Below are 144,179 nucleotides of genomic sequence, written 5' to 3'. Positions count from 1 at the left end.
TAATACCACAAATAGCAAGCAAGTTCTAAAATCCACCAAATTTGAACTGTTGCCATGCATACACTTAACAGATATCTGGCCCTTCAAACCCCACTAGACACAGAAGCTTTCCATACACGTGGTCCAAGATTGGTTAAAAGCTTGTTTCTCTTCTCAGATAAATAAAACCCCCAGATTTCAATCAAAATCCCGATTTTTTTTTCTTCAGAAAAAGGCGGTGGGATATCCTACGAAAACTCCTAAATTCTAGAAAACGCTCCATTTCTCACCCCTCAGAAAAAAAAAAAAAAAACAATACTCTTACCCCCTTCTTCTATCTAATCCTTTTGTATTGAAATTTACTCATCGCCACGGGACAAACACACGGTCTCCCCCACAGTGAGACTTGCACTTCCAAAGCCGAATCCCACCTCAGAAGAAAAAAAAAAAAAAAGCTACCGCATCAAAGTAACAGCTCTTTGACGCAGGCGCACACCCTCCCGAACGCTCTAAAAATACCCCTCAGCCTCCCTAAATTCCTACCCTTCGGCTGGAAAGCCAGGAGAGGATGGTATTAATATGATTTTGTTTTAAAATGTAGTAACAGTATCCGAAAAATTAAGGGGAAAAAAAAACCAGTCAAGATTTGAGCTACAAGAAAACCCGAGGAAGCTGGCGACAGTGATAGCATTTGTGAATATTTATTCAACCTCACTCAACTTCGCAGTCAGTTTCACTCTTCAGATCGCCATGTCTCTCTTTTACGTACACACACTTCACCGCACCGGTCCCATTCTCCACCACAGTTTCGTCGCAGAGACACACACGAGCACACACGATCCCTTCCCCACGTGTGTGACAGACTGCCCTCGCCTCGCCCCTGTGAAGCGAACACACACTCATCCACTCTCCCTCCTTTTTCACACACACAGACCCGCACATTCCACCCTTGCTCTTCTCCAAACCACACTCAGACAACACCTAGCACACTCCCCCCGCCCCCAACACACACTCGACTGCACTGTCCCTCTGCCCTCCCCAGGTTTATCACTCAGTTACACTACGCTCACCCTTCCCCTCAACAATTTACTGGTCTGTTCCCCTTGTCACACACACAGTTAAACTGTCACTCACAACCCCGCTCCCTCTCTGCACGGTCCCTCCCCTTCCCCCGTCGCGGTTTCACTGCCCGACTCTACTCCCCAGCCTCTCCGCGTCGCCCCCCTCAGGCTGCACTGCGTTCTTCTCAGCTTTGCTGCACTCGCAGAGTGACACACACACACACACACACACACACACAACCGCTTTGTAACACACACGCAGTCACGCGCGCCCCTCCCGCTCCCGCTCCGGTTCCCCGCAACCCCCCCCAGGGCGGCCGGCGGCGGCGCCGATGACCTCACGGCGCGCGCGCGGCGCGGCCCGGCGAGGCCGCAGATTGGCTGGCCGCGCCTCCGCGGCACTTCAAAGCCGGAGAGGGAGCTACAATTGTGGTGGAATGGGCGGAACTGATCATTGTATTGCACACCTCTAAAAAAAACACTGCCTCTGATTTATCAATATAAAAAAGATCCTCTGAGAGGAGGAGGGCACTTTTGTGTGATGGCAACTTCACTTCTAGGGGTGAGTCTCAGGATTTTCTCTTGCTGGTTTAATTAGTTTTCTTTTATTGCCGATCGGAGGGGGTTAAAGTCGCCCCGGCCAGGCCACGGGCTATCAGTCTCTATTGAGAGCTTTTTTCCTCCCCCCCTTTAAATACAAGTGAGTTTAGAGAAAAGAAAGAGGGGGAGAGGGGGGGCAGAGTCACTTTTTTCAGCGCAGGAAAAGGTTCGGAGGGCATTTAGACAAGCCACCTCGCAGCGCCCGGCCGCTCCCCGCCCCGGAGACGTGCGTCCAGCCTGTTTCACATGAGACGATTTCGGGGGTAAAGAAAGCAAGTTTTTCCTCCTGGGCAAACTGCAAATTTTCCCTCTTCCCCTTAAAAAATTCCTCAGCCCGCCTTGTCTTGCAGGTACGTTGAACCCGTCTCTCTCTCTCTCTCTTTCATTTTCTCTTTTTTAGTATTGTAGACCTTTTTTTCCCCCTTTTTAAAAGAAAATCAGGAAGAGCGATCGAACCCTATAATTTGACGTCTTTTGGCCTGGGAGAAACAACCCAGGACGGGTTTCTGGGAACCGCAACAGGATTTTCAAAGCTCTTCTGTGGATTTCAGGAGTAGCTCTTAAAAGCAATCCAATGGTTTTCCGCCAGGCTTCTCCGCAAACGAATCTTCCTTCTCCCCAATCTGGACTTTTTGCTTGCTTGTTTGTTTCGAAGTGCCTGGGGCCTTGTGTGCATAAGAGTGTTGTTTTAGGTGAGAATACTTGTCAAACTCTTCTTTAGCATGGCGCTTTACTCCCGAATCAGACGCCGGCAGCCAAACTTGTCCCCTCCCGTAGAGTAGGAAGCAGCCGGGCGCCGGGGCTGTTGGGGGAGCCAGGTGAGTTGGTGGCGCCGCGCCGCAGCGAGAAATGGGGTGCACTGGGGGCGTTTTGGAGGCTACCGGAGGACTGATGCACATTTCCTTCCTCCCTCCCCCACCGGACCTTTGCCCACCTCCCCTCCCCCACCCCTTCTCGTCTCCTTCTCTCAGGAAGAACCGAGGTTGGGATCGACTCCTTTGGCCATGCTCGCTGCTACCTGTAATAAGATCGGCAGCCCCAGCCCGTCTCCCTCCTCCCTCTCGGACAGCTCCTCTTCCTTCGGCAAAGGCTTCCACCCCTGGAAACGGTCCTCGTCCTCGTCCTCCGGCAGCTGCAACGTAGTGGGCTCCAGTCTCTCAAGCTTCGGCGTGTCGGGGCCCTCCAGAAACGGCGGCTCGTCCTCGGCCGCCGCGGCGGCCGCGGCGGCGGCGGCGGCGGCCGCGGCTCTGGTGTCCGACTCTTTCAGCTGTGGCGGCTCACCCGGCTCTAGCGCCTTCTCGCTAACCTCCAGCAGCGCGGCCGCTGCCGCCGCCGCCGCGGCCGCCGCCGCCTCGAGCTCTCCCTTTGCAAACGACTACTCGGTGTTCCAGGCCCCTGGCGTGTCGGGGGGCAGCGGCGGCGGGGGTGGCGGCGGCGGCTCCTCGGGGCACTCGCAGGACGGCTCCCACCAGCCCGTGTTCATCTCCAAGGTGCACACCTCTGTGGACGGGCTGCAGGGCATCTACCCGCGCGTGGGCATGGCGCACCCTTACGAGTCGTGGTTCAAGCCCTCGCATCCCGGCCTGGGCGCCGCCGGCGAAGTGGGGTCGGCCGGCGCCTCCAGCTGGTGGGACGTGGGCGCGGGCTGGATCGACGTGCAGAACCCGAACGGCGCGGCGGCGCTGCCCGGCTCCCTGCACCCCGCCGCCGGGGGGCTCCAAACCTCGCTGCACTCGCCGCTCGGAGGCTACAACTCGGATTACTCAGGCCTGAGCCACTCAGCCTTCAGCAGCGGCGCCTCTTCGCACCTGCTCAGCCCCGCGGGGCAACACCTCATGGACGGCTTCAAGCCGGTGCTGCCCGGCTCCTACCCGGACTCGGCCCCGTCGCCGCTGGCCGGCGCGGGGGGCTCCATGCTGAGCGCGGGGCCGTCGGCGCCTCTGGGGGGCTCCCCGCGCTCTTCAGCCCGCCGCTACTCCGGCCGCGCCACCTGCGACTGCCCCAACTGCCAGGAGGCGGAGCGGCTGGGCCCGGCCGGGGCGAGCCTGCGGCGCAAGGGCCTGCACAGCTGCCACATCCCGGGCTGCGGCAAGGTGTACGGCAAGACGTCCCACCTCAAAGCGCACCTGCGCTGGCACACGGGCGAGCGGCCCTTCGTGTGCAACTGGCTCTTCTGCGGCAAGCGCTTCACGCGCTCCGATGAGCTCCAGCGGCACCTTCGGACCCACACCGGCGAGAAGCGCTTCGCCTGCCCGGTGTGCAACAAGCGCTTCATGCGCAGCGACCACCTGAGCAAGCACGTGAAGACGCACAGCGGCGGCGGCGGCGGCTCGGCGGGCTCGGGGAGCGGCGGCAAGAAGGGCAGCGACACCGACAGCGACCACAGCGCCGCGGGCAGCCCGCCCTGCCACTCCCCGGAGCTGCTGCCGCCCCCCGAGCCCGGGCACCGCAACGGCCTGGAGTGACGTGCCCCGCGCCCCTGCCCCGCTCCCCTTCCTCCTCCCACCTTGGTCCGTTTGGGCTTCGTGGGTCCTGGCTTTGGCTCCAGTCTCTCTCCACCCTGCTCACTATCTCTTTCCGTCTCGGTCCTTCTCTCTTCTAACTCTCTCTGTGACAACTTTGTAAAGGGAGTGTGGACATGGGAGTAACACGCGTTGCTCTCCTGGGCCCTAGCTGTCTCTACCGGATAACACCGCTGGGGCCCAGAACAGCCCCAGCCGGCGCCTCGCCAGGCCTTTGATTCTGGTCCTCTCCCTGTTCCCCCTTCACCATCCCCAGCTGGGACGGGCACATCTTTTAGAGGGAAGTGGCCGCTGGAGGTAAGGCTGGACCGATCCAGTGCCTGGGACCCCGGGCCTCCGCACGCGCGGTTCACAACTAGGCTGAGCAAGGTTGAGCGCCACCCAGGGCCTCCGGGGCAGGCCAGCCGCCGACTGGCTAGGTACCAGTACCAGAACGGCGTTTTCGGGCGTCTGAGTTGCGGAGCGCCCTGCCCTGCAGCCGGGCGCCGCGGCCTGCCCTTCGCAGAGCCGTCGGGTGCCCATCTGGGGGCACGGAGACCCGGAGTTTGCCTAGTTCAGCTCTCCAACGCCAGCCCTGACTCTTTCTCTTTGTTTCCTGGGGTGGAACCGATGCAAGTTTCAGCTAAGGGCAGTCTTGGTGAATCGATGCAACAGCCTTCTTTAATCTTTATAACTTTTTTAAACGAAAAATCTAAAGAAAACACAACAGCATTCTTCTATTTGGTTTCCCTTGTGATTATGTTTTCCTCTATCAGTAAACAAGTCTTTCTCTCAAAATTGTGCTAATATTGATCCCAAAGTTATTTTGATCGCATTAACTTAACTTATGGGGTTGGGGGTGGGGGTGAGGGTAGGTGTCTTTTTCTTATGCAAAAATGCCCCTTTCCGGTGAGACCAGATTAACTATCTCTGTGTTTGTCCTTTTCTACCTCGTTTTCACCACTCCCGAGCATAATCTCCTTTTTTATTTTTATTTTATTTTTTTGCTAGTCCAGCAGTCAATTTATATAGTACCCATTTCTGTAAATTCTTGCAATTCGTTGAAGATTCTTAGGGTTTAACTTTTTTGTGTGTGATTTAAACTTATAAGCAAATTAAAAAGCTATTGTTTATTTCGGCCGAGGCTGTAGTTTAAATGCCAAAAGGGAAAAACAGAAAAAAATTGTAAGATATATCTGAACCTAATGGTTTGTACAACTGGAGAATCGTTCTAGATTAGGTATCAATTAACTATAACTCCACCAGTGTATGGGTGCGAGGTGCAGTTGTCCAGGAGACGATTTTGTATAGTATTTTTCTTGTACATTACTTCCAGTAAATATTTGAAAATATATTGAAGTAAACTTGATTTTTTTTTTTTTTTTTGGTCACAAGAAAATATTAAGAGTTATTCTTGCAGTTCTGATGAGCTGCAGATTTTTGGAACTCACTTCTGGAGGTGCAGAGCCACAAACGCACTTTCGGGGCCTTGTTTTGCTCGAATATGAATTTAGATAGATAACAAACTGTAACTAAGACAATATTTGATAAATGTGGGATGACACTTAATTTAATGAAGCATGTACTTACTTGCATTTGCTGGCAGTTCAGGCATAGTTAAAGTGAGAGTTCTCTTATATTTCATAATAAATGGGTCTGCCAAAAACCCATGTGTTAAATAAAATGTCCAAGTGAATCTCAACTAACTTTGGCCTTTGTGTATTTCCTGAAGGTAATATTGTTAACTGTTAATAATAAACACTCCTGACACTACATTTGAATGTTTGCAGATTCTGCAAACTAATTGCTCATTGTAATGTTGAAATAATTTGGATATTTCACATTGAAATGAAAAGCCTTTCTCTGGGACATTTTAGACTTGCATTTTAAATGCATGAAATGTAAGTGATTTATTTGTAATATTTTAAATGGTATTAATAAACTCAGATAAAGACTAGGTCAGTTAATTTGTATTTTTTTTTCCTTTTAAACTATGGACATTTGCATTTTATCTTCAGTTAAATGTCTAATTTAAACAAAATATAACCCTGTTTTGAGGTAATATTTAAATAATTGTTTTTAAGCTATTACTTAGATGGAATGAAATATTTGGGGAAGCTGTGGTTTCTCTATTTACCAAGATAAAGACTGTAGTGTCTAAGAAATGTAATTATTTACCAGTAGATTTTAGCTCCAAGCATCAGGATTTACTGAGCTCTTAAAATTTGTACAAAGTCACCAAACAATTGAAAGAAATTTCTTCATTCTGCTTTCTTCTCATTCTCCAGAAGGAGTCAGGTTGTTGGCCATTGGTTGCATTTGGTATTTAAAAGGCCAAGCCTTACACTAGAAGTTCAGTACATCTAAAATAAAAACATGGGTTTGGGAATAATTTTTGTTGTTAGGGGGTGGAGGAGGTCAAGCTAACAGAAGCTTGTTTTTGGCATTCCATGTCTTAGCTAAAGATTATGTAGAGGTAAATATCAGTAGTAGATTCCTGTTGAAATGAGTTATCTGTTCTTTTAAAGTCTCTAAACAGCCACCAAAGAAAAGGAAGGTTAAACCTTAATCTATCTACTAGGCTATTGTTCATAGGTGTCAATGATGCCAATAAAAAAATACTGTCTTGTTATGTCTAAGTGCATTTAAGCAATGGGTGTTCCTTGAGCCATACTTTGAAACATAAAATACTTTAAATGTTGATTGCTGTTATATCAAAGTATTTCACTATTAGATTAATATTATTTTGAAACAAACTGAATAAAAAGTTAGTGTGTTCAGATTCTTTTAAGTTTAGCTTCTTTCTTTCCGTTTGCATTTTCCCACCCTAAATTCAGTCTTGGTGTGCATCTTGAACTGACAGTTTTTCAGTGAAATTTATATAAAGTCATTATTAGCCATAGAAACAAGTGAAAATACAGAGTGTTATAAATACTGTAAATTCGTAAGAAAAAGACAGGGATAAAGTATTTTAGAATAATGTAGTTTGTGCCCAAGTAACAGCATGCCTTAATCCTGTTGTCTGTGCTGACGTTTGAGAACTCCAACCCCTATGACTTAGGCAAGCAAGTAAGCTCTAATTCTTTGGTATACTACAGCTCTACATAATGGTTTTAAAAAGTAAAATAGTCTCTTTCTGTTACTTTCTTCCCAGGACTAACATGCAGAACACATTTTTAAGTGTTGTTTCTTTTTTATTGAAAGTTGCAGTGCTGAGGGATTCAGAGAAAACGGTTCTGAAGGAGTTAAATGTAGAGGCAGGTAAGAGAAAAGCTGCTTGGTACCTTCATTATATCAGTTGCATTTTACCCAGGATCACATTTGATTTACAAAGTGGTTGATAATAAGGATAGATATTGTCTGGAAGAAGATTCTGGGGTGGGTAAACGGGGACAGATTTTTCTGTAGTATGGATGTCCAACTTTTCACTTTCTTCCTTTGGTTTCTCCCCATTTTAGCTTTGGTTTATTTTGTTTTGTTGGCTATAGCCAACAAATTCATTTCTGCAGGGTGGGCAGGGTTTCCTTCCGGGGGTGCACATCTTTTTGGAGGATAGAAGATGAAGTACATTTTATCTATGCTAATGCACCCCATAACAGTGCCTGTAGTCTCACTCAAATAAAGCCAAAGGCTTGGTCTCACTTTAAACCAAGGGACAAGCTTCCAGTCTTGCAGATTAAGGTAGAGTTAAACTAGTTGTTGACCCACAGGTCAGGCCAGCATGTATCAGTCTACCCTCAGGAGACTGGAATAGGGCTGCAGCTGAGTTCAGCTTTTCTGTTAACCTGCCTCATTTCATCCCCAAACTTGAGTGTTTCTTCCTTACCCTGCTTTCTCCTGTTCTGGTTCAACTTCTTTTTGGATGATGTCTTTTGCTTAGGAACATGACTATGATTTGTTGAGATGGACTATCAGCAAAAAATTTGTTTAAGCTTAAACGATTTAAGCAAATGCGATGAGTTACTCTTCTTTATCAACTGATACTAGAAAAAGTTCCTGGATGGGTTTGTCCTCCTTCCACTCTCATCTTACCCCAGTCTTGGTATAACTTCTCAATGGGGCTCCCATTGGGGACAGAATGCTGAAATTAAAAATTAAAGACAAGCATATCTTGAGACTGGACTCCTGAGCGGACAAATCGATAATCCTGCCATCTACATTTTCATCTCCCCACGGATCTTTTGTTGAGATTATGGAATGTTACAGAGGGCCTGTGGAGGAATTTTTTTTAAATAAATATTTTATTTTAGAGGATTAGCTCAAAGGTCAGTTGATCTTTTAGGCTGGTGAATTAAGGTAGAAACTTTGGGGGGAGGGGGAGTGTAGATTTGATTATTCTCTGGTTGCCTAAACTGGTAGAGAAATTCTACATTTTGCTCAATTTTTCAAATAGCCTCAAAGAGGGGTTAATTTGACGTAGATATTTTGAATAAACTGGGGTTTTTAATTTACTGCTGACTTTTACTGCTTCTGTCAACAGGCATTATAATTTCTTCCTACACCCTTAAGAAAAACTCAGGTATGATCAAGCTCCTCTCTCTTTTAAAAATATGGTTTCTGTGTTGTCCCCCACCCCCTTTTCTTTAAAAAGGAGCCAAGCAGATTAATTCTATCACTGTCTTGAAAAAAAATTGTGTTAAGTAAAGGATCAACGGGAATGAAGTGTACTCATTTTTAAGTTAGGACTGTCGTTCTGGGTGGTATCTTTTGAAGACTTTGCTCGATATACAATTGTTGCTGTTGTTTAAAACTTAAGATTCAGAATTTGCTTTCTCCCTATTTATTCCCTGCTTCCGGATTAAAAGAAAGCCGATAATTCCTTGCTCCAGCCGCTAAGATTGAAGGGGATGCGCGTCAGTGGCCATCTCTTTAGGTTCGCCGCATTCCCTCTACGCTGAAGTGTTGATTTGCTTAGCGGGGGGAGGGGGCTTGGGGGTGGTATCTATTTTCTTTGGTCCCTGGGCGCGTGTTAATTTAATTTAATTTCCTGCGGAGTCTCCTGGCGATGAGCAAGCAGCCTTATACATTTTGCTTCGATTCCTAACGACAGTCGGGGCTTCTAGAGCCCCAGAGACAGCGAGGGGAGCTGGAGGATGACTGAGGACCGGGAATGAAGCGCCCGCTCAAAACTGCTGCTTTTCACTGTTGTTGTTTCCTGTCCATTTGGGGAATTTCTTCTAAGCTCACTCCCTAACTTGACTTCTCAGACAAGCCATTTCTTGCCGCGCGGGAGGGAAGGTGGAGACGCCCGCTGCCTCTCTTGCGGGGCTCGAGGCTGAGTTTGGGCTGCCCAAAGTTGCCCTTCTGCTTCCGTGAATTCAAGGCGATGTGTTGAGCCCAAGAGAGTTTTCCAGCCTCTAAACGCTACTTCCTCTTTCCTTTCCCTTCTCGACTTTCCAGCTGCTCTCAAAAAAGCCTCTCCGAGACTCCCCGGGAACGTTTGAGGGGACGAGCCGCGTTGTCCACCCAAGAGCCGCAGCGAAGGGTAGGGCGGCAGTCGGGTCTCTCCCGGACCACCGTTCCCGCCCGCATTCCCCCTGTGCTGCCAGCCGAGCCGCCGCGCGCGGCGCCCGCGCACACAAAGGCGCCGCGGCCGCCGCCTCCGGCTGCACGGACAGCGAGCGCCACCCTGTGCCCCGTGCGCGTTCTGCAGCCGCGGCCGCCGCCGGCCCAGCCGGCCCGCGCTTCCCAGCGCCGCTCTGGCCCCGCGCGAACCCACCGCGGGAGTCGCCGGGGAACCCGCGCTCACCTCCCGGCTCAAAAGACAAGCCGGCTGGCCTGGGACAGGTGCATTCCCTCCTTTTGCTCGCCAAATCACCAGCATCCGCCCACTGCCCTTGGCCATCCAGCGCCGGGACCCTCGGGCCTCTGTCCCACCCTATCCCGGGATGGCAGGCCAAGTGCTGAGTCCTGCCGGCGCTCCCCGGGCCTGCCGCGGCGAGGCGGGCCGAGTCCTTCTGAGCCTGTCGGAGTTCTCTCTGTGTAGCATCGACTGTGCTCTCTTCCTGCCTACAGTACTCTGGTCACTCTCACTGGTCTCTTACCCGTTTCTGGCCCTGTTCCACAAACTGCAGCGGTCTTCCGTCGGCAGTAAGTTTTATTCTTGTCATTTTATTAAGGGTTTGCCGGACTCAAACGAAGGAACTTGTGCACCTTTTCTCACACTGTTGGCATAAGGGAAGCAAAATCAGGACCGACTGACTGTGATTTCTGATTTCAGGAATCAAAAGAACAGCTTAGCCATTTAAATGACGACCTAGAGGAGAATCTTCTCAACAGGTATATATAGATACATAATCCCTGTACCTGTTGAGCTGACTCAACTCGTCTTTGCCGCGTTATACCTAAAACCCAACAACCTCTTTTGGGCTTCTTCCTCTCCCTTCTTGCCCCTCCGTGCTTCAGGCAGCTGGATATTTGAGGAGTGCCAGCAATATTCTCCGGGCCCCGTATTTTGGTGACATCTGAAGGGAGGGACGGATCAGTCCTTCAGAAAAAGTACCATACTTCCTTTAAAGATCATCTTTACTTTGAGACTGTACCTGCTGCTCCCTGGGGCGGACTGAGGAACAGAGGCCCCTCTCGGTAGGTTTGGATCTGAGTTCCACTTCGTACTCTCTAGATACGCCAGGGATTAAATCTGGAGCTTAGTTTTGGTTATGCCCGCACCGTCTACAGGCGTTTCAAGTGCCCTGTGAGGTGCTGCAGTCTGAGCGTCTTCAGCATTCAGGAGTTCGCGGAGCTGCACGCCTGCGTGTGCTCGGGCTCCCACCATGTCCAGCTTGCGGCTGAATCCACGGGCACCACTGACCCGCAATCCCAGTAGCGGGGAAGGGAGGGCAATGGCTTAACTGGTCTGCAGTTTGGGCCTCTCTCGAAAAGCCCCTGAAGCCTCGGGGTAGAAGCAGTCTGGCCTCCTGGAATTCCAGGGTGTGTTTGACACATCCACCTCCGGAGGCCTTCCCTCAGACCAGCCGGCGTGGGCGCCCCCACCTCCACCCCTCTCGCCGGGGTCCGGAAAGCCGGAAAGTGCTGGAATGTCGCGTTCTCTCACCCTATTGTGCCTAGGTGTTGCAAACCACTGGAGGACAGAGCTTCTGGCTTTGATCTCCTGTCTCGGTCATTCTTTACCACCGAGGGGTGAGTTTAAATTAAATTTCTTTCTCTGCTGATAAGTTCTAATGGGCCTCAGAAGGTGAATAATTATGCAGTAACATTTCATGGGTTGTTGGAGTGGGAATCCCCACTGCGCTGTCACCAGGGACAGCGGTTCCCCTGTACCTTAATGCTGAATGAAGCTTCACAAGTAAACTACAAGTGTCTTTCAAAATCGCCGTCTGGATAATCTCATCTTTTCCCTGCTCTCACCTTTCTTGCGCCTGCAAAACAGTTTGGCATCACTTTTCAAATTTAAGTTTTATTTGTGGCTTAAAAATATTTTAAAAATCTCTACTAAAGGATTTTATGTTTGAGTGTAAAAATTTTTGCTTTGATGATTAAATATGCATTCCTCTCAGGACAAAATAAACATTCATGAAAGCTGAGGCCACATTTTTCCTGGGAAAAGGCAGATAAGCCGTCTGGGATTTGCATGCTATCTCTTGTAACTTATTTTACTGAATTTGTGCGTTTTTTGCTTGTTTCCTGAGAAAAAGGCTCAAGACCGGGAACTGCTGCAATCAGTGGTCTGAACATACCTGGTTTGCATTCAGAAATGCACTTTCTGTGCCAGAGGAGGAGGATAAAAAGCATACTACATTGTTGCTTCATTCAAAAAAGCCATTTACCTATTTGAAAATGTGTGCTTCCTTAAGATTTTGATTTATATTTGATTTCTCCCCAAGATAGGTAAGAAATAGCATCAACAGTTTGAATATTTAAATGGATCAGGACATTCTGACAGATACTTTAAAATAAGACTCAGCTTAAAGAAATCCAAATTTATAATTTAAAAGCACAATGGAACCCTTTATAGTTTTTTTTTTTCTTTAAAGAAAATCCTTTATACCCTGTTCACATCAGTGTTCCACTGCTTAGCATTTTCCTTGTTTACTTTTCTTCCCTTTAAATTTATTGTGCTCCCACAAGTTTTAAGGTTTCTTAACACATGGAAACTAGAGCCTGCTTATCAAGTTTTCACTCCTTTCTTGGCAACTAATTTGAAAGTGCCCAAACAATGAATTGATTTACATTATGTTCATTTCACTCTATACTCCTTGTGAATGTTAGAAAAAAGCTCAATAATTTACCTAGGGTTATCTTTATATCTTTGAAGGGGACTGATCCTTCTAGTTTTAAGATTTTTAGCCACTCCATTTTAAGCACTGAAACAGAAGAAAGAAAGAAAGTAGAGGTTATGCCCTCCACCTCCCCCAGAGTTCAGGTGATTGTCTACTTCAACTGCAAATAAAGATTGTACTGCCCAATTTTGCACCCAATTTAATATCCCTAATTATTCAGGTACCCTATCATCAGGTTTCCCATCATTTCAGGAAGTTTTGTGCTCATTCTTCTGTACCAATCAATATTTCGTTTCTCTTTTACATACCTGTCCCTTATTTGGGGCTTTTTTTTTTTTTCATAAGTACTTTCCCCTTTCAATTAAACAAACAATGACCTTTGTAAGGAAGGGGGAACCAGTAGGTGGAGGTGAGTTTAAGAATTATTCACATTGATTTAGTGAATCAATATTATCAAGTTATATATGTATGTGTATATATATATATATATACACATATATACACTCTTAACAGAATTTGACTACAAGTATATGAAGTCTCAGTTTAATGAAAAACAATCATTTTTCTAACATTAAATTCTATTTCTCTCAAATCTTTAAGAAAGTAAGATTCTTTTTTTTTTTTTTTTTTAGAAAGTAAGATTCTTGTAGATGACAATTCAGTATCCTTTGTACTGTTAGGCAAATTGAGTTTTTCTCTTTTTCCCAATAAATAACTATTTGGTTTAAAACTGTAGTGTTTATGTTGGAGTATGATATACATACATCATATTTCCTATACCCTCAGTAGTGACATATTTTAGTTTATTATCGCAATTGACTGTTGTAATAGTAATGAATATAAGGCAGTAAAACAGCCTTGAAAATATTTTGGCAGTAAAACATTATATATTCTTTAGTTGCATATACTTTGTAGAAAGTATATGATATAATTTATTTAGTATATGGTGCAGTTATTAACTGTGAACATACTTTGCTTACTGACATGTTCACTTGAGTGTTTTAATATGTATACCCAAGAAAATCAGAATCTGTGAAGTGTTCCATTCTTAAAATTCTGCCTGTTTTGCAGAGAAAATGTTTCAAAAGTGGGATATAATAGTGATTCCTATTGTAAAGAAATGGTATTCATGTCTGTGAAGAGGTTTAGAATGACTTTTAGTATTTTTAAAATCCAAAAGCAGTGGTATTTTTTTACTTCATTTTTTTTAAAAGTAAACTTTTCATTTTGGAATAATTTTAGACTCAGAAAAGTTGTAAGAACAGTATAGTGAGCTCTAGTAGTTTTCTCTATTAATAACATCTTACATTATGATGGTGTATCTGTCACATCCAGGAAATCAATATTGGCATATAATTTCTTAAAATAAAGAATTAAAGTCAACAAATGTTGCACTGCATATCTGTCAGTGGTAGACTGCAGCTTAGGAAAATGCTGACTTCTTTTTGTTCAACTTCTTATAGTCAACTTGTCTATGCAGAGTTGTTTACTACATTAGTAAACAAGTTATGTAGAAAGCTACTCTACAGGGGTGTGTTTTTAAAATACTGTTTCTTAGAATAAAAAGGTTTTTTAAAATTCTTTCATAGTTAAAATCTATGAAAATATCTAGCTCAATTTTCATTTTTATTTCATGTATGAAAGCATCAGATTAAATTTTCACAGTTGATGGCTTTACTTAAAATTATAAAGCAATTATTGTTAGCAATGTTCTATTTGTAGCCTAGAACTATTTTTTGTTCTGTAATTTAAAATGACTTATTTACTCATTATTTGTAATAATATAATGATTCTATTTATTTCCTGTTTTCCAAGTTAAATTTTAGGATTACTTTTACTAAGGAACTGAGTTTGTCAGCATATAGAAAGCTTTAAAACTTAATGATTTTTCTTTCTTCTTCTTTTTTTTAAACACAGATAAATGTGTTTCCATGGAGCAATACATTTGCTTAGATCTTTCTCTCATTTAAGTGAGATTATAAGCAGTTTCATAAAAAGGAACTATTCTTTATTTAAAATGTATTTTTACTTTATATAGAGTTGCTAGATAAAATACAGGAAATCCAGTTACACTGGTGTTTTAGATAAACAACAAATAATTTTATTAGCATAAGTATGTCCCATGTAATATTTGGGACATAATTATACTAAGCATGATTTGTTGTTTTTTAAAATTCAGATTTAACTGGGTGTCCTGATTATTTATTTTTCCTTCTTTAAAATGAAATTCATGTATTTATAAGGACAAATCTAAAAATAAAAGGCAATATAAATACAAAATAACTTGTGCTTGTTCATGAAAATGCTAAAGATAGCATTCTGTACTATTTAAAAAGGAAGTACACGACATAATAAAGTTAAAGTTTACTTGTTACATGTAGGATGAAAATATAAAATTGGTTTTCCTCTTTTCTGTTTTTCATTTTTCAGCTTGTTTGTCTTCAAACTGGACTTTCCTTACACATTTAGAATAATGCGAGTATTACTTTGCCTTCCTAAGAATCTACATTTACCTAGCTTTCAAGAAAGTAATGTTATGATGATGTGTGCACTTTTCTTTCTAATATTAATGCTATAAAAAGGAGATATCTAAAAAATCACCCTAATTTCTAGTCATTAGATTCATGCAGTTAAGACCCTATAGTAAAGTTTTGCTCTTGCAAATTCTACTTTCCAGGTACTTTACACCTACTTAATTGCTCTTACCTAAACTGCATAAATGTGGATTCCTGTATTTCCAGAAGTCATGTATAAGTTGTAGCAGCAGTACTGCATATGAAATTCATTTGCCAGGTATTCTATAAATTATAACTAAGTAACTAGAAGTTAAAATTCTCTATACTAGGAGAGTTTGTTTTTCCTTCTGTGGAAGTATTGCTGTAGGACATAAAGGTAATATCCACTTATTTATTCATGACATTTTCTCCAGAAGCAATCCATTATCCTAACATAGTAGTTTTCCTCCTTGTGATTTATTTATACTATTGATTTTTCTAACAATTTCCTATCTCTTGGCAATTATTATTTGTGATTATTCCTAAAAATAATGAGTAAAATTCTATGTAGCTTAGATACAATACAGGCTAATAAGTGGTGAGGGGGACAATGAACCTGGCATCTGAGGTTTATCCATGTTGCTTTCACACAGCTCAAAGAGTAAGTAAAGACAACATTAAGAGCCCATGTATACCAATGAGATAAATCATTAAGAACAATACAGGCAGTCTTTTATTCATAAACAGGGAATTTATCAAAAGCCCAGACTTTAAAGGTAGCTGCTTTTATCAGACAGTTAAAGTATTACTCTAAGGGTCGGGAAGAAATGGCTAAGTGGGAAGTGTAGGAAAATTTATTTAGGAGACTGCCTTGATGGTAGCACTCCCTGAAATTAAATTGTAGGCAAGTTTTCACAAAGTGCCCTACTTTCCCCTCCACTTTACTTTGTTTTATAAAGCTAATTAGATATTCATTTGGGTTAATTTTTTAAAATGTAATTACCTCTGTGACTTTTAAGGGAGGCATTCATATACAAATGCAAATTTTTCAAAACATATTACCTCCATCCTAATCCAAAGACTTTCCATTTCAACAAAAGTTTGAAACTTCAGTTTTTGGAGACTATTAGAGCCTCACTTGAAGATATCCTAGAAAATACAAGAAATTATGAAGAAGCAGAGAACACAAATACTTTAGACCCACTTCTGAGATACATGATGTCTTATAATTTTTTGTGTGTGATTTTTATATAATTTACTTTTTCCTTATTAATATCAAAATTAATTTTCCTCACTATTAAAAGTTATCTGCAAATACAATTTTCAGTGGTTATGGTCCCCATATATCAAAATTTTACTACTTCCCTAATACTGAGCATCTAGTTGTTCCCAAATGATTGAACATCCTTATGTATGACTTTTTGTTCTAATTTCTGATGATTTCCTTAGGATACTAAAAGAGAAGAAAATTTTTGGGATAAGAACATTTTAAAGGTTCTAGATAAGGATGACCAGATTACTGTCCCTGAAGTATATAGCAGTTCATACTTCTGGAAACAGCAGTTGAAACAACTGGCCTTAAGTGCACTGAATTCTTTGTTCATTTAATAAAAAAAGAAATGATTCTCATTATTGCTTTAAGTCATATATTTCAGATTCCTAAACTTTTCTTCCCCGTGTGTGTTTGCTATTTTTATTCTCTCTTTTGTAAATTGTCCTTCCATGGCTATGCCCTTTTCTGAATGATCGTCCTCTTGGTTGCAAAATCAAGCAGATGATCTGGGCCAGTGAAGAATGCTGTGGAGAAACAGTGTTGGCTCTGGAAGCAGAAACTCCTTTTCAGTTTTTGCACCATACAGTTCCTTAAGGTGAAACCTGCAGATCGGTTTCCTTTTGTTGGTAGCAGATTAATTGCAGTAAGTGGGCAAAGTGGAACATAAATACATGCTATCATTTTACAAAAGAATTTTGGGAAACAACCAGTTGTATTTCCCCACTAAGTGTGGACATTGTTTTGCACTGTCACACAGTACCAAGTATAGATTCACTTGAACATGTTAGCTCTAACTGTTTGAAAAGTTAAAAAAAAAAAAAAAAAGAGTCTATAGAATAGTCCCAAAAAATGACTTGTGATTTTAATAGTTTACTTTTTAAACTGAATTAGCCAGGGTCTCTGGCTGCATGAAGCCACAGATTTGATCTTTAAAGAGACTTACTTCATTCTATGGTGGCTCAGACGGTAAAGAGTCTGCCTGCAACGCAGGAGACCTGGGTTCAATCCCTAGGTTGGGAAGATCCCCTGGAGAAAAGAACAGCTATCCACTCCAGTATTCTTGCCTGGAGAATTCCATGGACAGAGGAGCCTGACAGGCTATATAGTCCATGGGGTTGCGAAGAGTCAGACATGACTGAGGGACCTTCACTCACTCACTCAACTAATTCATGGCCACCATAGATAATGAGTTTGATTTGAATCAGCTGTTTTAGCAGGACAGAAAGATCTATTTTTAAATTTTGATATTTTATGACCATTGGAGAAATAATGTCCAAGAGTAAAGTGAGGTCTACATAATCACTAATGAATTCTAAGTTTTTAAAAAAGTTTTTTACATAATTATTCCTTAACAAGATTGACGTAATAACTACATGACATATTCATTAGCCCTTGAGAGGAATGCTTAAATACAACCATTAAAGAGTCAAGCCTTTGAGTTATTGGGAGAAGAGAAGAAAGAAGAGGGTGAGTAGATTGGACATATATCATATATAGCCTCAGCTTGTAGTAGAGATAACAGTATCTCATAGTGATAATTAAATGACATATTTGCTGTTTTTCAAAAATTTTTGAAAATAACAAATACCGAATGCCTACTTTGTGTTCAGCCCTTTGGGTTAAAAATAAGCCTTAAGCATTATTATGAATTACTGACATAATTTGATAACTTATATTATTGTAAATAGGAGTAAAATATTTCTTGTGTCCTTTCTTTAAGAAAAAAATAATCATTTGAAAAGAAATCACCCCATCATTCTGACCATATGACTAAAATCAACTATTTAAAAATTTAACAGTATGAAGGCATTTTAGCATTATAATTTTAAAATGCTCAAAGTATGTTATAACAACTTAAACTTTAGTCTGTGTGTGTATCTGTACTTACCCAGAATTATGCCCAACCTATTTTTATCTCAAATTGTTATAAGAGGTCAAGTTAATATTCGTTCATCCTCCAAATAAAGTTAATTGATTATTAACTAAATGTAAATATTCTATTGTGTATAATAAACTGATAGTCACTGATGTTGCTAAAGAGACTTTTGTAAAAGTAATTGCTCTTTTTTTAACTATATATAAGAAATGCTGAATACATAAAAAAAAAAAAATGGATCCAAGAGCTTATACCTTTATAAAACTAAACTTAAACAGAGAAAATAAGGTAACACTTATTGGATTTAATTAATTGTTCTATCCATGTTCAAGTTTACAACTTTTGCTTATGAATCCTATATTTAAAGTGTCTGGTTTTGGAGACAGTTTTTGTTCTGTTTTGTCTTTTTTTTTTTAAATTCCGCTCTAGAACAATGGTTCTCAATTTTGCTGTTGTTAACAAACCCCTTTGAGAATTTGAGTCAGGTTATGGATCTTAAGAATATACTCATCTCAATACCTCTCTGATACCTATAAACTGACTTAAGATTTAGAGGTAGGTGTATACTGTTGAGTTCTTAGTTTGTATGTTCTATTAAAATGCACATGTTTTTAGAGGAATTTTACTTGAGTAAGTCAAAGAAAGTGTCTTTTATCTTTGATTCTGTTATCGAACCTTGATAAAAATGAATGTGGAGAAAGGCTGACTCTTTTCCAACAGACGGGAATGTCTCTGAAGATTCCAATAAAGAAGAACCACCAGGGTGTTGTCCTTCACCTTTCAGAAGTGTATGATTAAAATTTTGTGATGTTTGTACTTTTCTTGCTTGTTCTGTATATGCTGGGTCTGTGATATACTAGTGGTCACTCCAGATGTTTTAATTTTGTCTAGGCTAATGTCTTAGGCCTTCTGTTAATATGGAAATAGATGGAATTTTACAGTACATCATTAAATATCCCACTTTAAAATAATTTTATTACTGAAGCAGTATTTATTTTCTAATATTTGGAAAGTCATTCATATGAATAGGAGCCTCAATATAGTTGAGCAAACCCAAACCACTTCTGATGGACTCCACCTTAGCCAACACTTTATCCAATGCTTATGTTACTATCTTTTTTTTTTTTTTTTGTCAGTTACAACATTTGTAAATCTGTCTTAGTTTTTGCATGATACAGTTATCAACATCTTTTTTATCTTAACCAAAGAGAAGAATGATGCATCAGCAAGTGGGCTGTAAATGGAACAAAAGAGTTATGATAAATACCCTGAAAATAAAGATAGAAGGGGTGATTCAACAGTGAGAGAGACAGTCTACGTATACCATGGGTCTAATCTTCCTCTACACTTGTGAGCACTGGTGTCTGAAGGTAAAGAGACTGAACAGTTGTGGGGGAAATGTGCTATTGCCATAGCAGCTATATTTCCAAGCCTTCCGAATCATAATTAGGTTGTGCATGAGAATTTTTTTCAGAGTGTGGGTAGGCAGAAAAAAAAAATCTAGATTCATATCAGAATGTTAACCAAGGAGGAACCATGGACCTTTATCTTTTTGCTGTGTAAGGAGGAGTCACACAGCAAGCTATTTTCTATGTAAATGATTCAAAAGTACGACTTCCAATTCCATCTTAGAAGGGTGATGTATTAGTTGAGTGTGGGTTATAGAGTCAGATTTTCTGAATTGAATCCTCATTCTGTTACTTCCTTGGTGTTACTTCCTTGACTTTGAGAAGATTCCTTAATTAATCTGTGCCTCATTTGGTAAAGTTTGAATAAAAGAATGAATCTTACTGTCAGTAGGTTAATGCCTGTAAGACTCAATCATAGTGCCTGATGGATGAGTGCTAAATGAATGTGAACTTAATTTTATAAGTTCTATATAAAAAGTATGTCTGGTATATAAAAACAGAAACTTATAAATTAGCTGATTTTATATTATTGATCTTATCATTGTGGATACTAATGACAGGAGCGTTTCATTTTATAATGGAAGGCATTTTCTTTGTTACTTTGGAGGTTCTTTTCCCTTTCCCTGTCATTGGGAGCCCTGTTGACCTTGCTCTTGTTTGATGACCCTTCTTGCTCCTGATTTCCTTTGGTGTCCTGTATGTGCCATGCTGTGAGAGCCAGGCTTTTCCTTTTTGGCTTGTGTGTTGGTTTTAACCCATCTCTTCCCAGGGGATTTAGTTCTAGGAAAGTGGGGGCTAAAGGAACTTATGAAACTAATATAGGCAAAGTAATTCTGCTTTAACTAGGGCCATGAAACTACAAATTTAAATTTGTATTTTTTTTTTTTTAGATTTTCTGAGGATTTCATGGTGGAATATTTTTTTTCCTTTCAGTCCTAAGCTGATTCCTTGAGTCTATTATATTCTTTATTGCTTGAGTATTTTCAAATAGTTTTTTTTCCTCTTTTTCTAGTTAATTCTTTCTCTTGCTCTCTCTCCTTTTCTTTTTTGCTTTACAATTGTCCAGAATGTTCTGGTAATTTAACAACTTCAACTATCTTCCTAGAATCTTTTCTTGACTTTCAGCTGGGGAGAAAATATTTTAGCCGTGTATTACGTTACTGGATTGTAGTAAAGCTGATGGTCAAACAGAATACCTCCGTTCAATAGAAAATTTTACTTGGCTTATAAAGAATAGCATTCCATCATTTACTACATCTACAGAAACACAGATCAGTTTACGAGACCATTCTTTCCTTCAGTTTAATAATGCAGTAGTGATTGCATTCATTTATAGTTTTTCACACTAAATTGTCCATAACTTTTGCTTTTCTAAAATCTCAAGTATCTTTAAGGAGCTCCTCAAGTAGTTTTAAAAGTAAAACATTTTAATAGGATTGAACTGTACCTTGATAATTAAGTATAAATCATTAAGGAAACATGCCTAACAATTTCAATTACATTGGTAGTGCTTTTCAGTGTATTTCCATAGACATTATATTCACACATACTATGCTTTTTCTTAAGATGGGAAAATTATCCTGGATTACTTACATACACCCAATGCAATCATAGGGTCCTTATATAAGAGTACTAGAAAGAAAAAAAAAAAAAAGAGTACTAGAAGAAGGGAAAAGGCAGAGATGGAGGTATAATGAAGGGATCAGAGATCTGAGGGATGCATGCTGAGGTACATGGGTAAAGAACAAGGAATGAATTTGTCTCTAGAGCCTATGGAGACTGATTTTAGACTTCTATTCTCTAGAATTGCCAGATAACAAATGTATATATTTTTTAATCCACTACATTTGTGGTAATTTGTTACAGCAGCAATAGAAAAGTAATACAGACTTTGTTAGTGCGCTTTGCTAACAGGAGGCAAGCTATATTGCTTGAGGTTACTATGTAGACATTTGACTATCCATGCATTTAAAAAAAATAATTATGTCTTTTAAATGAGCTTTTAAATTTCTATTATTTCCAATTTTCCCAGTTTCCTCCCTTGACTAGTTCCTATGAGTGAATTTTCCAGTCAACTTATGATTCCGCTTCAGTAATCCTCTGGGAATAAGAGCTCAAATTAAAACAATGAATACACAGGTGGACACTAACAGAAAATATTTTCATACAATAAGTCATATGCAAAGCACTCTATATATACTATAAAACCGACACATTGAGTAGGCTAAAAGCCAGGTTATTAGCTATGACCTAAGATCACTGAACATAAAAAAATACCACCATTTGTTTTAAGGAGTGGTAAGATAAAAAGTGAGTTGGTTGGGTTATATTTTAAAGCCATTTTTAAAATAATACAGCAATTTAAAATTTTTAAATTGTGATGTTTACTAAAAGCAGCTGATCTCTACTTACTTTCTGCCTTCATCAGCTGATAACCCCACAGATCCTTGTATACTATCCAGGACCCCAGTTCTCAGCCTGGTTACTTGTTCCAGTGAAGGCAGTAACTTCAAGAGAATTCTGCCTGTGGAGTACTCTTTAAAATTTTTTGAAATAAAAATGCAAATAAAATATTAGACGGGGCTGTTAATTAGAAAGTGTTTCACTCATGTCTATTATCAAGGGCGAAACAGATCACCAGCCCAGGTTGGATGCATGAGACAAGTGCTCTGGGCTGGTGCACTGGGAAGACCCAGAGGGGTCTGGTGGGGAGGGACGTGGGAGGGAGGATTGGGATGGGGAATACATGTAACTCCATGGCTAATTCATGTCAGTGTATGGCAAAAACCACTACAATATTGTAAAGAAATTAACCTCCAACTAATAAAAATAAATGGAAAAAAAAATAAAATCACAATTGTACTTGAAAAAAAATAATAAAGTCACAAAAGTCGAAAAAAAAAAAAAGAAAGTGTTTCGCTGACGTCTGTAGGTATGACTGTGGAACTGCTATGGCTAAGCCCAAGGAGAATATAGGCTTGGCAGGTATTTCTAATCTAGGAGGCATTACAGAATTGAAGCCTGGACTGCTCCTGCTATGAGGAATTAAGCATCTCCAATACCATACTGCTCTCTCCCTCCTTCCCAGGAAAGAGAAGCCGTCAAGAGCTCAACATCCACACGTAGCAAAGGGGCCACAGGCTTTCGTGCCGGTGCTTTCAAACAACAACCTGGTTCTCAATCCCCCAATCCTATTTGTATTTTGCGTTTTCTAAAGTGTGGCATAAAACACAAATGGTTTTAGTTTTTTTCACAAGATTTCAGATTACTGGCAGAGTACACTGTAGGGAGGCTGGTTGTAAGCATCAGTGTAAAGAGAAATACAGTGAAGAACAGACATAAAATCCCTGGATGAAATTACATATTTAAGTAAATGTAAAACATGACTCAGTTTATTTACATGTTATTTAATGTTATTTACATGGAATTTTAAAATCATACGTATATTACATATAAAGTTTAAACAGATTACTTGATTGAATAATAATAAAGGCATTTAAAATTTTTCACCACGGTAAAAGTAGCTCTTATTTTAGGTAAATAAGTGTTCATATATAGAGTAAGCTTGTGACTTACTCTGCCAAACCTAAAGCTTGAAATAGTGGAATCTTCAGAATGGATCATGTAAACCATTTCATTTACTGAAGTGGAAGATAACTATCTAATTCTGCCAGAAATTTTACATTATAATTCTCCCTATCCTCTTGACAAAAGGTTATAATGGAATTTTGGGTAATAGTGGATATTCACTGAAAGAAGCATTGAGAGAGTGTGAGAGAACATCCGATGGTCTGGAGAAAAGGACCAGCTCAAATTGCTCTAATATTTGCTAGAAAATTCAGGATGTTCCAAATTAAAATCATTCTTCCTGCAATGTCACAGGTCCAACTACATCATACTGTCTATTTGCAAAAATCTTTCAATTTAGTTAGTTGGATAATTTATCCCTTTAGGAATATATTCCCAATTTTATAGCAGAAACTGATAAGAAAATACTCACTTTGCAGCAAATTGCTTTATAAGCAAATGTGCTTTTTATAAATTGAAGGATAAATGCATTATCTCACTTAAATGAATTTTTGTTTCCTTTTAAGAATCTGAAGGGAAGATGGTGTGTGAACAAAACATGTCTACTTGAATAGCATGATTCTATTGATATATGCAATAAACAAGATCAAAGCATACCAAATAATTATTAAGCAGTCTTTCTTTGCATTACACAAAGATCAAAATATGTGTTAACTCCAACAGCATCATTGCACTGACTGTGCGTTTACTAACTTAAAATATATGTCTCGATTTCTCAGGAGCTCTTGATGAGTTCCTTGTTCCTTTATCGTTCCATTGTGCAGAACCACTATCAAATCTGCGTTCTGTATCGTGGAGAGTCTGTGAGTCACCACTACGCAGGTCCTCCCCTTACTGACTTTATCAAGGGCATGCTGAACCACCTGGAAGAGAGAAGGACCTGTGACTGCTAGTTTTGGTTAAATGCCAGTAAATTTGCCCAAGTCAAATTGATTAAGGAAATCTAATAGCATTCATTGTGTATTTGCTTATCTTCAAGGAAACTACCCTTCTTTGTGAAATATCTTAATAGAAATCTAAAATAAGTAATTATAGACACTCATTAAGTAAGATTTTTTAATTAGAGTAGCTTTTGTGACAATAAAAATTAGATGGTTATTTGTGTTTAGTGGTTTCAAAGTCAAACCCAGGAAGTAGTATTTCCATACTCAGTTGTCTATTTACTTCATTTCCTCTCATGGTCCCTTTTGTCTGTTTTTCTTTTTAGAATTTAGTTGTAAAACTGTCCTAGCTAAAACAGTATCTAGCTACAAAGAGGTAATAATGCTTTATATGAGAAGTAAGGGGATTTCCTGGAGGTCCAGTGGTAGGATCTGTGCTCTCACTGCAGGGAACACAGGTTCAATTCCTGGTTGGGGAACTAAGATCCCACATGCCTCGCAGTGCAGCCAAAAACAAAACAACAAGAACAAAAAACAAAACAACAAGAACAAATAAGAAATGGAAGTAGAAGGTAAAATCCGATTATTTGTTGAATATATAAAATATTCTAATGATGATTATCTCATTTAAATCCTTTCAGTATCTCTGTAAGGAGTATTTTCATTTTCCTGATAAGTAAACCAAGATTTGAAAAATTCAGGTCACTTGACCTAGGTCACACTGCTAGTAACTGATGAATCCAGAATTACAGCCCAAATATGTCTGATTCCAAGAGTCCCATTTTTTTCTTTCATAACGCACTGCCTCCTTGGAAATCAAGAATGATAATCATCTAAAAATAGTAGTTGTGTAGTGATTAATTTCATGGGATCTTAGATCAGATACACTCTATTAGAATTTAAAGTGAAAGTGAAAGTTGCTCAGTCGTGTCCGACTCTTTGCGACCCATGCTACTGTCCATGGGATTCTCCAGGCCAGAATACTGGAGTGGGTAGCCTTTTCCTTCTCCAGGAATCGAACCCAGGTCTCCTGCATTGCAGATGGATTCTTTACCAACTGAGCCATGAGGGATTTAAGGAAGTTACTTAACTTTTTCTAAGCCTTACTGTGCTGATCTGTAAATTGAATATAGTAAAAAATAATTATTCAAACTGTTGTGAGGATTGAGATAGTAGTGTATAATAAGCACTTGATAAATATTGAAGATTATTACTCATTTAACCAGTTTTCATTTAACAAATAAGAGCATACTATATATGCAAGAACTACTAAGGGACAAGAATATAGTAAAATTAAACATGAGAAGAAGCTTAAACTGTACACCTATTGTTACATGTCTGTTTGCCCCCTTGTTTCCTTTTCAAACTGAGCAAATATTCTAAAGAAGGTAGAGAAACTAGCAGGCTCCAGCATTGCTGTGTAGATCACTCTCTTACATATGTAGTTTACCTTATTATTTTGTTTGGTATCATTAGAATAATAATAAAACAGGAAAGTAATCTTCCTTGGACTTTTTCCTTGAGTGGGGAAGCATTTCAAGAATTGGGACCCTTTTGATGATGAGACAAATTCTAACGAGAAAACCTTTCTAACACACAAGATGCCTTGTACCCCAACTCTCTCCCCACTCCCCACCAGCCTCTGACCTTTACATAAAGGTCAAAACCTTAATTACAACTGGTGACCCTATGACTACAATTCTTTCCAGGCCTTTTTTCCCCCCACCAACTGACCTTAATTTCTTCCAAAATACTCCACTCTCATATTTCATATTAATCCTGAGATGAAAGAAGAGAAAGTTACCTTTTCACTCTCATTGTCAAGAGCTGAAGTGGCCTCATCCAACAATAAAATTTTTGGTTTACGGAGAAGAGCCCTTGCAATAGCTAGTCTTTGTTTCTGGCCGCCAGAAAGCTGTGTTCCTTTCAGTCCGACGTGTGTGTTGTATTTCTATTACAGGAACATGCAATTAAGAAAGCAAGTCTTGGTTATTTAAATTAACATGGCAACTGTGGGCGAAAGCCATCTAAATATTTCAGATTTTGCTACTCTCTAAAATTTGTGTCCCAACAAGTGCTGAAATCTATTCTTGGGCTTTGTTGCAAATAAATGCTAAACCAGCAGTAAACACTACCATTTCATTTACGTATCTAATCTGATCACAAACAGTAGACCTTTGCCATTTTGCTTCTACAAAGGAATTGTTCAAATTAAAGCATTAAAAAAAAATCATTAGGGAAAAAGTTCCCAGTAAACACAAATTTTTCCCCATTAAGTTAAAGTATCTTCTGTTTTCAGGTCAAAATGATTTAAAGTATTATTTTAAAAGAAATCATTGGGTTCCCTAGCTGTGGCTCTTACTAAATCTTTGTGGGCACATTTCTCCAGGTGTCATGATGCCATTCTCAGTGGTACAGGTATCATCCTAGCAATAAGGCTAGCATCTTAAGACAGTCCATCCAACTTTTCAGGCCATGATATTGATATTTAGCACTTCACAAATTTCTACACTCTCCTACTTACTAATGACCCCCTTTTCAGTATTACACTCCATGGAAGGGTAAAGGAAATTTCTCATATATCTAAATCATAATGGATCAGCAAGCAGGCTCCCACGCGCTTTCTACATTATGCTGTTGACTCTGCTTTTCTCCAGGGTTTCACACTGCTCTCTATTAGCCCTTGCCAGTTGTCTGAGAAATACATGCCACTGGTACCCAAACAAGGATATGTGGGTGGATCAGCTCCACTGGGAGAGTAAGTCCAACTGTACAACCCTCTCAGTGTGGATCCCGTAGCATCATCATAAAGAAACGCAGCACGTGGTGATGTACTGTTTAGCTTAGGACCCTGGAGAGGGCTGATTCAACTGCCTTTCCCTCCACACCTTGCTGCCTTCAGGAGGTGTTTCTCCAGCAAGAGGGGGTTTTGAGAGAGCTTGTGAGTAACTTTAATAACAGATATGTCTCCTGAATCTCAAAGTTCATTTTTCAACTTAAAATGTTTAGTTGCTTGCTTTATGTCAAACAATGGGTATCTGAATTACTGAAGCCCAGTAAAAGAGTCCTTTGTGACGTCTACAAAGGAAACAGACTTTAGCTATCTCCTCTGTGATTTTGGGAGATTCTGTGGTGGCTCAGATGGTAAAGCGTCTCCCCGCAATGCGGGAGACCCAAGTTCAATCCCTGGGTTGGGAAGATCCCCTGGAGAAGGAAATAGCAACTCACTCCAGTACTCTTGCCTGGAAAATTCCACGGATGGAGAAACCTGGTGGGCTAGAGTCCATGGGGGTCACAAAGAGTCGGACGTGACTTCACTTTCATTCTTTTTTCTTTATGATTTTACCTGAGACTGCTAGCCCACTGGGCCTTTTCCTCCTAAAACATATTTTATTAAAACTGTAATCACAGGGATATAGATAATCAGGTAAAACTCAGTGGTTCATATCCACATCCTGCAAATTTCCCATCTAAATTAGAGGATTCAGTCTTAAGTCAAAAACTGGATTTGGTGGCGATGATAATGGACTTGTAGCTCTTTCTGCCAGTCTAGTTTAAATTGTATGTGGATTCTTCTATTAGAGCTGAAGAAGATACAATACTAGCTTAGAAATCACTTTGCATTTCTTGGCTTTCTCTGGCTTTCAGGAAGATATAAGTCTCAAGAATGAACTGGATGAAAATACAATTCAGATGTTTTTGCCCATCATTAAGCCCTGGTGGCTCAGATGGTAAAGAATCTGCCCACAATGCAGGAGACACAGGTTCAATTGCTGGGTCGGGAAGATCCCCTGGAGGAGGAAATGGCAACCCACTCCAGTATTCTTGCCTGGAGAATTCCATGGACAGAGGAGCCTGGCAGTCTACAGTCCATGGGATCATAAAGAGTCAACCCACTCCAGTATTCTTGCCTGGAGAATCCCATGGACAGAGGAACCTGGCAATCTACAGTCCATGGGATCATAAAGAGTCGGACACACTAAGAGACTAACACTTTCAAGCAGAACAGATTATAAATATGAATATACATGTTGTCTCAATAGTAATCTAAAAACATTTTGAGACACTTAAACTGAAAGTTTTTGTCTTTTTGTTTGTTTCTAATGAAGAACTACAGAATTTCATTCTTGCCTGTTTCAACTGAAAATCTAAATCAATTTTCTGACAAACACTGGGATGGCGAGTGCCCTGAAATCACCTGTTTTATGAGATACTCAAGAAGCAGTAGCTGTTCAATGTAAACCTGGGTCTAAATACCAATTGGATCCTGGCAGGAACATCAGATAGAATCTAATCCTAAACCAACTGCATTCTGGAGATTCCCTGCAGACCCTTTAAAGGACTTTCAGGGTGGTTCCAGTGGGAGCCAGGAAGTGGTTTGACTGAGAGTTGACTGTGTGAAATTGTGGGCACTAGGGGATTTCTACACCTGATGTATTTCTCAGGGATCCTCAAGACCAAGCCAGTGTTATCTCAACTCCTCTCCCAGGCTGATATCTCCAAATGCCTGGAGGTTCTATTCATGGCATACACCATAGATTTGTTATCCTTAGCACACTCTAAGTTGACCGCTATTCACACTCTAGCCTTGATCTGCCAGACAGGTCCATAATCCTTTACCTGAAACCCACAGAGCTTTATTTGTTTAACAATTCTATTTTTTTTTTTTTTTTTACTTTCGAATAAAATATACTATAAATGGTACACATCATACATTGTTTATATTTAATATGCAATATATATCATTTTGGGCTTCCCAGGCTTCAGGGGTAAAGAATTCGCCTGCCAATGCAGGAGACACAGGAGACTCAGGTTTGATGCCTGGGTTGGGAAGATCCCCTGGAGAAGGAGATGGCAACCTGCTCCGTATTCTTGCCTGCCAGGCTACAGTCCATGGGTCGGTCACAGAGTCAGACACAACTGAGCAACTGAGCACACACACATTTACTATTTAAGACTCTCAGAAAGGGCTGGGTAGCAATCAATAATCAAATATGTGAATGGTTCTGTAGAAATATTTGACAATTCATTCTAAATAGGATTAATAAAGACTACATAAAACCTCACGTCATTTTGACTACCCAACAAATTTACTTCAAACATACGGCCTTTGTGTGTGGAGGGGAGTGTGTGACGTTTAAGAACTTTTGGAAATTGGAACTGGGGGAAAGAAAAATATGGACCTGAATTTCTCTCATCCAGGTTGTAATGTACCAGGACTTGCCCCTTGCATGTAGTCGGGCCATTGCCACAGAGGCCACAGCGACTCTTGAATGAGCAAACAAGAGGCTGAGCTTCAAATGATTTTTTTTTCCTTTAAAAATTCGATCATGTCACTTCTTTGTGTAAAAAGGTCTAGCGGTTTCCTCTTTCCAATAATAACAGAGTCCAAAACTCTGGTAATTCAGAGCCTTCACAGTTAGTCCATGCTCATATTTGTGTGGCTTCTTCTTAATTCCCCACTTTACAGTTTATGCTCAGAACTTTAAACTTATTTTCCCTCAAACATATAAAACCCTTTCACATGTATGTGCTTCTGCATGAGCTTATTCTGTCTCCTAAAAATGGTGTTGCTCCCTCTCTGCCTAGTGAACTACTCATTCTTCAAAACCCAGTTCAAAGCAATATCCTCTGTGTGGTTTTCTGTGAAACTTCGTCATTCCTGCTTTTGTACTCTCGTCATATGCTCTTTGTGTTTTCATGCCAGAAAGCTGCCCGGTGTTTTATGTACTTTCTTGCTCCCTTTCTATAGACAACCTGAAGCTCAGTCCTGACAATTCCACTTTTATGATATTTTTTACATCCCTTTCCTTGTTTTATTCTACTTTATTAATTCAGACCTTCATAACTTAACCCTGGAAATAGCTGCGAGTTGATTTCCCAAAACCCCTGTCCTTTCTTCACTCCAAATGGTTATTTACATTACTGCTAGACTTGTAATTTCCCTGTCCTATTCCAAAAGGATATTTTGGCACCAGATTTCTTTATGGTTCTATATATTTTGCAGGTAAGAGTGATATGAAGGTAAACTACAGTTTTATTTAAAAACAGAAACAAGCTATTCTTTCTTTTGGAAATAACATTATGACTCTCAAAGTTGATTGTAAAAAGAATGCTGAATCTCTGCAGTATATAGTTTTGGGTAAATCTGAGAAATAGTACAATGAAAAGAATGAAAGATAAAAAACAATTTAAGGGTAAAAGTCAAATGGTACAAATATAAAATGGATAGCATTTTACCATACATAAATTAAAGAAAAATCCTATTAGGATTATGTAGATAATAATCTGTCCTTGAATCAATAGTTCAGTAATGTCTTGATTAAAAAGGGGAAAGCTATAGGGTCACAATATTTTGTTACTCCTATTATAGTTAGTAATGCAGAACCTTACTGAAGTTAGGGAAACTGTATTAATGGCCCATTTCTAGTTAGAGGAACCAATTAATGTGGACAGGAGATGGTGAGGGATGATCTAGTAGTATAAAAGAGAGTATGGTGACCATTATCCTTCTCCCAAAACAGGGCATTAGATTAGTTGTTTGATATAATGCTTACTAAACATTGGCATTTCCTTTTAAAGTGAGCTAGAAAACCACAGTATACAAATTTGTTTCTAATCAAAAGTAAGTGTAAGTAAAAGTAAGTAGGTATATACATATGCCTTTTTTGTTTTTTTTGCTGCACTGTGCAACATGTGGGGTCTTAGTTCTCTCACCAGGGATCAAACCTGTGCACCTTTTAGGAAGTGTGGAGTCTTAACCACTGGCTCACCAGAAAGTCCCTATATTTTTATTTTATGTATGTGTGTATGTAGGTATAAGTAGATATTGTAAGAACTTATAACTTGCAACTAACATTAGTGTCTCTGTGCACTATTTCTGGATTTGTATCAATGCTTGTTATGCTAAAGCCCTCTTTTCAGTTAACCAAGATTTTCAACTTTTCTGAGATTTTGTATCAACTGTCACAGCAAATATAGAGAGCTGACAAAAATGGCAGGCAAGGACCTAAAATTCTAGTGGGAAAAGGAGACCATAAACAAATTAATAAGCACCAGGGTAATTTTAGACTGTGGTAAGCACTAGGTGATGGACTATGAGGGCTGATGGGTCCTCTTTAAAATAAGATGGCCAGGGAAGGCTTCTACAAAAGTGACATTTGAAAGAACTTGAAATTTAAGGAGCTGGCTCTTCGAAGAGTCATAGGAAGGCAGAACCCAGCTGAAGAAATATGAGTGTAAATGTCCTGCAGTAGGGAATAACTTGGCAAATTCTTGAGACAGAAAGAAGTCAGTATGACTGGAGAGAGTGAGCACATAAAGAGGAGATCAGGGCCAGATCACAGAAGGCCTTGCCAGTCTAATCAGAAGTTTTGATTTCATTCTTAGTTCAAAGGGATGACGTTAGGAGGTTTTAGGCAAGGAGGGGTATGATTTACTTTATGTTTTTAAAAGATCGAATTGATGTGAGGAAGAATTATAAAGGGGCAAGACTGGAAGCAGGAAGACAGATCAAGAAGGTACTAAAGTGGTCCTCTTTGATGTCTCAGACGGTAAAGAATCCATCTGCAATATGGAATATTTAGGTTCAAGCCCTGGGTTGGGAAGATCCGCTGGAGAAGGGAATGGCTACCCACTCTAGTGTTCTTGCCTAGAGAATTCCCCGGACAGAGGAGTCCATGGCATCACAAACAGTCAGACATGACTGAGCGACTAACACTTTCACTCACTTTCAAGGTGGTCCAGAGGGGGTGATGGTGGTGTAGCCACGAGTAGAGTATAAATGAATAGAAGGTATAAAATCAAAATATGAAAACTAATTCATATCCAGTGAATATGAATACAGTTGGTCTTGGAAAAAGTCCCACAATCTCAAATTTTGCTTTTTATATCTAACTTTACATTAGATGTCAGCAATAAATAAATTGTGTAATCCAAGGAGCACATAAAAATAACCACTTAAACCCAATAAAATACTAGGGCATACTTGACAGCTTTTAATTCAAGATTTCAGACATTGTCTTACCTCAGGGAGACCCTCAATAAAAGAGTGAATGTTTGCTGCCTTTGCTACTTCTCTTATCTCATTCATTGACACAACACGGCTGTTATCACCATAGGCAATGTTGTCAGCAATGCTACAGTTGAAGAGCACAGGTTCTTGAGACACGATTGCTATCTGGGAACGGAGCCACTGTACGTTCAGTTCCTTTGCATCCACACCATCAAATAGCTGCCAAAAGCAGAATGGAGAATGGTATGTGAAGATCCAACGACTGTATCATGTTACACTTCACTGTATTCAAACATATACAAATCATAACAAGAAGGTTAGGAATTCAAGCTGTTTCATATCATAAATGTTACTCAAGAAGGGCTCATAAATCGTATGTTGTATAAAAGCAGACAGCATGTATTAATAACTAACTGAAGTACCAACTCTTAAACTTACTTGACATTTCTGGGAATGGCCATATATTCTAGAGACCTGCCCAAAGTTTAGAATGAAGTCTAGTGTTCTGTACTAAAGTCAGATGAAAAACGACCAACGTCCACTGTAAAGGACCCTGCTTTATTAAAGCTTAGTGATGTAACAAAATTCAACTGACATCTGATGAGCATAAGAATACCTACTATATGGTGAGGCCTCTTCAGGCACTGGGGAAAGAGTAATAAATAAGACAAAGGTCTTACCCTCCTGTAGCTTATATTGTAGTGGAGAGAGACAGGTAATAAGCACACTAACAAACACAACGTCAGAAAAAGAAAGTGTCATGAAACAAGATGATGGGATAGAAAGTGACTAAGAATGTGCTGAGGATTTGGGAAGGGGACAGGTGAATGCATTATATTCTATCTAAGAAGTCCCCTCTAAGGAAGTAGCATTTTTAGACAGATATGAATGATGAGAAGATGTTGGTAAAGAAGTTATAGCAAGAACATTTTGATCAGGGGAATAGCAAGAACAATGTGTGTTCAAAGAACACTGTGTATTTAAAGAACATAAAGAAGTCAGTGAGACTGATACACAGTGTATAATGAGGTAGGAGTTATAGGAGAGGAGTTTGGAGGGAGAGGCAGGGGTTAGATCACAAAGGACCTTGATTTGATGGTATGGAGTCTGGTTTATTCTAACTGCGATAGAAAACCATTGGAGAGTTTAAAAGAAGGCATGTGCTATGCTATATACAAACAGCTGAGTGTTAACTAATTTTGGTACTCATTGTTAACTCATTGGTTTTTTTGAAGGCAGCCATTTTGGACTGTTACGTTTTCCAAATAATCTTTGAGACTGTGATGAGCAAAAGACTGTAAATTGCAGCAGAATGATGACTAACATGACAATCTTTGACTTTTATGGGTTTCTTGTGTTTTGTGGCGGTAGGGGAAGGCAGAACAGGAAGTTGTCTTTGTGTGTGTGTAATGTGGTGGCGTTTGAAGGGACAGAATAGTTGAAAATCTGAATATAAGTTAGAGTAAGGAAAGTGCCAGGTAAGAAAATCCGTGCTTGGAGTTCAAAGGAGGGAGAGGTTGCATTTCTTTTTTGAGGTCAGGATGCAGAACTTAATGGAGCTGATTGAAAAGAGCACTAATCATGCATATGGTTTTGAGAATTGTGGTGTGGAGATGGCCAGAGTGAATACCAGGAAACGTGAACTTAAGCCCAAGGGAATGTTTCACAACAGCCCCACTAACATCCAGATAAGTTGTATTTGAATTCAGTCTTACCACTTGTCCTTTCACTGGGTCATAAAATCTCTGCAGAAGTTGGACAGAAGTGCTTTTCCCACAGCCACTGCTTCCAACAAATGCTACTGTCTTCCCTTTCTCAATACTGAGGGATAAACTGCGAAGGATTAGGACATCTGGGCGACTTGGATAAAAGAAAGAGACTTCTCGGAACTCTAAATTCCCTTCACATATGTCCTGTGAAAGAAAGTTGGCAGTGTTTAGAAGGATGACTTAGAAAGCGTGTAACGAATTATGGCACGCTGACTGAGTGCTTTCTGAAAACTGTATGTTTCCACAACCATTTTAATTTTAAACATCATGTTCCTCTCTGTCGAGTTGCTGACTGCACATTGCTGTTGTTCAGTCACTAAGTCGTGTCCAGGTCTTTGCGACTCCATGGACTGCAGCATGCCAGGCCTCCCTGTCCTTCACTATATCCTTGAGTTTGCTCAAACTTATGTCCATTGAGTCGGTGATGCCATCCAACCATTTCATCCTCTGTTGCCCCCTTCTTCTCTCGCCCTCAAACTTTTTCAGCATCCGGATATTTTCCAGTGAGTTGACCCTTCACATCAGGTGGCCAAGGTTTCAGCTTCAGCATCAGTACTGTCTGTCATTTTGGTTGAGATTTTTATATCTGTAGTTTTTGTGGTCTTAACTCTCAGACTTCCTAAAAACACTAGTTTCCTTTGGCTTCAGTACCCAGTCACAGTCTGATCTGCAGAAGAGCTGTTTGACCACCTGCTCTAAATAAGTACATCTTTTAAAAAAATTAGTGTGTGCTTTATAGGTATTATTGCTTAACTCAGAATAGCTGGAGCCCTCATAAACTATATGTATAAATGTTGTTTTTATAAATTGGACCATGATTTACAGTTTATATATATATTTTAAATTCAGATTTATCTGTGTTAATTGATCTTTTGGCAGTGACATTTGGCTATAAATTTATTTTTCTCTTTATGCTTTAATCTCTTTAGTGGTTGATAATTTGTAAACCAGTATTTATATATATCATAAGTATGATGTTTATAAAAGACTTTCCAGAACAATCACTAAACGACGATTAACTTTCTCTTTATATAATTGGTTAATAAGATTTTAGGTTCTTTTGAATTCCATGTTTGCCCTCAATCAAATGCATTTTAACTGGTGAAGTTTAATAATCATGCTCAGCATATTCTGAGCCCAGTATATAGGTAGGAGGCAGGGGTAGGTGGAGGGGAGGAGTATCAAAAAATATTTGACAATGAAATTATTCTGTTGTTAAAGGAAAGAAATGTTAACTTGTGGTTAAGTATTTTAGAATTAGAAAAAAAAATCCTGAAACGATATGTGCCAAAATATTAAGTTTAACAGCGTCATATTTTTAGCTTTTTCAGTGCTTTCTGCTTTGCCCATTACAGCACAGGAATATTATTTGCAAAAAAAAAATTTTTTTTAAAAACCTTAGAGAATGCAATTATTTCTGTATGCTCTGATGCCTTTTGGAAAGGTATAGAGAGATATTCTAGACTTCCAGACTTTAATACATTTAAAATTTTACTATTTTAAACATTTTGTAATGGAAAAATTTCAAACATCTTTAAAAGAATAACATGTAATGGACTGCTTGCACATATGCCTATCTCCCAACCTCAGTAATAATCGTTGTCTGTCAATTTTGTTTTATCAGACTTTACTTTTTTAAAGCATAGAGAATGGGAATCCCTGGTGGTCAGTAGTAAAGAATCCACCTGCCAACGCAGAAGACAGACTTGGTCCCTGATCTGGGAAGATCCCACATGCCACAGAACCCCTGAGCCCGTGTGCCGCAGCCACCGAGCCCGCGCCCTGGAGCCGGACCTGCGGCTGCTGAGGCCCGCCCAGCCCGGAGCCTGTGCCTCCAGCGAGAGGAGCCTGCGGACCACAACGCGAGAGGGGCCCCTGCCCGCCGCGACTGGAGGAAAGGCAGCGCCGCCACAGAGACCCAGCACAGCCAAAAGTACGCGAAGGGAAATTAAAATAAAACATAAAGCATAGGGAGTGATAGAAGTATGTGTATATTAAACAAAGATTACATAGCTTAATTTTATAATCTTTATAAGAAACATTTCCACATTCTATCCCTTTGATACAGTTCTATGGGGATGTTTATCAGGGAGATGCTCAATCCCTCTATTGTAACATTTAGAAAGAAATGACTATTAATATTACTAAATACCTAAATCCTAAGATTTAAAAATTTTCCTACATTACGTTTCAAAAGACAAGTATGAAATTTTATTGTGACACTCATGTATCTTAAAGCATTCTATTTTGAGAATGTCATGATCTTTTTATTTCTAACAACTAGATTTCTTTTAATAATTATGAAATTCTAGTGATAATGTACTATTTTAAGCTATCATACATATAAATCTGCTGTTAAAATGCTAGAGGGAAATACATTTAAATGAAAATTTTCTTTCAAGTGTATACCTAATAGTTATTCTTTTAAATTTAAAATGTCTAGAAAAACTGAATATATATTTAATGTATATATCTTTTAGAGTTTGTGACTAAATGTGTGCATATGTTTTAATATTAATAATTTAATATAGTTCCCATTTCCTCTCTCTGTTTACACTTATATTTTCCATGAAAAATGATGTCTGAAGTAGCAGGATACTATTTACTTTGCATGTGTTATCAGAGAAAAAAATGAATAAATCTTAATGCAAGGCTTTATCCAATATTAAAACTTTTGCAGTCTAAATAAAATCAAATGTATAAATCAATCCTGTGTTCAAGAACATTCTCATGGCATCAGGCAAATAAACCAGAAGCACATATTTTTTAATATGAAATCTGTACATTTTAGTAGGAGAGGTGAAAATTTGATTGAGACAACATCCCTTCTCCTTTTGTAACCATAACAGTTATTTATACAAGCTTTTAATTCTTTACAGCACTCATTTGCAGTTATCAAATAATGCCTTCATTTAAGTCTAATTAGAGAGCATGCATATGAATAATTAATAATAAGTGGACAGTTAAAATCATAGTTGTGCTTACTGTTTTTTTCCCTTCTTGACTATAGCTGGCTATAGTTGGTTTCTTTTCCAAAAGAGCAAACAGATGTGCAGCCCCAGATTTGGCTCTCGAATATTCAGGTGCCAAAACAAGTGTTTCTCCAATGGCCATAGCTCCATATGCAATTGCAGTAAAAACTCTATCAAAAGATAAAGCATTTGAATCTCACTTAGGTATATTTTCAAATAAGAGCTCTAAAAGGGAAGGAAAAATCAGGCACTGGAGTATAATCTTTTGACCCAGATAGAGCCATTAATGCTCAAGGCTCAACAATGATATAGCTCTTTTGTAATTTTCTACCACATATTGATTATCCCTTTCCTATACAACAAAATAACTTTGGAGCTCAGATAGTCTTAAAAATTTCTCTTCCAATTAGAAAGACAGATCAAAGGCTCTAACTAGTGAATATAAAACATCTTAGCTTCCTTGATATAAGGATCGTTTGCTTGGAGATTTGACAGAGAATTCAACTAACAATGGGAAGAATGGACTCTCCAGTAGTGAGGTCTGAATTTACACAGTAGATATGAATGGTTTTTTTTTCCCCTTTTTTTGCATATAATGTAGTTAGAACAGATAACTGATGCCAGATGATTGGTTATCTGCCTGAAGTGCTATAAGATTTAAAGAGAGCAAAGCTTGGAGATTGTGCTTTGTTCAGATCCTAAAAACAATATATGAGCAAAATACAGCTAGCCAGACTGGAAGAAGTGCTATGATCTTTGGTCTGCTACAGATTATGATCTCAGTTTTAAAACATATTAATTCTAAAATGGTAAGTATGCAGATAATAGCACACAGGATAATAGTCACAGAAATGTGGCATATCATGTGGCCATGGTTAAATATTTTTCCTCTCATTTTTCATCTTAGTCATTAAAACACATTATTGGAATGAAAAATTCTGCATCTCAGAGGCAGAGCTAAAGGTGTAATTCAGCTAACAGTTATGTAAGTTTCACTGGCAATATTTAAACATTAGGGAGTAAAAGAACACATAGAACCCGGTTGCTTGTTTGCCGTCAGGATCATTGCAAGGTAAACACAAACACACTGGTCTCATGAATTTCTCCAGAGATGGGACCTATCAAGGGGTGAATTTTGATGCAATCTCTTCAGCAACATAGACTTCAGATTTTGAACCTTGTTTTCTTTATAAAGGTCAAACACCATACAAAATATATAAACAACTGGTTTACTGGGATGTGTGATGGTAAAATTTTGTAGTCACTAACTCTGTGATGTCAAGGCATTTTTAGCACTAATATTTACCGAAATTTAGAGCTCAAAATGCCATTCAAAATACTTAATACTCAGCTATAAATATCAGAAGTGAGTACTGAATTTAGGTAACACATGAGAGTAGACTTCTCAGAACAACTAAGAACATACCTTAATATCTGAAATGTGCCAGAATATCTTACTGTCCTAAAATTTGCATAATTAAAAGTCAATTTAATTATTTGGCATAAGTGTACTAAGGCTAATGTCTTTGTTAGGTCTCCTGTAAAATGAAATTTGCTGAGAAGGGGAGAAGGGAAAACAAAGATGCAAAATAGATCAAGAAGAAAAGTTTTAGTAAGAAGGAGAGCGCCAGCTGAAAGCTCTGCTGCTGTCTTTATTGTGTTTATGTTGAGGGGAGACTAAATGGGACAGGGATTGATGTTGATAAGGATTAGATTGAGGAAACTAACTTTGTGCTGATGGGACTGTCTAGGGGTTTCAGTTCAGTTCAGTTCAATCGCTCAGTCATGTCTGACTCTTTGCAACCTCACGGACTGCAGCATGCCAGGCCTCCCTGTCCATCACCAACTCCAGGAGTTTACTCAAACTCATGTCCATTGAGTTGGTGATGCCATCCAACCATCTCATCCTCTGTGGTCCCCTTCTCCTCCTGCCTTCAATCTTTCCCAGTATCAGGGTCTTTTCCAATGAGTCAGTTCTTTGCATCAGGTGGCCAAAATATTGAAGTTTCAGCTTCAGCATCAGTCCTTCTAATGACTATTCAGGGCTGATTTCCTTTAGGATGGACTGGATGGATTTCCCTGCAGTCCAAGGGACTCTCAAGAGTCTTCTCCAACACCACAGTTCAAAAGCATAAATTCTTCGGTGCTCAGCTTTCTTTATGGTACAACTCTGACATCCATACATGACCACTGGAAAAACCATAGCTTTGACTAGACGGACCTTTGTTGGCAAAGTAATGTCTCTGCTCTTTAATATGCTGTCTTGGTTGATCATAACTTTTCTTTCAAGGAGCAAGCGTCGTTTAATTTCATGACTGCAGTCACCATCTGCAGTGATTTTGGAGCCCAAAAAATAAAGTCTAGGGGTTTAGTCAGGGACATTATTCTCTCTTATACTTTTCTCCCAGTGGGTGCTGTATAAAGAGCTACGGAATCTGTCCTAACCTCATCTGTATAAAGAGCTATGGAATCTGTCCTAACCTCATCTGTATAAAGAGCTACAGAATCTGTCCTAACCTCATCTGGCCCAATTAGATAGAATGAACTAAAGTGCACTCACGTCCACTTAAGTATTTATTGCACAATAACCAGTGCTATAACTCCATGAGAGTGTTAAATCTCTTCAAATTGGTCCCAGCTCCTGAAGGCCTCTGAACCAAGAGCTTACTCCAGGAAATGTTCAGGCCAACTTCCCATGCCAATATTGGTCATGGGAGTTTGCCCATTTAGGATATATAAAGAGGAGTAATTTGCTATGATGACAAATGTTTTAAAGTCACCAATAGCACATTTATCAAAGTATTAATCTATGATAAATACTTATATAGCCTCTTCATGCCTAAATAAGATTACAAGAAACATTGCATAGTTCAGACATGATTTGCATGTAGAAAAAATTCTTGAGCCACAAATATGTAATATAAGAATTAAAAAACCTAAAATTTAACTTCCATAACTTTCTTAAATTTAAGTTGTCCATGGAAGAAGAAATCTTATCTACAGCTTATCCTTACATGGATTTACCCTGAATTTATACTGCTTTACTGATTTTATAGCAAAAATCTCTGGGTTGGCTAGAGTTGAGGAAAGAGAATATTGAGCACGAAAAGATCGGGAGAGGGTTTTCACGTGCTGAGCTTCTTTCCTAGTTATATGGATTCTTCATGGGTGCATGGGGTCATTGTCACTGCAGCCTCGCTACAATGATCCTTTCAAGCCTTTCCAAGCAATGGAGAAATCTCCTCGCCCATCATTGCTGCTGAAATAGAATTCAAATTTTTAAAAGATCTTTTGGCTAGGAACAACAATAAAAAAGCATAGAAATGAGCAATCCTGATTTTAACACAATTGCTCCAAATAGAAATATCTAGCATAGTAACTAGTCCATGTCTGTATGTCTCCCTTTAACCCTGCTCCCATATCTAGTGTGTATACCTTTGGTGACTTACTTCAAGAGGAAGTATACTAGGGGGTTCTGAGACTGACTCTGAAGCCAGACCACTGGGACGACATCCAAACCCCATCCTTTATGTACTAGCTCTGTGACCCTCTGCACATTCTTTGTGCTTCTGCTTCTGCATGACAATCGAAGATAACAAGACTATCTGCATCTTACAGGATTGTTGTGAGAATTGAATATGTTAATAATGTAAAGTGTTTAGTATAGTGCTCAGTGAAGGTTTAAGTTGTTATTCTTCTCACAGAACTGAAAGTTAATGGGACACTTCCTGTTGGAAAATAAGCCCTCACACTTCTATGGATATAGATTAGCGCAGCAGGTCAAACCACAACTTCTGAAGTCCCTACCCAGTAAGTTTCTGTTTTTGAATTGGAAGATAAAGTATCTTTCCTCACACAGGTGGCCATTACAATTATTCCTATACTCATACTCTTTCTCCCTGCATCCAGGTAACAATACAAAGATCCTTTTCTTTTTACCCTACATCCCTTTCTCAGCAGAGGGAGAAAGAAAATATACAACTTATATTTATTTGTTTCTTTAGGTTTTATAGAATATTTTCTTATATATGATAACATTTGATCACTTAGGAGTAAGGTAGGAAAATTTATCCCTTTTCAATAAATCAGGAGACTCTTAACTCAGAGAAATAAGCAATTTGCCCAGAACCACATAGCTATGAAAACTTTAGGCCTGGAACTTGAACTTCCTTGTTTACTATATTTTCCCTTCTACTGTGCTCCTTTCAGGGGAAAGCTGGCCTGAACTGTGTCCTGTATGTTGGGGTTTGTTATCACTTATTTCCCATTTTAGAATCTTCAGACAACCTTAGATATCAAATCTCCCTTGATTTGTCTCCTTTAGATCCCTTCAATGCTTGATCCCTCTATCTGGTCTCCTTATCTTGTCCTCCTCTCTTCTGGATAATCTCTGGGGAGAAGTTGGGAGGCAGTAAACACTGAAAGAAGACTTTCCTGTTTTCCTTGTTTTGGCTAATCAAGGTTGTTTTCCTAACTATCAACATAATGTTAACGCAGTTCCCTGGCTGCCTGGCTCACCAGAGCAAAGATAATAGTGAGGATCTAGCTTGCTTTCTGTGCTTCTGCTCCATTGCTAAGTCATGTCTGACTCTTTATGACCCCATGGACTGTTGCCTACCAGGCTTCTCTGTCCATGAGATTTTCCAGGCAAGAAAACTGGAGTGGGTTGCCATTTCTCCTCCAATGAATCTTCCCAACCCAGGGATCAAACCTGTGTCTCCTGCCTTGGTAGGCAAATTCTTTTACCACTGAGCTACTTGGGATTGAATATTCAAAGTCCAATATGATTTCCTGTCACAAACTGTATTTGGATTTTTGGAGGACTAGGCAACACATATGCTGCTTGGCTCTGCTTGTCAGGCAGTTTTCAAAGTTGTGGCTTTTATTATTACTATACTGAAGGCATCATGCCTTGATTCTTTCTTACCCATCTGCTCTGCTTACTTCCTGCTAATATGCATAGCATAGAAGGAAGAAACAGAGAGAGAGGCAAGTTCTGAAGTCAGAGTATGAAGAGTTACAAAAACCACTGCTGGGCACTAAGGTTTCTGGACTATGTTGCACAAGGCAAGTCAGCTAGAAACTAACCTAAAGACACTAAAATTCAGACAGAACAAACTTATGTTGTATTTCTCAAAGTCTGTACATTTATATTAGAGTAAACCCAAAGTGTTACAAGGACTAACAGAGGCAGAAGTGGAGAGTTTTACTACACATATGTGTAATGAAAACCTAAGCAAGAAATTTTTCTAAATGCTTATGCATTGGCTGCAAGACAACAGAGTGAAAATGTTATCACCTTTTAAAAAATGCTCATTTCAGAGAAACTTCTACGATAATAGAGAACAGCTTCTACCATAAGAAATCTATATGACTTTTTTTTTTAAGAAGAAAAAGCTAAGGTTGATAGTAGCTTTGCTGATTAAGTAATATTATGAGCACATCAGAGAATTCTGCTGATAAGACTCCCTTTGTGTATCTCCTTTTATAAGTGAAGTGAAAGTTGCTCAGTCATGTTTGACTCTTTGTGACCCCATGGATTGTAGCCAGCCAGGCACTGTTCATGGAATTCTCCAGGCCAGAATACTGGAGTGGGTAGCCATTCCCTTCTTCAGGGAATCTTCGCAACCCAGAGATCAAACCTGTGTCTCCTGCATTGCAGGCAGATTCTTTGCCACCTGAGCCACCAGGGAAGCCTTCTACAAGGCACATTGTCATTTCTGAAAGAGAGACAGCTTACCCATCCTGGTAGCTATAAATCATGAAAATACATTCACATTTTATAGAGTGAACAAAACATTTTTATTTTATATAATAAACTAAAATACGAATTTCCCAATTTTTAGATAATTCTAGGAAAGTTTCTGAAATGATCAAAAGAAAACTCTAAGGTTTTAAGGAGCTATGGAAAGCAGCTTGGGATTCAGTCCCTATACTCATATTACTTAAAGAGTGATCTTCAGATTCTGTGCCTCAGAATAATCTGGATGTTTGGTAAAATATAGGTTCCTGACCCTACACCAGGTCTACATATCTCTGGATTAGATCTGTGGGGTGAGCTCCAAATATCTTCATTTTTAACCAGTTTCTCGATTAATGAATCAGGAAATCACTGATTTAGAAAACAGCACAAAGCTCTCTTTACCTGAAGAGGGTTCTAGTAGGAAGTGGTTAACTTTGTAAAATCTTCCATTCACTTAGCTGATGAGATAGAAAGCTGTCCTACTCTGGAAGGTGCAACATCCTTTAAGCTAGGTATAATTTAGTGTTGATAAAGGGACACTCATGACATGATCATGGTAGTCGGAGATCACTTTGGATTTCCAAGAAAGCTGAAGATTTTGCTATTGAAGACAAATATCATCTGCTCACATTTTGCACAGTCCCATTCCCATATTTTTCACAGCCCGTCTCTAGTGTCCACACTATAAAAGTATCAGTATCCTTAGTCTATTTGTAGTCTGGTTGAATGAAACAAATCAAAAATGATACTAGTGCTCCTAGTTCAGGTAGCTCCTTGTTTCTTCCTTCCCTCAGGGCACTGGGGAATACCAATGTGACTCTGTTCATTAATCAATGCTCTCGTGTTAATAGCTTTACATATATTCTGACAGCTAAAAAGTTTGTCTCCAGAAATTATGAGTTTAATAAAAAAAAATTCAGGAAATGGGGTAGGCCAGCAGGAGGAGGAATTTTTGTATGGGGGCCTTTTGATTCTCCTACTTTTTAGGGCCATAAAATAACATTAAGCAAGTTACTTATTCCATTTATGGTAATCATTAGCCCAACTCTAGATATTCATATGTTCAGAAAACTACATAAGAATTTAAAAATAATTTTATAGAAATATTCTATGCAAATTTGTCACAGAGTTAGTAATAATAATAACTAATGATTAATAATAATAAGTGTCTACTAAGCAAAACCCCTAGCATCTTGAATCATGAACTTGAATCTGTGCTCTGCCACTTACTGATAAAGTGACTTTGGCCAAGTTAGGTAACCTCCTTGAGTCTTAATTTTCTCCACCTGTAAAATGGGAATCATAACATTTCACAGGGCAGTTGAGAAGATTAAGCAAATAGTGTATTACAAATCCTTAATACTGAATAAGGACTCAATCAAGTTTGTTGTTACTGTGATTATCATATGAAACAAAATGGTTGGCAGTCTTGAGAGGCCCCATTCAAGAAATATCCTGCCTGATGTCATTTGCAGGCATGATAGTGATGGTGTGATTTTGAGGTTGCATCATTCTTCAACTAAGAAGATTCTTTGCTTAGTTTTAATATAAACAAATCTCAGGGCAGCGCTAAATGTTTAGCAATGACATTTATGATACAGATTAGTAACATTCTGACATTTTAAGGAGACTTAAGAAGCTCAGAATTAATACTCAAAATTAATTTTTCTAATTTCAGAAGTTGAATTTAGGTATTTGTATGAAGTAAAGAAATTCATAACTATGTGAACAGAGTTTCAAACAGAAGCACCAACAAATGCTTTGGGAAGAGGCAGCCTCATTGGAATGCCAAGATCAATTCTCAGTGTGACTTTTCTGAGGAGAAATACTCATTTACATGTGTTTCTTCTGGAGTGTTTGCTTAGCAAGGAACTTACCTCACTGATTTACAATCATACTTGTTAAAGCCATCTCTACCTGGAGAGATAATGGATAACAAGAAGACATTCTACCTTACATTCCCACATCTAGTAAACTGAAGTAGTAAGTGATTCATATGAGAGTTTAATTCAGAGTACCTGTGTTGGAGAAGGAAATGGCAACCACTCCAGTATTCTTGCCTGGAGAACCCCATGGACAGAGAAGCCTGGCGGGCTACAGTGCATGGGGTCGCAGAGAATCAGACACGACTGAAGCCACAGCACACACACACACACCTGTGTTATATCAGTATTTTACTGACTTGACTGTACTTACTAAATAACAATTTCTTTTAATTTCCCAGTATGTCTTTTGCACATATATTATTTAAACGATAATGCACTCTAAACTAGACATCCTTCTGGTTACTTTAAGTACATAACCCATTTACAGAGTTTATATATTTGCTTGACTTACATGAACATGCCCTCTGGGGTCATTCGTCCTGCTTGAATTAAGTAAATTCCAAATCGAAATCCCACTGCATAGGCAAAATATACGAAGGCATGGCTGAATGCATAACAGATTCCAGTGATCTGTGCTTTCTTCAGGGTATTTCTGAAATGCACAAAATTTACCAGATAATGGGGCATGAGGTATAGCAAGGTCTTTAAATAAATGTAGAGAAATGAATATAGAAAATAAGATATGTTATTATTTAGAATTTTAGAGAATTTTTTCTAAGAATTAAAAAAAGAATTTACCTTTTTAACTACTAGTAATTATTACAGAGAAAACAACAGAAATAATGATTTTCCCTATGGCTATATGGCTCTGTAGTTCGATGTAACAAAACTGACTCTATGCATTTTCAAATTAATGGGCAAGGTCTGTTAAAGAAGACCTAATGAAAGAGTTAGAGATTTGGCTTAAAAATATTTTCTATCCTAATCTTGCACTAAGAGAATAAATGGTGGAAATTAAAGGGCAGTACTAACCAAAGAAGCACGAGTGTGAAAGAATACAAAGCTATCTTTCTGATAAAGTTAGGAGGACTAGTTTATAATTAAAAGGAGTGATCACCTTTGATGTGTATATATTTGTTTTAAAATGTGAACTATTTTTAGAGATTCAATATAAAGGCCTAAGCAATATTATTTTCTTTCTTAAATATGTTATTTCCTTAACCTTGTTTCATGGAAATAATAAAATGCTCACTCAGTTATAGTTCATGGCAATGTGAGAGGACCTAAAACATATGTTCTAAATGTGCTTACTCTCAACTCCTCTTTCTACTCTCCTCTTGGTGGACTTATGTGAGAAATTCTGATATGCCATTATTAGGAATGATTCCAGAGCAAATGAATTGGCAGGCAAACCACTGTAGTCACCCAGGAGTACTGTCTTTATAGGAACAAACTATAGTTAATACAATCAGTATGAATCTACATTCACCTGTGCTGAGTCTGAAGCGTCTCCTCATACATTTGCTCAAAGACTTTTTCTCTTGTTAATGACATTATAGTACGTATATTCTCCACAGCTTCAGTTGCTATCTTATAAAACAAGATAATAAAAGAGAAATAAAATTAGTAGTGGTTAAACTTCTGATTGTGAATAACGGTCACGTTGAAGACATGTTAAGTACATCAAGTCAGTAAGTTTTTCTGATAAGTTTTCTTAGGTTCTTTTTTCCTTTCCGCAAAATAAGATTGTTGTTCAGTTGCTAAGTTGTGTCTGACTCTTTTTGCAATCCCATGGACAAAATAAGAAAGTAATGTGTCAGAATAATACACTCAGGGAAAATTCATTTTGAAAAGATTTTGTCCACTGATCTAAATTTAGCCTTCTTTAAGTCTTCATTGAATTTCTATTTAGACTAGTTCCATGAGGAGACAGATCAAATATTAGTGAACATTATATCCATATGCAACTATGCAAAGGAGCTGTCTTATGAATTATGAGCTAATTCAAGCGGTGGACTGTAGCCTACCAGGCTCCTCTGTCCATGGGATTCTCCAGGCAAGAATACTGGAGTGGGTTGCCATTTCCTTCTCCAGGGGATCTTCCCGACCCAGGGATCGAACCTGGGTCTCCTGCATTGCAGGCAGACGCTTTAACCTCTGAGCCACCAGGGAAGCCCGAAAAAGACAACAGAGAGAATCAAATAAATAATTATTTCATTCTAGCACAGAAATACAAATAGCAACCCAAGGACTTAGGAACACTGCCATAAAGTAACATGGAGTGTGTCTTTTCAATTCTGTATAAGATATTTTATGGCTATTTTTCATTTTGATTTCTGTAACCTTAAAAAGATATTTATTTATTCAATTATTTGCTGCACCGCACAGCACATAGGATCTTAGTTCTCCAACCAGGGATCGAAGCTGTGCTCCCTGCAATGAAGCATGGATTTTTAACCAATGGATTGCCAGAAATATCCCTTAAAAATGATATTTAGTTTAAATATATTAATGCTTCTTCATAGTTACATAGTTTTCAAAAAGAAGAGGTATCAAAAATGGAGGAGACTTTTGGCTTAGAATAATTTGGACATGAGAACACATGTTGATCTGAAAGAAATTTCCTGCTTTAACAGTCAGCTTCCAGACTGGCAGAGTGGACTGTGGAACAGATGAAGACCTAGGTAGACACTCAAGGTTATTTGAAGGGGAACTTGGGTTATGGGAGAGAATTGGATATCTAGACCATGGTCAGGACACCTGGATTCTGCTCTAAATTCTCATAATTTCAAAAGAAACTCAAAGAAACCTCCATTTGTAATATTTTGTAGTACATAAGGAAAATGGATAAGAATGCTGAAATCTTGAGGAAAATAAAGAGAAATGAACACAAAATCTTGGGTTCACTTTTCACAAGGGAGAAAGGACTAATAAGAGAGCCTTAGAAAATAACATTTAAAAAAAAAAAAAAACTAATATGATCATTTTAAATCTGAAAAATAAAACATTTGATGATTTGTCCAAATCTACACATGCAACCAAAGAAGGATCAATATGTTTTACTGGTCCATATTCTAAGTTTTGGTGCTTGGTAAAGTAACAGATTAAAAAGCCAGTGGGAAAAGGACACGTTGCCTATTTGATTGGAATTAGTAATTGTATAGTCTGAGGTTACTCTAATAATGCAATAAGGAAAAATCAAAGACTTTTGATTTATAACTAAAGCTCATGACATAAAAATTAAGATGAATAAAATACAATTAATTAGGGCCAGATTAACTTGGAAGTATGATAATTTGCAAACACATGGAGGGCTGAACAAAATTTCAGGCTAAACAGTTCAGTCTTTTTGTTCAAGCTGGAGAATCCCAGGGAAGTGGGAGCCTGGTGGGCTGCCGTCTATGGGGTTGCACAGAGTCGGACACGACTGAAGCAATTTAGCAGCAGTAGCAGACATTCTAAAGGTCCTTATCTAGTGCAGGAAAGGTGGAAAGGCCCAAGGGTCATGAAAACCAGATTTATTTGAGTCTTGTTCTTCACTGAATCCCTATTCATGAATATTCATACTATATCTAATATGATACAGTCACTGTGATTCAGACCATAAGAATATTAAAATCATTTTCATACTCAGGCATGTTCACCAACTTTGATATAAATCTTTAATACTATATCTTGGGCTAGGTGGCCAAGAGAAGACTTCACATTTACATGATGCAGCTTCCTAAAGTCATGAGAAACAGGTTTTGGACCTCTACTGAGATGCAAACCAAGAAGGATAGAAGGTCCCCAAAAGCAAACAAACAAAAAAGTTGACTATCATCTAAGAGGTAGGCAACAGCCTGGGAAAGTAATATACCACCTGCAATTGGAGAAAAGGGTGGATAGAAGATGGATAGACACTCAACAAGGATGTTACGTAAGAGATTCCTACTTTGGGTGAGTGGCTGGATCAAATGACATCTCTTTCAATTCTTAGATATTATTAACATTTCCAATATTTCCCTAAATCTCTACTACAGTGATGATTGTTATGAATATGACTGATCCTGGGAAAGTTGCATGTGGGTTTATTTGCTAAGTCATGTCCCACCCTTGTAACCTCATGGACTGTAGCCCATCAGGCTCCTCTGTCCATGAGATTTTCCAGGCAAGAATAGTGGAGTGGGTTGCCATTTCCTTCTCCAGGGGATTGTCCCATCTCAAGTTGAACCCTGGTCTCCTGCATTGCAGGCAGATTCTTTACTGACTGAGGTACCAGGGAAGAAAGTTATATATGTCAAAGCATTTTCTAAGTAAATACATTGTTCATTTTGATCAGTATAAAGTTTTGTTTTAGGCACTCCCATTAGCAGTACCTTGCCTTGCATTTAGTAAATATTATATTTCCTCTTTATTTTGAAAAATGAACTGCCTGTAGTTATTCAAGAAATTTAATTATTCAATAATTAGAGAATGGGCAATCACAATGTTAACAAATTCCCCCACAATTTGCTAACAGTAGTAATGACTGACATTATTGAGTGCTTATTGCTTTCCAGATACTATTGCATATACCTAATAAGACTGTTTTCTGTAGTACTCATAAAGATCTATAAATGGATAGTATTTTATTTCTACTTTACAAGGAAGAAATTGAAGTCCAGAAATGTTGATATAACTTGCTCATATCACACATTTGTTAGTGATAGAATCTGGATTCTAATTCAACCAATTTGACTGCATAGCCCATGCTCTAAATTAGGTACCCCCCTATTGCTATGACATATCTATACCCATCCTAAAGTGATTTGTATGGATTTCAATACATATACACCACTTTACAGATTCTTAAGAAATGAAGTTAATGTTAAAATGGAATCTCTTATTGATTTTCTCTTAAAATGTTATGACTGTAACAATGGTATTTATTTTACCTTTCCAGCACGCATAAGTTCTTGCTTATCCTTGTTGGCAAATCCAGTCATTGCTGCTGTTTCAATCATTCCTGTGAAAGCAAGTACTGGAGCAATACTCAGAATCAACAGTGTCATCTCCCATCCGTATATGAAGGAAATGATAACTGAAAGTCCCATGTTAATTGCATTTTGTGTTAAGACTCCAACCCTTGAACCTGTTGCCTATAATCAGACATAAATTGGAGAAAAGTCAGTTAATTTTAAGTTTATAAGAATTGCTATGATAGCTTCTTGCAAAATAGGTTTTTTGGGGGGGATTTATACATAGATTTTTATTCTGAATATATTTCATAATATCTTACAGAAAAACCAAATGAACTTTTGGGTCAACCCAACAATTAGAGATTTCTATTTTTTTTTTTAGTCCCTCAGTTGTGTCTGGCTGTGATGCCATAGACTGTAGCCTGCCAGACTCCTCTATCTATGGAATTCTACAGGTAAGAATATTGGAGTAGGTAGCCATTACAGATTCTTAACCATCTAAAACACCAGAGAAGTCCATTTAGAGATTAAATAATGCTTAAGAGTTTAAAAATGTCCTATACTATGCGGTCACTATGTTTTATTTGTATACCTTATGTCCAATATTATTGTCCTTTGAATTGTTCCTATTATTCTTTGGATATATTATTGCTTTCTGATACAAAAATATTTTCTAGGCCCTACACCTTAAATTTGTCATTTCTTCAAGGAGTCTGAGTTCCTGTTAGTGGAGGATGTTATTTAGAAGTCAAAAAAAAGAAGTCAATATATAGTGCCAGTTGTGTTCATTATCAGTGGAATGTTAGTGGATATAACCGGGGAGTGTGTGTGTGTGTGTGTGTGTGTGTGTGTGTGTGTAGATGGATGCACATATTGAAATCTATATTTATTTCTCTCTTTACATTTCTTGAAATCCATGGGTTTATATCAATGCATCCAGTTCCAATTAAAAAAAAACCACAAGGTTATTATTTCTGGCTTTCTCCCTTCTAATATTCGTTATCCACTTCTTCAATAGTAAGAAACCTAACTCCCATTTTCTTTAATAGAGTTTCATGATCAGTCTCTCTGCTATCATGCAGATCATGACCCCTGTCTCTGCCCAGGAAGCGTACCCTCTCCTCTGCACACTCTGGTTTTGCTTTCCTGCATGAGGCTGGTGCCTCATATGAATGCCCAACTCACCATATGTGGTCTCCAAAACACAGTCCTGCCCCTTCCTCTTACACCGAAAAAGGGCTGATACTCTTAGCTACGGTAATGTAGTAGTGCTGAATTGAATGAGGATATTCACTGAAGTATAGCCTTTGTATATAATATCTTCCCTTTTCTGCACTTTATAACAATTTCACCCAGCAAAATTCTACAGAGGCAACATCAAGATAGAAAAGGAGTTGGAAACATTATGGTATAAAATAACGTAAAAGAAATTTGGGGAAAAAATTCAAAATAGGTAGAAGTATCTTTATCACTGTTTGATGAGAACTACATGTCTTGAAATTTTAAGCTCCTTTATGCTAGGATGAAAAAAGGAAACCCTTATTTACCTAGAAACATAGCTACAATCAACTAGGATATCAATTCACTTTTTAGAACATATGTTTTGCTCTGATCATGAAAACATGGTCATTGGAAAAGGTCTAAATAATGTTTAAAATGACATCCTTCCAGACATAAATACATACACATTCAGATTAGGATTATTGTATGTATTCAGCATTGTATCCTGCTTTTTTATCCCTTTATATTACACTGCAAGCTTTTTCATAGGTCATTAAATAGTCTTCAAAAAATTTTTAGTAGATTGCTTCCAATTTCTCACTACTAAAAACAAAGACATAATGAGCATCTTTGTGCAAAATCTTTGTGCTCATCTTTTATTTCCTGATATTAAATTCCTAGCCTGGAATTATATGTTAAAGGGTATATACCCTTTCATTCTTCATAGATATTGTCAAATTGCTTCTCTAAAAAATGATATTACTATTCACTGATGTATCCCCCACCCCCAAATTAGTATCATCATTAAAATAACATTAATGAAAAATCTTCTTTCCCCACAGGGCTCTGTGAAGTAAAAAGTTGCCCAGCTGTGTCCAACTCTTTGTGACCCCATGGACTACACAGTCCATGGAATTCTCCAGGCCAGAATACTGGAGTGAGTAGCCATTCCTTTCTCCAGGGGATCTTCCTGACCCAGGAATCGAACTGGGGTCTCCTATACTGCAGGCAAATTCTTTACCAACTGAGCTATCAGACAGAGCTCTGACTTACTCCTAAAAATTTTTTTGTGATTTTAGTTTCAAGACTGAATTTCATAATGATTCACTATTTTCCCATTTTTCACTGAACTATGAAAGAAAACTCCCCCAAAGTAAAAACAAATAACAATAGCAAAAACCAAACAAGCCACTAAATACTGCAAATTCAGACAGACAGACAGACAGGTAACGTATTTTAAATATGCCTTAAGGTGTTTATTACAGACTGACTCTAATCAATGAGGTTGAAATAAGAACATCATTTGGTATTTAATACTTACTCACACTCTGTCTCTTGAGGGTTCTGGATGATGCAGAGATATATGATGTGTATATTATGATTGAATTGTCCTACACCTCCAACCCAAATTCATATGTTGAGATCCTGACTCCCAGCTCCTCAGAATGTGACTGCATTTGGAGATAAGGTCCTTAAAGAGGTGATTAAGTTAAAAATGAGGTTTTTGAGGGTGAACCCTACTCCAGTATGATTGGTTTCCTTACTTTTTTTAAAAAAGGAAATTTCAATGTGGACATGTTTGTACAGAGGAAAGACCATGTGAGAACACAAGAAGAAGAAAATGATATATAAGTCAAGGTGAGAGGATGCAGAATGAAACCAGCCCGCCAACATTTGGATCTTGGGCTTTTAACCTCTAGAGCCATGAGGAAATAAATTCCTGTTGTTTAAACCACTCAGACTGTGGTACTTGGTTACAGCAACCTAGCAAACTAATATACTGTCAACTTACTTCTTTCCTCCCACCCACACCATGAGTTTCAGAGTTATATAGATCATATAGTTAGATGAAGAGGATGTGGAACTTAAGCACTTGTAATGTTGAAGGTCCCACCCCACATCAAATTAACTATGGAATGCCCCTATAGCCACATAAACTCTATATATTTTTCTATAAAATAGAAGTATTTTAAAAAATTACAATCAGGTTTTGTTAAGAATAAGATATTCTTTTAGCATAAAATTTATCTAGATATTACTAAGAAATTACTTGCCATCAATTACTTGATAGCTATGTTTTGTAGGCCTTTATACGTTCATTAATTTCCACTTTGTAGTTTCTTAGTTTGAAGTCAATGACTTTTCCTTTTTCAGACCACAGTTCTTAGCACTATATCTATATCAACAGAAGTATGAAATATATCCAGTGGACAGTTATTCTTTTCTGTTTGGATATTTCCTATTAGGTGGCCATAATATAGTTCCTTTCTTCACTGCCTTCCTCTGTTTTTATCCTAGTTTCTTTAAAAATTACAATTCTTGACGGTAGATCAAAAGGAAGTAAAGAGGTAGAAAACCAGAAGAGGGAAGACAGAAAGTATGCTGAGGATTGTAGCTTTTGTGTATAAAATTACGCAGTGTGCTGGAAAGAGAGAGAGAAGTACAGTAGATGAACTGTAGATGCCACAGTAGATGAACATTTGAGAGTCACTGAAAATTAGGCTATACACTATGCATACCAACCTCATGTCTAAAAACATTCAAGTGTAAACGTGTCAAATTTTTGATGGAACAATCTTGTGTTTGAACGTTTTGTTTAGGACATAAGAACTTTCTATAAACTGACTTGTACTTGCATATCCTTGCTTTTTTTTTTTTTAACTTATTTTTAATTGTGGTTAAAAAAGCACATAAAACTTACAACCTTAACCATTTTTAAGTAGTGTTAAATATATACACATTGTTGTATATAATCTTTTTAATATTTAAAATATTTCCATAAAGTTCTAAATATTAAAATTGTTTCTTGAATTATAATTATCATGAGTATATATATATCTAATTATCATTAGTATATTATATATATAATGAGTGATCATTATAATTATTATCAGTGTACCAAAAATCAAAATATAGTGTATATAACATACATTTTGTCAATACTAAATTAAATGATAAAAATTCATTGTGGCTACATTTCTTTTTTTTTTTTTTGTGGCTACGTTTCTTTTTTCTTTTTTTTTTTATTAGTTGGAGGCTAAATACTTCACAACATTTCAGCGGGTTTTGTCATCCATTGATATGAATCAGCCATAGAGTTAGCACTTGTCTCATGCATCCCACCTGGGCTGGTGATCTGTTTCACCATAGATAATATACATGCTGTTCTTTCCGAACATCCCGCCCTCACCTTCTCCCACAGAGTTCGAAAGTCTGTTCTGTACATCTGTGTCTCTTTTTCTGTTTTGCATATAGGGTTATCGTTACCATCTTTCTAAATTCCATATATATGTGTTAGTATGCTGTAATGTTCTTTATCTTTCTGGCTTACTTCACTCTGTATAATAGGCTCCAGTTTCATCCATCTCATTAGAACTGATTCAAATGAATTCTTTTTAATGGCTGATTCAACAAGCTTGAGTTACCACTTTTGTACTAATCTGCTTCTTGAAAATAAGATCATATACCTTTCTACGTGGCACTTTAGTTTAAGCTACCAGAAACTTATTGAAATATTCAGTCAATGCAGCCATGGACAGGCCACAGTCCCTGCCTTTCGGTGATGGTAGCAGGATAAGAAGGATCTGAATATATCTTTCTTATTCCAGGAAGAATTCTTTTTAAAAATTCAGTCTTGAAAAATTCTACAAGAACTAAAGGAAAATAAAAAATTGCCTTTAAAGCCTACAGTAATAGTGTAGTTCTGGAAAGAATTTAGAACTGGAAATCAGAAGAAATTTAATTAAAGTTCTTTAGATTCTTTATCAATGTGCAGAAAAATAGAATTTTTCCTTGAAAATTAAGAGCAGAAAGTCATAATTAAATAGTTCTGCAGATAACAATTATGGAGTATCTACTATGTCCAAGGGACTTCCCTGGTGACTCAGAGGGTAAAGCGTCTGCCTTCAATGCAGGAGACCTGGGTTCGATCCCTGGATGGGGAAGATCCCCTGGAGAAGGAAATGACAACCCACTCGTCTTCTTGCCTGGAAAACCCCATGGATGGAAAAGCCTGGTGGGCTATAGTCCATGGGGTCACAACGAGTCAGACACGACCGAGAGACTTCACTATGTCCAAGGTACTGTGCTAAATGTGGGGAATACAATTTTGATATGAAAATTCCAGAAAATTGGTACCATAAGAAAATAAATGGAAGTAAATTCAGTATGTAATTGTAGAAATAAAATTCCATATGGCAGGATTTCTGCTTCTGGCTAACATGAACAGAAGAAATGAATTTGTCCTTTCAGCTGAAACAAATAAAAAATAGACAAAATACATGAAACAATAAATTTCAAGATACTAGACCTAAGGCAACCAAGGGAAATGGGAAACAAACAAGGTGAGCCCTATGATTGCCCCAGCTTACACCTTGAAAGGGCTTCAAGGCTGTAGAATAGACAGGGTGAACTCTAAGCCCTCTAAGGCAAAGCCCACCAGACTGACTAAGTGGAATAGACAAAGCTGAGAGTCTGGAGAGTCCAAGGAAGCTAGTGTTTGCAATACAGAACACTAAAGGAATACAGAAAGAAATCTAAATATCCAGAAAGGCTCCCCCTTGAGTATTCAATTGAACGATGCATGTGTGAAGGCTAGAAATAGTGATTCGTCATACCAGCCTGACTAGAAAACCTCATTATTCACCTGGCATTGGGTATCACATGCTCAATGTCTTGCCTCAGTAGTTGACTCCAGTCTTGCTTAATAAATCTTAAAATCAAGACCCACCCCCTCCCAAACATCAAACTGTTTCTGGGTAATTTAACTGCATCCCAGAATAAGAATATTTATAGAAACACAAAAATATTCAGCACCTCAAAATTTATATTCACAACATGTGGCATCTAGTCAGAAATTATCAGGTATGCCAAAAAGCAGCAAAAAAAGACCCTTAATGAGCATAAAAATCAATAAATTGAAACTGACTCAGAACTGACGGAAATGTTAGATGTAGCAGATAGTGGCCTTAAAAGTTATTATAGTTGTATAGCATACGCTCAAAAAGTTAAGAGATAAGGAGGGTAAATGAAAAAGACCCACGTCAAACTTCTACGAATGAAACATGTCAGAGTCCATAAACAAAGTTTTATTGAAACACAGCCACGTCTCTCTGCCTATTGTCTGCCGCTCTCTGGGCACTGCAGTGATGGAAGTTGAGGCATTGCTAGAGAAGCCTCACGTGCCCCGCTGCTCACTTTGTAGAGCTGCTCAGTGTGAGGACACTGTAATCTGGGAGCACGTTGAGTGCCACATGTGTTGCTGTACTGTGGTATTTTATTCAAGTTTTTAAGATTACCATTGATGTCCATCATCTAAAGACAAGAAGGGAAGAGAACTTCCCTTTGGGACTTTGGGAACGTCTACTTTTAAGGCACAATAGGCTGTGGATCACTTTGTGTTCTAATTAGATGCCACAGTGTTGTGCTTATTATGCTATGATACTGTATAGTTCTAAAAATAAACAGAACATGTCAACATTAGCAGACAGCACTCATCATAAAATTCCTAATTCACAGGAAAGTAACATTTATAAAAATTAGAAAATTAAAATGGAATAACACATCTTAACAATTTATTCATAAAACTAAAAAGTGAAAATGAGGCTGAATCTAAATAAGTTTCTGAGTAGCTCATTTATTAACTAAGTCAAGAAAATCACAGATAGTTAATTAAATCATGTTTGATTGAAGCAGTGGAAGAAATGTGTTCAGAAAGGATAAATTTATATCAGATGACTAGTGTTTTGATGAGAACTATTGCCCAAAAAGTTGAGAACAGTAGAAATCTTAATGATCAATTGAAAATCATTTTGAAGGTCATTTTGAGTAGTTTCCCTGGCTCTTGATGGGTTGAACTAAATACTGATACTGCTTAATTGTTGGTTTTTTTGAGGAGTCAGTGTCAAAGTGAAGTGACTGAAGTGACTGAAAAATTAGCTGCTGTGGATAATCTGTATGCAACAACTACAGTTGAGAATATTTTTAAAGAAGTTGAGACAAAAACCTAGATGAGTACAACCTGAAGTGTAACCTGCTAAGATGTACTACAACTGATTGTGGCAAAAATATTTGTAGAGGGAAAATAAATTTATAAATAAATTTATAAAGTTTGTGAAAATGAAGGTGTTTAAGGCCTGTTGTTATTCATTGTATTCATTAATATTTTGTGGAAAATAAATGAATTTATTACACATTATTGGACCGGTATGCTCAATGAAGTCCATTTGTCCCTATAGCTTTCTCTTATTTTTTTGGTCAAAAGTGGAAGTTGAATTTCTTGATTTGTCTTCCCAGCAATTTGTGGGTTTAGCAGTGGTAAAGTTTTACTATGGAGTACTGGGTTCAGGGCTGAGATTGAAATTTTTCTTTATAAAAAGAACCACCTTGTCCACTGTGGTTTTGGATATTAGGTTTTGCTGTAGACTTGATAATGTCTCAATGAATTCAACCTAAAATTGTAAGGCAAACAGCAGTTATACACCAACATTATACTGTGGTAAAGTGATTTCAGTGACTACTCACATTGTTTGAGTTGTAAGTAATGTTAAGCTGTTTTATATGCTTTCCATGTCAAAGAATTAAATCAAGAAGTGAGGTCACCATTGCCTACCTAGGCAATGATAGCCAAGCTCTACCTAATCAATTCATTGGGCTCTTGGAATTAATAAATGAAATTTTTATTTCTTGGGGGGCAATGTAACTATAGTTCTGATGAGGAGAATTCTTGGAACTAACATTATGTCTGTCACTGGTATATCAAGTGTACATTGTGGCATCAATAACACTCTTATGGACAAAAGTGAGGCAATACTTCTGGTTGATGAAGAGGAGTTGCTAAAATATACAGAAATAGTACCTTGTAATTCTGTGAAATTCAGAATTTAAAATGGCTCTATACCTTTAATAAAACTACATTTTACACAGAAAATAGTCTGTTGACAGCTGGCAGTAAGCCATTACCTTGGGCTGAAATAATACCAGTTAAATTGGTTGTATTCAATCAACTGCTTCAGGAATCACTTTGTCCTATAACCTTAGTTCACTAACATGTTTTTCTCATGACTCTCAGAGTATCAGAACATCTAAAAATGACCAGGAGCTTAGACTTTTGGTCATCAGTAAGGGTTTCATAATAATATTTATTGTTATTAAGAGGCTAGTTCATGAACATTCACCCTAATACATTTGATAAAAGTAACATGTGACTGAAATTGCATGATGAAGAAACTGAGATGGAAATATTTCTTCCTTAAGTTGATATGATAGGACATATTGCCCTGAATTATTGTTTTTTGATTCCTCTCTAGTGTGGTGTGTCTTTGTGAGTAAAAAAATAGTGGTCAAATGGGATTTGGAAACAATTCCTCCTTTAATAGAAAGAGAATTCATTCAAGTTAGGTATGATTCTACCTATATATGGCAATGCAAGGGTTTATGTGAATTATATGCCAGTAGACACAGTCTCATTCTTGATATCCTTCTTTGGTTGCTTTGCTTTTCAAGTTCTGCAACTTTAGATGGGTCATCGGTATTCCAGCCATCTAGTCTTTAGCTACTTCTTATTCAATGAAAATGATTTGACTTGCCCAGAAGTTATCATGAGAACAACAGTTACTAACTGCAACAGGAATTTTCAAATGATCAAATGGTATTAGTCAAATGCTTATATGGAACCACACTGACAAATATTCTCATTAATTTCTCTTGATGAGAGACAACATTATCATTTGACACAGCTAAGAGATTTTAGGAAAGCAATGTTGGTCTTTAGTACTAATTTGTTCTTTTCATTCAAGTAAATACTTACTTAAAGAAATGTCTTACTTATCAAGTATAGCTGGTAGTAAGAATACCTATTTCACTGAATTCTTAAAAGATCTGAATGATGATAGGTAGTAAGAGAAAAACATTCACACAGCAAAGCAAAAAAAAAAGAAAGAAAGAAAGAAAAACAAGGTTTGTAGAATGGAGATCCAAATGGAATTATAGGGACTGATATTTCTGCCAAATTTAGTGAAACCTTGAATTTCTGAATACAGATGTTGTCATTCATCTAATTCTTTTGTGCTATGGAGGATTACTATCCTCATTATTTAATGACTAAGTGAAATTCTATCCATCATTTTTTTCCCATTTATATCAGTAAAACCCAACTTCTCAGTCTTACTTTAAAATTTAAATGCTATCCAATGAAATTTAGAGCCTTGTTTTAAAAACTATAAATAAGAGTTTCAGGAAGCAATGAAGATGATTCCCCCTTTCCTCTTTAGGTCTTTCTACATCATAAAATTAGTTTTCTAAACCAATACAGAAGCATGTGAATGTTTATAATTGTCACCAACTTGCTCTATTCTCTAGTATTAGAAATCTATCTCCTTGCATGTATATATTGAACAAAGAGGTTTTGCAAAAGTTACAAAAATTAGAATAGTGGCCATGTCTTGTGGAAATAGCTTCTAAAGGAAAATGCAATTTTGAAGAGTTGTTTTAGTTGACAATTTGTTGCTCTGATAGCAATGCTGTAATCAACATTTCAGTATTTCTAAACAATAACAACAACTAAAACCTGTTAAGATTTTTCTGTCATTCAGAGGTGCATCATTGACTTTCCTTTTCTCCACATGCATAAGGAAAAAGGAAAGTTTATAACTCTGGTAGAATTCTTATTTTAACAAAGAGATCAAAAACTTTATCTCACTTAAATTCAAAGTGGAAAAATTTTGTTTTGCATTTCTTTTCTCAATCGTAGTTGAAATCCCACTTGTAATAGAAGATTAATTTTATTAAAATAACTGGATGAAAACTAATAAATTACTCTTTATCTCTTCCATACTATCCTACTCCCCATACTTATTTAAGCATCACTTTGACATACATTATGCTGGTCATTCTGTTGTTACTTTTGAATATTGTGCATAAGGGTGAATTTTATTTACGCCTATTGTGACCAGTCATGATTACACATAACTCTTTAACTTGATCTGTATAACAATAGCACAGAATCATTTCCAGATACGCATGAATTTAACTTGTTACATATTATGTTAAATGAGATTTTATTTTCTGGGGGAAAGTAAAAATTAAACTTTTTTCTTTTAAAACTTCCAAGTTATTTGTGTGTTTTAATTTTGTTACTTTATCTTGAATTACTATCTAATTTTGAGCTTTTTGTCTAGCTCATTCTTGGTATTTTCTGTAGTCCTCTGGTTATCCTATTATATGTCCTAAACGCCCTTTATTTTTAGTTAAAAATGTCCAGAACTGAAAGGCTTCCTTATATCTTTCATTGAGAGCTCTCTGTTAGCCCTGAGACTTACCTGGTCTCCTTAATGACGTGGGTCATCTCAGCATAGCTCACATATATGCAAAGACACATATGTGTACAAGCATTCATGTTTAACACAAACATACACCATTTAAAAATAAAAGCAATATACATACTCCTTGGATTTGTGCTATATCTATGGCTAATATTGTTGTCAAGGCTCCTGTGCTGTTTTCTTTATCATCAAACCAGGAAATATCCTAGAGAAAAAAGAGTTAAAATGGTTATCAAAAAATGCTTTGATTTGTGATTGTGCTACATTAACTTGTGCTGTATGCCTATTTGCCCAGCCATGTCCGACTCTGCAGCCCCATGGACTGCAGCCCGCCAGCCTCCTCTATCCAAGGGGATTCTCCAGGGAAGAATACTGGAGTGAGTTGTCATGCCCTTCTCCAGGGGATCTTCCCAACCCAGGGATCGAACCCAGGTCTCCCGCATTCCAGGTGGATTCTTTACTGCCTGAGCCACCAGGGAAGCACTATATTAACTTTGAAGGCATTTATTTGCCTGCCTCTTTACTCACAGGCACTTAAAATTTATGGAGCAAATAAGTTTTGTTTCTTACTTCATAAAAATCTATATGTAGATACTAACCAAAGAACTTAAGCCCAACAGCTTGGACTCATTACCATGCTACAACACTATATAATAATCAGTGTTTAAAATGATCATTTTGAACTGCCAATTTAATTGATAATTTTACTCCACAAGTAATTTTTGTGGAGAGCAGATTTTACTAAAAACGTAAGGTAATGCACAACACACTTTAGAAACATTTCCAAACTTTCTGTCTAAACTTAGAAATGGTAAAAAAATAAAATAAAAAATTAAAAATCTGTTTCCTTCTCTTCAGGACCTAGATACGCAAGATTTTCCCTGACACTTCACATTCCCACCTAGATCTTATAAGTACTGGGCATTTTGAGAAGCTAAAAAGGCAGAAAGCCTGCTGCAAAACCCCTGCAGGCAAAAAAAGCATGCAATTTGATAGGTCAAGAATACACACAATAAAAGCATAATGTTATAACCGATTTCATTTTCAACATCAAATACAGATAGCACTTAGCACTTCTCAACTTGAGGAATGCTGACTTTCTTTCCTTAGCTATTGAATGTTTCCTCCCATGCACTCAAATTACTTAAACCTCTTATGGCTTAAAACTATGTGGAGACTGGCTCTAAAAATGATTGATTTTTAGCGAGTGAAGAGCAAAAGAATTGTTGAATTACTACAACCCAGCCAGGGCCCTGATGCCCAGGTAACACATTTCTGCCAACTAAGGAAACAAAAAGAAGACACATAGAAGGTGGTGCATTAATCACGCTGCTGTGTAAGAAGAAAGCCCCTGTGGACGAATATGGGAGGGGTCGGGGGATTGCAGTCCTAGCATGACATCACTCCTCTGTAAACCTCTGGACTGGGAAGGTATCCCAAACAATTTATGGTTCTAGGTGCTCAAAGGGCATGTTATAGAGATCACAATCTGCACTATACTGTAGTGGTGTTGAGAACAGAACCCAAGTCAAGAGCCTGTCTTATTGTGAACACACATGAGCGGTAATTTTAACCACAGCGCTCCTGATCTAGAAGACATTACTTGGTTTTTATTGTATACTAGCGGGCTTGATCCCTGGGTTGGGAAGATCCCCTGAAGAAGGAAATGGCGACTCAACTCCAGTATTCTCGCCTGGGAAATCCCATGGACAGAGGAGTCTGGTGGGCTACAGACCATGACGTTGCAAAGAGTTTTGGACAGGACTGAGTGACTGAGCATGCACTCATAGAATATATATACATATATATATTTATACATATATATAGTTTACACTGTGTAATTATTTCTATATTTCAACATGACATGGAATACCCAAAGAAGTTTTAGATACAATATAAAGTAAAAGTATAAAAAATAATTTATTATTTAATATTACATTCCTGATTCTGTTGTTGTTGTTCAGTCACCCAGTCATATTGGACTCTTTGTGACCCCATGGACAGCAGCATACCAGGTCTCCCTGTCCCCCACCATCTCCTGGAATTTGTCCAAGTTCATCTTCATTGTATTGGTGATGCCGTCCAGCAATCTCATTCTCTGATGCCCTCTTCTCCTTTTGCCTCGATCTTTCCCAGCATCAGGGAATTTTCCAATGAGTCGTCTGTTTGAATCAGATGATGAAAATACTGGAGCTTCAAGTTCAGCATCAGTCCTTCCAGTGAATATTCAGAGTTGATTTTTAAGATTGACTGGTTTGATCTCCTTGCTGTCCAAGGGACTTTCAGGAATCTTCTCCAGCACCACAGTTCTAAGGCATCAATTCTTTGGTGTTCTGCCTTCTTTATGGTCCAACTTTCATAACCGTACATGACCACTGGGAATACTATAGCCTTGACTATAGTACCTTTGTTGGTAGAATAATGTCTCTGCTTTTCAACAGCCTGTCTAGGTTTGTTATTGCTTTCCTGCCAAGAAGCAATCGTCTTCTGATTTCATGGCTGCAGTCACTGTCCGCAGTGATTTTGGAGCCAAATAAGAGGAAATCTGTCACTACTTCCACCTTTTCCCCTTCTATTTGCCATGCAGTAATGGGGCTGAATCTTATTGGTTTTTTAAAAAAACATTTAGTTTTAAGCTGGCTCTTTCACTTTCCTCCTTCAGCTTCAATCAGAGGCTATTTATTTCCTCTTTGCTCTCTGCCATTGGAGTGGTATCATTTGCATATTTGAGGTTGTTGATGTTTCTCCCACCTATCTTAATTCCAGCTTGTAACTCATCCAGCCTGACATTTCTCATGATGTGCTCAGCATATAGGTTAAGCGAACAGGGTGACAGCAGACAGCTCTGTTGTACTCCTTTCCCCATCTTGAACCAGTCAGTTGTTCCATACAGGGTTCTAACTGCTGCTTGTTGACCCAAATACAGTTTCTCAGGAGACAGGTAAGACAGTCTGGTATTCCCATCTCTTTAAGAGTTTTCCATATTTTTCATAATGCACACAGTCAGAGGCTTTAGCATAGTCGATATAACAGAGATAAAAGTCTTTCTGAAATTCCCTTGCTTTCTCTATAATCCAGCGAATGTTGGCAATTTGATCTCTAGTTCCTCTTCCTTTTCTAAACCCAGTTTGGACATCTGGAAGTCTTTGTTTTGCATAATGCGGAAGCCTAGCATGCAAGATTTTAAGCATGACCTTACTAGCATGGGAGATGAGTTCAACTGTCTGATGGTTAGCACATTCTTTGGTACTACCCTTCTTGGGAATTGGGATGAGATTGACCTTTTCCAGTCCTGTGGCCACTGATGGGACTTCCAGATTTGTTAACATAATGAATGCAAAACCTTAATGGCATCCTCCTTTAGGGATTTAAATAGTTCTGCTGGATTTTCATCACATTCACTAGCTTTATTAACAGCAATGCTTTTTAAGGCCCACTCGACTTCACACCCCAGAATGTCTGACTCTGGGTGACTAACCACACCATCGTAGTAATCTGGTTCATTAAGATCTTTTTAAATACAGTTCATCCATGTATTCTTTCCATTTCTTCCACCGGTGGAAGGGGCATAAACTCGAATTACTGTGATGGTGAATGGCTTGCCTTGGAAACGAACCAAGATCATTCTGTCCTTTTTAAGGTTGCACCCAAGTGCTGTATTTCAGACTCTTGTTGCTTATAAGGGTTACTCTGTTTCTTCTATGGTATTGTTGCCCACAGTAGTAGATATAATGGTCATCTGAATTAAATTTGCCCATTCTTGTCCACTTTAGTTTGCTGATTCTTAGGATGTCAACGTTCTTACCATCTCCTGCTTGACCATATCCAGTTTTCCTATACAATACTATTCTTTGCTGCATCAGATTTTACTTGCATCACCAGACACATCAACAACTGAACATCGTATCCGCTTTGGCCCAGCTGTTTCATTCACTCTGAGCTATTGGTAATTCTCCCCCACTCTTCCCCAGTAGCATATTGGACATCTTCAGATCTGGGGGACTCATCTTTAGGTGCCATATCTCTTTAAAAGGCCTTTTATACAGTTCATGAGGTTCTCATGGTAAGTATACTGCAGTGGTTTGCCAACTACTCTTGCTTGGGAAATCCCATGGACAGAGGAGTCTGGTGGGCTACAGTCCATGGGGTCATGAAGAGTTTTGGACATGACTGACTGACTGAGCATGCACAAATGCACTTATATGTATATATATATATATGTATGTGTATATGTGTGTGCGTATAGTTTACACTGTGCAATTATTTCTATATTTCAGCACGACGTGGAATACCCAAAGAAGTTTTAGATACAATATGAAGTATAAAAAAGAATTTATTATTTAATACTACACTCTTGATTCTATAGTATAGTAATTGCTCTAATACATAAGGCAAAGGATACATGTATGACTAGTCTTAGTCCTTATCTGATGTTCAATCAGCAAGATATCCAAACTTGCTTTTCAACAAGTCAGCAATTATTCACTCTAAGGTTTGCTTTTCAGCATAGGTACTATGTGCTAAAACACTTAGCAGAGTTTCTGGAACACAGATGGTATTGAGTAAAAATTAGCTTGCTTCTTATCTTCCTAATGGCAAAATGATTATAAGTTAGGCTAAGATCCCCTGGAGAAGGGAATGGCTATCCACTCCAGTATTCTGGTCTGGAGAATTCAATGGCCTGTACACTCCACGGGGTCACAGAGTTGGACACGACTGAGCAACTTTTAGTTTCATTAAGTTTTCCGATACTAGAAAACCCATTTTCCTGCCAATAATTCTACTAGAAGTAAAAAACTACAGTAGTGGCATTGTAAGTGCTTGGTATGTTTTTGCTCATTTAATCATCACAAGTATAAGACAGATACCATGATTATTAATATTTTATAAATGAGAAGAAGGAGGTAGTGAGAGATTAAGTAACTTGCTCAAGGTCAAACAGCTGGAAAGAACTCAGGCCAGGATTTAAACCTAGGCAACCAAATGCCAGAATTTTTAATCAAAACCTTTTTCTGCCTCCCATCTAACTGAAGAATTACAGTTGAGTTTCATGATACGTTTTTCCTGGTTCAGGATTTGTTACCTCAAATCTTTTTGGAAATTCCTTAGTGATCTCCACTAATGCCATCATCTAATGATTTAGAGCCCCCTCCCGCCTCCCCCCTCCACCCTCCGTGCCAAAGCCCTACCCAATTCAGTTTAGAGAGAAATAGGCAAAAATAAACTTCACATCTTTTAAAAAGCCAAATAGATCTATAGGCTAATATTTATCATTGTGTGCTCACTTGGTCATGTCTAACTCTTTGTGACCCCCATGGACTGCAACCCATCAGACTTCTCTGTCCGTGGGATTTTCCAGAAAAGAATACTGGAGTGGGTAGACTTTCCCTTGTCCAGGGGAGCTTCCCAACCCACAGACCGGACCCATATCTCCAACATTGCAGGCAGATTCTCTACCAGCTGAGCCATAAGAGAAGCCCTTTTTCTGTTTTGCATATAGGGTTACCGTTACCATCTTTCTAAATTCCATATATATGCGTTAGTATACTGTATTGGTCTTTATCTTTCTGGCTTACTTCACGCTGTAGAATGGGTGCCACTACAATATTGTAAGGTAATTAGCCTCCAACTAATAAAAATAGATGGAAAAATAAATAAATAAATAAAAAGAGAAGCCCTTAAACATAATAAGCAATGAGTTATTTATAATCACTGAAGTCAGCAACAATTTGAACATTCTTTTCAACTGGAAGGATCTCAAGTGATGAAATAAAATAGAGATTTTATACCTACAAAAAGACCACACCTGATTCCATAAATACCTCAACTTCAACTGAGGTTTCAAAATGGTTATAAAAAGCACTGCAAGTTTCAGCATGCTTTCTAAGACAAAAAACAAAAAATCTTATCTCAGGGGAAAAAAACAAGTAATAGGAGTTAGGGAAAAACTGTACATTAGGAACTTCCCTTACTAACAGACAAAAGTGAAATTTCTAAGACATTTATGAAGAAAAGGCCAATTACATTACTCTTTTTTTCCAATTTTAAAAAAGCAAATAAGCAAAAAGAGTGCTGAAGAATGAAGAGGGAAAACAAATGGTGAGCTGAAAGGGGTTCAGTTGAATTTATGGGAGAATTGGATAATATCTGCTGAATAGTACAGTTTCTATTTGTGTCTTTGTATGTTCTGAAGAAGGAGAGCTTATAGTTTACAGGTAGGTGTATTCTCATGGGCAGACACTACTTTTTGTGGGGGGGAGGGGTAGACACTACTTAATCCAAGAATGTTACTCTCCTTGTGGTCACATAGCTAATGCTAGGCAGAGGATTAACGTCCAATATCAGTCATCAGGATGTTGGATTAACAATATCCACTGGTTAAACTGGCTTGTGGCCTTTAGGATACTCCACCAAAAGCATCCTGTAAACCTCTAGAAAGAAGTTCAAAGTAGTACTTGGAAAAGTTAAAATTTATATTCTTCTATTTAAGATATTCAGAAATTCAGAGAACATTTTCAAAACTTCCTGGAAATTGAAAACAAATGTCATTTAATGTGGAAAAACATAAATACACAAAGAAAAACAAAAATGAGCAGAAACTTTCAACAAATGTGAAATATAGTATTAGCCAATTGAAATCACACCTAATTTCATCAAAGATCTAAGGTAAAAACATAAACTGTTTATAGAAAACAAAAGTACAAGCTTAATGAGAATTAGACAAGATGTGCAGTCTTTAAATCGTTTTATGATCCATCAAGTAGATTTTTGTTTTTCTGGATTGAATGCTTCCAATTGTCAACAGGACATTTTGAGAGAGGATGTTAAGTACCAACTGCTTCCAAGCATCAGGTTGCTATGGGAAACTTACTCTTTTTTTTTTTTTTTTTAATCTGTAATCCTCTAACAGCACACAAAGGTGGAGGAGTTTTGTTACTCAGCAGTCCTTTGAGCACTACTGCTAAAAGTCACAAGATGTAAAAACTGGTTTTGATGACTCAACTGGAAGGATAGTAACTCTACTTTTGAAAAGAAATGACCCTGGCAGGAAGCTATTTGCTCCTGCATGGTGAGCTCTGGTGACAGAAAGTGTGGCAAAGGACTTCAAATGATTACTGGCTTTCAGGGTTACCCAATACACCTCAGCCTCCTGAAAGAATTTTAGAGGTGCCAATCTGAGACATTCCTGCCATTTGCCCTCACAACTCACTTTTCAAGATTATTATTTGATTCACATATTTTTAGTTATTTCATAGGTATGAATGATTGTGTGTGGCAAGCTAGACAGATATTATCTGAATTCAGGACTCTTCTGATGAGGGCAGAAAGAATGACTGCTTTAAGAAGTCAGCAGTGAATGAGCACTATAGAAATTAACTCCTCCTTTTTAAACATGTTCTTCGAGATACTGTAGTTCTTAACACTCCTTTTCAGTTTTAAGTTAGCCTTCCATTCTGATTCTAAAACACTATACAGTGAAAGAGATTTGCCAACATAAATGCAAGGAACAAGGAGTGAACTCTAAATCTTATTTTCTGTAAGTTGCATTTTTGACTTGCTTCTGTTAGGAAAGTACACCACAAGAATTTTGATGTCAGATGCTGCTTGGGACACAAAAAGGATGCTTTTAAATGATCAAAGGAAAGGTTATGTCAGGAAAATGTTTATGAAGAAAAAACTAAAACCTAGAATATTTAAAAACACGTTTTAAATAAAATAGGATAAAAGCAACTAAACACCAACCTGATATAACATGGCTTTAAATGCCAAGTGTCTTAATCTCATGGTTAAGATTTCCCCTGCTCTGCCATAAAATAATCCCTGGAAAAGAAACAAACAAAAATTTACATTTATTCTTAACTATCTTTTCCATTTCTTTGGAATATTTAGTTACTATATTTACTTATTTGTATTTTATTTAGTTATATCTAGTTATTATTTTTAACTCAAATAGGATGACACAAAACAGTAATCACATACACAGTTAATTCATTAAAAGCTTACCTGAATAAAATAACTGACAAAGCAAATAACACCCAAAATTACAAATATCATGGAATAAATTTCTGCATCATGTTTTAATGTGGTTTTATCATCATTTTCAAACATCTGAAAAGGAGTAGATTTTTTAAATCAGGTGATTGGAGAAGAATATAAAAGAAAGAAAAGAACTAAAATATCTATTCATTAGGATTACTTTGAAAAATGAATTTCAAAGTAATAATTTCCACATATTTCTGGGGGAAAAATGCACCTTATTCTATCCTCTACATTCATTACGTAAAATAAAAAATAACTCACTACTTTAATAAAAAATAACTCATCATAAATCCTCTCACTTAAGATATATCAATAAGGGGTCAGACAAATGAGTCCTCTATCTGCTATTAATATCACTGTATATTTTCAAAGAAACTATTGAAATTAGTTTTCTAATTGAAATATTATTTCTAATAACTCAGGTTTCTTAATATTTCTCTATTCAGAGTACCACCTGTAATATGAGACTTTGACAAGTCTCTAGAAATTATTCCTAAAATTAGTAACTATACATACATTGGTATCTATGTTGACACAGCATCCAGACTTGGGCTGTTGCTATTGTTAAAACTGAAGACTTAACATGGTTCTAATAAGATCCTTGAATTCATCAGCTCTCCTGGGTCCCCAGCACAGTCCAAAACTCCTTATTTCCTCTTTTTGACTGGTAATAAAAAATGGTCATTGTTGAGACCAGTTGAAAGAAAGAGTAACCGTACTTGTCTCTTCTACTACTTCAGTGTTTTGGAATGCTGATACAGCACTGGAGTTAGAATTAGAAAACAAAGCAATTTCTTTACTGATTGCCCAGCTAACTAGGTACAGCCCAACACTTCACAATAGAGGCCGGCTTATCCCCTGAGAACATTAGCTAACCGTTCTATCATGGATCCCACACTAGGGGTAACCCACTGCACGTCTCAATTTTCCCCATGTTGAGTTAAAGTACCCTAGGTCTGTTCTCTCAGGTCACACTTTGTTTAAAATGGTTAAAAATATTAGCAAATTAGTTTTACTTACAGTTACAATTTTTGCAAAGATGATGGAAAATACTGGATGAACAGTTCCATTTAGAACAGAAGCCAGTGTCCCCAGAACCACAGAAGGCCACTCAGACTTATATAATTTAAAAATTTTTAATAGAGAAACTTCAGGAAGATTTGTCTATAGATAAAATGAAATACCTTGGTTATAACCCCAGTTTGAGAGAATAATGGAATCTAAAAAGTTAGCCCATCTTGAATAGATCTATAATATAAAATATTAAATATAATAGGTAATAGAGAAGAAAGCAGAATTTCTTTTATAAAAAATTTACTGCCTATATTACTGATAACAATATCAAAACATAAAATAAATTTTATACAAAAGTGACTGTGCAACTTATCACCTTTTGGCATTTCACTCAGTCACTATCATTAAAAAAGTATAAATTAACACACAAGTGCTGATAGCTAAGACTTTAGAAGAAATGACAGGCATATTTTCCTTTATACCTGTTAAACTGGATTGAATAACATGCCCTAGCATAGGACAAAAATCTAGATAGGAACTCAGCATAGACAGAAGGTAAAAGTTTTTCTAGCATTTTAAGCTTGAAAGTTTTCCAGTTTCATGACTATTTATGGAAACATTTTTCTAATGCCTTGGTTAAAAGCTTGTTTTGGGGTAAGTTAATTGCTGCAATATCTGAGTATGTTACTTACAATCACCATGGCTCACTTTCCTTTTCTTTTCAAGGAAGATAACAGTGCCTATCTTACAGGACTGTTTTTTTTTGTTTGTTTGTTTTTTGTTTTAGTTTTTATTTTATATTGAAGGATAGTTGATTCACAATGTTGTGTTAGTTTCAGACATACACCAAAGTGATTCAGTTATATGTATATCCATTCTTTTTCAGAGTCTTTTCTTGGGTAAGTTACCACAGAATAGTGAGTAGAGTTTCTTGTGCTATACAGTAGGGCCTTGTTGATTATTATTATGTATCATAGTGAGTATATGTCAATGCCAGACTCCTAATTTATCCCTCCCCCATACATTTCCCCTTTGGTAACCATAAATTTATTTTCTAAGTCTGTGAGTCTGTTTCTGTTTTGCAAGTAAGTTCATTTGTATCATTTTTTTTAGGTTCCACATATAAATGATATCATATGATATTTGTTTTTCTCTGATTTACTTCACTTCATATGATAATCTCTGGGTCCATCTGTGTTGCTGCAAATGGCATTATTTCATTCATTTTTATGCTGAGTAGAGGATTGTTTTCAGAATTAAGCTTATCTCAGTATTTGCACACAATAAATACCCAATATCAACAATCTCGGATACGCAGATGACACCACTCTGACGGCAGGAAATGAAGAGGAACTAAAGAGTCTCTTGATGAGGGTGAAAGAGGAGAGTGAAAAAGCTGGCTTAAATTCAACATTCAAAAAACTAAGATCATGGCATCGAGTTCCATCACTTCACGGCAAATAGATAGGGAAAAAATGGAAGCAGTGACAGATTTTACTTTTTGGGGCTCTAAAATCACTGTGGATGGGGACTGCAGCCATGAAATTAAAACACACTTGCTCCTCAGAAGAAAAACTATGACAAACCTAGACAGCATATTAAAAAGCAGACATATCACTTTGCTGACAAAGGTCCATATAGTCAAAGCTATGGTTTTTCCAGTTGTCATGCATGGATGTGAGAGTTGGGCCATAAAGAAGGCTGAGTGCTGCAGAATTGATGCTTTTGAATTGTGGTGTTGGAGAAGACTCTTGAGAGTCCCTTGGACTGCAAGGAGATCCAACCAGTCAATTCTAAAGGAAATCAATCCTGAATATTCATTGGAAGGACTGCTGCTGAAGCTGAAACTCCAATACTTTGGTTATTTGATGCGAAGAACTGACTAGTTAGAAAAGACCCTGATGCTGGGAAAGATTGAAGGCAAAAGCAGAAGAGGGCAGCAGAGGATGAGACGGTTAGATAGCATCACGGGCTCAATGGTCATGAATCTGAAAACACTTTGGGCGAGGACACGGAGCCTAGTGCACTGAAGTCTATGGGGTCAAAGAGTTGGACATGACTTAATGACTGAATAACAACAATAAATACTAAATAAATGTTAGTTCTTATTGATGTTATTGTGAAAGGAAGGATAGTGTTATGAAAAATCTTGGATCTTAAACAGAGAATGAATATTGCAAGTAACACGGGTGTCTGCCAGTCCTTCCTGATCCATGGAGGGTACTATGGGGGGGGTAGTAGTCATGATGATCAGAGGATAAATAACATAATAATGATCTCTCCTTTCTCTTGTCTGGAATACTTAGGGGATTTATTTAAGAAATTTCAAAAATCTTGTGAATAAATTCTGTGGTGAGTAATTCTTTTGAATAGGAATCTAGGTAGCAAACTACTAGGCATTTTATATGTTGAAACTTCCTCATGGCATTCACTGTTGAAGTAATGAAATTTATGAACCTGATAATCAGAGAAAGATTTCAGGTAAGATATAAAATAGTATATAATTCTTGTTTTAATCTTAGCCTGGAAATTATAATACAAGCTCTATTGTTTGAACAAAAGAACTTTTAAAATTCTAAAGCCTTTAAAATTTATTTTCAGGATGGCTAAACCAAATTTATATTGGGGGATTCCCTAGTGGCTCAGATGGTAAAGAATCTGCCTGCAATGTGGGAGATTTGGGTTTGATCTCTGGGTCGCAAAGATCCCCTGGAGAAGGAAATGGCAACCCACTCCAGTATTCTTGCCTGTAGAATCCCAATGGACAGAGGACCTGGTGGGCTACAGTCCATGAGGTTGCAAAAAGTCAGACACGACTGAGCAACTAACACTTTCACTTAATAATTTGATTATCTATTATCTTCTCTTCTGAAGTTTTCTGAGGATTATCATTATAAACAGCTTCACTTTTCAGTTAGGTCACTATCCAACAGAATATAGAAAAATTTTTAAAGTTCCATTCCAACTCTTTGTGAAGTCCTAAACATGAATTTTCTTTTTTGTCAAACTCTTTACAAAATTATCTCATATTGTAATGAAACTACAAGCATGTCCCAGGACACAATATCAGTACATTACAGAGCCAGCTAATGTAGGAGGTCTATCAGCTTCTGTAAATACCTTTTTACCTCTAAAAATATGAAAAAGATTGAAAAAAGGGTATTAGTTAAATAATGCTATAAAGAGGGAAAAGAATAAATTGAAATAAAAATGAAATGAAAAGTTTTAGTAAAGTCATGAGAGTCTGGACTACCTAACTGTGTTATAGGTTATATTAATAGTGTGTTTTAAGAGAACTTGATATAAAAATATAAGAAATTAGAGTCATTTCATAAAGAGATATGAAAGGATTTTTAAAAGTTAAAAAAATCTCTTAAAATTTTAAAATTTAATCTGATATATTTTAAAGCTTTATTGAGTTATAATTTTCATATAAGCTACACATATATAAAGTGTACCTTTTCATAAGATCAGACTTCCGTACACACCCATGAAACTATCACCACAGTCAACATAATGAACATACTCCTTGCCCTGGTACGTTTCCTCCTGCTTTTCTAATCCCTTTCTTCCACACTTCTCAGCTGCCCATGCTCTTTCCCTACAACCACTGATATATTTTTGTCACTATAGACTGCTTTGCAATTTCTAGAGATTTTTTTTAATATATATAAATTAAATCACATAGTATGTACTCTTTCCATGTGACTTCTTTTTGTTCAAAATAACTGCTTTGAGATTTATTCATGCTATTCCATGAATTAATATTTCATTCATTTTCATTGCTGAGAAGTGTTTCATTGTTTGGATAGACCACAATTTACCTCTTGACATAAATTTGGGGTATTCCAAGTTATGGGCTATCACAAATAAAGCTGCTATGAACATTCACATACAAGACTTTGTGTGGAGATATAATTTCATTTCTCTTGAGTGAACACCTAGAAGGGCTTCCCTGGTGGTTAAGTGGTGAAGAACTCTCCTACCAATGCAGGAGATGCAGGTTTGATCCCTGGATTGGGAAGATCCTCTGGAGAAGGAAATGGCAAACCACTCCTGTATTCTTGTCTGGGAAATCCCATGGACAGAGGAGCCTGGAGGACTACAGTCCATGGGGTCGAAAAAGAATTAGACACGACTTAGCAACTAACAACAACAACAACAAAACCTAGAAAAAGAATGGCTGGATCATAGTAGGTGCATGTTTAACTTTTAATGAAATTGCTGAACTATTTTTCCAAATTGGGATTACTACTTTTTATTCCCACTAGCAAAATGTAGGGTTCCAGATCATCACCAATACTTGGTACAATCTTTTTAGATTTAACTCTTCTAAAAGGTGTATCATGACATCTCAATTATAATTAATTTGTTCTTCTCTAATGCCTAATGAAGGACAGGGAAGCCTGGCATACTGCAGCCTATGGGGTTGCAAAGAGTCAGATACGACTGAGCGATTAAACAACAATGCCTAATGATGTTAGGCGTATTTTCACATGCTCATTTCCCATATGCATATCTTCTTTGGCAAAATATCTATTAAAATATTTCGCCCATTTTCCTCTTAGGTTGTTGGTATTCTTATTACTGTGCTTTGGGAGTTCTCTGTATATTTTGGATACAAGTCTTTTATCACATATGTGACTTACAAATATTTTCTTACAGTTTATAGTCTATCTTTTCATTTCTTACAAAGCTTTACTGGAAATTTCCTGGCAGTCCAGTGGCTAGGACACTGTGCTTTCACTGCCAGGTTTGGTCCCTGGCCAGGGAACTAAGATGCTGCAAGCCTTGTGATGCAGCCAAAAAAAAAAGTTTTACAAATAGAAATTTTCTTCATTTTGAAGTCTAACTTATCTATCTTTCTCTTTTACAAATTGTGATTTTGGTGTTTTAGCTAAGAAATCTTTGCTTAACTCAAAGTCATAAAGATTTTCTACTCTATCTTCTTATGAAAATTTTCTATTTTTAGCTTTTTGGTAATGTCCGAATTCCATTTATAGTTAATTTTCATCTGTGCTTTGAAGTATGGATTGAAAATGATTCTTTTGGATAGATAGGTATTTCTTTCAGCATCTTTTCTTAAAAAGACTATATATTTTTGAGGCTTCCCTGGCGGATCAGGGGTGAAGAATCTGCCTGCAAATGCAGGAGACACAGGTTTGATCCCTGGTTAGGGAAGACCCCACATGCCACGGAGCAACTGGGCCCATGCTCCAGAACTAGCCTGTACTCTAGAGCCCACGAGTCTCAACTACTGAGCCAGGGTGCTACAACTATTGAAGCCTGCAACACCCGAGAGCCTGTGCTCAGCCACAGGAGAGGCCACCGCAAAGGGAAGCCCATGCTCAGCAGCTAGAGAGTAGCTCCCACTTGTGGTAACTGGAGAAAAGTCTCTGCCCAGCAACGAAGACTCAGTGCAACCAAAATCAATCAATCAATAAAATTCAAAAAGACTATCTATTCTGTATTGAATTGCCTTTGCACTTTTGTCTAAAGAGCTGACTATATGTGTGTGGGTCTAATTCTTGATTCTCTCTTTTCTGTTCTATTGATCTATTTCTCTATTTTTGTTCCAATAGCACATTATTTTGATTACTATAGCTTTATACTAAAAATTGGTGAACTGAACTGAGCACATTAGTTTCATTACTATAGCTTTATACTAAAAATTGGAATTAGTAATTATAAACCCTACAACTTTGTTCTTCTTTATGAAAGTTGTTTTTCTCATTTTATCCTTTTGAATTTCCATTTAGAATCCGTTTGACAAATTCTACAAAAAATCTGCTAAGATGTTGACTGGGATGCTTTGAACTATGGACCCAATTTGGGAAGAAATGACTTCCAAACAATGTTGAATCTTTTTATTCTGAAACTCAGACCCTCCCCTGGCATCCTAAAGGACAGATTTCAAGTAAACTTCACCAGCAAGGTACCTTGGCATCTTCTTTGTTAGCCACTGAGTCATTTAGTTGCAGGGAATAAAGAGGGCTCTTCCTTGGGTCTCTGTTTCACCCCAAGGATATTGGTTGGCACCTTTTCTCTCCTGCGTCTGCATTCTTGAGTGTTCTCTTAATTTTAGCTAGCCAATTCCCATTACTTTGATTCTCTAATGATTCGTTACACTAAACCGTCTGTTCAAATTCTGTGGTTTCTGTCTTCTGATTCAACCCAACCTCCTATTAATTCTGTTCTAAAATCCTACTTCACATTTTCCATTTCATTATTTGCTCTTATAGTCTCTGTTCACTTCTCATTGCATTACTATAGTCTGAAAAAAATGATTTACAAATATGGCCGTGGAGCTGAGGTTTGGCTTGCTTCACTTGGTAGGACTGTATCCTTCCTTCCAGGATCTGAATTTCCTACTCACGATAGCACCAGGCACTGGTAACCAAGTTTGTAGCCTCCTTTTACCACTACTTATAAAATAGACAATTAACGAGAACCTACCTTATAGTACAGGGAACTCTACCAGTGCTCTGTGGTGATCCAAATGGGAAGAAAATCCAAAACAGAGTAGCTGTGTGTATGTGCATAACTGATTCACTCTGTGGTACAGCAGAAACTAACATAACACTCTAAAGCAACTAAACTCTAACAAAAAACAAGAACAAAGAGTAGGTGTGAGACGGAAGCCTAGCTAACCACTTGGTACTTCTGCTCTGTTTCTAGTAGATAGAGATATTTATCTTGTTTTGGAGTTTGGCTATGTCTTATTGTTTTTTCCCTTTTTATGTTTTATCTATCATTACTATGTGTATGGAGCAGAGCAGTTGTATTGGAGTGTAAATTTACCCTATCATTTTCTCTATAAGTCCGAGTTGTTTTTTAATTTTATGATTTTCACCTTTATCAGATTTTTAAATTCCTCTTTATATACCTAGTGAATTTTCAGACTTCAAGGTGGACTTTCATTCTGTTTTTAACAATTACAGTGAGAGGTCCAGCAGCTATTAACAGATATTTTAACATAGTGTTTTTTACACTCTTGCACAGCATTTCACAAACGCTTATACAGTATAAACTCTTGTACTGTCTTCTTATACTCAGGCCTTTTGCCATAGAGCAAATTACCTATGCTATTATTTACATAATATTGTTCTTTTAATGCTTAAATAAATGCATTTTTTAAAGAAAATTAATAGATAAGCAAACATATAAATGTGAATGCTATGTAGGATCACATACCTAAAAAGGGAAAAAACTGCATCTAGAATTAAAAGCAACAGACTGGCAGTGCCAGAGAAAGGCAGAGGAGGAGGTTTGAGGCAGGTCATCCCAGGGCTTCAGACAGATAATAGATGAGACTGAGAACAGTGGGCAGGAAGATGGTGGGAATGGCTAAGGGGTATTCAACCTCAAGTATTTGTCAACCCAAGGAGAAGAAGGGAACTCCAGTTTGTGAGAAATAGTGAATCAAAGATAAGACTGGATGATACGGGAGCTGGAGTTTAGGAAAACAGAAGCTAATATTCAGGGGCTGAGGTGAGAGATTTCATGGTGTATGAGTTTACAATTGAGAAGCAGCCAAAGGACTGAGTGAGGTTGCCTGGGGTTGAGGAGAGAGCTGGACTTAGGGAATGAGGAGGCTCGAAGAATCACAGGCTGAGGTGAGATGGAATTATGTTTTATGCAAGAATGCTGAGGAAAAGAGTTAGAGTGGAAGTTGAGCTCCAAAGAAGGTGCTGGGGATTTTAAGAAAACGGAGGCTGAATGGGAAAGAGACATTAGACTTGAGGTAAGAATGAAGACTGAAGAGGTAGTACAGAGAGGTATGAGACAGAAGGAGGCTTAAAGGAGACTGATCTGGACTCAGGAAGAGCCTGGGGGTAGGTGTAGGGAAGCGAGCATGGGAAGAAGTACTCCTTGCCCAGCTGAACAAAGCAATTAGGGTTGTACCCTGGGGTTGAAAGACTGGATCCAGTCTGTGCTAGTGCTTATCTGCATCCAGTGAGTGGAGTGGATCTGGGTCTTGATCTGACTTAGACTGATCTTGAGCATCGCTGTTGGTACCACACCAGCCGAGCCACTGTTTTATCCCATGGTTTGCCATACAGGAAAGGATTCTCGTAAGATTTCCGGCCCCAATAATGACCTCTGACATCAGTGTAGTCTTATTTGAAGGCTTCTTTCTTACCGTCACAGTGATATTAGTGTGAAGTTCGGCAAAGACTTAGGTTTGGTAACCTAAGTGCTATAATAACATTTTATAATAAATACGTTCTAAATATATTATAAGGATTGTACCAAAATTCATTGGAGAACATGTTGGTAACGTGTTGATAGTTGACCCATTACCTCTTTATATTGGGTGGATTCCTCAAACTTGTCAGTAAAATCTGACCTCATGCTATTCACAGAGCACAGAGGAATTGAGCTGGTATCTTTTTCAGCAGAATAAGCCGATTCTATCTGTTCATCAGCTTTTTTAATATCCTTAAATGAAGAAAACCCATGTTACCACCAGAATAATGCCTTAAAAATTCAACGCAACTCTATTAAACATCCCTCTAAAATTGTACTGCCTTTGTTACTGAAAGTGGTGTGTTTCTGAGCAGTTCTTGCTGAAGTTTTTAGATTCAATACAGAACCAGCAAGCCCAACTCATACTAAAAGGTTAGTGAGTGACAATAGCTTATTGTGTCTTTCCCCCCAAAGACCTGTATAATTAACCACAGAAAATAATGCCTTAATTAAAAACAATTATTCCACTAGCAAGAACAGATCTTAGTAAAATGAGCTTTGTGAGGGCGATGATTCAAATATACCTTATCTTTCTCTCTCTCTGATTCCTTCTTCCCAGCCTTTTCTGGAGCTTGCAAATTTATAACATAAAGTTAGGCACTCAAATGTGAAGCTGGCCCTAGGTATGAGATAGATCTCAGGAGACAATAACACTTTGCAGGCTGGCCACTGCTGCCCATTCCAAAGAAACTAAAAAGCAAATTTGGTGGGACCAGCTCCAAAAGAATGAGAAATTCCAAAGACATCAAATTAACCTTAAAGAAATTGTTTAAATCAGACTAGGATAAAGTTCTAAACCAGATTCCTTTAAGTCTGGGTTAAGTCTTGGGTTTTTTTTGCTACTCCAGAAAGTAAGACCAGTTTTAGTGACTTCCTTATGAAGATATGGAAGGAGAGGTGAAGATAGAAATGAAGAGCTTGGTTAGGATGATGAAGGCCCAACCAGGGTGGGGAGTACAGATGGTAAGACTTAGGTAACTTCAGATGCAAAGGAGAGTGTGTACACATAGGGCTTCCTAGGGACACTGTGATTCTTTAACCAGGTTAACAACTATTAATCAGTCATTTCAAGGTACATAAACTTTAACCAGCCTTATGCTATCTTAATATCTTGAATCAGACATTCCTTTATGCTATCACTTTCTTTTTTCAATAAATTTCCCTACTAAGAAATAAAATTTTTATTTGGCATTTTTTTCCAGGAGCTTTATGGAAAGCTTAAAATAAAATTTTGACTTCTCATAATAAAATTTTCTAAAGAGGTGCTTACAGAGCAAGAACAATTCTATTTGCTGAGAAGTTTGCTAGACAAAATAACAACTGCAAAGAGTTTGGGTATGTGTGTATTTCTACCTGTTTTTATTTCATTTTCGTGTGGAAACTCACTAAAGGAAACTCACAGACTCGCTATATATGTAAATAATTATGTGCATTCTAGATAAATACTAACAGCATTAATTGGTACATGGTTACAATAATAACCACAGTTTGAACTTTCCTTAAAAATTTGATTGGATAACAAAGAACAGTAATATATTAAAATTTATTACACCAATAATAGTTCTAAGTACTTTACATGAATGAACTCATTTAATGTTACTATTATTTTCCTCATTTTAGATATTAGAAAACTGAAGGACAGAGAATTTAAACAACTTACTCACTGTCCTAAATCTACTATGTGGCAGAGTAAGGATTTCCACTTGATGTGTCTACAGAGCTCATGACTGTAACCATTTTGCTGTGCTGCTTTAGCAGCATTAACTTTGTAATACTTATGAAAATCATAAATTATCATAAACTGATTCATTTGGACACTACAGGCAATGGTAGCAAATAAATCCATCCAGTGTTTCAGAACTGTGTTACTGTTTATGCAGATATCATGTATGTTATGCTTACTATATACAGTTCCCAGAATTTAGAGTTGTTCATTGAGTATTAATATTTAAAATTATATTATTAAAGCAGAATGAACATTATTTTAGACAATCATAGAGTACTAATCCATTCTGAATAAGGTTTTGAATAAAATTTTTACACAGTTATACATAAAGACTCCATTTTTGTTTTCCTTACATTGAGGAACTCTTTAACCTCATACCTAAAAATGGAGTTTTAGTTTGGCTATAATGAAAAAAGTGTTGCTTCAAAGAAAGATCTCAGTGTAGTAGTTTTTAAGAATCTTAAAATAGGGTTAGTTTGACTACAATTATTTCCTTTTATTTTTTATAATTATTAGCTTGAAGATATTGAAATTCATAAATTTTTACATTTACTATGGAATGACAATCAGGTGAATTCAGCTGGCAAATAACACATAAAATTTATCTTTAAAGAGGAATATGGCCTAACAGGAAATAAAATTGAAATAAAGAAATTTTAAAATTAATCAATGTGAGATGACATTTTCAAACTTTTTATTTTCTCTCTCTCTTTTTTTAAAACGATCTTTGCTTTATAGGTTGTGTTTAAAAATCCTTCATTCTAGCATTTGGAGAAAGCTGGGGTTTGAAATTTTAAGTTTTGTGAGATATAGGCTCATAGCTTTCTAAATTTCCTAATTTGTGAAATAACAATGTTGATATAAAAAATATAGTCAGAAAGTTAAAGAAGTAAAATAAACCATAAAAAAGGTTAATATTAGTTGCCTGCAGAAGACCCCTTGGAAAGAGCGCTGCCTTCTTGACTAAGAGAAGAAGGCAGAATGAAGAAGACAGCTAGAGCCTAATCACTACCACTTATGTTAATGTGCCCTAATAAAAAACTGTGAAATTCAGTAGGGTAGATCACATGACATGCAGAAATTTGGATCCCAAATTTGGGATTTGTCAGCATGCCCCAGTATTGTCATATATCCTCCTGATTACCTAACATGAGCTTTCTGGTGTACCTGTGATAATGTGGTATCTACGCAGTATGTATATGTATTATACATCCTTTCATTTAGCAGATATTTTTTGAGTGCCCATTGTATGCTAGGCACTGAGTTAGGTGCTTCCTACACAGGAAGTCTTAATCTTTACATGGTCTGATCTTCATTATCCAAATTTTCCATTATTCCCACAACACTTATTATTACTTAAGGAAGACTGGTCTCCTTTCTGTTGATCTGCAAACCAAGTTCCTTCTTACTTCCATATTACCTAGATTTCTCCTCCTTACCCTCCTGCTTGCCTTCAAGATTTCGTCACAAATACTTTCATGGGATTCATGTCTCCATTAATCTTGCTTCTTATTTCTACAGCTTGTAGCATCTGTATGCATGATTCTGCATTTTACCTCTGTAGCTGAGTTTTAAGCCTTTAAGTAGGAATTGTGCGTTATAGTTCTTTGTGTTTTAACAAAAAGATCACAACATACAGAGTTAGATTTTTCTGGATCTGCCACATACAAACTTTGAAGCCTATTCACTATCTGCATGGCAAATATTAGATAAAAATACTATGTGTGTGTGTGTGTGTGTGTGTGTGCATGTGTGTATATATATATTGGAGAAGGCAATGGCAACCCACTCCAGTATTCTTGCCTGGAAAATCCCAGGGATGGCGGAGCCCAGTGGGCTGCTGTCTATGGGGTCACACAGAGTCAGACATGACTGAAGCAACTTAGCAGCAGCATATAAATATATATATACACACACAGTAATTAGTTCTTTAACTTTCATCATTATCTATAACAATGCTGAGGATATTAGACACACCGAATTTCTTAACTAAGGAACTATTAATATTCTTGATTGCCTCATGAAACATGAGATAATAATTCAGAACTTCTGTTTCCTAGCATGGGATGATCTCTGAGAAGTTAAAATATGCAAACATAACATATGTCATGTGAACATTACCTGTGACATTGCAAGTGAATAATATAGACCCTGTTTTGCCATTAACTCAGCATGTGTCCCTTTTTCCACCACCATCCCATCTTTTATGGTCACAATCACATCTGCACTTCGGATAGTGGAAAGCCGGTGAGCTACTACAATTGTAGTCCGACCTTTGCTTGCCTATAAAGCAATAAGCATAGAAAATGAATGTTAGTAGGAATAATAAACTCAGAATATTCAGGAAAATTTCTTATACTATTATTTAAGCATAAAAGAATCTTACCTTTGGATATAGAAATTTGAAAACTTTAACTGATTTGAAAGGCCAATAGAAATTAAAATGAAAAAGCAGGAAGTTAGATTCCAAACTGTTGAATTTATAAAACCATAGTAGGGCTTCCCTGGTAGCTCAGTGTTAAAGAATCCATCTGCCAATGCAGGAGACATGGGTTTGATCCCTGGTCTGGGAAGATCCCACAGGCTGCAGAGCAACTGAGCCTGTGCTCCACAACTTTTGAGCCTGTGCTCTAGGGTCCGTGAGTCACACCTACTGAACCCTCGCACCCTAGAGCCCACGGTCAGCAAGAAGAGAGGCCACCACGAAGAGAGCCTATGCACAGCAACGAGACACAGCCCCTACTCACTGCAGCTGCTCGCACAGGAAAGCAAGCCCAGTTCAGCCAAAAATAAATGAAAAAATACTTAAAAACACACTGACACAGTATCTTAGAGCTGAAAAGGAAACCAAAGACTAATCTGAGCCACCTAACAACAGCCTGGCTATCAGTAACTAAAAGTAACTAATTATTTTATTTTTCATCTCTAAAAGGAAGGTACAGATTCAAGATAATATATGTTTTTAACTTTTTAACAAGTACTATATACATACAGAAAAATGTAGCACAGCAAATATAGCTAAAATTTTAGAATAAACTTATATGTAGTGTAATCTATAAAAATATTGAATCACTATGTTGTACAACTGAAACTATATAATATTGTAAGTCAAGTATATGTCAGTAAAGTTTTCTTTAATGGCTAGAATGGTAAATTTAATGTCATGTATATTTTACCAGTGTTCCTTCTTGTCATGACCTCAACAACATTCTAATAATCAGACTGTAATTATTATTCAAAGCATCTAAACTTGTATCACAGTTAAGCCACACCTTCTGTCACATAGATTAGATAGAGTAGTTATTACTGCCCTCAGCAGGCCTACCCCTGTTTTAGATCTTTTTAAAAAATAGTATGAGATAATATGACTGGCACCAAATTGCCCTTGATGTTTTTAGTTTGAAAGCGGATCATCACACTGCAAGCGGATCATCACACTGAATGAATAGCTAAGCAAACAATAAACTAGGAATGGAACCCACTGTTTCAATTAAAACTCACAATACAGTTACTCTGACATATATATTGATGGACTTAATGTTGTTGTTTAGTTGCTAAGTTGTGTCTGACTCTTTTGTGACCCTGGGGACTGTAGCCTGCCAGGCTCCTCTGTCCATGGGATATTCCAGGTAAGAATACTGGAGTGGGTTGCCAGTTCCTCCTCTAGGAGATTTTGCTGACCCAGGAATCAAACCCATGTCTCCTGCATTAGCAGGCGGATTCCTTACCACTGAGTCACCTGGGAAGTCCAACTTCCTGTATTATGTACAAATGGCAAACAATCTCATATATAGACTATAAAGTATACCATGCTTATAAAGGAAAGTTTAATTTTCAATAATTTCTTCATCATTTGTGTTCTCTGGAGTCACAGTTCCTAGGTTTCAGCCTTTTTTCTGTCACTTTTTGGGTCTGAGATCTTAGACTAGTTCCCTCATTTATTAAGTGGGGGAAATTATGCTACCTATATTTTAGGGTTATCGTGCAGATTAATATTCTTGGTGAAGTGAAGTGAAAGTGAAAGTTGCTCAGTTGTGGAAGTATACTAATGCAAGATTTTTTACTATATGAGAGGTACCAGTATTTTTGGTACCATGCCTCAAAGATGGAAATTTTGCTGTAAGTAATAGCTTTTATACTATTAACTGTTTTCAGGCAGCAGACCCTTGACTATTTACTGAGGGCAAGCCCAATGTATTAACAGCATGGGGTTTATAACACATGCATAAGTGTATAACATATGTGTATTATTATTGTGCATGCTCAGTTGCCCCAGTCATGTCTGACTCTTTGTGACCCCATGGACTGTAGCCCGCCAGGCTCCTGTGTCCTTGGAATTTTCCTGGCAACAATACTGGAGAAGATTGCTATTTCCTACACCAGGGGATCTTCCCAACCCACGTCTCTTGCATCTCTTGCTAGAAAATAATAATAATAATAGCTTGAAGGCCAGCAAGGGAGGAATGGAAGTAAGCTTTTTACCATACGTGAGGTGATGTAATGTCATTTGAGGGTAGATGGTGATAAGTTAAAGGTATATACTCTAAACCCTAAACCTATCACTGAAATAAAAAAGAGAGCTAATATAGTTATAAAAGAGATAAAATGGAATCATAAATAGTATTCAGTTAATCCATGTAAAGGGAGAACATGAGGAAAATAGAAACAAGAGTAGAAAAAACAGCAAAGATTATTTAAATTGGGTGGTTTAGTCGTTAAGTCATTTCCAACTCTTGTGACCCCATGGACTGTATCCTGCCAGGCTCCTCTGTTCACGGTGTTTTCCAGGCAAGAATCCTGGAGTGGTTTGCCATTTCCTTCTCTAAGGGATCTAATAATCACAGTAAATGTAAATAGTCTAAATGCCCCAAAGATTGTCAGACTGAGTATACCACCAAGACCCAACTGTATGCCAACCACAAGGAACACATTTCTAAAATCAAGACACAAATAAGCCTACAGTAAAGGGTGGAAAAAGACACACCTGCTAACGTTGAGTCAAAGAAAGCTGGAGCGGACTGTGTTATCAGTATCAGACAAAGAAAACTAAGGAGCAAAGCATATAGCCAGATATATAAAGGAGTATATTCCATAATGATAGAGGGATCAATTAATCAAGAAGACCGAGCAATCCTGAATGTTTATGTACATCACAACAGTGTTCCAAAATATGTGACACCAAAATGGACGCAACTGAAAGGACAAGTCCAATTCACAATGAAAGATGGATAATTCAGTAACTCTTCCTCAATAATTTATAAAGCGAGTACACAGACTTTCTGTAAGGATAAAGAAGACTTGAATAACACTATCAACCACTTTCCTATAATCAGTATTCATAGAACATTTGATCAACAACAGCAAATGCACATTATTTCCAAGTTTACACAGAATATTTACCAAGATAGACCATATTCTGTGTCATAAAACATCTTAATAAATTGAAAATATTCATCATACAAAGTATGTTCTCTGACCACAATAGTATTAAATTAAAATTTAATACAGAAAGATCTCTGGAAACTCCCTAAATACTTGGAAACCAAATATTTCTCAAGTAAATGACCTCAGAGTCAACCTAAGAAAACAAAAAGGGAAGAGAAAGTTAAACACAAAGTAAGCAGAAGAAAGGAAATAATTAAGATTCAAGCAGAAACAATTAAATATAAAAGGAGGAAAATAAGCCAAAAAGAGAGACATCAGTATAAGAGAGACCAAAGATACACCCATACATATATGGAAAAACTGATTTTCTACAAAGATGCAAAGGTAATTCAGTGCAGAAATAAACAGTCTTTTCAACAAATATTGCTGGAACAGTTGAAAGTTCATGTGCAAAGAAAATAAAACAAACAAAAATAAAACAAACTTCAAACCATACATGCCACTGTGTACAGAAATTAACTCAAAATTGATCATAAACCTAAATATAAAAACTAAAACTATAATATTTCTTGAAGAAAAAGTATGGAAATAATATTTTCGATCTTGAATTTGGCTAAAAATTTCTTAAGTAGAACACTAAAAGCTTGATTTATAAAGGGAAAAAGTTTATCAACTAAACTTCTTCAAAATCAAAGGCTTCTGTTCTTTGGAAGATACTAAGAGGATGAAAAGACAAGTCTCAGACTAAAGAAATATTTTCCAGTTATCTGATAAAGTCCTTATAATCAGAATGTAAAGAATATATAAAGAACTCTCAAAACAAGACAAGAAATCAAATGACCAATCAAAAAATGGTATGCAGTCACTCAGTCGTGTCCAACTCTTTATGACCCCATGAATCGTAGCACACCAGGCCTCCCTGTCCACCACCAACTCCCGGAGCTTACTCAAACTCATGCCCATCGAGTCGGTGATGCCATCCAGCCATCTCATCCTCTGTTCTCCCCTTCTCCTCCTGCCCCCAATCCCTCCCAGCATCAGGGACTTTTCCAATGAGTCAACTCTTTGCATGAGGTGCCCAAAGTATTAGAGTTTCAGCTTCAGCATCAGTCCTTCCAATGAACAACCAGGACTCATAGTCATCAGTAAAATTCAAATAAAAATAAAAATAAAGAACCACTAAACAGTTGTAAAATTAATATGCCTGGATATTAAAGTGTTGGCAAATATGTGGAGTAGCAGGAATTCTCATATAGCTGATAAATATCTTTTACTATTGTGATTATGTAAATATTATTTAATTCCATTGTATCATGATTGTTCGACAGAAAATAATAGAATTCTATACCACTAAAACTAACATTTAATAGAAAAACTTATAACAATTTTTAAAAATCCAGATGCACACTATAATTATCTTGGAATTTTTTGAAAAATGCAAATGCCTGGGTATTATTTCTTTTTTCCAAAGCTCCAGGTATGATTTTAATGAGTAGCCATGTTTGAAAATTGGATTATATGAAAATCTTTTATTTTTATCTAGTTTGTTTCACTTTTACTATTTCATATTCAGTGCTCATATTGCATTTAGTTTATGTTTTCCAATTTCTCCATCTTTTCTTTGTTGTTCTTTCTCAAGTCTTTATCAAGTGTAGTAGAAAAGCTTTCATATCCCCACACATGTATATAAATACTATGTATAACATATATTTTAGAAAACATGAATTTTTGCTTAGCTAAAGAATTTGACATTTTATACTTGTTATACTAAGTATAAACAGAATGTTAGATTTCTAATTTATATTCACTCAAAACTTTGATATAGTTCCATTTATTCTGGCATCTAGTATACTGCTAAAAGTCTAGAAAGTTTATTATTTTAGTGTTTAAAAAAATCTGAATGAGGCTAGAAACTTCTAATCTGATTCCAAGAATATAAAGAAATACCATGTTGTAAAAAAAAAAAAACCCAGAAATTAACATGTGATACAGTAATACTAACTAAAGTATAGATTTTGTTCAAATTTCACTGAGCAACTTCACCTGCATTCGACTAATTCTAAGTTCTCTCTTCATTTTTATTGTTACAAATATTTTCTAATTTTCCTTGTTATGGCTCCTTAGATATTTAATTTGAAAGTGGATATTTAATTTCCAAATACACAGGGTTTTAAAGTATACTTGATATTAATTTCTCATTTAAATGCTTTCTTCTCTGCAATTGCCCTCTTGGTTTTTTCAGTCTTTTAACTTTATCGAACTAAAGAGCCTCTTGATCAAAGTGAAAGAGGAGAGTAAAAAAGTTGGCTTAAAACTCAACATTCAGAAACTAAGATCATGGCATCTGGTTCCATCACTTCATGGCAAATAGATGGGGAAACATTGGAAACAGTGGTTGACTTTATTTTTCTGGGCTCCAAAATCACTGCAGATGGTGACTGCAGCCATGAAATTAAAAGATGCTTACTCCTTGGAAGGAAAGTTATGACCAACCTAGATAGCATATTAAAAAGAAGAGACTTACTTTGCCAACCAAGGTCTGTCTAGTCAAGGCTATGATTTTTCCAGTAGTCATGCATGGATGTGAGAGTTGGACTATAAAGAAAGCTGAATGCCGAAGAACTGATGCTTTTGAACTGTGGTGTTGGAGAAGACTTTTGAGAGTCCCTTGGGCTGCAACGAGATCCAACCAGTCCATCCTAAAGGAGATCAGTCCTGAAGGTTCACTGGAAGGACTGATGTTGAAACTGAAACGCCAATACTTTGACCACCTGATGCAAAGAACTGACTCTTTGGAAAAGACCCTGATGCTTGGAAAGACTGAAGGTGGAAGGAGAAGGGGATGACAGAGGATGAGATGGTTGGATGGCATCACTGACTCAATGGACATGAGTTTGGGTAAACTCCGGGAGTTGGTGATGGACAGGGAGGCCTGGCATGCTGCAGTCCATGGGGTCGCAAACAGTCAGACATGACTGAGTGACTGAACTGAACTGAATTTGATTGAGTCTTTCAATGGCTAAGTCAAGGATCTGTCTTGGTAAATGTCATATTGTAGTTGAAAATATGTGGGTTATTTTTGAATATTTTTTGATATTGCTTTCTAACATAATTCCACAGTGATAAGAGAATAGACTATCATTTCAATATCTTTTAGGTCATACATTTTTTGCATCTTGTTTATATTCCTGGATATGTTCCAGGGTCTCCTGGTTTATAGTTTATGGGAAGTTGAATAGAATTTGTATCCTGCTGTTGTGTGAAAATTGTGTAAATCTTAATTATGTTGAGTTGGTTCACAGTGCTTTTCAGGTCTACTATATCCTTCTACTTCTCTGTCTATTGATTCTATTAATTTTTGGGAGTTTGATATTGAAACACCAATAAAAATCTTAATTTATCTACTTAAAAATAATTGTAATATATAGTGGAACTATATGTAACTTTGTTCTGCTGCTTCCAAGTCTCTTGTAAATGCATTATCGTATTTTCCTAACAAAAGAAAAACAAAAAAGAAAGAAGAAAAAAAGGTATCTATGAAAAGAAAAGAATATAAAAGGAAAATAGTTTGGCACTTAATGAAAAACTTAAACATACTCCTACTATAAGATTCACCCATTCAAATTTTAGGTATTTACCTAAGAGAAACAAAAGTGTATGCCCACAGAAAAAAATGACATATGGATGTTCAGAGCTGCCTTATCTGTTAATAGTCAAAACCTGCAAACAAACCAAATAACTCAAATGGGCATCAATACCAATAACTCAACTGTGTTATATCTATATAATGGAACACCATCCACCAATGAAAAGGAACTAATATATCCCACCACATGGATGAGTCTCAAAACAATCAACTGAGTGAAAGAAGCCAGATAAGAACACACACTATAGAGCTCTAGAAAATGCAAACCACTCTACAGTTCAGTTCAGTCGCTCAGTCGTGTCTGACTCTTTGTGACCCCATGAACTGCCGCACGCCAGGCCTCCCTGTCCATCACCAACTTCCAGAGTCCACCTAAACCCATGTCCATCAAGTCAGTGATGCCATCCAACCATCTCATCCTCTGTCGTCTCCTTCTCCTCCTGCTCTCAATCTTTCCCAGCATCAGGGTCTTTTCAAATGAGTCAGCTCTTCGCATGAGGTGGCCAAAGTATTGGAGTTTCAGCTTCAGCATCAGTCCTTCCAACAAACACCCAAGACCTTTAGGATTGACTGGTTGGATCTCCTTGCAGTCCAAGGGACTCTCAAGAGTCTTCTCCAACACCACAGTTCAAAAGCATCAATTCTTTGGTGCTCAACATTTTTTATAGTCCAAGTCTCACATCCATACACAACCACTGGAAAAACCATAGCCTTGATTGGATGGATCTTTGTTGGCAAAGTAATGTCTCTGCCTTTTAATATGCTGTCTAGATTGGTCATAACTTTTCTTCCAAGCAGTAAGCATCTTTTAATTTCATGGCTGCAATCACTATCTGCAGTGATTTTGGATACCCCAAAAATAAAGTCAGCCACTGTTGCCACTGTTTCCCCATTTATTTACCATGAAGTGATGGAACCAGATGCCATGATCTTAGTTTTCTGAATGTTGAGCTTTAAGTCAACTTTTTCACTCTCCGCTTTCACTTTCATCAAGAGGCTCTATTAGTTCCTCTTCACTTTCTGCCATAAGGGTGGTGTCATCTGCATATCTGAGGTTATTTATATTTCTCCCGGCAATCTTGATTCCAGCTTGTGCTTCCTCCAGCCCAGCATTTCTCATGATGTACTCTGCATATAAGTTAAATAAGCAGGGTGACAATATACAGCCTTGATGTACTCCTTTTCCTATTTGGAACCAGTCTGTTGTTCCCTGTCCAGTTCTAACTGTTGCTTCCTGACCTGCATACAGAGTTCTCAAGAGGCAGGTCAGGTGGTCTGGTATTCCCATCTCTTTCAGAATTTTCCACAGTTTATTGTGATCCACACAGTCAAAGGCTTTGGCATAGTCAATAAAGCAGAAATAGGTGTTTTCCTGGAACTCTCTTGCTTTTTGAATGATCCAGCGGATGTTGGCAATTTGATCTCTGGTTCCTCTGCCTTTTCTAAAACCAGCTTGAACATCTGGAAGTTCACGGTTCACGTATTGCTGAAGCCTGGCTTGGAGAATTTTAAGATTTATTTTACTAGTGTGTGAGATGAGTGCAATTGTGTGGTAGTTTGAGCATTCTTTGGCATTGCCTTTCTTTGGGATTGGAATGAAAACTGACTTTTTCCAGTCCTGTGGCCACTGCTGAGTTTTCCAGATATGCTGGCATATTGAGTGTAGCACTTTCACAGCATCATCTTTCAGGATTTGAAATAGCTCAACTAGAATTCCATCACCTCCACTAGCTTTGTTCATAGTGATGCTTCCTAAGGCCCACTTGACTTCACATTCCAGGATGTCTGGCTCAAGGTGAGTGATCACACCATTGTGATCATCTGGGTCGTGAAGATCTTTTTTGTACAGTTCTTCTGTGTATTCTTGCCACCTTTTCTTAATATCTTCTGCTTCTGTTAGGTCCATACCATTTCTGTCCTTGATTGTGCCCATCTTTGCATGAAATGTTCCTTTGGTATCTCTAATTTTCTTGAAGAGATTTCTAGTCTTTCCCATTCTTTTGTTTTCCTCTATTTCTTTGCATTGATCGCTGAGGAAGGCTTTCTTTTCTCTCCTTGCTATTCTTTGGAACTCTGCATTCAAATGGGAATATCTTTCCTTTTCTCCTTTGCTTTTTGCTTCTCTTCTTTTCACAGCTATTTGTAAGGCTTCCTCAGACAGCCATTTTGCTTTTTTGCATTTCTTTTTCTTGGGGATGGTCTTGATTCCTGTCTCCTGTACAATGTCACAAACCTCTGTCCATAGTTCATCAGGCACTCTGTCTATCAGATCTAGTCCCTTAAATCTATTTCTCACTTCCACTGTATAATCATAAGGGATTTGATTTAGGTCATACCTGAATGGTCTAGTGGTTTCCCCTACTTTCTTCAATTTAAGTCTGAATTTGACAATAAGGAGTTCATGATCTGAGCCACAGTCAGCTCTCGGTCTTGTTTTTGCTCTATAGTTTTTGCTGTATAGTGGCAGCAAACAAATCAGTGGCTGTCAAGAGTCAAAGAAGGTTAGAGGGGTTGGGATGGATGGATTACAAAAAGCATGTGAAAATATTGTGACTGATTGACAAGTTTGATTGTGGTGATGGTTTCATAGGTATACATATATGCCCAAACTTTTCCAATTGTATACTTTAGTATGTGCAGTTATTGTAAGTCAAAAAACTGTTAATAAAGAAAGTTGCATGATATTATGCCAATAAAATGAAAAAGTGAACTGAGTAGCGACTGCATCGTAGGTAGGAAGCTTTCTTTTTCTTAACTTCAGCAAAGTCTGATAATGGGCACTGTGAGTTTCTATGGATGATATTTATGTAACATACTCTGTAGTAGGAGAGAGGTCTAAGTACTACAGTGCCTAATGCTTCCTCCATTTTTCATATTGCCAAATACACAGACTTTTTATTCAACTATTGAGTGGATAATATTTAGACAATGAATTTTTATTGTTTGCTTGGTTTTCCTCAGCTTCTTATTTACTTTTATGTTGTAATTCTAAACCTTTCTTATATGGAAGCATCCTTATGAATGGTATAAAAGATTAGTAAAAAATGTAATGAGACTTTTTAGCTTCTTTAAATAAACTTTTAATTTTAGAATAGTTTTAGACTTACAGAAAATTTGCAAAGGTATTACAGTATCCACATATCTGCACATAGGATACTCCAGTATCATCATCTGATAATTCTATAGTGCATGTGTCACAACTAATAAACTAATATAAACTACATTATTTTTAACTAGACTCCAAATTTTATTCAGATTTCCTTAATTTTTACTCATTATCCTTTTTTTCTGTTCCAGGATATCACATTGCATTTAATCATCAGGACTCCTTAAGATCCTCTTGACTGTGACAACTTTTCAGATTGTTCTTATTTTTTATGAACTTGACAGTTTTGAGGAATATCTAGGAATATCTATCACATACTTGGTAGAAGGGCCCTCAGTTTGGGTATGTCTGATGTGTCTAGTTTTTAGGGGCAAGGTATTCAGCTTATACTGATCCCACTTCTCTCATTCAAACTTGGAGACCCTAGGAATTAACAACAGTATCTTAAAAGAGAATGTTAATAATGTTGTTAAGTGGATATGATTTAGAACTATCACCACAAAGGCGAAAACACCCAGACACCCAGGTTTCTGGTCTATATTGCTCCCATTTATTCAGTTACTTTTCCATGAGGTTATAAATGTTATTTCCTAAAAGCAACAGAGTTCAAACCTTATTGATAAAGCTATGTTATGAATTAGTTCAATGATTTTCACAGTACTATTAAATATTTCTTAAACAAATTAATGTATATGAAATTTAATTAAAAATATGAAAGGGCACATATAACACCTCATGTTCAAAGGAGAATGTGGGGAGAGAGAATGTTGTAAAATCAAAGTTTGAAGATTGCAGCTAGAAGAGGTCTGAGAATGGTGTGCAGCCTCTTGAGACAGAGTCAGAATCACAAGGTTTCCTTATCAGGTTTGTCTAGTCCTTCTTTTCTTCAAAGAGGGACTCAGGCATTTTTACACACATATATTCTTGTATTTCTTCATATATTAGGCATTACATATGGTGTGGGTGTACTTATTCTGAGAAAGTTCATACTGTTGTCTGACACCTGAAAACTGACACTAAGAGATAACCATTTCTGCACTGATGTTCCCCCAACAGGAATGGCCTGTTGATACACATGTGTATCATCTTTACTCTGTCAGAATCCTGACGTAAACTACAAACATTTGATTAATGTATATATTATGTTGGGACTTGCCAGGTGACACAGTGGTAAAGAATGTGCTTGCCAATGCAGGAGACTTGAGTTCCATCCCTGGAAGATTCCCTGGAGGAGGAAATGGCAACCTGCTCTAGTACTCTTGCCTGGGAAATCTCATGAACAGGGGACCCTGGCAGGCTACAGTTCATGGGGTTGCAAAGAGTAGGACACAACTGAGCACAAGTACGTATATTATGTTACAATTAATTTATGATATCATGAATCAGAATCTGAGTATTTCAAACAAATTACAGAAATACATAATACTTTAAAAGGGAAAAACTGCTCCAAAGGCCTATAAAATGGAGCCTGCAAGCATCATGGTATGCACTTAAGGTACCCTAAAGTACACTGTGTGTGTATGTGCAGGTGCTCAGTGGTATCTGACTGTTTGTGACCCCACGGACTGCAGCCTGCAGACTCCTCTGTCCAAGGGATTTTCTAGGCAAGAATACTGGAGTAGGATGCCATTTCCTACTCTAGAGGGTCTTCCTGACCCAGGGATCAAACCTGAGTCTCTTGAGTCTTCTGTATTGGCAGGCAATTCTTTACCACTGTGCCACCTGGGAAGCCCATAAAGCACAATTTCACTACAAGAATACAATTTCACTCTATCATAAGTGTGACCTAAAACTCATATATGAACCATAAGGAACAAAAAAAAAATTTGGCACTAATCATTTCAGACTTAAAACAGAGAAGAGATTTTGGAAGCCAAGGCCTCTTAGAAAACTGATTGAAGAAGTTTGAGCTGATGCTTTGTCTTTTAGCAGTAATTACTGTATAGATGGGCCTTCCCTTGTGGCTCAGCTGGTAAAGAATCCGCCTGCAATGTGGGAGACCTGGGTTTGATCCCTGGGTTGGGAAGATCCTCTAGAGAAGGGAAAGGCTACCCACTCCAGTATTCTAGCCTGGAGAATTCCATGAACTTGTATAGTCCATGGGGTTGCAAAGAGTCAGACACAACAGAGCGACTTTCACTTCACTGTAAAGATAAGGAAGGTAGTGCAATTCATTCCACACTTTTTTCAGATGCTTAGGTGTAGTTGATTTTCAATATGTCATTGTTGCTATTATTCCTTCTAGAAAGTAATGAATTTCCTAGCATTTCCTCTGTTCCTTCACAGTATGTACAAAGCAGAAAGACAAACCATTAGGTATTTGACCAAAGAAAGGTCAACAGAATGATTTCTACTTGATACTTTGCTGGCATTTTCAGATTACTTCACAATTTCATGCACAACCATAAATCATCAGGTAATTAGCTTGGATTTTGAAAGACAGTGTGCTTTAAAACATCTCTCCCAGAATTGCTAGGGTAGAGATAAGGGCCTGAGGAGGTCAGCTAGCTTCTCACCATTGGCAACCACAGGGCTTGAACAAGAGTGAGCAGCAGGAAAAGAAGGGAGAAAAATAAAAAGTTGTGAGCATTTGAGAGGGCCTGCATTTGACTGCTGGGTCAATTAACAGGGGTAATAGACTCTCTGGAGAAGCCTGTAAACAGAGTTCTAGTGTCTAACAGTAAGCGTGATGTAAGAAACCTACGGAACCACAAGTTTTCACTGACTGCCTCCTAGAAGATTGCCTCAGGTGGACTTGGGGCCCACTGATGACAGGTGCTCCATGACCCAGGCCTGTGGTCTTCAGACTCTTTTTCTTTAAGATGAAAAATACTTTCATCAAATGAAAGCACACAGAGAAATTTTATATGTTTAAATAAACAATACAGATTTAAATAAACAAAACAGATTAATGAGTAACTCCTCTGTATGAACTGTTGACCATAGCTCTACCCACTCATCCTACCCCACCTCCCCACCTTCTTCCACACCTCAAGAGGTTTCTGTAAAACTCAAGTACTTCAAAAACAAAGTCTGACAAACCTCTCACTACTCTTTTGCAAATTTCCATCTTTTTTAGCTACCAAATTTTAACTCATCTGCTATAAGAGGTTCTATATATGGGCTTCCCTCATAGCTCATAGTGAGTAAAAGAGGTAAAGAATTTGCCTGCAATGCGGGAGTCCTGGGTTCGATCCCTTCGTTGGGAAGATCCCCTAGAGGAGGAAATGACAACTCACTCCAGTATTCTTGCCCAGAGAATCCCATGGACAGAGGAGCCTGGCAGGCTACAGTCCATGGGGTCACAAGAGTCACACACAACTTAGTGACTATATGTATGTATATATGTATTGTAGTTATACGGGAAACACAGGATTTTGGAAGTCTTAACTACCTCATTATGATGTTGAGAGTCCATTGGCTTGGTGTTCTTCTGGGTCAATATCAGTTCCACAGCTAAACAATAAGAATTTACTGTCCCGTCTCATCACCTGTCCAAGAATGCTTTCTCTTTTGTAAAATGTGGTGATGAAAAGAAAAATATTAAGCACTTAGAAGCTATATATAATAAGGGACTCACCTCCTGCCCAATCTCTTTCTTTCAACTTGCATGTGAATATGTATGTATGCTTAGGTTAAGACCCTTTAGAAAGGAAAACACATTCAAAATCTAAATTCTGCTGAGTTGAAGCCATATGGACTACCTAGTTAGTAACTTGGAATAGGACTCTATAGTACAAAATTTTCTTTTTATATCCTAGAATCTCTTCATTATGACTTCTAAATAACTTAACAACTTGGCAATTGAAGATAATAAAATTCTTTATAATCACTTAATACTTTTTTCCTTCTTTTAACTTTCTTTTTTTTCTTTTAACTTTATTAACAAGCTAACATTTGTGGATAAACTTACAACAAAAAGTAAATGAAAAAGTAAACAGTGAATAAGAAGAGAAAATGTTACAATAGTTAGCTCATCTTTTTTCTAAGAGGAAATAAAGTCTAACCTAGCTCAGAGCACTGACCAAAAAACAATACATTAAAGAAGTCTTATTTGCTAACAGTTGGAACCAGAGAACAGTTACCAACATCCATTGGATCACAGAAAAAGCAGAAAAACTCCAGAAAAACATTTGCTTCATTGACTACCCTAAAACCTTTGACTGTGTGGATCACAACAAGCTGTGGAAATTTGACAAGAGATGGGAATAACAGACCACCTTACCTGCCTCCTGAGAAACCTGTATGCAGGTAAAGAAGTAACAGGTAGAACCAGACATGGAACAACAAACTGGTTCCAAATTGGGAAAGGAGTATGTCAGACTGTATACTGTCACCCTGCTTATTTAACTTATATGCAGAGTACATCATTCCGAATGCCAAGCTGGATGAAGCACAAACTGGAATCAAGACTGCCGGGAGAAATATTAATAATCTCAGATATGCAGATAACACTGCCCTTATGGCAAAAAGTGAAGAGGAACTAAAGAGCCTCTTGATGAAGCTGAAAGAGGGGAGTGAAAAAGCTGGCTTAAAATTTGACATTCAAAAAACTAAGATCATGGCATCTAGTCCCATCACTTCATGGCAAATAGACAGGAAACAATGGAAACAGTGACAGACTTAATTTTCTTGGGCTCCAAAATCACTGCAGACAGTGACTGCAGCCACAAAATTAAAAGACGCTTGCTCCTTGGAAAAAAAGCTATGACAAATCTAGGCAGTGTATTAAAGAGCAGAGATATTACTTTGCCGACAAAGGTTCATATAGTCAAAGCTGTGGTTTTTCCAGTAGTCATGTACAGATATGAGAGTTGGACCATAAGTAAAGCTGAGCACTGAAGAATTGATGCTTTTGAACTGTGGTGTTGGAGAAGACTCTTGAGAGTCCCTTGGACTGCAAGGAGATCAAACCAGTCAGTCTGAAAAGAAATCAACCCTGAATATTTATTGGAAGGACTGAAGCTGAGGCTGAAACTCCAGTATTTTGGCCGCCTGATGCGAAGAGCTGACTCATTGGAAAAGACTCCGATGCTGGGAAAGATTGAAGGCAGAGGGAGAAGGGGACAACAGAGGATGAGATGGTTGGATGGCATCACCAACTAAATGGAGATGAGTTTGAGCAAACTCTGGGAGCTGGTGAAGGACAGGGAGGCCTGGCGTGCTGCAGTCCATGGAGTCACAAAGAGTCAGACACCACTAGGCAGTTGGACAACAAGAAAAACAAGGAAAATCAATATCTTATATGGAAGTTTTCCTTATTTGTGGGGGAAGACAAAGCTTAGGAATAATTAAATTCACAGAAATCACTAAGATAACTATCCATATCATGAGAAATATTTTCATATATTTTAAAGGTTTCTTACTATGTTTTTTAAAGACTTTGAAGTATCCTGATAAGTAAAAATGATTTAAATTCATTTGTGGAAAAAAATTTACTAGCCATATATACAATAGGATCAAAATAAGCAACTTAAAAAGAAAAAACAAGTTTATTATAATCTCAGATGGGAGTCTCAATTTGGGGTACAGTCTGAGTTTCTTTTCGAAGAAGGCAGTATGGTTTGGAAAGAAGATAGTTTCTTTTTAAATGCTGGCAAAATATACATAACATGAAATTTACCATTCTAACCATTAAAAATTTTTTTATTGACATATTCTTGACCTACAAATTATATTAGTTTCAGTTATATAACATAGAGATATAATATTTTTATAGATTGTATTCCATATAAACTTATAAATTAAAAAATATTAGCTATATTTGCTGCGTTGTCACTGTGTGTTGTGCATTTTTAAGGTTAAAGTCCTCCTGGATTTGAGTGGTCAATTTTGTCTGTGTCACTATTCTTCTATGCTCAGACTTAGATCATTCCTCTTCTGTGTAGTAAAATAACACAAAAATTTAAACTAATTTTAACATTTTTAAGTGGACTTTAGTGGTTTCAGGTATATTCACATTGTTGTGCAACCATCACTGCTGTCTACTTCTAGAACTTTTTCTTCATCCCGTACTGAAACTCCATACCTTTAAACTATAACTCCCGAGTCCCCCTTTCCCTTTAGCCCCTGGTAACCTCTACTCTACTTGCTATGGATTTTACTATTCTAGGTGTCTAAGATAAGTGTTAATCAGACAATGCTGTCTTTTTGTGTCTGTCTTGTTTCTGTGAGCATGTGTCTTCCAAGGTCATCCATGTTACAGAACACATCAGAACACTCTTCAGTCTTAAGACAGAGAACTATTCCACTGTGTATACTTTCCATGTTTTGATCCTTCATTCATTTGTCAATGGATATTTGTGTTGTTTCCACCTTTTGTGAATGATGGTACTGTGAATGCTGGCATGCACATATCTGTTTGAGTTCCCACTTTTAATTCTTTTTGGTTATATCCAGAGGTGGCTTCCCTGGTGGCTCAGAGGGTAAAGAATCTGCCTGCAATGTAGGAGACCCAGGTTTGATCCCTGGGTTAGAAAGATCCCCTGGAGAAGGAAAGGAAACCCACTCTAGTATTCTTGCCTAAAGAATCCCATGGACAGAGGAGCCTGGTGGGCTAAAGTCCATGGGGTTACAAAGAGTTGGACATGAACATGACTGAGCAACTTTCACTTACTCACTTCACCCAGAAGTGAAATTGCTGGATCATTTAAGTAAGTTCATAAGAGGCTAGATTTGAAGAGCAATCTGGTTTCAAATTTAGCCTCAAGTTCTAGCAGATCAATGAGGCAATATACCATGACGGCAATATACCATGGTGGTGCACTCAATATGCCAGCAAATTTGGAAAGCTCAGCAGTGGCCACAGGACTGAAAACCAATTTTTCATACCAATCCCAAAGAAAGGCAATGCCAAAGAATGTTCACTACCACACAATTGCCTTCATCTCACACGTTAGCAAAGTAATGCTCAAAATTCTCCAAGCCAGGCTTCAACAGTATGCGAACCGTGAACTTCCAGATGTTCAAGCTGGATTTAGAAAAGGCAGAGGAACCAGAGATCAAATTGCCATCATCTGTTGGGTCATCAAAAAAGCACGAGAGTTCCAGAAAAACATCTACTTTTGCTTTATTGATTATGCCACAGCATTTGATTGGGTGGATCATAATAAACCATGGAAAATTCTTAAAGAAGTGGGAATATCAGACCACCTTACCTGCCTCCTGAGAAATCTGTATGCAGGTAAAGAAGTAACAGGTAGAACCAGATATGGAACAACAAACTGGTTCTAAATTGGGAAAGGAGTATGTCAGACTGTATACTGTCACCCTGCTTATTTAACTTATATGCAGAGTACATCATTCTGAATGCCAAGCTGGATGAAGCACAAACTGGAATCAAGACTGCCGGGAGAAATATTAACAATCTCAGATGTGCAGATAACACTGCCCTTATGGCCAAAAGTGAAGAGGAACTAAAGAGCCTCTTGATGAAGCTGAAAGAAGGGAGTGAAAAAGCTGGCTTAAAACTTGACATTCAAAAAACTAAGACCATGGCATCTAGTCCCATCACTTCATGGCAAATAGACAGGAAACAATGGAAACAGTGACAGACTTAATTTTCTTGGGCTCCAAAATCACTGCAGACAGTGACTGCAGCCATGAAATTAAAAGACATTTGCTCCTTGGAAGAAAAGCTATGACCAACCTAAAAAGCAGACATATTACCTTGCTAACAAAGGTCTGTCTAATCAAAGCTATGGTTTTTCCAGTAGTCATGTATGAATGTGAGATTTGGATTATAAAGAAAGCTGAGCACCGAAGAATTGATGCTTTTGAACTGTGGTGTTGGAGAAGGTTCTTGAGAGTCCCTTGGACTGCAAGGAGATCCAACCAGTCCATTCTAAAGGAAATCAGTCCTGAATATTCATTGGAAGGACTGATGCTGAAGCTGAAACTCCAATACTTTAGCCACCTGATACAAAGAACTGACACATTTGAAAAGACTCTGATGCTGGGAAAGATTGAAGGCAGGAGGAGAAGGGGACAACTGAGGATTAAATGGTTGGACATGAGTTTGAGTAAGCTCTGGGAGTTGGTGATGGATAGGGAAGCCTGGCGTGCTGCTGTCCATGGGGTCGCAGAGTTGGACACGACTGAGCAACCGAACTGAACCATGGGGGTTACATGGATGAGCTAGAGGGCTGACTGGGTCCATGTTCTGGCCTCACTGCTTCCTAGCTATTACTCAACCTCCCTGTGCTGCAGTTTACACATCTGTGAAACAGGAGAATAAATGTACAACTTTCACTGGGTTCTTGTAAGATTAGTTTTTCTTATTCATCTGTTCCATTATTACACTTAAAATAATGACTTATGAATGGCTTCAGGGGGTCTATGAACCCCTCAATATTATACATAAATCTTAGTGTACAAGTGCATTTGCAGATTTTTGGGAAAATTTACAGTAGTTTATTTTTCCCTTTCTTAGTCAGATTCTCAATGGGCCCTTGATCTATCAAATGGGGAAAAACACTATTCTAAAAGGAGTTAGTGGCCTATAACTTAACACCAAGGCTTATGCATGTGAGCTTGATTAAGCAAGTTTGTAAAATGTCTCATGATGCTTTGGGATGAGGTATTATCTATGTTACCTTTGTTTTCCCAATTAAATTGAGCCAAGGAATTTCCCTTGTAGAAATTCCCTTTCTGTTCCCAACTATTAACAAATAGTTTTAAAAACAGGGAGGGCAGAAAGAAAAAGATCAAAAGTATTTCCAATTCCACATATAAAGAGAAAGATATTTAACACAGACACACCAAAACGTATGTGTGTGTGTATGTATTGGTGTGCATCTGTGTGTGTAATATAATTAACCTCACTTCTTGGGGTTTAATTTAATAAAGTAGTCCACAGCTTAATATAATATACCAACTTACTTATTAATTCTCCAAGTAGTATAAATATAATGCAAGGGACTTCAGAGGAAGACCAACAGAATGCATCATATTAGAAACAGAAATGATGATAAAGAAAAGCCCATGGTTGTTGCAACAAAATAGCTCAGACTCTTCAAAGAATAAAGCTGTGATGAAAACCCATCTTTCATAATCAGCAAAGGGCCTTTTTAAAGGTTCTCCACTGAGGTGGTATAGCTGAACCTCCCTTAATAATTATTCCTTAGATTTGCATACAGCTTTTAACATTTCAAAGAGCTTTCACAGGCTTAATTCTAAAATCAACATGGGCTTTCTCTGCTTCCCCAGGGGCTTGCAGGTGTTCATGCCTCCTCATAGTAGGACAGCTTGGAAGCCTGCTGCATTGGCATACCAGGCCCAAACCAGCAGCAGAGTAAAGCTCCATCGCTGTTGTACAGATCTTTATCCACTGATCCTAAATCCTCCTCTTGAACAAGATTAGTGAAGCAAAACTAGATGGTAGCAAGCCTAAACTACAAAAGTCCAGAAAAGAGCACTTCAGGCCTTGAAACTCTTCTCTATCACAGTCATCCAAACACTATTCAACAAATATTTATTGACTGTCTAATGAGGGCCAGGCATTGTTCTATTGCTGAGTATGCTGCAGTTAACTAATCAATGCCTTTGATAATAGAGAGCAGATGTTTTAGTAGAGGAGAGTAGATATTCTAGTAGGGGAAGAGAGAAAATAAACAAATATGTGTATCATATACTAGCTGACATAAAGGGCTATGGTATGTTTAAGGGGTACCCAATGTGGGACAGAGTGGTAGGATGTGAGGTTCCAGAAAGAGCCTGGTGCCCAACTCCATAGAACCTAATAGCTTCTGTAAGGAGCTTGGTTTTTACTTAGAGTGAGAAGAAAAGGAGCCATTGAAGGGTTTGAAGCAGAAGGGCAACATGATCAAATTTACATTTTAGTAATATTGTCTGCGTGCTGTGCTGAGAACAGACTGAAGTGTGTAGTATGCGAGATGCCATGTTACGTGTTAGTCGCTCAGTAGTGTCCAACTCTTTGTGACCCCATGGACTGTAGCCTGCCGGGCTCCTCTGCTCACGAGATTCTCCAGGCAAGAGTACTTGAGTGAGTTGCCATTTCCTTCTCCAGGGGGTCTTCCCAACCCAGGGATTGAACCTGGATTCTTTACCATCTGAGCCACCAAGGAAGCCCGTGGGAGATAGCTATTGCAATAATCCAAGTAAGGACAATAGTAATATTTCCCTCATGCCCATTTTCAGTCAAAACCCACCCTCTTCCTCCAGTAAACTACTGATTTGATTTTTTTTTATCACTATAGATTAGTTTTGCTGGTTCTAGAGCTTCATACAAAAGGAAGATGATGGGGTAATGGAGAGGAGGGGTTGGGAGGATATCTGAAGGCTGGGTATGGAAGGAGGTGGATGCTGCATTCACCAGTTAGAAATAATACATTTTATTGTTCCCTCTTTGTTGGCTAGTGGTTTACATGATATTTTGAGCTATAAAAATCTGTTAACTGCTGTGGATTAGGCTGTATCATGCCACAGGGTTCTAGAATTTATAGACAGATGTCTGAGCAGAAATGAGACCTGTTGGATGCCCTACCCTGTTTAGGTGGGACCTCTTTAAAGCTTGGTTCCACAATCACCATCTGTGTAGTGGGTATACAGAATTCTCATGGCACTGGACTGTTCATAGCATTTCCTGTATTTTAACTTTTCCTTTCGTGTGTGTGTGTGTGTGTGTGTTAAGTCGCTGCAGTTGTGTCCAACTCAGTGCGACCCTATGGACTGCAGCCTGCTAGGCTCCTCTGTCCAAGGAATTCTCCAGGCAAGAATACTAGAGTGGGTTGTCATGCCCTCCCCCAGGGGATCTTCCCAACCCAGGGATCGAACCCAGGTCTCCTGCGTCTTCCACATCAGAGGCAGATTCTTTACCACTGAGCCACTGGGGAAGCCCCAACTCTCCTCTGCACCACACGCCAATTAAATACCAAGGCATATATATTTAACGAGCTGTCACCCCATAATAACCATTTACCCTCACCTCACAAAAGATCAGCGAAGTCTCCTTATAGTTTCACACCTATACATCTCTATAACGCTGATTTAATTACACACTTTAAAAACTGGAAAAGAGTAACAGTAATTGAAATTTTGAAATATATACTTGGAATAATCAGTTACAAGCATTTTGTATTTTTATCTTTTACCTTATGATATAGATTTCATTTCAAGCAGTAGAAAAAAATATTGATTAGTTTATCATGACTCTAAGCAACTATTTACAGTAAGTCCCTCCTGCAAGTTGTGAACTTTCAAAGATGTTTCTTATGTCCAATCATGTAAGTTAGTTCACATGTCTGGTATATATCATCACTTGTGTGCATTCTCTACAAGTGGTTGTGCTTTACTATACGATACTATATAGAGTACAGTATCTTTATTTCAAGCCAATGATGTCTGGAAGCAAGGGTAAAAGCAGAGGTGATATAGCTGGTACTGTACCATACTTTTCAAGATACTGTACTGTAAGATTAAAAATGTTTTATTTTTTGTGTTTGTTTGTTTTTAATGAATTTGTTGTGTGAAAAGTATTATAAACCTATTACAGTGTAGCACTATATAGCCAATTGTATTAGTTGGGTACCCAGGCTATCTTCGTTGGATTTACTAACAAACTGGACTTAAAAATGCACTCTCAGCATGGAACCTGTTCATATGTAGGGGACTTACTGTATTTTTAAAAGTCTGAATGAGTTTTGATTGCCTGAAGTGATTAATATATCGAATCAAAAGGCAATGGGCACAACATTTAACCTGAAAACAACTTCAGAGCCTAGTATAATATTAAAAAAAATCTTATATATGTATGTTGATTATATTTCAATAAAACTAGAAAAGTTATGTAATTTGAGACAGTTAAATCTAATGATTTTTTAGTACATTCAAGCCTTAAGTAACTGAACATCACCATTAGTATACACAATTTGAGTGTATTCTAGAAATAGAGCCCTGTCTTAGTTATTAAGTGTTAAGAAATGAATAGAGTATGAGTCATGCTTTTGAGGAAATTATCATTTCTTCACCAAAACGAACCAAATTGGCAAAGTGTCTACAATGAACGTGGATTTTCATATTATTTATTTTATGAAAATAAGAAATATGAGCAAATTGTGGTACTCTTATCATGTGAGGTGGAAACAAGGTAAAAATTTATAAACTCTGATTTGCAAGTTGATAATAGTAGGTACTAGATTTTTCAATAATCGGTTGAGACTCTGGTTGCCAGTGTCCATATCTAGTCATGCAAACTCAGTATTTAAAAAGAAAAGTCTGTAATTTTCTTAGAAAAACACAACCCATTTTTAGAGAAGGACAAAGTAAAAAGTGCCATTAAGCCTTCTAAAGGGTTTGAAGACCATGACTGCAAAGAGGGTTTGGCTATTGGAAAAAGTATTCTATAGTTTTTCATGACACCACCACTAACTACCTTTCCAGATGCAGTGCATTTTGGTAAAATGCCAATTCTGCATTGTGGCCACGAAGCATATTTAGCAGCTTATAGTGAGTAGGGGGCTTCGTTACTCAGCAGTAACGAATCTGCCAGCAATGCACGAGCCGTAGGAGATGTGGGTTCAATCCCTGGGTTGGGAAGGTCCTCTGGAGGAGGGTATGACAACTCACTCCAGTATTCTTGCCTGGAGAATCCCACGGACAGAGGAGCCTGGCAGGCTATAGTCCTTAGGGTCTGAAAGAGTCGGACACGACTGAAGCGACTTAGCATGCATCCACACAGTGAGTAGGAAGGCAGCATCAGGGCCTTAGGGATGTTGAAGGAGGATGGTCAAGGTCAAGGCAAACCACATGGTATACTTCTCCACTTGAAGTGAAATTAAGTTAAAATGAGTACTCTGGGATTACCCTAGAGAGGAAAAAATGGTCAGAGAAGAGAACCCCATAGCTGTATATGGAAGAGACAAAGGGTGGATGTGATTATAATTGTGGTAGGGGTATGGAGTTACCCTGGGGAGGTGGAAAGTGTAGACCTGTTGGAATGGGATGCAGACCTATATATATGGGATGATTGCTTGGTTATGAGCCTCATATATATTTTTAACACCAAGCATAGCATCTTCTTTTCTCCTCCAAATCACTTCCTATAAACATTACCGAAGTTTTTACAAGGATGAACACTCTGCATTCATAACTTAAGGAGGGCTCTGAAATGAATAAATAACCCACTGTGGAGTCATACTTTCTTGTATTTAAAAAAAATGCTGAACCAGGAATATTAAAATAATGAGTCTGCTTACTTACCTTCACCAGTGCAGCTTGAACTACTGATTCGCTTTCTGTATCTAAGGCAGACGTAGCCTCATCTAAGATCAGAATCTTCGGGTTTCGAACTAAAGCTCGAGCAATTGCGATTCTCTGTTTCTGTCCTCCACTCATTTGAGCTCCTTTTTCCCCTACCAAGGTATTAAATTTCTAATGAAAATTAGGAAAGAAAACAGAAACAGAAGGCAGCATGGTCAGATGATTAGAACAGGAAATGGCAGTCACAGTCGTGGATTTTTTTCTCATTTATTTACTGATTGAACTTTTTATTTTGTATTGGGGTATAGCCAATTAACAATGTTGTTAAGAGCTTCTGGCAAACAGCAAAGGGACTCAGCCATATATATGTGAATTCATTCTCCCCCAGATAGTTGTGTCTTAATGCCGGATTAATCACTGCTGCAGCCTGGATAGTATTTGATCTGTGATTTGTTCTTTGTAAAAATAAACAACCATTTTATAAAGAATCTATTGAAGAGAAGACCAAAGAAAAATTTGGCTAGGACTAAAAAAAATGAGGACATAGCATAATCTAGGATTTTAAGGAAGATTAACAATAATTTGAACCAATTTTCAAAGTTTTAAAGACACTTTTAAAATGCACTGGTATCTTTAATAGAAACACTGTAGTACAAATAATTTATTTAAAATGTTTATTAGTAATTTAATGTATTACCCATAATTTGCTTTACATTCTGAAAAATAGTATGAAAAAGATTATTGCAAAAACAAACTTCTTCCTCAAAATGTTTTTTCAATCTTGGGAGACTTTTTGGGCCTTCTTTTACTTTTTCTTGATATATATGTCTTTAACAAGGTAGATATTGTTAGATATTTGAAGTTGGAGGTAATTTCTAGAACTAATGAAGCATAATTAGTAATATTCTATTGTGCTAGGTCCCTGATTCAAACTTCATTTCTTCAAGGACTTACTTTCAAATAATATTTCTAAACTAATAACTTCTAGAGTTTGACCTTTACATTAAAAATGTGCATGCTAAGTCGCTTCATTTATGTCTGACTTTTTGCGACCCTATGGGCAATAGCCTGCCAGGCTCCTCTGTCCATGGGATTCTCCAGGCAAGAGTACTGGAGTGGGTTTTAATGCCCTCCTCCAGGAGATCTTCCTGCCCTAGGGATCAAACCTGTGCCTCTCATGTCTAACCTGCATTGGCAAGGGAGTTCTTTACTACTAGCACCATCTGTAAAGCCCCACATTAAAAAATAAAGTATATATAAATACACACACACCTTATTGATGAATAATTTTTCATAATAAAATGCATCCATTTTAAAAGAATAGTCCTATGAGTTTTGAAAAATGCACGTATCCATGTTATTACCACCCAAATAAAAACAGAAAATTTCTGTCATCCTAGAAAGGTTCCAAATGACCCTTTCCAGTCAAAACCCACACCTTGCCTCAGATACCATTGATTTGATATTTATCACTATAAATTAATTTTTCTAGTTCTACAATTCCATATAAATAGAATCACAGAGTGTGCACTTATTTTTGAAGTTTGATGGCTTAAGTTTCCCTTGGTCTAAGATTCATGGTAAATCATATGTGTATATAGTATGAGGTAAGGGCCACGTTTCTTTTTTTTAACACATGGATATCCAATTTGTCCAGCACCATTTGTTGAAAAGACTTTCCTCTCTCCCACTGAATTACACTGGCCTTGTCAAAAGTCAATTCACTAGGTATATGTGGGTCTATTTCTAGACTCTATGTTGTGTTCCACTGACTTACACCTCCATTGTTATGTCAACCTGTGTGTATGCTCAGTTGTGTCTGACCCTTTGCGACCGCATGGACTGTACCCTGCCAGGCTCCTCTGTCCTTGGAAATTTCCAGGCAAGAATACTGGAGTGGGTTGTCATTTTCTACTCCAGGGGTCTTTCCAACCCAGGGATCGAACCTGCATCTCCAATGTGTCTTGCATTACCATCGTGCCACCTGGGAAACCCGCTGTTAGGTAATTATCACTGTCTTAATTGCTGTCTTAAAATTAACTATTGTAGGTCTTCCAGTTTTGCTGCTCTTTTTCCAAAATTGTTTGACTATTATTGGTCCTTTAGATTCCTAAATAAATATTTAGTCAGCTTGTTGACTTCTGCACATTGAAAAAGACAGCTGAGATTTTGATTGAAATAGCATTAAATTTATAGATTGATTTGGGGAGAATGCATATCTGTAAAAATATTCAATTTCTAAATCAATGAATAAGATACATCTTATTTATTATATTTAGATATTCTTTAATTTCTCTAAGCAGTGTTCTATAGTTTTCACATAGATTTACAGATCTTTCATTATATTTATTCTATTTTATATTTTTAATGCTATTGTGAATGCCACTTTTAATTTCATTTGTAGTTGTTGCTACTATTCTGAGAACCAGTTTATTTTTTTCATAGTTATACGTCTTATTCAGGTTACCTATCCACTTCTATTTGAGTGAGTTTTTGTGGTCTGTGTCTTTCAGGGAATAGAACCTCTTCTATATTGTCAACATTATAGGCATATCTTTGTTCATAGTATTCCTATATCAACCTTTTAATGTCTTTGGGATTAATAATGATGTACCTTCTTTGATCCCTGATATTTGTAATTTCTCTTCTCTTTTTTGTTTCTTCGTCAGGCTTGCTATAGTTTTACTGATTTTATTGATCTTTTTAAGGAACCAGCTTTTAGTTTCACAGTGACTGTTTCTAATGCTTTCTGTTTTTAATTTCACTGTTTTCTGCTCTAGCCTATATTATTTCTCTTCTACTTGTTTTGTGTTTTATTTGCTCTTCTTACTCTAGTTTCTCAAGATGCAAACTCGGTTAATGAATTTTAGATCTTTTCCTTTTCTAAAGTAAGCACTTGATGCTGTAAGTTTCTCTTCAAGCAGTTGATCCTTGAACAACGTAGGTACTAGGGACACCAACCTCCATCCAGTCAAAAATCCAAGTATAGCTTTACAATCAGTCCTCTGTGTCCACATCCTTGAATTTCACCAGCTGGGGGTCATGTAGTACTACAGTATGTACTATTTGGAAAAGATTCCTGTATAAGTGAATATGTACAGTTCAAACCCATGTTGTTGAAAGATCAAGTTTATTCCACAAATACAGATACCTTGCATTTTCATTTTTATTTACTTCAAAAGTTTTAAATTTTTCTTGAAACTTCCTATTAGCACCATATATTATTTAGAAGTAGGTTCTTTAATTTTCAAATATTTGTGGATTTTCCAGGTATATTTCTGTTATTGATGTCTACATTTTAATTTTATTATGGTGGCCCAAGGACACACTTTGTATGTTTCCTTTGAAATTATAAACATTTTTTCTTTCAATGTCGAGAATATTGTTTTTCTCAGTGAACATTCCACATGCACTTAAGAAAAATGTTTTATGCTGTTATTGAGTGAAACTGTCTATAAATATCAGTTATATCTAGTTGGATGATAGTATTGTTGAGGTTATCTATATCCTTAGATCTTTTGCCTACTTGGTCTATCAAGTGTTAGAGCCTTCAGCTAAAATTGTGGATTTGCCTGTTTCTCCTTTCAGATGTATTGTTTTTGCTTCATGCATTTTGAAATTTTTTTTGAATCTTTTAAAAAAAGACTTATTTTTTATAGATTAAAAAAAATAGTGTTATTTATTTATTTGGCCATGCTGGGTCTTCTTTGCTGTGTGGGCTTTTCTTTGGTTGCAGTGTGCAGGCTTCTAATAGTGGTGGCTTCTCCTGTTGCTGATCGTGGGCTCTAGGGCACATGGGCTTCAGTATTTCCGGCGGGAGGGCTCAGTAGTTCTATAGTACAGGCTCAGTAGTTGTGGTGAATGGGTTTAGTTGCTTCGAGTCATGTGGGATCCTCATGGACCAGGGATTAAACCTGGGTCTCCTGCATTGGCAGGTGGATTCTTTACCACTGAGCCACTAGGGAAGCCCTAAAGATTTTTTTGATGTGGACCATTTTTAACATCTTTATTGAATTTGTTGTAATATTGCTTCTTCTTCTTTTTTTATTAATGTTTTTGGTTTTGGGGCCCTGAGGCATGTGGGATCTTAACTTCCTGACCAGGGATCGAACTTGCATCCCCTGCACTGGAAGGGGAAGTCTTAACCACTGGACTGCCACAGAAGTCCCTTGAAATTTTGCTTAAGTGGACAAATATCGAGATTATGGGTTTTTTCTTTTCGCCTGTGGATCATTGTTTCCTGTTTCTTTGCACATCTAGATATTGTAGAATACACATTGAAATCTGTGCCTAATATGTTGAAGAGACTCAGTTCTGTTTTATTCTGAGGAAAATGTTGATTTTACTCTCATGTGCATGCGTGTTTGCTAAGTCGCCTCAGTCATGTGCAACTCTTTCCCACCATATGGACTGTAGCCCACCAGAATCCTCTGTCCTTGGGATTCTTAAGGTAAGAATACTGGAGTGGGTTGCTGTGCCCTCTTCTAGGAGATCTTCTCAACCCAGGGTTCGAGCTTGCGTCTCTTAACGTCTCCTGCACTGGTAGGTGCGTTCTTTACCACTAGCACTACTTGGAAAGCCCTTTCACCCTCCTAGGCAATTCAAATATTGACTGATCATCCTGGTTTTATGCTTTGTTGTGGTGAATCTGTTGTTGTTCAGTCACTCACTCTTTGCAACCCCAGGGACTGAAGCACGCCAGGCTTTCCTGTCCTTCACCATCACCCGGAGCTTGCTCATCTAAAGAAAGCCTCAAAACTTGGCAGGACCCAATATCCAAGTTCTGTCTCCTTTAGGGTCTTGTCATCACTTGGTTTTAGGATTTTGTTAGAGCAAATGATTTAGAGTCAGCCTTACTCTAAGGTGTGGTCTTTACTTCTAAGGTGTGACTTTTTTTGGTGTCTCAGCTATATGCCTGAGGTATAATGAGGTGTTAATGTGACCTCTCCACGCTGGCTGGGTTGTGTTTTCAACGGCTCCACCACACTGCCTAACTTTGAGTATCTCTGCTCTACTATAGCTTTGTAGCAGCTGCTCTTCTGTAAGCCAGGGGTAATCTTATATCTGAGAAGGATTCCCAAAGGATGCTTACATGGACATCTGCCCCCCATCTCATGTCCAAAACTCTTTTATTTTGGCTCTTCAATTTCTTAAGCTGCCCTGAAATTCTGTCTCTATCTTTTATCTCAGTGGGACTGACATGTTCTCTTTGAATTCCATTTTACAGAGATGTGATGGGGTCATAATTTGTTCCCAGGAAGCATGCTGGACATTCATGGACTTTCTTCGAGTTTCCTTCCTCTCAGGAATCATAGTTCTGTGCTACTGCTTATCTAATGCTTGGAAGCAATTGTCCTATGCCTCATATATTCTAGTCTGTTTTATGGCTGTTCATGGGGAAAAGCTAGCAAGTATCAGTTAATCCTAACATACTAATTAAAAAATATGTGTGTATCATAGTTGGGTTCCCCTGGTGGCTCAGATGGTAAAGAATCTGCCTGTAATGAGGGAGACCTGGGTTAAATCCCTGGGTTGGGAAGATCCCCTGGAAGACGGCATAGCAACCCATTCCAATATTCTTGCCTGGAGAATCCCCATGGACAGAGGAGCCTGGTGGGTTATAGTCCGTGGGTCACAAAGAGTTGGACACAACTGAGTGACTAAGCACATCATAGAAGGATTAATGATATTTATTTATTTTTCTTTTTAATTAATTTTTTTATTAAAGGATAATTGCTTTACAGAATTTTGTTGCTTTCTGTCAAACCTCAACATGAATCAGCCATAGATATACATATATCTCCTTCCTTTTGAACCTCCCTCCCATCTCCCTCCCCATCCCACCCCCTCAAGGTTGATACAGAGCCCCTGTTTGAGTTTCCTGAGCCACACAGCAAATTCCCATTGGCTATCTATTTTACATATGGTAATGTAAGTTTCCATGTTACTCTTTCCTTATATCTCACCCTCTCCTCCCCTATCCCCATGTCTGTAATTCTATTCTCTATGTCTATTTCTCCATCGCTGTCCTGTAAATAAATTCTTCAGTACCGTTTTTCTAGATTCTGTATATATGTGTTAGAATATGGTATTTATCTTTCTCTTTCTGACTCACTTCACTCTGTATAATAGGTTCTAGGTTCATCCACCTCATCAGAACTGACTCAAATGCATTGGTTTTTATGGCTGAGTAATATCCCATTGTATATATATGGACCACAACTTCTTTATTCATTCATCTATCGATGGACATCTAGGTGGCTTCCATATTCTAGCTATTGTAAACAGTGCTGCAGTGAACAATGGGATACATGTGTCTTTTTCAGTTTTGGTTTCCTCAGGGTATATGCCTAGGAGTGGGATTGCTGGATCATATGGTGGTTTTATTCCTAGCTTTTGAGGAATCCCCATACTGTCTTCTATAGTGGCTATATCAATTTACATTCCCACCAACAGTGCAAGAGCATTCCCTTTTCTCCACACCCTCTCCAGCATTTATTGTTTGTAGACTTTTTTATGATGGCCATTCTGACTGGTGTGTGGTGATGTCTCATTGTGGTTTTGATTTGCATTTCTAATAATGAGTGATGTTGAGCATCTTTTCATGTGTTTGTTAGCCATCTGTATGTCTTCTTTGAAGAAATGTCTGTTTAGGTCTTTTTCCACTTTTCGATTGGGTTGTTCGTTTTTCTGGCATTGAGTTGTATGAGCTGCTTGTATATTTTGGAAATTAATCCTTTGTCAGTTGTTTCATTTGCTATTATTTTTTCCCATTCTGAGGGTTGTCTTTTCACCTTGCTTATAGCTTCCTTTGCTGTGCAAAACCTTTTAAGTTTAATCAGTCCTACTTGTTTACTTTTGTTTTTATTTCCATTACTCTAGGAGGTGGGTCATAGAGGATCTTGCTTTGATTTATGTCATCAAGTGTTCTGCCTATGTTTTTCTCTAAGAGTTTTATAGTTTCTGGTCTTACATTTAGGTCTTTAATCCATTTTATCTTTGTGTATGGTGTTAGGAAGTGTTCTAATTTCATTTTTTTACATGTAGCTGTCCAGTCTCAATGGTGAAAAACTGAAAGCATTCCCCCTCAGATCAGGAATAAGACAAGGGTGTCAACTTTTGCCACTATTATTCATAATAGTTCTGGAAGTCCTAGCTTCAGCAATCGGAGAAGAAAAAGAAATAAATGGAATCCAGATTGGAAAAGAAGAAATAAAGCCCTCACTGTTTGCAGATGACATGATTCCCTAAAGATAGTATCAGAAAATTAGTAGAGCTAAGCAGTGGATTTAGCAAAGTTGCAGGATACAAAATCAATACACAGAAATCACTTGCATTTCTATATACCAACAATGAAAAATCAGAAAGAGCATTTAAGGAATCAATCCCATTTACCATTGCAACAAAAAGAATTAAATATCCAGGAATAAACTTACCTAAGGAGACAAAAAAACTGTACACAGAAAATTATAAGACACTGATGAAAGAAATCAAAGATGACATAAACAGATGGAGAGATATTCCATATTCCTGGCTAGGAAGAATCAATATTGTGAAAATCACTACACTACCAAATTCAATCTACAGATTCAATGTGATCCCTATCAAATTACCAATGGCATTTTTCACAGAACTCGAACAAAAAATTTCACAGTTCATATGGAAATGCAAAAGACCCCGAATAGCCAAAGCTGTCTTGAGAAAGAAGAATGGAGCTGGAGGAATCAACTTTCCTGACTTCAGATTATACTACAAAGCTACAGTCGTCAAGACAATTTGGTACTGGCACAAAAACAGGAATATAGACCAATGGAACAAGATAAAAACCCCAGAAATGGATTTATTTTTGAGTATAGCTTTCCCTAAATTTTTACCTATATGAAACCACTTCTGTAACTTTTATTTATTATTATGTTTATTCTTATGTCCCAGTTTAGCCATCATGGTTGTGGAATTTAGCTTCTATCATAATAAACCAGCAATTTTAATTTGTTCTTTGGATTATATCTTTAGCATTTACTATTAGATTTATAGTAAGGAAGACCTTTCTCTAAATATTGGACTTTTAGTAAAAATAAGTCATAACTTACAGGGAATGACTTCAGTTCAGTTCAGTTCAGTCACTCAGTCGTGTCTGACTCTTTGAGACCCCATGAACTGCAGCATGCCAGGCTTCCCTGTCCATCACCAACTCCCAGCGCTAACTTAAACTCATGTCCATCGATTAGGTGATGCCAATCAACCATCTCATCCTCTATCATTCCCTTCTCCTCCCACCTTCAATCTTTCCTAGCATCAGGGTCTTTCCAATGTGTCAGTTCTTCACATCAAGTGGCCAAAGTATTGAAGTTTCAGCTTCAGCATCAGTCCTTCCAATGAAAATTCAGGACTGAGCTCTTTTAGGATTGACTGGATGGATCTCCTTACAGTCCAAAGGACTCTTCAAGAGTCTTCTCCAACACCACAGTTCCAAAAATGACTTAAGAGGCACCAGAAAACTCCTTAATTCCAAGTGGAAAACTGAGGATCATTTTTTTTTTTTTTTTTGAGGAAAAAAAGTCAGTGAAAGTGTTGAATGAAGGTCAAAGAAAGGAAGTTTGTGTTTTCCCAAACCATAAGGCAAAGAATGACCTCAAAGAATAACTTTTCTGTCCTAAGTATGACCCTAAATAATGGGGGAAGGAGGTAATAAATAGCATAACAAAAATTTTATGGAAAAAAAAAGAACAAAATTATTATGACCTATGGAATGTGATTTGTAAAATATATTCATTAAAATAACTTTTTTGTTATTATTGCCTTCTGGGATGTTAGAATTTTATTTGTATTTTAAATTCACATATCATCCTTTCTTGCTTCACAAGGTGCTCCCCATAACAATTTCAGGTGATAGTGGGATGAAATTGAAAATGAAATGAAAAACTGAAAATGAAATGCTACTAATGAACAAATACTTTAAGAAATATAAATGTTTTTATAGTTCTCTATCAATTTTAAATATCCATTAGGATCTTATATGTCCTAATACCGCAAATTATAGTTTACTGTATCTCTTTCCAACTATAATTTCACATTTCTTATCCAATAGTAGTTCCATATACTTCAAAAACAAATTTTTTTCCTTTGCCTTAACACAGAACCAATCTGAACTTTGCGTGTGACATTCCCACTCTTAGCCACAAGATGGCCTTGCAAATCAACATTTTGCAGATACACATTTCTCAGGATGGATCGATGATTTTGTTTCATGTTTCTTTGTTATGTTTTAATATATCCTTTATTTTTCTTTTCCATTAGCAGTGAGAACTAGTAAGAACAAAACATATTTAAAAAATTGACCTTTCAACAATGTTTTCCTTGGGTTTTATCATGCTCTCTCATTTATAGATGTTTCACCTAGGACAATGCAAATATTAATCACACTTCCCTTACTCTGTAGATGTTATCATTATTTAAGTTATTTTGGAATATCTCAGTGCTTTAGGTTTAAGCTAAGAATATTCGTTACTTAGTGTACTTACCTTGGGAAATTCCATTATAAAATCATAAGCATTTGCTTCCTTTGCTGCTTTCTCAATGTCTTCATTAGTCACACCATCTTGTCCATATCTAATATTGTTATTAATGGTGGTTCCAAACAAAACAGGCTCTTGGCTGACCACTCCAAAATGTTTTCGATAATGCTGCACATTTAAAGTTCTGATGTCGTTACCATCCACTGTGATCTACAAATCCAAAGGAATGAATCATCGTGGTGCTTTTCACTGCATCGGGTTAAAACCTTTTTTACTACTCCAAAACATAAGCTGAGAAGCAGGTTGTTTCAGGAAACAAAGACTGACTATATTTTGATAAAGTATGTATAGCAAGTACATTGCCAATAGACTTTTTCTGGTAGTTGGGAACTAATAAAACCTAAAAAATGGACTTAAAATTTGGTCAAACTGTATGAATATCTTTACTCTACCCCACAGACTATAACCTGCCAGGCTCCTCTATCCATGGAATTCTCTAGGCAAGAATATTGGAGTGAGTAGTCATTCCCTTCTCCAGGAGATCTTCCTGACCCAGGGATTGAACCAGGGTGTCTTGCATTGCAGGCAGATTCTTTACTGTCTGAGCCACTAGAGAAGCCCTGACACTAAGGCTAACATGATCCACAGGCCCTGACATGATCCACAAATTAGGTATGATGATGATATATACTCTAGGAGTCACAAATGTTATTATGCAGACACATGTAAAAATCTTCAGTTTTGTTATTTTAAGACTTATGTGACCTCTGCATTGTTTTCTAGGAAATGTCCTTCCTTCCCTTCAACACCACAATCCTCTGCAAAAGATAAAAGCGCATTTTACTCCCTGCTATAAATAATCTTAAATGAACATTGTATTCTCCATAGATAATACCATTATCCATTATCCCTACATATTTCAATGACAGAAGCCAAGGTATGATAATCATAACTCTGGTATTTCACACCAACTGGTATTCTGTCAGGTAATGGGTATTCCATGCAACTGCTTTATACAGGGATACTTAGCCAATAGTTTATTCAATATTAGCATGAATACATAGGTCTAGTATATTCCACATAAAGACTTAAGAAAACGTCAAATTTATGTTTCAGAAGAGTAGGTTTTCTTTTAAAAGTAACAGTTGAAAAACTGAATAGAAGCATTACAAATTATGCTTCTGTGACTATCATAGTCTTGTTTTCTATGCTATTCACAGGTTAAAAAATTAAGTGCAACATATGGATGATGCAAAAAAATGAGAGTGCATATTTTCTACAGATGTTATTCTATTGGGATGTTTTGAGAGACTGAAATTCTTGTTAAGTTCTGGGTATTACAAATTACTAGTTATTTTCCTCTACAGCATTTATTATCTTCTAACATTATATAATTTACTGATTTTATTTATGGTCTGTCTCTGCTTATTAGAATGTAAACTTGATGAGGGCAGAGAGGTTTTTTTGCTTTGTTCAGCAGTGTATTCCCAGCACATAGAACAATGTCTAGCTCTTGGTAGGTGCTCAATAAATACTTGCTGAATGAATTAATATGCAATAGAGAAAACAATATGGATCCTCTCCCAGCCCCACTGTTAAAAATTAAAAGTTGACATAGCTGTAAGTTCTCTGTAACAGGTGGGTGTTTCCACATCTCGTTGTGTGGACTGTACGTGATCTTGCTAGGTGCACTTACAAAGCCGTCATCAGGATCATATAACCTCTGCAGAAGCTGGACGGCTGTACTCTTCCCACTGCCATTGGGGCCGACCAAGGCTACTGTCTCTCCAGGCTTAATTTTGAGATTCAGACCTTTCAGAATCTATTGAAATGTATGGGAGGGAAATTTATAAAAGTAGGATAAGTTAGAATATGATTTTCCTGTCTTCAGAAATTTAATGTATAATTACAAACAGAAAAATTTTGGCACTTAAAAACAAATTTAGATCTTGCTATATTTGTTTCATGTATGTGTATAATTACCTACACAATTTTGGAAAGTAACAGTAAAAAACTAATCATCTCTCTCTATAAAAAGAAGATCTAAGTTGAGTACTCATAGACTAGTAAGGAGCCACAGCAAACTTTTCAACTTTTCAGTCAAAATACTTCATGTGAATTTCATGACTACCAAGTTAGAGGAAGTTATATCTTCTAACTTGCAACAACGGGAATGAAACCTTGCCAGATATCTCTGTGAGCCCTTTAAGGAAGTTCTTTCTTAGAATATATTTAACACTGTTGCAAAATATATTCTAAAGTAAAACAACTGGCAGACTTCTTAGGGATTTGCTGGAATAGGATTTCACCACTAGAAAGCCTCCTTTTCTAGTGGTAGATCTCACAGGAACATTTTAATTTAGGGGGAGTAAGTACTTCTATACTTTTCTCAATAACTGGGACTTGCTACCAGCAGTCAATGTCCTGGAAGCTGCATTATGAGAGAAACTCCAAAAAGCTACCCTCTCAAAATGACAACAGTAATTCTGTTGAGAAACTGTCACCTATCTTTGCTTACATTTTCCCCAAACATAGGAATATTCTCTTGAATTCTTTCACTTTGATCTCCACATTTGTAAAGAAAGAGACTCTTTAAACAGACCAAAAGTAAAACCTTCAAACGGCCAAGCAGAGAAAAATTCTCTAAAAGAGATGAGAAATAAAGGAACCCAGTTGGGAGTACCTCCTCTCCCATCTGCAATTTTACTCTAGAATTCACTTCTGTTCTCTCTTTCGAAGAATCTGTGTTTTGTTTATTTAAAGTGGGTAGATTTTTTTTCGCGGTGGGGGGGGAGTTATTCATTTTTAAATTTAACAAAATAGGCTATGTTTCAAAGGTTCATTTAAAAAATAGTTGTTTAAAGCCCAGAGAGCTCTTTACCAAGCAACGTACCGGCAAAACTGCTGCTTAAGTCTCCAGGAAGCCAACCCAAATGTAGTTGCAAAATGGAATTAAAATGCTCTATTTATATTAAGAAAAATGATGGAAGACAACACTATTCCAATAACGGTTATTGAGTAACAAATTTTTTTTTAAATAGTGATCTTTGAAAAAAATAATTTCAATCAAAGACCTAGAAAAAAATAAGGTAGTAGGAGTAGGTAAATATCTTTTTTCAGTGCAAATTATGCAGGGGATATTTGGACACTTTAAAAGACAGTAAAGGTTGATGGCATTAGTAATTTTACCTATTTCACTTAAAATCATCCTTTTTCTATAAGACAAGATATTTTATTAGGAGTTATTCCTTGCAATCTTTAACAGTAACTACTTTTTAAAATAAATACACTAATAAGATGAAAGGATGAAAACAACAGAACAGACATATTTTTACTAGAACTTGTCCAAGACTGATAAAAGGAGAAGGATGCACTTTATGCTGAGTGGTGTGTGTGTGTGAGTGAGTGTGCGCTTGTGTAAAAGAGACAGAAACTGAGGCACAAAAGCTGGTGTAGTAAAGGCCTTAGGGAAGGGAAAAGGGAAAGACACGACATATACACAATTGTCTATGCTGAGTAGGAAAATATCCAGGGACCACCAATAGGTGGCACCATCAATTCAAGACATTTTTTCTGTGCTCCCAAATTCAGAGTGAAGGAATTCCAGGGAGGTGAAAATACTTTAGTCAGTTGAATATGGAGAAGAGGCTGCAAAATGCAAGTAGTTTTTCCAAAGTTATTTGTGCATTTGTGATCTATCCTTCCTTCTTTCCTTCTCCTCTTTCTCTATGTGTCTCTATCTCCATCTCTCACCTCAAATCTCTAAACAAAGCAGCCAAATCTTGGTCAGACTAATCCTAAACAATTTCATAAGAAGTGATCAAGGCAGTGGAAAGTAATATTAGAAAATGGTACATTTTTGTAATTAAATTTTACTTACCTTGATAGATGGTCTTGATGGATAACTGAAAGAAACATTTTTAAATTCCACAGTTCCTTCTATGCATTCCAATTTATAGCCTGTTGTTGAAAAGTTATCTATAGTGGGTTTCTTGAAAAAACAAAGAGGGCATTATAAATCTTAGAGAAACTAAGCTGACACTCTCTATATTCTAAAAGTAGTTTAAAGATGTGTTTTCTTTTACAATATTTTCCTTTCTGCTTTAGAAGTGCATTGAGTTGGATATGAAGGTTTTGATAAAACACAATCTCCTTACAGAAGAGTTAAAACAATTCCTCTTTCCATACCCAATTAGTCAACATGGATTTTGTCCATCTTTTCATTTCAGTGAAATGAGTGTGCCTGTTCTTTGGTTTCCTTCTTGCAATAATGATAGTTATCTTTCAAAGCAATTGGGAGTCTTACCTTATCAATAATGTGGAAAATATTAAAGGCGGCTCCTCTGGCTATAGTGAACGTTTCAAAGTTAGGGGCTGCTGCTCCAATACAATAACTACTATGGATTACACTAAAAAAAACCTACAGAAACAAAAAATAATATTTATCCTTCACAGTTACATCAGAGGGACAACAGAATGAAGCGTATACTTGGTTGAGATTCAGAGGGATTTTAGAGAAATTAGATAGGAAAGATCGGAAGATGTTGTCAAACAGAAAGGAAATATTAGTTAATCCAAGTGCAGTCGGCCTTTTCTTAATGTTGAACAATTTCTAACTGTCCCATAATCATCTTGTTATTACTTGTGGGGAAGTTGAGCAGAAAAATCTGCTTACTGAGGACTGCTAGCCACACGTGAACCTGGATAGGTGAGGAGGTGAGCTGTACTCTCCTGCATGCTGGTTAACTTCTTAACTTTAAAGAGTAGGATTTCATAGATTTCACTGTCTTAGAGATTCTGTACTGTTCTTCCCCAACTTTTCTGATTACTTGTATTAGTGGACAGTTGTCCATTTTCAGACAGACACATCTCTGTCAAAAGACAAATAAGCAAAGAATCTCACGAGCTAAGTGCTAGTTTCCCTGTCTTATAGATGAGGAAGCTAAAGCTTAGCAAGTTAGTTATACACCTAGAGTCACACATAAATTGAGGAGGAAAAATGTGCTAAAAATTTCTCAAACTCAAGTTTTGTTTACCAGAAATTAATGAATAGCTTAAAGGCTTAAAAGTAAAAGTCAAACTTTAAAAGATGACTTTAGTTGACAGAAAAGAAATCTATATAGAATGGGAAGGCCAAATGAGAACTAAAGTATATCGGCCGGATCCATTTAGTTCATCAAGACAAATGACTCAACCCTGAACTGATATGTTTATTATTGAAACTTAGGAGTGTAAGTGAAAAAATTATAATTTAATGTATAACCATTAAGAGTTTAAAAAACTCTAAGTTGTGATGTTGAACATAGTTCTATATAGTTTGTTTTAAACATTACTATGAACTGAAAGGACAGAGGAAGAGTCCAATCTACAGAATATTTCCAGAAGAAGACATTTAGCAAGATGAATGCAGGGCGCCCTCTTATCTCAGCAAGATGGAAAGAAAACAGTCTCACAAGAGACTGGTCTTTTTGACTCCTGGATTAAGATGGCTCTAACTCCCAGTGGAGAATTCAATGATGATTCTTCCAAAAGCATCATGCTTTAGAAGACACTAAATCACACTGGATGAGTAAATCCTGACGACGGACAACTATAAAGGTGCATACAAATCATTTAAAGGAAACAAATATTTGTTTATAAAAACACTCATCTTTAAATATTCACTATCATTCAAAGAGAAATTTTTAATAACCACTAGGTAAGGAAAGATTATCTAAGCCAGTTACCTTTGTTCTCAAATAAGACTTACAGCAAGAACAGTTCCGATGGTATAATCAGGTTCTCCACTAAGAATCAAGGAGGTTCCATACCAAAAAGCAAGTCCATAGGTTCCATTCATAAAGAAGTACACAGCTCCAAGAGAGAGTTTCGAGGCAATAGCTTTTTTTATACCAACATCCTTTGCATCTTTTAGATTCTGTGTATACCTTTAAAAGACACAACAAAATATAATAGTCTTGAGTGACAGTCGCTCAGTCGTGTCTGACTCTTTGCAACCCCATGGACTATAGCCCATCAGGCTCTTCTGTCATGGAATTCTCCAGCCAAGAATACTACAGTGGATTGCCATTTCCTGCTCCAGCCTTGATAAAGTGAAACAAGTTGCTGAAAAACAAAGATTCTAGCTGTGAGATGAGTCTGTAATTTTCTTCTTCACTTTAGAGGAATAACTTGGGGATGAGGATTATTTCTGGGAAGAGATTTGCTGTCTAAATTTTGACAATTTCTTCAAATTCCATTTCCATTTAATTTTCTTCAGGTAAAAGTTAAAGTAATTATTTTTGTTATGAATAAGATGAAGAGCAGCCTTGCACTTAGAATAATTTCCATTGATCTCTGCACTGACCTCCCTCTTCAGATGTCTGTGTATATATGTGAAAAGATGCCTGGAATGATAGTCACTAAATACTAATTATGTTTTTCTGAAGAGGGTGAAACAAGGTAAGTTATTTTTCTTTTGTATATTTCTCCAATGGCTTGAATTTTTATAATATGGGTGCAACAGTTTTACACAAATAATAAAGTTATTGATCTTATTTAACAAAACAAAATAACAACCACCAAAAAAAAAAAAGTTGCAGTTGTGACATCAGAGAGAGATGTGTTCCCATCACAGCTGGACCACTGACTCCTGGTGGAAATAGCCTCGGAGGAAAATCATAGCAAGTGTATATTATCATAATTAAAGAAACAGACCTTTGAATTTCTTTCTCCTGGGCCCCAAAGGCTATGACTGTTCGGATTGATGACAAGACTTCTTCTGCTACAGCGCCAGCTTTGGAATAGGCATTTAATTCCTTACTGGATAATGAAATAACTATCTACAATAAACAAAGACCACAATTAACCTAAGAATAACTTAGGGTAGACAAATACCATATGATATCACTCACATGTGATACAAGAAGGCTACAAATGAACTTATCTACAAAACAGAAATAGAGTGACAGATGTAAAAGATACATTTCTGGCTACCCTGGGTAAGGGTAAGGGGACAAATTAGAAGATTGAGTTTGACACATACAAACTTATATATATATATAATAGATAAGTAATAAGGATCTACTGTATAGCACAGGGAACTCTACTCAACACTCTGTAATGGCCTATATAGGAAGAGACACTAAAAAAGAATGGATATATGTATATGAATAACAGATTCACTTTGTTGTACACCTTCAACTAACACAATATTGTAAATTATACCCCAATAAAACATAAAGTGTGATTGATCATCAGGAAAAAAAGAATAACCTGAGATACTAACAATGTGCAGAGAATTTAATTCAGGTAGAATCTAGAATGACAAAATTTTACTATTGAAAAGATACTTATAACATTCTAACCCAGTCAGTTTGCAAATGAGGAAATCAATGATGACAGATACTGACTTTTTAGAATCTCACAGCAGTGAATAAGCTTAGCTTAATATAACCTAGAGTCTAAATCTCTGTTTTTCCTTCTAATGGAGTTTCACTGTTTTTTCTCTATATTTTTAAAAGCTTAGAAAATGAGTATCTATCTCAATACAGTTTGGAAAAATTTGATTTGGAGAAGGATATTAGGGACATGGTTCTTCTTAAGTGTGTTTTGAAAATTAGTTTGCCCAATTTGACTTGATTTGATTTCTTACTATGTAAAAAGAAAAAAAGAAAAAGACTTCCCAAGTGTGAGTTGGAGAGTTGTAGCAAGCAGTGGAATGAGAGAGAGAGAGAGAGACTATTTCTTGGTGATATTAGTCAAGTTTACTTGATTTCTCAAAATATTTAATCAGCTTGTGCCTTTTTCTCTATTATTCATCTCACTTACTATTCCTTTAATAAGTGAAGGATTTAATTTAGTAATTAGCATAAGAGTTCAATGAAAGGAAGCAGGGAAATTGTCCTTAGGGTTATAAGTCTGTAACTGTGGTTTACTCACATAACAAATCAATCCACTTTCAAAATACACTCCACATAATTGAAACTAATTTTATGTAAGACATGTTCAGATGTTTGCTAAAGCAGAAGGTATTATAAACTGAGTAATCCTCATTATTTACCAAATTCACTAATAAAGATAGCTATTTCTATAATGTATCACTGAAGGGGAAACTGAACATAGCAAAAAACCTTGTAATGGGTTGGCCAAAAAATTCATTTGGGCTTTTCTGTAACATCTTATTGAAAAACCCAAACAAATTTTTTGGCCAACCCAATACATATCCAGTATTCAATAAACACTTGTTGAATTAAATTGAATTAAAAGATGCTAGAAACCATCCAGCCTGGCTTCTTCAGTCATTTAGATAATTTTGACTTTGCTTCCTATTGCAACCAGTTAACAACAAGAGCAGACTTTAGTGCTGTTCTTTTTAAACTCATTGTCCACTTCACTTCTTGGGAAGTTAAAGCTCTGATTTTAGTAACATGGGTAATTTTCCTACTGAGGGGTCCTCATTTCTAGTAAGCTGGGGATGAAGATTTTGACAAGGGTTACAAGGTCAACACTAGAACTCACTGAATAAAGATCTGTGGTCTAAACACCCAAATCTATTGTGAAGGGATTTTTAATCACAGAATATTTTTTTATTGCTGAAAGTTCTTGTTTGGTTGAATTTGTATATAGCTAACAAAGAAACTCAGTGAATTTTATGGTTTTGACTTCCATAAAGAACAATTAGCTTTGAAAACTTTTAAACTCAAAAAACCCCAAAACAAGACAAAACTCCATCTTTCAAGAAAACACTGTGCCTCCAATCTAGGAAATGGTGCGCACATTGGTAGTACTGCCGAAGACTTGACATGGAGAGAAGTAATAAGGACATATTGGTGCAGGGGTATATATATATTGCGCTTCACAAAGGGCACTGATTCAAAACCAGGCTGTAAAAAGATTAATATCTTGTAAAGAGATTAATATTCACACTATAACAATGATAAAATATAACTTGTATAGATACATAATTTGTTTTAAAAAATTGAAACAGATTGACATATGAACATATACATTAGCAGACATTTTAAATGGTAATTCAGAGCCTTATAAAATATAAATTTGAAATGGTTGACATAAAATAGTCATATAACAGCTTAAATGTTTACTGTTTTAGGATTTCTCCATTCTGTTCTGGTGAAATTAATAGAAACACATTTATCTGGGAATGTAGAATACACAAGATTTTCCCAGCATTCAATGTATAGTGGCATAAAACTTTATCCATGCTAGTATTTGAAACTGCATTAGGTTCTAAATGAAAGGAATATTTTTAGATGTTAGTAAGATATTAAAACCAGACTTCATTGTAGTCAAATTACTTGAAGATAGAAAGGTGGTTAATGATGAATGAAATCAAAAGTATTTGTGGCATATAATATTCTTTCTTATTTGGGGTCACATAAATAAATAGAACTGCCTTCTTTTTATACAATCTCAGTAAAATATCTTCACATTCTTGCTCTCAGTCAACACTGCATTAGCCATCTTACCTACCCTAGAGAATATGGCTGCTGAAGCAATTATAAGAGGGGATGTGGACAGAGTCACCAGTGTGAGTTTCCAGCCCTTCACCAAACCAATTGCCAGGCCAACAGAAAAAGTAGACATGTTTTGAAACAACAGAGCAATCTTGTCTCCAATACCATCATTGATTTTGTTGATGTCACTGAAACAAGAAAATACATGAAACTAAGTCATTTATACATCACGTATAAGAACAAAGTGGATAAACTGCACATCCATTCTCTTACTCAGTCATGCGAGTATTAAGTTCACCGATGTCACAACTGTCAAACCAGCTGATGTCCTGAGCCAAAACTGAATGAAAAAACTGTTTTCGAATTCTCTTGGTCTGTCGTGCTGCAGTCATGACCCAAAATGAAATCTGTATGTAGCCAAAAATCAAGGCAGTAACTCCTATTCCAACATAATACAAGGTTAACCTGAAAAAAAGATTATTGGAAATTTTAGTGAGACTGAAGCACATCTTTTTTTCCTTTGTTACCAAAAAATGAAATTTGTCATATTTGATTAAGAGAGTTTATGCTAAAGCACATAATTAAAAATAAACCACCATCAGAAAGACTGAGTATGCTGATAGAGGAATCTAAGTTACCCTTGTATGACATTCAGAATATATCTCTCATATTATTAGCATAGATTAGTATTTCAAAATATGTTTGTTAGTTATAGCTTCTTTCCATATTTTTAATACTTTCATTTGAAAGTGCTACATTGATGTAATTATTATAGTTGTATGTGGAAAAGGGAGAGTAAAGAAAGGATAGTAGTCAAAAGCATTTTATAAAATTCTTTACCTATATATTTAAAATGCTTTAAATATATATATATATACCATTAAATTCAAAATTATCCAACTTAAATAATTTACCCTGAGGAAATATGTACAAAGATTAATCTAGATGAATGCTTATTGTAGCATTAATACATAAAATTGTAAGCATTCTAAATATCTAACAGTGGGAGACCAGATAAGAAATGTTTTCATTTCATGCCAAAATCTAAGGGACACAGCAAGTTCAGTACTAAGGGGAAGTTCACAGCAGGCCTATAAAAAAGAAAAATCTCAAATAAATAATCTAACTTAACACCTCATGGAACTAGAAAAAAAGAAATCAAGTGAGCAGAAATAAATGAAATAGAGACTAAAAACAACAGAAAATATCAATGAAACTAAAAGCTGGTTCTTTGAAAAGATGAAATTGACAGACCTTTAGCTGAACTTACTAAGAAAAAAGAAAAGGCTTAGATAAAATCAGAAACAAAAGAGGAGAAATTATAATAGATACCAAAGAAATACAAAGGATTATAAGAGAATATAATGAACAGTTATTTGCCAACAAGTTGGACAATCTAGAAGAAATAGATCAGTTCTTAGAATCAGACAAGCTTTCAAATAAACAAATGGGATGACATCAAACCAAAAAGTTTTGCACAACAAAGGAAATTATCAACAAAATAGAAAGACAACCTACTGAATGGAAGAAGATATTTACAAGTCATATATCTAATATTATATATATATATATATATATATATATATATATATATCAGGAGATGCAGGTTCAGTCCCTGGGTTGGGAAGATCCCTGGAGAAGGAGACAGCAACCCACTCCAATATTCTTGCCTGGGACATCCCAAGGACAGAGGAGCCTGGCAGACTACAGTCCAGGGAATCCCAAAAGAGTTGGACGAGACTTAGCAACTAATAAAAAGGTGAGTCGGGAGAGTTAGTGAAGATAAAAAGAGTGATTAAGAAAATTTCCTTTGAGGAAATGATATAATAGCTGGGATCCAAGATATATAAAAATTAATGAAAATCAACAAGGAAAAAACAGACAATCCAAATAAAAAATGGGCTGAGGATCGGGAGAGACATTTTTCCAAAGAAAGCATACAGCGGCCAAGAGACACATGAAAATATGCTTAGTATCACTTATCATCAGGGAGATGCAAATCAAAACCACAGTGAGATATCACTTCACATCTGTTAAAATGACTATTATCACAAAGACAGGAAATAACAAGTGTTGGCGAGGATGTGGAGTAAAGAGAATCCTTGTGCACTGTTGCTGGGAATTTAAATTGGTGAAGCCACTACAGAAAACAGTGTGGAGATTCCTCAAAAAATTAAGAATAGAACTATCATATTATCCAAATATTCCACTCTGGGTATTTGTCTGAAGAATATAAAACCAATAATTTGAAAAGACATATGCTCATCTACATTCACACAGTATTATTTACAATAGCCAAGATATGAAAAGAACCTAAATGCCACTGATGGATCGATGGCTATATATATATTTATATATATATCAGGAGATGCAGGTTCAGTCCCTGGGTTGGGAAGATCCCTGGAGAAGGAGACAGCAACCCACTCCAATATTCTTGCCTGGGACATCCCAAGGACAGAGGGGCCTGGCAGACTACAGTCCATGGAGTCCCAAAGGAGTTGGACAGGACTTAGCGACCAACAAAAACGTAAGTCAGGAGAGTTAGTGAAGATAAAAAGAATGATTAAGAAAATTTTCTTTGAGGAAATGATATAATGGCTGGGATTCAAAAGAAGAAATGGAACTAGCCATAAAAAAGCAAGAAGATAATTGCAGGAACAGAGAAGAGCAAGTAATACATTCAGAGGCAGGAAAGAGCTTACCATATTCCGAGAACAAAAGAAATCCAAAGTGGTATGGAATTATGAGGCTGGAGAATTTGGCATGTCATAGGGCTCTTAGCTATGGTGCACTGCACAAGTTTTATTCCAAGAGAACAGAAGACCATTTAAACATACAATGTCTTTATCTATTCACCTTTTAAAGATTACTCTGGAGCCTCTTTGGAGAATGGATGAAGGCAACAACAAAAGAAAAAGATAGTTTAGATAGAAGGCAATTGCAATGTAAGTAAGTAAGATGGAGTAAGAAAGATGGAGGCTTGGATGTAGATGGTGGTAGCTGATTGCAAAGAGGTAGACAGATTCTAGTTATATTTTGGAAATCCAACAACAAACAAGAATTGCTAATGTACTGGATGTGAGGGAAGCAGGAAGGGAAGAAAGCAAGCATAACTGCTTAGATTTTGTCTTGAGCAACTGGTGAATGGGGTGCCATTCACAGATGTGGGCAGCTGACAGAGGAACAGATTTGCAGGAGATACCAAGTGTTTTGATTTAGACATAAGTCTGACATGCCTATTAAACATCAAAGTGGATATCAAGTAACAAGTTGAAAATGAGAAGGTGAAGTGCTGGAGAGGGGTATCGACTGGAGATGAAAATTTGTGTCAACAGCTGATAGGTGGCAATTAAACTACTGTCTGAGATCATTCACAGAGACAGAGAATAAAGTGTAGATATCAATAAAAAAAAAGAGAATAAGACCAAGGACTGAGCTCAAGTACTCTCCAAGCATAGTAGAGTTTAAGAAGAAGACAAAGAACCAGTAAAGAAAGCTTGAGAAGTGGCCAGTGAGGTAAGTGGAAAGCCAGGATAGTAAAGTACCAAGAAAAGCACAAAGAAATGTACACCAGATTCTCTGTTGGCAAATGTGCCTGTTCAATAAAATTTACTTGTAACCAAAAATCAGTTATTTCTGTTTTCATTGTTATTTATGGACATATGCAGAGTGGCCAAAATTTTGAGTCACCCAACATAGATAGATGTTCCCGGCTGAGGCTGAACAAGGTAACATTCTGCTTTTCTGTTTTAGCTCTCATTGTTTTTTTTGTTGCTGTTCAGTCACTAAATTGTGCCTGACTCTTTGGGACTCCATGCACTGCCGCACACCAGGCTTCCCTGTCCTTTAATGTCATGTTTGTGATCTAGGTAGTGGCAAATTGTTCTCATTTTTGTGTTTTTTGTTGATGATTTCACTGTTTAAAATAACTCTCAAGAAGCAAGTTGAAGTCCTATCTAGTGTTCCTAAGTGCAGGAAGCTGTGAAGTGCCCTATGGCACATGAAAATACATGTGAAAGGCAGGTGTCATTCTGACATGAGTTACAGTGCTGTTGACCATGAGTTCAATATTAATTGATTAATGCAAATGTTGTGACTGGAGTTCACAGAAACCCAGAAGTAATGGTTTAGTATTGGTATTTCAGTGTTCAGGATGACTTCAATAGAAGATAATTATTACAACAGTGAGAACTGACTGTTTTCTAATAGAAGGGACTGCTCAAGGACACCACAAAATGCTATAGGTTTAATAGAAATCTTACTGAACTTTTTATAATGTTGTGGGGAAAATGTTTGCAATATCGTAAGAGGAAATGGGTTAAGAAAACCAAATGCAAAGAAGGAATGGAAGACTTGTACACTGAAAACTATAAAACACTGTTGGGAAAAATTAAAGATCTGAATAAATGGATTGGAGGACTCAGTGTTGATAAGATGATGAGCTCTCCAGACTGATCTATAGATTCAATCAACCCCTGTCAAAAACCTCAGCAGGCTATTTTGCAGATTTTGAAAGGTAATCCCCAAATAGATGTATAAATATATGTAGAGATGAGATGTCTAAAGAGAAGAACAAAGTTGGAGGATTTTCATTACCTGATTTTTAAAAATTTATTTATTTAAACTCTAAATGTACAGTATTCAAAGCAGTGTGATACCAACATGTGCTGTGCTTAGTCGTTCGGTCGTGTCCAGCTCTTTGCGACCCCATGGACTGTAGCCGGCTAGGCTCCTCTGTCCATGGGATTCTCCAGGCAAGAATACTGGAGTGGGCTGCCATGACTTCCTCCAGGGGATCTCCCCAACCCAGGGATCGAACCCAGGTCTTCTGCACTGCAGGCGGATTCCTTACTGTCTGAGCCACAAGGGAAGCCCAACAGTAGTATAGGGATAACCATATCAATAAATGCAACAAAAATGAGAGAACAGAAGCCCTTACATTTGTGGGCATTTGATTTTCAGCAAAAGTGCCAAGGCAATTCAATGTGGAAAAATGGTTTTTTTAAGAAACAGTCTTGGGACAAGTGAATAGCCACATGCAAAAAAGAAGTTAGACCCTTACCTCACAATAGTCACAAAAATAAACTCAACATGGATCAAAAACCTAAGGATGAGCTAAATTGTTGAAATTTCTAGAAGAAAATATAGAAGAGAATTTTCATGATCCTATGTAAAGAATTCCTAAATCCAAAAGGGAAATTCATAAACAAAAAACTTGATAAACTGTACCTAATCAAAATTTAAAATTTTGCTGCCTCAAAAGGAATCTTTAAGAAAATGAGAAGATGAGCCACACACTAGGAGAAAATTTATGCCAGTCATATATCTGACAAATAATTCATATCTAGAATTTATAAAGAACTCTTACAATTCAATATTTAAGACAAACACAACAACATAGGCAAAAAATTTGAATATATATTTTACCAAAGAAATACATGAATGCTTAAGAAGTAAATGAAAAAAAAATGCTCATTATTAGTCACTAGGGAAATGCAAATTAAAGTCACAATACCATACCACTTCATACCTACAAAATAGCTATAATAAAAAAGGCAATAACAAGTGTTGGTGAAGATGTGGAGAAACTGAAACACACATTGTTGGTGGGAAAGTAAAATGGTGTATACACTTGGGAAAACAGTTTGGCAGTTTCTTAAAAAGTTAAACGTAAACTTACCATATGACCAGCAATTCCACTCCTAGGTATCTACCCAAGAGAAATAAAAACATATGTCCACACAGAAACTTACATATCAATGTTCATAGAAACATTATTTTTAAATTGCAAAAAAAAAAAAAGAAAAAGAAAACAGAAACAATCCTAAAGTCCATCTTCTGGTGAACAGACAAACAAAATGTGATATATCTTTGCAGTGGATTACTACTAGGCAATGAAAAGAAATAAACTACTAATACACATTATAATATGGATGAACCTCAAAAACATTACATTTAATAAAAGAAGCTAGGTGGGAAATCCTATATACTCTAAGTCTCTAAGCACATGCAATGTCTAAATTATGCAAATCTTTAAAGATAGCAGAGAAGTATTTGCTTGGGGCTAAGGGTGGAAATGGGAGCTGATTGCAAAGGAGGAATCTTATTTTCAGAATAATTGTCTAATTAGTAAGACAAAGGCACAGACAACATCAAAACATTAAAATTACATAAAGTTATGAGTGATTGTCTTTGTAAAATGACTGAGGTAGAATAAAATTCTTCAGTTCCTGATTATTATTGAGGTAAGAGGCACAACCTTATCCCTACCAAAAGAGTTCTATAAAAAACTGTTTCCCAGATAGCTGTTCATCAAAACATTAGCTCAGCAGGATGTTTAGTTTCCATAGTTAAAGAGGTTTGAAAAACTTGGGTTAAACTGAGCCTTAATTATGCTTATCTGTCCGAAGTGTCCAACAAGGGTGTCATATATAGTGTTTTCTAAACCAGTTTGACTGTGGAACCATTATTCATTACATACCTCAAATATTTCCAAAACAATACACTAGTTTGAGAAACAATAGCATAACAAATACTACATTATAAATGTTAGGAATATTTCCTCATAAATTTTGTAATCTCTTAATAACTGTGCATACTACATAAACATATTTTACTCTAGCCCTTTTATTATCTGTTTTTTAAATAGATGTCCCTAATTTTAAAGGTTCCAAACTTTTTTTGTAAGAAACTCATACTTCATGATTATAACATCAGAGCCCTGTTCTAATACTGTAAGACTAGTATTCAGTAGAAGGAAGTTCCTGGATCCTAATTAGGAATTTTCAAAAGATCCAATACAAATAAATTTTATGAAAAAATTGCTTAAAAAAATCAGAAACTTTCCCTCAAAGAAAGCTGAGACTGCAGCAAAGCAAAACTTGAGGCAGTACTATTCATATTTAGTTGCAGAACAGCACAGCCCAACTGAATGTTCTGTGATGAAGAAAATGTCCCATACTGACGCTGTACAATAGGGCAGCCAGCCTTACATGACTTGTGAGCACTTGGCATGTGACTGAGGATGAGGAACTGATTTTTAAATTTTATTTAATTTTAATTAATTGAAGATCATGAAGCCACAGTCACATGAGGCTGTGGCTAACAGTGTGGAAAATCAAGAATTATGGCCTAGACAGTGCCATTGCAATGTCTTAGGGTTGTGTAACATGGAGGCTTCACTTCTGGGGGAAAAGAATAAGAGATCCCCTAGGTCTGACAAGGGCTTCCCTGGTAGCTCAGATGGTAAAGAATCTGCCTGCAATGTAGGAGACCCAGGCTCATCTCTGGGTCAGGAAGATCCCCTGAAGAAGGGAATGGCAACACACTCCAGTATTCTTGTGTGGAGAATCCTGTGGACAGAGGAGCCTGGTAAACCACAGTCAGGGGTTGCAAAGAGTACAACACGACTGAGCAATTAACACTTTCACTTTCACTTTAGGTCTGATAAGACATAGTTTGAGTGAGACAGTACAGAAATCCAGTGACTATCCCCAGTAAGGTTGCATTTCTCTAACAAACTCAACACATGCAATAGAGGAAAGCATATTGCTTAAGACACATGCCTACAAAAGCAAAATGTCCTTATAAATTATCTATTTCAGAATTTACAATTTTTAGTCTGAATACAATTTTACTATGAATAGTCTGGGACTAAAGATCTCTTCAAGAAAATTAGAGATACCAAGGGAATATTTCATGCAAAGATGGGCACAATAAAGAACAGAATTGGTATGAACCTAACAGAAGCAGAAGATATTAAGAAGAGGTGGCAAGAATACACAGAAGAACTGTACAAAAAAGATCTTCACAACCCAGACAATCACGATGGTATGATCACTCACCTAGAGCCAGACATCCTGGAATGTGAAGTCAAGTGGGCCTTAGAAAGGATCACTATGAACAAAGCAAGTGGAGGTGATGGAATTCCAGTTGAGCTATTTCAAATCCTAAAAGATGATGCTGTGAAAGTGCTGCACTCAATATGCCAGCATATCTGGAAAACTCAGCAGTGGCCACAGGACTGGAAAAGGTAGTTTTCATTCCAATCCCAAAGAAAGGCAATCCCAAAGAAAACTCAAACTACCACACAATTGCACTCATCTCACACACTAGTAAAGTAATCCTCAAAATTCTCCAAGCCAGGCTTCAGCAATATGTGAACCTTGAACTTCCAGATAGTCAAGCTGGTTTTAGAAAAGGCAGAGGAACCAGAGATCAAATTGCCAACATCCACTGAATCATCAAAAAAGCAAGAAAGTTCCAGAAAAACATCTATTTCTGCTTTATTGACTATGCCAAAGCCTTTGACTGTGTGGATCACAATAAACTGTGGAAAATTCTTAAAGAAATGGGAATACCAGACCACCTGACCTGCCTCCTGAGAAGTCTGAATTCAGGTCAGGAAGCAACAGTTAGAACTGGACAGGGAACAACAGACTGGTTCCAAATTGAGAAAGGAGTACCTCAAGGCTGTATATTGTCACCTTGCTTATTTAATTTATATGCACAGTACATCATGAGAAATGCTGGGCTGGATGAAGCACAAGGTGGAATCAAGATTGCTGGGAGAAATGTCAATAACCTCAGATATGCAGATGACACCACCCTTATGGCAGAAAGTGAAGAAGAACTAAAGAGCCTCTTGATGAAAGTGAAAGAGGAGAGTGAAAAAATTGGCTTAAAGCTCAACATTCAGAAAACTAAGATCAAGGCATCTGGTCCCATCACTTCATGGCAAATAAATGGGGAAACAGTTGCAACAGTGGCTGACTTTATTTTGGGGGGCTCCAAAATCACTGCAGATGGTGACTGCAGCCATGAAATTAAAAGATGCTTACTCCTTGGAAGGAAAGTTATGACCAACCTAGAGAACATATTAAAAGGCAGAGACATTACTTTGCCAACAAAGGTCCATCTAGTCAAGGCTATTTGTTTTTCCAGTGGTCATGTATGAATGTGAGAGTTGGACTATAAAGAAAGCTGAGTGCCGAAGAATTGATGCTTTTGAACTGTGGTGTTGGAGAAGACTCTTGAGAGTCCATCGGACTGCAAGGACATCCAACCAGTCCATCCTAAAGGAAATCAGTCCTGGGTGTTTGTTGGAAGGACTGATGTTGAAGCTGAAACTCCAATACTTTGGCCACTTGATGCGAAGAGCTGACTCATTTGAAAAGATCCTGATTCTAGGAAAGACTGAGGGCAGGAGAAGGGGACAACAGAGGATGAGATGGTTGGATGGCATCACCGACTCAATGGACATGAGTTTGAGTAAACTCCAGGAGTTGGTGATGGACAAGGAGGCCTGGCGTGCTGCGGTTCTTTGGGTCGCAAAGAGTCAGACATGATTGAGCGACAGAACTGAACTAAACTGATGATAGTCTGAATAGTTCATTTCCAAAATTCATCTCAATAAAACTTTACTATTCTTTATTTTTTTTTATTTAACTATTTGTTGCACACATATTTTTGTCTTTTAAAGTTTACTGAGGTGGCACTTTTTCCATAAGTCTTGTAAGAAAAATAACTTGAAAAAAAGGAAAAATTAGTCACTAAACCTCTGGGATATATACCTTCAGTTCCAGGAAACAAAGCTGATATAAAAATGCAAATCCCAAAACAACATTTCTATTATGACACTTTTGTCAAAACTGAAAGCATATGAAGCTGTACACCTTTCAAGTAGGAGAAAAATTAATGTGTAACTATGTTTGTATATCTAATGAAAGAAGAGGACATGTTTACTTTACTTATTTATATGTAATATTAATAATCAGATAGACATTTCTGTTTTTTCCATATAAAGCAGCATGCAATGAATATGATATTAACATTTCATTAGTACTCACATAATCATATCTTCATTCATCTTCTCTTGAGACTGAGTACAGTTCCGATAAATTGCTGTAAAAAAGTTTTTTAAATTATAAAGGATATTAATCAATTTATAATTGGCCATGATGTGTTTATATACAGTCCTCCAAACAAAACATAATGCCTTCTCAAGAAAATGGACTTAACACAATAGCTAATGATCATCTTTATTTTCTATTCTTCCACCTAAAATTTGAAATTATTATCTCTGGTCACAAGAAGTACACATGCAACATGAAAAATTACAAGGACACATTAACCAGGTAGCTCATACCTGGAAAGAATTCTTTAGGATATCTCTGATTCTGGGTAACAGGCATGTAAGTAATAGTAACAGAATTTCCTTTCCTGTTGAGATTATGCATTTAGAATTCAGTTTGAAATACCCCAGCAAATAAAGAATATCAATGAAAGTTGTAGTAGACATGGAAAAAATTTAAAAGAAGCTCATTGAAATTTGTTGGGTACAAGAATGGCAGCATCATAAAATAGTATTTAAATAATCCTTGGTTCACCTGTTTCCATGTAAGATTTCTATATATATTCTAAAAAAATCTACATCATACCCTAATTAGTATACCAAGGTTGTAATTTCACCAACAGGACAAAACAGAAGTCGATATCAACTATCATAACTTTCTTTCTTAAATGGCCATAATATGTGTGTGTGTGTTAGCCACTCAGTTGTATCTTTGCAACCCCATGGACTGTAGCCCACCAGACTCCTCTGTCCATGGGATTCTCCTGGCAGGAATACTGGAGTGGGTTGCCATTTCCTTCTCTGATCATAATAAACATTTGTAATAAATTGACAGACATCATCCTCTTCATTTCTTACATAAACACAATAACATCCTGTATGATGATGTATATGATCTTTATGTGCATTTTTCCTTTATTCCATTTTTGGAACTGATAGGAAACATTTTTAAAGCAGCTTATCACAAATATCAAAGTTGACATGAAATATTAAACCTCAGTAGAAACTTCTAAGGAAATTTAACAGAATTAACAAAGAGAATACATATTGTTTCTAAAAATCGTACCTAGAATCACATAAAAATGGCATAATTTCATTTTGGAGATTATATTAATAGGGGTAAAATGTGCAAAAGTTTAGTGCTGGCATAAAAATGGGCCTCTGATGAATGATAGTTATTATTTATATCTTCAATTGTAGGAGCAAAAAATCCTCCTCTGTTATCTTTCAGAAAACCAGTGTTATAAGGCTGAAGGTATACTCCTTAATATTTCCACTTCTTTTTAATAATATGTTATACCAATAATAGGATGTGTGCTTAGTCACTCAGTCATGTCCAACTCTTTGTGACCCCACTGACTGTAGCCCACGAGGCTCCTCTGTCCATGGGATTTTCCAGGCTAGAATACTGGAGTGGTTGCCGTTTCCTCCTCCAAGGGATCTTTCTGACCCGGGAATTGAACCTGCATCTCCTGTATCTCCTAAACTGGCAGGCGGATTCTTTGCTGCTGAGCCACCTGGGAATCCCTATACAAACAAAACCCATTATTTATCTAAATATTTCTCAACCTCTTTGTATGTTCATTACATTTGAAAGAACACACAATGAAAACCTGAGTAACATGGAGAAAGCTCAAACAAAAACAAAATTAAAATTCAGCAGTGTCAGTCAGATACTCATGACTACGGGTTTGATCCCTGAGTTGGGAAGATCCCCTGGAGAAGGGAACAGCTATCCACTCCAGTATTCTGGCCTGGAGAACTCCATGGACTGTACACTCCATTCCCAAGGAGTCAGACAGGACTGAGTGACTTTCACTTTCACGCATGACCACCCTATCTAAAGTTAACAAAGTAATCATTTACAGAGCAGATCTAAGACTGAAGCGACTTAGCACATACACATGCAAGGGAAGGAGTACTCGCAAAGAGATTGCCTTAAGTTGCTAAGTTTGTCCTTACTCCTTCCCATTTTTTCCCCTCCTTCCTTCCCTTTCTTCACTCACTCACTCAGAGAAAGAGACGGACAGACATAACTGGCAGTCAACAAACATGTGTTCAATGAACTGGCAGCTCCATTTGTCTACCAAGTGAAATGACATCTTTAGACTCTATCATTAAAATATCAAAAAAAATTAATAACTGTGTAGACAGGATATAATCACATGGAAGGAAATAGAGATGGAAACTATGAATTTATTCCACTTGAACAAAACTGGGGCATTTAAAAAATTAAACTTTGGGTGGAAAATAAGATGGTATAAATTAGTATTTAAAGTCAAATAGGGAATATAAAGAAAATAGGTCTGCAGTCTGCAAATTTACGTTACAGATTTTGGACTTATGATCTCCGCTAATCATGTGAGCTTGTTTTTTTTTTTTTTTTAAATAAATGTCTCTCTTTCTCTCTACATAAACACACACACACACACATTCTATTGGTTCTGTTTCTTTGAAGAAAGCTGACAAATATGGATTTTGGTTCTTCAGTCCCTGGCAACACAGAAGAATAAATATTACATAGTTTGATAAGAGAATAATCTGTATTATGAATTTAATGTCTGCTTTCCTTAATACTTTTGAGTCCCTAGCAACATAGAAAAGTAAATATTGTACTCACTTGTGTTGGTTTTGACTAGACATCCACTTATAAGGTTATCACTCATTTCTCCTAATATCAATGACATTACAGGAAGACAGGCCCCATTTACTAGTGATGCTAGCAATCCAAGGATCATGAGTGTGATATCCAGTCCATCAGCAAAGCGAAACTGAGGAAAATAAATAAAACATGGTAGCATGATACTGGTAAAAAAACAAACACCAAAAACCAACCTTTAGCTTTTGCCATTATTTTTGGCAAAATTGAATCTTTGTACAGGTACTGTGGTTTTTTTTTTTAAATCTCTTCTTATAGCATTTATGGGTTACTTACATACATTTTTCCTGTTGGAAATAATAGTTTGGTAAATTATTTTTTTAAATCCCCCCAAACACAAAAATAAATTATGTTTGCATGAGAAAAACACAATTATCCTATATTCTCCTGACAATTCCCTAAAATTTTCTGATACATAGACACACTTTCTAACTAATTTTACTTACTATTTCAATAGGTCCAACAACTTGCTTTCTTACTTTAGGCAGTTCTTGCAGTTTTCTGGAAAATAAATGTTTAAAATGGAAAGATTACAATGTGAATATAATTTGTAGAATTTTCTAATTAAAACTGTGTTGAAGTATCAAATTTTACCCTTGGTAACAAGTTTATATCAACACTGAAATTTTAAAATCTAATGATGATATACAGCATGAAGATTTTTAGTATAATCACTGGGAAAGTAATTTATTACTGGCTGTCTCTACATTATTAGTTAGGTAACAACTGAAAGACACACATCTGAAGCAGAATTTTTTCTTATAGTGATAAAATACACATAACATAGGACTTACCATCTCAACTATTTTTAAAAATATAATGGTATTAAGTACAATCATACTGCTGTGCTCCCATCACCATCAACCACTCATAGAACTCTCGTCTTGGCCAAAAGAAACTCAGTATCCAATAAATAAATTCTCCCCCATAGCCATTGCCAATCACCATTGTACTTTCTTTTTCTAGGAATCTGACTACTTTAAGAACTTCATTTTGGTGGAATAGTACAGTATTTTATTGTTTTCTGAAAGGTTTATCTCACTTAACAAAATGTCTTCAAGGCTAACCCATGTTGTAGTACTTGTCAGAATTTTCCTCTTTTTTAAGTCTGAATACTATTCCATTGCAAGTATTATCTCACATTCTGTTCATCCACTTACCGGCAGTGAACACTTGGGTTGCTTCTACTTTTTGGCTATTGTGAGCAGTACTGCTATGAATATAGGTATAAAAATATCTCTCCAAGTCCTTGCTTTCAATTCTTTTGGGTATCCAACCAAGAGTAGAATTTCTGGATCATGTGATAATTCTTTTAATTTCTTGAGGAATCACCATACTGTTTCCTACATCATTTCACATTCCCATCATCCATGCACAAGTATTCCAATTTCTCTATATCCTCAACAACACTTCTTATTTTGTGTTTTGTATTATTATTACTATTTTTAGATAGGAGCATTCCTAATGGGTATGAGGTGGTGAATTAGAATTTTTAACCCTTTGAAACAAATTGCTCAAGAGAAACTGTATGCTTTAAATGAAAGCAGTTCTATTAAGTACACATTAAACAAGTGTACTGAGAAATTTGTACCCAGTGAAAATTTCATTTCTTAGCTCACTTTCAAGGAATTCCAGACGAAGAATGTAAATTTTTGCCCACTGATTTCAGGGAATCTGTAATCTGTCATTAAATACACACACACACACACACACACACACACACACACACACACACACACACACACACAAGACTCTGAAACATTAAAAAAAAGGGTGGAGGGGATCAGATTAAGTTTCCTAAAAAAGATGTCACAGAAGGATGAACTCCTGACTCCTCTCTTCAGCTTCATAACATACTGTTCTGGCAGCTTTGATAAATAAGTCACTTAATTTTATTCCACCTGAAGTTAATAATTTACTAACATATTGGGCCAGTTTGCTCTGAGTAATTCATAGATGACAAAAATTATTGCTTCAAGATTATAAAGCCCTACAACTCCTTCTCCCAGCTCAAATGTGGACTTTTAAAGCTCTAGATCTAGTAAGCCCTATCTTCTTTTGATAAATTTTGTTTCAGGAATATATAACTCGTGATCTAAAGCAGGCCTCTACAGTTCTATAGTTTATACATTGAAATGTAACTCAATTATTGTGTCAAAAATAGAAATAAAATATTTAAAATAATTTCCATTTTACATCTCTAAGTTAATGAATTACAGATGTAGGAAAATTTTATAACACACATACAAATATACATGTAGGCACCAACTTATTGAAAAAATAATTAGAATCCAATATTTTCTTTTATTAACTGTACCACATAGAATGAAGGATTCACAAAGAATTAAAAATATTTAAGTATTTTCCCTCTACATGTTGGTAAGAGATAAGAAATTTGGAAGGATAAATATCTGAAGTAAATATGAAATCAAATCCTGTAGCAATTACGCTTCCTAAATTTACTATTAATCCAGTTAACACTGACTATGTTAAAGTCCAGCAAAATGCAAACAGCACTGTCATTTTTGGAAAATATTATTGACATTTTGCTACAGTTGAGAAAAGGATAAGATATAATTGAAGTTGCAGAACATGTTTTGTAGAATTTAGGCAAAACTTACCCATTTCTCTGATAATTTTTTTGCATTTCTTCAGCTTTTTCAGAATTTGCCATCTTATTTACAACTTAATTCTTCTGAAATAAAATATTAACAAGTATATCATGACAATATAAACTTTTATCACTTAATTGATATGAAGCATTCTTTACATCCCTAAGGGTTTCTGGAAAAGCATGCTGCTGAGTTTCACCATGCCCCCACAACCCTGACACACCAAATGAAGTTTCTGGTTACCTAGCTCACCTATTCAGAATTTAATATGAATTTATAACTTCTTTGCTTCATTCTGGGCTTAGATTTGGAGCTAATAAAATTCTAGAGATAGAAGGAAAAGGAGAAAAGCCAGATTTCATGAACAATGCATGTTTTCCCAGGATATTGGATTTTATTCCTCCTCTGACACTGATTTTTTGTTACTGATGAAAACCTTTAAATTATCTAGTGCTTAGTTTTCTCTGTTAAAAAAACAAAAAACAAACAAACAAAAAACCTGATGCAAAATGTTAGCCAGTAGTTTGAGGGAGCAGAGTTCTCTAGTTTACTAAATATGAGGAAGTTAGAGCTTCTACTATATATGAATTAATAGCTTTTAAAAATTAGAATATTAAAAAAACCTCATTATATTAAATATAGTGCATTCTTCCTTTAGATGATATTTTAGGATCTTAGGTGGTTATTTAGTCACTAAGTTGTGTCCGACTCTTTGCGACCCTATGGGCGGTAGCCCCGCCAGGCTTCTCTGTCCATGGGATTCTCCAGGCAAGAATACTGGAGTGGGTTGCCACGCCCTCCTCCAGGGGATCTTTCCAACCCAGGGATAGAACCCAGGTCTCCCGCATTGTAGGCAGATTCTTTACTATTTGGGCCGCCAGGGGAGACCTTGGAGAAGGAAGGCATGATACAAATACACTGGCGCATTCTTCCTGTTTTGGAAACCAATGTTCATAACTTCATACAAGAAATCTTCATAATTGCTATACTGATTTATACCATCTCCAGTTATTTAACATATGTGTAAGTAATTAAATAGACTCTATCAGTCATTGCATTTCATAGAAATTAGCAATTATATAATAAAACTCATAAATTCATTAAAAGAAACCAAAACAATTTAGGCTCACCTTGGTAAGTGCATGATCTGCTGATTTATACCAAACTCATGGGTGGTTTCTCCTCTTCAACAACAACAACAAAAAACAACTGCACTTTCAGAACTGCTTTGCTAAAGCCTGTTTTCTGCCCACACCTTAATATCTGATTACAGCAAGGGTGAATTTCCAAGCAAAGCACACTATGTTCTTGTCATAGTGTACTTGGGAAACAAAGTGAGCAAAGAAAATTCACTGAGCCAAATAAACACTTTTAAAAAAAGATGTGTAGTGCCTATATACCCAGTTTTCTACTGTTTAGTCCCATATAATTTTATTAGCTGAATTAGTAATTTGCAATAAGTAAAATAAATGTCTCTAATGTCAATGGCACATTTGCACAAGAAATTTTCATCGACTGATATTATACTATATATTTATCTGCTGGTGGCTGAACACTTAAGTTGTTTGCACATCTTGGCTAATGTGAATAGTAAGAAGCAATTGATTTTTGCATGTTGATGAACACATGTATTAGCTATGACAATTGTGTGTGTGTGTGTGTGAGTGACAAGAAAGAGATATTCAGATTCACTATATAAAAGATCTTGTCTGAGAACAGAGTTCTTTTTCTAATTTTGATGTTTTATGTTTCCTTTATTTGCCCAAGTGTGCTGGCTAGAACTGTGTTGAGCAGAAGTGGTGAGAGTAGGCATCCTAGAATTGCTCCTGATCTTAATGGGAAAGCTATCATCTTTTTCCATTGAGTGTGATGTTAGCTGTAGGTTTTTTAATAGATGGTCTTTATCATGTTGAAGAAGTTTCCTTTTATTCTTAGTTTGTAGAGTGTTATTATCATTAAATGGTATTGAATTTTGTCATATGCTTTTCCTGTATCAACTGAGATAGACACAGATTTTTCTTCATTCTGTTAATGAGGTGTATTAAATTGGCTGGGGCTTTCCAAGGGGAGCTAGTGGTAAAGAACCTGCCTTCCAGTGCAGAAAAGATATGAGATGCAGGTTCCATCCCTGGGTTGGGAAGATCCCCTGGAGGATGGCATGGCAACCCACTCCAGTATTCTTGCCTGGAAAAACCATGGACAGAGGAGCCTGGCAGGCTACAGTCTATAGGGTGGCAAAGAGTTGGACGTAACTGAAGTGACTTAGCAAGCACGCACGCATTAAATTGATTGCTTTTTGAAAGTTCACATATCCTTGCAATTTGGCAATAAATCTCACTTGTTCAAGATGTAAAATCACTTTAATAAGCTGTTGAGCTTGGTTGCTATATGGCAAATCCCCTACATATGGACGAGTTCCATTTCAAGAGCGTGTTAAAGTCCAATTTGTTGTTAAGTCCAACAAAATTAGCCTAGATACTGAAACTAACACAATCGGCTATATAGTACTATACTGTAATAGGTTTATAATACTTTTCACACAAATAATACACAAAAAACCAAGCACAAAAAGTAAAGAAAACATTTTTAGTCTTATAGTATAGTACTCTGAAAAGTATAGTAGTACAGTGAAACAGACAGGGTTTCTTAGCAGTATCAGCCACATCACCACTGCTTTTACGCTTGTTTCTGGACATCCTGGGCTTGAAATAAAGATTCTATACTACTATACTCTACACAGTACTGTAGAGTAAATTACACCAAAGCACAAACACTTGTAGAGGATACATGAACATCACAATGTACATCAGACATGTGAACTAACTTATGTGATTCAACATGTGAATGCATCTTCCCATCTTTGAAAGTTCAGAACTTTAGGTTCATATATAGGGAAATTACTGTATTTTGTTGAGGAATTTTACATAAATATTCATAAGGGATATTTGTTTGTCATTTTCTCTTTTTCTCTAAAAAGGAAATAATTCTGCTTCTAGACTGTCTTCAGGCTCAAGATATCAAATTATTGCTAGAGTTTCTGACTTTTATCCTTTCCTGAAGATTTTGGGCTTGCCAGCCACCACACTCATGTGAACCAAGTTTTAAGACTTGAAGCTCCCCCTGTCTAACCTCTTTCTCTCTAGATATATAGATGCAGATAGACATAGACAAAACCAATAGGCTTTCTTCTGGAGAATCCTGACTATTATGCCCAGCAAGACAGGAAGTTATATGATGAATAGAACATAGAGTGACTTTTCTAGCATCTAAGAAGAACATTATGACCTAAACTGTTTCACCACACAGACGAGAAGGGCCCCGAGGTTAATCTTTGGAGGACAGTTAATATGTCAATAAGTAGAGATGTGTGGAGGAGGAATGAGAACATAATTTCAGGAATGCAAAGATGAATTATCTCACAATAGAGGAACGAGACCGGTCTGGTTAGAATGAACAGCTCATACAAAAATCGAAAAAGAGATAAAGTAGATAAGATTGTAGAATACACTGAACCAAATTTTAGGGCAACTGTTATAATTTTCTGAGAATGACAGTGACAGAGTCATTGATATTTGATACAATTAACCAGATAAATGTTGATTGTAAGGACACTGGAAAAGAGAAAATTCAGGTTGACCCATTATGATCTAGTTTAACAGCAATAAGAAAGTCATATCTGAGAAATATTTTTAAGGAAAGACTGACAAGATATAGATTCAGGGAACAAGAAACAAGGAGTCAGAACAAGTTCAATAACTAAACTTCAGAAACTGGAATAAAAGAGTAAGAAAGATGATAAAAGGGAAGTCAGGAGAGAAAGTTGGTTAGGGGAGAAAGTTACATTCAGATTAAAAATGAAAGTTTGGTTAATATTAGTGTGTCCAAGTGAACATATCTTTCATATAGATGGAAATGTGGCATTGATAATTATGAAAACTGTTAAGCTAGATATATACTTGTGACAGTCATCTGCACAGAATAAATAATTAAACATTTGAGGATGCATGCATGCGTGTGAAATAGCTTCAGTTGCATCCGACTCTATCTGATCCCATGGACTATAGCCCACCAGGCTCCTCTGTCCATGGGATTCTCCAGGCAAGAATACTAGAGTGGGGTGCCATTTCAATTTGAGGATAAAATTGCTTTAATAATCTGACAATGCTATATACAAGTACAGGTGAAGTGGTGTAGTAGAGAAGTCAAGAGTTTTGCTTCTAGTGCAGTGTTATCCAATGGAAGTTTCTGCAAAAATGGAGATATTCTCTATATCATCCAAGATATACTCACTAGGCATGTGTAGCTATTTGAGCACTTGTAATGTGGCTATTAGGGGTATCCCTCATAGCTCAGTTGGTAAATAATCTACCTGAAATGCAGGAGACCCAGGTTCAATATCTGGGTTGGGAAGATCCCCTGGAGAAGGAAATGGCAACCCACTCCAGCATTCTTGCCTGGAGAATCCCATGGACAGAGGAGCCTGGCAGTCTATAGTCCCTGGGGTCCCAAGAGGTGGACACGACTTAGCGACCAAATCACCATCACAACAATGTGGCTACTGAGGAAACTAAATTTCTAGTTTTACATAATTTAACTAATTTAAATTTTAAAAACTACACATGGCTAGTGGCTATCATATTAGAAAGTACACTTCTATATGTGTTAGTATGCTGTACTAACACATATATATGGAATTTAGAAAGATGGTAACGATAACCCTATATGCAAAACAGAAAAAGAGACACAGAAGTACAGAACAGACTTTTGAACTCTGTGGGAGAAGGCAAGGGTGGGATGTTTCAAAAGAACAGCATGTATATTATCTATGGTGAAACAGATCACTAGCCCGGGTGAGATGCATGAGACAAGTGCTCGGGCCTGGTGGGCTGGGAAGACCCAGAGGAATCGGGTGGAGAGGGAGGTGGGAGGGGGGATCGGGACGGGGAATATGTATAACTCTATGGCTGATTCGTGTTAATGTATGACAAAACCCACTGAAATGTTGTGAAGTAATTGGCCTCCAACTAATAAAATAAAATTAAAAAAAAAAAAAAAAAAGAAAGTACACTTCTAGAGTCAAACTGCCTAGACTCAAATTCTGCATTCCCCATGAATATAACTTTGGGCAAGCCATTTAATCCTTACTATAACACTAAGTGTCTACAATTCAATATCTCTCTTCCTTTTCTGAAGTGTGTAACTACTTGCTTCATTTTGTCAGCTTAGGACAAACAAGACATATCAATTACCATAAGACGTCAGTGTAACATCAGGATTAAAAAAAAAAGAAGTGAAGGCAGAGGTCAAAATGGTGAAATAGGAGCTTTCTACCATCTCCCACCCCCACAGCACTGATTTAGACAATCACTCACAGACAAAAGTGCCTTTGGAGATGTCTGGGATGGAACGGCAGAGAAGTTTCAGCTCACTATTGCAGTAAAAATGTGAGACTAGATGGACTAAAGAGAGGAAGAGAAATAGTCTAACTTTCTCAGCTATACAGGAAGCCACTAAAGATACCCATTTCTTTCTGGCCCTATCTAGACTACTGAGGTGTGCTGCATGACTAGGGGGCTGGGAGTAGCTGGGATAATAGCAGCCAGGGCACAGAATGGAACATATCAAAGGGATGCAGATCCTACTAGTGATATGGCAGATCCTACTAGTCTTGATATGATCCTACTAGTCATATCAAGAAGCCAGTTCGAAAGTTTCTTAGGATGCCTTGCCTATGGATTTCCTCAATTGGCCCAATGAGTACCCCCTACATTCTGCATGCCTCACCCACTCTCTACTACCCCCTTCCAACCTGTGACTGGCTCCCTGTGTGCACCCTTGAGGATGGTGTTAGCAAGGCTCTACGAACAGCTAGTGAACATGCATGCACATACGCAGAAAACTGAGAGAAGTCTACAGGATTGTGGAAAACCAGACAAAACTGAGCACTGCCCTAGGAAGATAAAGAAAATGAGAAGCTGTCAATATGTGGTCT

General features: G+C 37.1%; 2 protein-coding genes and 1 non-coding gene across 3 annotated transcripts; 1 reads left to right on the top strand and 2 right to left on the bottom strand.

Annotated features, from left to right (window-relative positions):
• Positions 1-1,581: 1,581 nt before the first annotated feature.
• Positions 1,582-4,105, top strand: SP8 (Sp8 transcription factor). Its single transcript, XM_065939915.1, has 2 exons — positions 1,582-1,602; positions 2,612-4,105. Exons 1-2 carry the CDS (start codon positions 1,582-1,584, stop codon positions 4,103-4,105), a joined length of 1,515 nt encoding a protein of 504 aa, XP_065795987.1.
• A 19,582-nt stretch (positions 4,106-23,687) lies between these two features.
• ABCB5 (ATP binding cassette subfamily B member 5) lies at positions 23,688-138,249 on the bottom strand. The gene is made up of 27 exons (XM_065938846.1): positions 138,197-138,249; positions 136,022-136,076; positions 135,537-135,687; positions 132,912-132,966; positions 123,337-123,528; positions 123,080-123,251; positions 120,305-120,429; positions 119,358-119,535; positions 117,915-118,028; positions 117,489-117,599; positions 115,305-115,430; positions 113,615-113,818; positions 104,094-104,264; positions 80,860-81,021; positions 77,067-77,204; positions 68,769-68,912; positions 67,713-67,817; positions 67,452-67,529; positions 59,830-59,913; positions 49,144-49,347; positions 45,717-45,817; positions 44,739-44,879; positions 36,672-36,828; positions 33,633-33,830; positions 31,930-32,136; positions 25,708-25,854; positions 23,688-23,885 (listed from the first exon to the last, which is right to left on the bottom strand). Exons 1-27 carry the CDS (start codon positions 138,247-138,249, stop codon positions 23,688-23,690), a joined length of 3,771 nt encoding a protein of 1,256 aa, XP_065794918.1.
• On the bottom strand, positions 46,328-46,399 carry TRNAC-GCA (transfer RNA cysteine (anticodon GCA)). Its single transcript has one exon. It is a non-coding gene; the product is annotated as a tRNA-Cys (tRNA).
• Positions 138,250-144,179: the final 5,930 nt, after the last annotated feature.

This window comes from Muntiacus reevesi, chromosome 6 (assembly GCF_963930625.1).
Source record: "Muntiacus reevesi chromosome 6, mMunRee1.1, whole genome shotgun sequence".
Taxonomy (NCBI): Eukaryota; Metazoa; Chordata; class Mammalia; order Artiodactyla; family Cervidae; genus Muntiacus; species Muntiacus reevesi.
This window is presented reverse-complemented; position numbering and strand designations above follow the sequence as displayed.

What these genes read in the sequence shown, in the direction of transcription:
- SP8 (XM_065939915.1), top strand. Translation starts at nt 1,582, where the DNA reads ATGGCAACTTCACTTCTAGGG. An exon ending in TGGCAACTTCACTTCTAGGG is followed by an intron (nt 1,603 to 2,611) that starts GTGAGTCTCAGG and finishes TCCTTCTCTCAG; the next exon opens with GAAGAACCGAGGTTGGGATC.
- ABCB5 (XM_065938846.1), bottom strand. Translation starts at nt 138,249, where the DNA reads ATGGCAAATTCTGAAAAAGCTGAAGAAATGCAAAAAAATTATCAGAGA. An exon ending in TCTAGTCAAAACCAACACAA is followed by an intron (nt 132,967 to 135,536) that starts GTGAGTACAATA and finishes ACTTTTTTACAG; the next exon opens with CAATTTATCGGAACTGTACT. An exon ending in CAGCAGCCATATTCTCTAGG is followed by an intron (nt 120,430 to 123,079) that starts GTAGGTAAGATG and finishes TGTTTATTGTAG; the next exon opens with ATAGTTATTTCATTATCCAG.